Raw genomic sequence first — 104,746 nt, 5'->3', positions numbered from 1 at the left:
TCAATTCCCTCTTATTTTATATTAAAATGATCTCTTCACTTTTAACTTCAGATAACTGAAGTTAAAAAGACAGTTCTGACGTTGCTCACTACCAGCATGGGCTGTGGTCACTGTAATTTTTCATCAGAAATTTTTCATCTTTGTTGACATTCTTCAAAGTTCCCTCCAGAAGCTGACAGTCTTTTCTCAAGTCTTGGCTCTGCATTGTTATTTGGAGAGGGTTTTGGTCACAAAAATTATAGTTGTGGTCTTTGAAGTCTGCTAAAATGTATTGTGTTCAATTGTTTTGACACCTCCCACCTCTTTGCTCCTTCATGTTCCCACTCATATAGCAAGTTCAAACTCCTCTCCCCATTGCCCAGTTAACATTTATGGCAATGATAGAAAAATCCTACAGCACTGACTGTCTGGAGCAGCGTTGCTCTCTTCTGAACCCAGCTAATAATTGTGTATAGGTTCTTGCCCCTCTTTTGAGTAAGCCAACAGCAGCTTTATCTTTTCTAAACTGGATAAACTTGACAGTAATTTAGGCCTCTTCCAGCCTCCTACTAAGGAGGTAACTCCAAGGTGACTAAAGGTCTGGCATCTTATTAGAAAAACTCCATTTTTTCATGGTCTTTTGGGATTACATGTGCTTGCCAATCCCAATGATTTCAAGGACTAGGAAGAAACTTGGATGACATTCCACAGCAGTAGTTCTGATGCTGCAGATTAACCAAGAAAATATTGATATTTGGATCTGATTTAGTAACACAATCCCCTTCTTCTCTACCAGATGCAGCTCAGCATCTCCACATTTAAAGATGGATGATGCTTAGTTACTTGCCATGAAAGGACACTGCTTAGCTCATGGCTTAAATATTAAGCTGAGAAGTTTGTGTATTTTTCTTATGCAACAAAAAAGGAAGAACTTTTATATTTGATAGTACAAAATACTAATTTCCCTTGAAATCTCAATTTCCTTTGTTTTAACTGCACTCTCCATATTAACCATTCCTGACTTTTATTTTTTTAGCTAGATGTAGACTGCATTTTGAATTATTGCTTTAAAGCCTGAGACAAATGCCAGCACTCGTGTGGTCCACTTTGTCCTGTAATATCACAAAGATAAACTGACTCATTGGCTGCATTCCACAGTCTTGCATAAAACAGTTCACAATTTTAATTTAAAGCAACTGCTATTCCTACCAGCTAGACTTTAGATATAAAATGATCTCAAAATGATGTAAGATAAAACCAAATGCTTGGAAAGTAGTTGAGACCCTTTCATTTTACCTTGAAAGAAAAAGATTTATCAGGAATGCCCAATTCTTTTCTGAGACTGGAGAAAAGATGAAGCAAATAACTGTTTACATGGATATCTAATTGTGTTAGGTCAGTGAGGAAGCTGCTATGAGCTAAAGCTTCCATGAAAAAGATCATTTCATCAAGACTTCCAAGCCCTTTAACAATATCACAGGACAGAAATTTTTGAAATGCACAGTGACCACAATAACAACATATGAACAGGTCATGGTAGTAAGCAGTCCCCACTTTGATCCCTTATTTGGCACTTCAAATTGTAATGTCCACTATCATAGAATCATAGAATCATAGAATATCCTGAGTTGGAAGGGACCCTTAAGGATCATCAAGTCCAACTCTTGACACCGCACAGGTCTACCCAAAAGTTCAGACCATGTGCCTAAGTGCACAGTCCAATCTCTTCTTAAATTCAGACAGGCTCGGTGCAGTGACCACTTCCCTGGGGAGCCTGTTCCAGTGTGCAACCACCCTCTCTGTGAAGAACCCCCTCCTGACGTCCAGCCTAAATTTCCCCTGCCTCAGCTTAACCCCGTTCCCACGGGTCCTGTCACTAGTGTTAATGGAGAAAAGGTCTCCTGCCTCTCGACACCCCCTTACGAGGAAGTTGTAGACTGTGATGAGGTCTCCCCTCAGCCTCCTCTTCTCCAGGCTGAACAGGCCCAGTGACCTCAGCCGTTCCTCGTACGTCTTCCCCTCCAGGCCTTTCACCATCTTTGTAGCCCTCCTCTGGACACTTTCCAACAGTTTCATGTCCTTTTTATACTGTGGTGCCCAGAACTGCACACAGTACTCGAGGTGAGGCCGCACCAGCGCAGAGTAGAGCGGGACAATCACCTCCCTTGACCTACTAGCGATGCCGTAGTAGCACTATGGCCAAGTTCTTCTAAAATCTATGTTTAAATTGTTTCTTCTAATTCTTATTCATGACAGTTCACAAGTTACCAACATTGGAATATATGTACACAATTTCTAGTAGGAGAAAAAAAAAATGTTTACTTTATGGTGATTTATTTTTTAAGGCGTGTTTTCTACCTAACCACATCCTTCCCCACTGCTCTGATGTCTCTTACCACAGAGTTTCTATCAGTGACAGATGACTGAGAAAGCTGCATGGGCTGTGGACTCCTGACTTCTTTTTTCCCCAGAACTTCCAAATCTACTTATAAAGCATGGAGCCTATCAGACCAGGTCTGATTTTCACAATATTGGAGCACTGAAGAATCATTTATCTCAGTTACAAGTATGAAGGTTTGCTATGCAAGGCTTACATCAATTTTGTCTCCAGAAAATCACCTTTGTCTAACATTTAGCTGATTAATATAGAAAAGCACATTGGAAACTAAGCCAGCACTACTTCAGAGCTCCTAGGAAACAGAAAAGCCAGTACTTCTTCAAAGCCCCTAGGAAATAGAATGGCACAGTCAGTCCTCTTCTGTAGTAAACACACCAGTGTCAGCAAACTGGCCCCACTTCAGACTGGAATACTTGTTTTTCAAATATCTTCCCGTACTGTGAAATACAGCTACCCATGCAGTAAATGTCATAAAACTAGACAGCTTATTGTGTGATATTACAAATACTGGGAACAGTGTGGTTATCAATAGTATAAGCTTACCTCAAGTATGTCACTAGTATGCTTAATTATAGGCTAAAGAACCATTTCTTGAGGTAGGAAAGGCATTAAAATTTTTCAAACCTGTTTCTTACCTTTTTTTTTTTTTTTTTTTTTTTTTCTGTTAAAATTACTATAAAAAGAAGCCATTTTTGCTCAAAAGGTAGACATCTGGCTTTTTGGTTGTGTTGTGGGTTAACCCTGGCAGGCAGTGAAGTCCCACAGCTCCTGCTCACTCCCCCACTGTGGGATTGGGAGAAAAACAGAAGGGCAAAACTGAGAAAACTTGTGGGCTGAGATAAAGACAGTTTAATAAGTGAAGCAAAGCTGTGCACATGAGCAAAGCAAAATAAGGAATTTATTCACTACTTCCCATCAGCAGGCAGATGTTCAGCCACTTTCATGGAAAGCAGGCTTCAGCCATAACCCCAAATGTCCCCCATGCTTCCTCCTTCCCCGAAGCTTTTATTGCTGAGCATATCATATGCTATGGGATATCTCTTTTGGCAGTCTGGGTCAGCTGTCCTGGCTGTGTCCCCCCAAGCTTCTTGTGTATCCCCAGCCTGCTTGCTGGCTGGGCAGCTCAAGGACCAAGAAAGACCTTGACACTGTGCAAGCACTGCACAGCAATAGCTGAAACATCCACACCTTATCAATGCTGTTTTGGTCACAAAAACAAAACACAGCACGATACCAGCTGCTGTGAAGAAAATTAATTCCAACCCAGTCAAAACTAGTACAGGTTTTAAATCTGACTTGCAAACTCACGTGCTTTCACAGAGAGTCCCTGTCTCTGCCAGCCCAAGTGAGATCTAACACAGCAGACTTGTTACAAACAGTTCCATTGCTCAACAATGCTCAAAGCAAAACAATCTCCTGATAACCTGGGGGTTCTGTTTTCTGGTGTGTGTGCTTTTTTTTTCTTTTTTTTTTTTTTTTTTTTTTCCATCTGTTTTGTTTTTCAGTGTCACTTGATGGAGAATAGAAGAGAATGGAGTGACATGCTCAGTTGGTTTACTAAAATCAATGAATTAGAAAGTGGTTACCAGCTACAGAACTCAGGGAAAGAGGTCATTTATAGTTAGCATGATAAAACACTCCAAAGAAAGCACAATTATGCTGAAGACCATCCTGTTCCTCTCTTCAAAGGACCCATCAGAGAGGGCACAATTAAAGTAGCACTGAAAGCTGCATCAAGAGTTGTGGGGGGGGGAAGCGGGGGAAGGAGAGTTTTTTCTATTGTAAACCCAGTAGAAATTCTGTGCTGTGACAGGGCACTCACAAAAGCTGTAAATTAGTATAATGCTTTCATGTTTAAATTCAAGCTAGAAACATCATTGCTTCCAGAGCACCAACCCGTATGTTGTGTGCTCCTGGACTGTAACTTCAGAAATAAATGAAACAGTGCTCAGCTTAGTAAACCTAAAAGCTCGCTTTTGATTGATTATTATTATTATTGTGTATGTTTTGAGCAGAGGAGCTGATTTAGGGGCTACCTATATTACATGTATAGATACTTAATGAGATAAAAACATGGTTCACAAACCCATAAAATAGCTTGGTAGTTTGTCAAAGATAACTTTGATCAAAAATACAACGCATCATTAGATGCAATCAAGCTGTAAGACAGCGTTCACAGACAGATGCGCCTGATGATGTTGTGCACTGTAGTATAACCGAGGATAACTACTTATATTCAGTATAAAAACTGGATATTCTTTTCAAACTTATTGGCTGAATTCCTATCCTTCCGCACACTTCAGCTGTGTTGTACAGGTCAGAGATGGCTTTCCACAAGCTTCTAACAAGTTACTCAGGTTCCTTAATTACTGAAACCAAATTGAGTGAAAATGCCAAGTGTGATTAATCTTTCCGAATGCCTGGAGCAACACAAAATGAATAGTACATAAAGCATTGTACACATCCCCAGATATCTAACTGCCCAGTTACTGACCACAGTACTTTCAAGAGATTTAACACCTGCAATTATATTTTACTTTCCCTGTGAATTACCTTAAAGATCAAGGTCTGAATAATGTCTTGGACCTGTCTGGGATTCCCAGGTGGCATTGTAATATCCTAAAAATGTCTAAGGGTACTTAGCACTTGAACAGTGCTACAAGTGTACTCTAAATGTGTGTTACTGGCTTATGTTTATATGAGGTTAATATGATTCACCTGAGCTTCATAAACAGGGAAATAAAAAGTTGAAATGGTGCAGTCAGGACAGTATAGCCAGTCTGCTCATGTTTTGAGTGTAGCTTTTAGGCAATGACATTCCTAATGTACTCATCTCCTATAACTTTGTCTCTCTCTAATTGTACAGACAACAGGTGAAGATACTAAGTGGTAATTTTTTCACTATACTAACTATTCAGTTAATCAAAGAAATGGATAATGTGGTTCTAAAAGTAAATACATAAATGAAGTTTTGTTAAAAGAGGTTATTTTGGTCTGTCCGTCTTTATTGACAACTATCACTAACATCATGCAAATATTTGACAATGTTTAATTTTTCTTAAATTGTATTATTTCTTGATCAACAATAATGTGATCAATGTATTTCTTTTCTATTGTATCCATCACTGAATTATCTGAGCACAATTTCTGTACAAGACAAATGATAAAGTATGGAGAAATAACTGAGCAGTCGACAGGATAAGTCATACTGGCAAATCTTGGCCATGCCAAATCCTGTGTGAATGCTTTCATTTCTTTTCCTTTTAAATTTAAAATGCAACTCCTGATGACTCTGAGGAGTTTTAAACCGCTTCTCACTGCTGAAGGGAAATGTACGGTTCCTTTCAGTGACTATAAAAACAGAATTGCTTCTTTGCTTCTATGATTCATACATAGCTCCACCAGTAAGAAAAAACCCCTGGCTAAAATAAAATAAAATAAAATAAAACAATTATCTCAAAGTGAATTAACATTAGGAATGAGAGATCTTCTTTGCTTTCAAAAACCAGAGAGATAAATCTAGCATGCTATATTCTTAGAGATTCCTTTGCAAATTTCCTTGTTACATTCTATGCACAGATACAGGGAAAAAAAGTCAATAAAACCATTTTCCTATTGATAAGAGATGTTGAAGACTAACGGTTATAGCAGCAGCTGAAATAGGTATTCTGAACATGTGGTCAAAACATAATACATAAGATGCATCTTCTGTCAAGTAATATGGATGTTTTACAGCACACAAAGCTGTAGGGAGAAGATGTTGAATCAGATGGAAAAGTTATGAGAGTCGTGAGGATTTGTTTTCTATCCCTGCACTAAACAAAATTTTTTAACAGAAGATTGTAAAGAAAGCAACATTTTAGAACACAACATATTGTGTGTTTTATACTAAAACATGCCCTGTTTAAGCATTAAAACAGCCAGGAAAAAAAAGAAAAACGAAAAAAAAAAAAAAAAAAAAAAAAGCTATTTAAGCTATTTTACTATTTTTTATTTATAACTATAAGTAAATGCATCACTAGCTTAAAGTATTCTTAATCCTTAATTGTTTGAGAGAAAATGTGATTTGATTTGTGCCTTATCGAAAACTACTGAGATAAAAACTGCAATATTATGCATTCTGAGGGTTTGATATTGCCATGTATATGTTACTTCGAGCAATATGATTAACCACTATTCAGGGTCTCAAATGTTGTTTCTTCTAAGAAAACAAACCTCTTTGCTCTTCTTCCAAAAAATTTGACACAGAGTATGGAACAGGTATCAAATACAGAATGGTTCTTTTCCACAAAGGTCCAAGGGGATTTTTTTATTTTAATTTTTTGGTTTGGTTTGGTTTGGTTTTTATCTCTCCACATAGAACCAAACTTTGCAATTTAACACATCTATTTCAGCTTTTCACCGACCTTCCAAATGGTCATTGTTTCCAACAACAACTTCTATTTCTTCACTTATCTTACTCCAGAAGTATGGTAATATGCTGCAGTGAGATTTATCCCGAAGGGCTGCTCCCCTCCATGAAACTGAGGCATGAAGAAGAGTATCTGTGATGAAGACTGATGTGTCCCTGATACACATAGGTTCTTTTGCTGAATGGATGATTATGTTCTGAAAATAAAGGATCTGAGTCAATGAGAAATGGTGGCTGTAACTGCCAGCATTCATCCACAAGTATGCCATTCCATTTTCCCATGTTTTCCAGATACCATTTTAAAATATCATTATTGCAAAGAATGACAGCACCTGACCAGCAGATAAAGACAGAGATCAAAGAACTCTTAATTCCCTTTTGTTCAGCTTCTTGTAGCACGTTCATTAATATGGTCACTACTTGACTTCACCCATCAAATCAGGTCCTACATTTTCACTTTTTCAGTCTAATCCAGCAGCCACTGAAGTCAATGCAAAGCCATCATTACAATGCAGTGTGTTGTTACTGTAAGTCTTAAGTGATACAAATGGCCATTCCACAGCCTATTTCTAGAGTGGTAAAATTTATAGTCAGCTGTCAGAATAAATCCTGGCTTTACATCAGTGTATTACATTTAGTGTAAACTTCTGTACTGCATTATCCAATATTCTTAAAGAAGTATTTATGGATTAAATCAAAATAATGGAATCAGGATTATGCAAAAATATGTGGTATATGTTCCCTCAGTTGCCACAAGTGAGAAGGGCAAGTACTGGTTCCATCATAAGCAAGATGTCACGATTCTATGAAATGGCCATCCTTCAGGCATTTTGACTGACAGGATAGGGTTAAACCACTTGGGATAAATTCCTTATGGTTCAGGACCAAAGAGGAATAGAGACAGTTTTAAATCATTACTAGTCTTGATCCCAAGTCATCAACGTGAAATAGAACTGCACTAGCAGACAAACCAGTGCAAATAACTGCCACACAATGTCCAGATCCACTTCTTCTGGATGTTTCAGACCACTGGAGTGATGCAAGTGAGCAGCCCCATGGCCTCTTCATTATTCGGGATGTCATTTGGTTGACATACGCTACCTGCCTTACCTTCCTACTGCACTTTACCATTCAAGTTGGAACTGTAATAAGATGCCAGCTGAGTGAATCATCTGGAATCAAATGCATGTTATTCTTTATTCAGCTGCTGCTCGCCTGGTCATGCATTCAAATAGCCAGATCTGAAGTGACAGAACTTTGTATTCCTTTTTACAGCACTGAATTAGCCACGTGTAGCAAACAGGAAGGCGAATATTCATGGTATTAACAGGGGAGCAAGGAAAGAAAAAAAGCTTCCTGACCTTTAAAGCAGCTAGATGCCTCCACAAGCTGCTGTTTAGAATGAAGTGGATGGCATCATTCTAACATGTCACACAGAAAATTCTCGATTGTGTTAATGAGCTGGTTTTGAATCCTTCTCCAAAACATATCTTAAGGAAAATGTAAGCATCATTTAAGGCACCAGACTTCACTTTTGATAAAATCTGTTTGAACTTCTTGAGGTAATGAAGCTAGTGAAGCTCCCCTGTGGCTAGTATTCATTCTCCTTTGCTCCTAAGATGTATTTGTTTACTGCTTCATTTATAACACACTTGGATGAAAAATTCTCAGAAACAGGGTTTAAAAAAATAATATACCTGCAAACTTCCTGAAGGCCAGACAGAAAACCCAGAAATGTGATATACCAAGTAGAAAGAAATAAGAAAAATATATTTCTCTGTTTGTTAATGGGAAAGTGTTTTACCCCACTACTCATTATAGTTATAGCTAAGACATTTCCAAGGTTTTTGCTTCCTCTAAACACAATGTAAATCCATAACCTGAGATGAAATAAATGCATACTGAAATTAAGGAATATAGATGAACTCTGTTTTATAACAAATCTACAGGCTAAAGAGATAATCCCTGTCACAAGTCAGAAAGGTCCCTGAAATTTCTTAGAGAAGTGAGTTGCTGCAGGGGGGCTGGCAGAACTTTGTCCCTACCCAGATCCGTAAGAATGTTTGCTGTAGATGTGGCATGCTGCATGGCATTTTGAAACTTGATAAATACATGCATAATTTTGGGCACGTAAGCAGTGGATTTATTCAGGCTGAGGGGCCATCAACAAAATGATGCAGGCATCTAATGCAGACCTTGATAAATAAAATTTAGCTGCCTATGAACCCACGACTAGAGATCCTCCAAACGCACCTTCAGCTGTCACGTCATGCTGCGGGCACCCACCCTCATTAACACAGGACGAAGCGATTGATGGCGGAGCCTCGTTAAGGCCTGGAAACCAGGCGAGTCCCAGGAAGCTCCAGCTGCTGGAGGTGTCTTTACGGCACATCCTGTGCTCGCATTAAAGGATTAAGCTCCCCATAGAATCCAGCAACCACCTGCGGCCCAGCAGACAGCATCGATCACCACTGCAAGACCTGTTGTGTAAGGGCTTAAATATTCATCACAGCAGAATCTCAAACTTGAGTCGCTCGCTTACAGGCAATGTGTCAGTCATAAGGCAACCGTCCACTGAGCTGTTCTTTCTGGTGCTAAGCGCATCCACTCGGTTGGCCCCCAAAACTGCCGAAGGACGAGGAATTGGTAAAGAATGACTTTGCATGCCCAATTCCTCAGTGACTAGAGGGCAGCTGTGAAGGTGATGCGGTTTTCAGAATGACTTTGAGTTTGAGCATCAGGCACCTTAATTAGCGATCAGAGCGGTGCTGCCGTTGGGTGAGCAAGGGGCACAGAGGGGACCTGGGTGTCCCCGTGAGGGCATCCTGATCATATGGGGCTCTGGTCCTTGCCATGCTTGAGAACCCATGGCGGTGCTGGTGTGTGAAGTGATGAGGGGATGGCTTCGTGCTGTTTCCAGAGGAGAACAACACACGGGTGGCACGCCACCTACAAGCACCTCGGTGGGCACAACTCCCAGCCCGATTAGGCAGAGCCCCCTGCCCTGGGGCTCACACACCACACTTTCGGTGGGTCGGGGCTAGGCCCAGGCCTGATCCGAGACCACCGGGGGGGCTTTGACTCGGGGAGGGGACGACACCACCCGCGGCTCCCCTGCCGCCTCAGCGTCCCTCCTGGCGCGAGCTGAGGGGTGGCGGGCGGGCTCCCTCACGGCGCGGGCCCGGCGGGGCGGAGGCGCGGGGCGGGTGGGGGCGCCGCGGGGCCCCCCTGCCGCCTAGGCGAGGCGGCGGAGGGCGCTGCGCAGCCGGGCGGTGCATTGCGGAGGGCGGGCGGACCCGCGGCCATTCCACACGGCGGCACCGCGCCCCGCGAAGCAGCGGCAGAGGCGGCAGAGGCAGCAGCCGGCGGCGCAGCCCCGCCATGGCCAAGGAGGGAGCGCAGCGAGCGGAGGAGACGGAGCAGATGATCGAGAAGGAGGGCGGCAAGGAAGCCGCCGAGGGCAGCGCCGCCGGCAGCCTGCGGGCAGCGGACACCAAGGAGATGAGAGCCGTGGTGCTGTCCGCCTTCGGGGGGCTCAACAAGCTCCGCGTGTCCAAGAAAGCCATGCCGGAGCCGCAGGAAGGGGAGCTGAAGATCCGCGTGAAAGCCTGGTCCAGTATCATCTCCTCCGGCGTCTGTGTGTGTGTGTGTTTGGGTGGGTGGGTGGGTGGAGGGAGGACGGCGCTCAGCACCTGGTGCCCTCCCGACTGCTGCTGCCCCTTGGTTGTTTGGTGCTTTCCCTTGTCTGGTGCTGCCCCATGGCTGTTCGGTGCTGCCCCATGGTTGTTTGGTGCTGCCCCTTGGTTGATGCTGCCCCTTGTTTTCCTCCCGGGAATCCCGCCTCTGTTACCATAGTTTTAATTCGGAGCTTGTGCAACAGCGGAGCTGGTGTTGAGGACAACTTACGGGGTTTAATTCCTCACCCAGCCGATACGTGGTTAGCAGGCTGCTGGGATCCTGAGCGGAGCTTTCCTAGAAGGCTTTTTTTTTTTTTTCTTCCCCCTAACAATTGGAGCAGGCTGTTCTTCCTCGATAGCTAGTTCACAGCGCACATGTTCCTTATGAAAACAGGGTATTTTTGTTTCCAAGTGGCAGAAGATAACTTTGGGGCCTTGTTACACAACTTGACGTGTAACAGAGACCAAATTAATTTTACCTAAGACAGAGGTTTCTTGTCTGTTGTCCCCTTCTGTTGCATGAAAACATGATGCTGCCAGAGCACAAAGGCCAAGTGAAGGCTGAGTGGTTTGTTTTGAGCAGCGTGCCCTAAAAGTGATGCTGTCACAGGGCAGCGAGTTTGAGCCATGGGTTGTAACAACGATGTGCCTCAGGTCTTGGAGCCTTGGGACACAGTGGAGTGTGTCAGCCTTTTTAGACAGCCCACTACCTGTGTGAACTCCAGTTCATACCAGTACCTGTATGAACTGCATGTTCAGCAAAGTGGTACGCATGCATGTATCACGAATAGCAAGTTAGCTGTGAAAAAACACTTGGCTGTAAAATAGAAATATTCCGCTCTGTTACAGCTACAGTTGCTTCCCAGGGTAGTATCATCATTAGGGTGCTGTGCGAGTTGCATGCGTGCTGTTTATAGCATCAGTAGATCCACTCAGCTACTTCACAGTTACTGCCAGTCTGCACAGCACTGTGTACGTTTCTGAAGCTTTCATCCACACCCCAGGAGCCTGTAGGCTGCGTGGTCTGCTCGTCAGTCCTAGCTGGAAATGTCTGTAGGGCTGAAAGGTAGTCGGGTCACCAAAGTTTGCTTCCAAACAAACCAAAATCAATTTGCCGATCTTCTTGACCTAAGTCTGTAAATACAGAAGATTGATCAGGATGATGATGGACTTGTGGTCCAGTCCGGGAGACTGCGTGAGAGAAATGTCTGTCAGCAGTGCAGCACGGTATCCACCTGTTAATGCACACAGTGCGGAAGGTGTCAGAGATGAGCTCCTTTTAAGTCATTATTGATGCCAAATAATGCTCAGTTGAACAGTTCTTAGTTGAATCAGTTTTGTAGTTGACTCATACAAGTTGACTTGTAGAGAAAATTAACTTTTATTTTAAGAAGAACGTGTGTATGCATGATAAAATACATCAGTAAAGCCAGTTAAATGATATGTATACATTTTATAGTATGGTGCTGTAAATAGAGGTGATGGAGGATATGTTGCTATTAGCACTAAGCCAGTTGACTAATTCTTTTGAAGGTCTGGTATATCAATGATCCAATTGAAAATGTCTCGGTTGTGATGAGTCATGTGTTAGCCTCATTCTGTGACTAAGAAATGGAACAGCCATCGATGTCCAAGCTGAGTCACAGCTTCTGCATACTCCCTGAAATAATTTTTGATTGATAGTGACAGAGCAGTTGAAATTGCTGTATTTGTTTGTATCGTAATCTGCAGCCTACAAAATGCTAGCATACATACTGTTTAGAAGATGAGACAAATAGCTAGAACAAACCCAAACAGATATTTCAGATAGGATGTGTGAGTAGGGAGTAGTGTCCTGTAATTACCTCCCTTTATTTTTCTTTGCTCTGTTATAATTATTTCTTCCTTCTGCTGCTATACATGTGCGTCATGAGGAACAAAGCAGAAGTGACTCTTCTGACTTGGTGGTTGTGAGACAGCAGCACTTAAAAAAATTGGTAGCAAATAAAAAAAATCCTAAGTATAGCAGAATAGCAGACAGTGTATGAATTTCATTCTTAAAGGGAGCCTTGTTCATGTGGCTGTTTCTGGATGAAAAGCATGAGATTTTCAGGCAATTTACTTGCTGGGGCAAGAGGAAGGCTACTTCTGAGAATGTAGGACTCAATACTCTTCTTTTCTCTTTGTATTTCATTTACGTTGGTAATTAATTTCAGTGGAATCTTAAAATGAAATAAGAAAGACCAAAAGTGACTGCTGTCCAAATCTTGCAGACCATCCTCAACGCTCTGGTTTGGTATTTTGCAGTGGGAGGTGCTGGGCATCCAAGCTCACTATTGCTGATCTACTAATGAAAGAAGTCCAGGGTACAATATTGTACCCACAGGACTTTCCACATTTAAAAAATGCAACAAAGCTAAACCACAAGAATCAAAAAAAATCTTCAAGATCCTCAAAACTATTAAGGCCAAGCATTGCAGACTTAGCAAGTCAGATTCAAAGATAATTCAATTTTGATAAACTCTTCCTCCAGAGATGGACAGATAATTCAGTCTGTGTAGTTTATGCCAGTATCCCAGCTCTGTCACAGAAAGGCTCTTGCAGAACCCCTGTGTCAATGTGCTGACACTGGTAATTTATATCCTCCCCTATCTCAATTTACACACAGCTCTTGCTTTAGGATGTAAAACACACAACTGCAGGAAGCTGTGTGCTTTTCCTCCCTGGATCATTTTGATTTTACACTTCCCCCTCTGCATACGCACTTGCTTAAAGTTCAGGAGTCACTTTGTTGCACTGCACATCACAGCAGACTATGCTGGTTTGTACTAATACAAGGAATAAATTGTGTTGTCTAGAACCACCACTCGTCATGAGACTTTTGCTTGTGATGCTCTGTGCAGCCAAACTTCCCTTTTCCCATGTCTGCTATAGGTTGAATCTCAGTAAAGGATTTGATAAGGTCCGGTTTCTTGGAGATCATTGGTAAACTAGTCATTCATTTTTGGGCCCTCCAGGTTACTCAAAGAAAAAAGAAACAATTTGTTGGTTTTATCACACAACCCAGTTGTGCTTTCAGGTCTACTGTTGTTGATACAACTTGTTGAGATCTGGCTGGTAAAATAAAACTACCCATTTCTATTTGAAAGTGCAGAGGAACGAAACCAAAGGGATATATGTGAGCAACAGGGATGTGAAAGCACACAGACCTATAAGAGATTAAAGGTGAAGTGAAGGAAGAAGCTGGTAATTAAATTAATAAAAACATGCAACTTAAACACTATGCAAGGTACATAATACTTTTTTTCCCTCTTCACATCACAGCTGTTTTAGTACTAAATCTTGTAAATTCATTGTAGAGATTAACTTGCTTTTTTGTTGTTGTTGTTGTTTTATGTGATATTGCTGCCTTTCATTGGGGATAAAGAAATGGAACTAGAAGAGAACTGAATTGCTAGTACCACGTGGTTAAATGCAAAACTAAATATTGTCTGAAAAGTTATTTCGTAAGAATGAATGTTTTTAGGAAGAGTATAATAATTTTATAAAAATAATCAGTAATTCTGCTTTTAAAGCTAAAGATTATGCGTCCAGGTCACTTTTAAACCCTATATCACAATTGTAAATATTTGTTTGGTGACATTTCCTTTTTTTTTTTTTTTTCTTTTCCCTCCCCCGGTGACCTACATCTCATGAATGCTGTGTTGTCTACATGTTGTGCTGTGTGTCTCTTCTGTCTTTTGGTTTGTTGGCTCTGTTCAGTCTGTGTGCATCTTGATTAGTATCTGACTAAAGCTCCATCTCATAAATACTTGTGCACATCAGTAACTGTGTATCAGAGAAGTTGCTGGTATCATATACATGAGTAGGATGGGCTGAGTGCATAGCTTCATGGACTCGGGGGAGCTGGCATGCAGCAGTTCCAGCTAACAATAAATACAGGGCTGTGTTTTACAAGAATAGATTAATGCTGAAGCATATTTTGGCTAGTTAGAAATTTTAACTGTGTGTATGGTGTTTGTGCACAAAGTGCATAAACATGGTACCTTTTAGTTGTGTGTTTCCATTTTGCTTATTTGTTTTTGTTGGCTGCCTAGAAAACCACAGCATCTTACTAACTAAAAACGGATAGCATGTAAAAGACAAAGCAAAGATGCTTCAAGACTTTTCTAAAACTCACACTACAAGGGAAAACTGTAAACTTCCTGAGCAGCAACACTGAGGACTCCCAAAGACCAAATTAACCATTGTAAAACTGTAAAAGGTGATCCAGGAGGAAGAGTTATAAAACAATAGCCTACCTGAAACTTATTAAGTTCTCGTCAAGGTTGGATGCCTGCCTGAGATGAACATGAGATTCCTGGGGTCACTTCAGAGTTTAGGACAGTTTCTTCAGGTTGTTTTTAGTCCAAAGCATCTATGATGTGTGATTTTTTTTTTTTCCTTAAATAGAATTTAATGGAAATCATGATGTTTCCTTGTACTGAATTGTAAATGGCCCTTGAATTTCTACATGTGACTCCTGACCTGTCAGTAAGCTCTGGGGATATACTTATAACAAGCGTGGTTGCCTTGCATGTGTACTTCTGCCCAAGACCGGTACCACAGTGGTGTAAAGTTGGTTTGTTCCACACGGGAAGAACGTGAACATCTGCTGGGTCACTTGTATGTTGTAGAACCCAGGTTTTTAATGTTGCCCTGAGCTGTTCTGGCTTTCACACCACTTGGGTCAAGTTTTCCCCCTCTGCTTTAATCTCTGGCAGTAGCCTTGATTTTACTTTTTCCTGTGTTTTACAGTGGTTTGAATTTTATCGACTTGATGGTACGACAGGGGAATATTGACAACCCTCCTAAGACACCACTTGTTCCCGGCTTTGAGTGCTCTGGAATCGTAGAAGCTCTTGGAGATAGCGTGAAAGGATTTGAGGTAATATTTTCTCTGCTTTCAGGGAAAGACTAAATAATCATCACTCCACTGAGAATGTTGCCCCTAATTCTAAACCGCCAGCAACAGGAGCCTTCACTACCCTGTTGAGATCTGAAAGGGCAATTTTTCTTTTCTGCTTCCCAACCATGAGAATGACCGCTTTGATTAGTTCCTGAAGCCATATGACCGCCTTCAGATCCTTCCTGAAAAGTCATTTGTGCTGTGTGCATATCTGGAGGGCTGTGTAGGAACTGGAAAGCACGACTGACATGCTTTAAGAAAGTAAAAGAAATTGAGTTAACTTGTTTAGTTTCTTTTCTTTGCCACATTTGTAGTCATTGTTGCAAAGTTCCTCAAAGCCTACACACTGCTGATTCTAGTTTGAACTTCTGATCTTGAATTAACAAGACCCCATCTATGATAAGCATTCTTCCTTACAACTGTGTGCATTTATTTGGCACAGATAAGAATGGGACCCTGATTATGGGATCAGAATCTATTTAGCCCAACAAAGTAGTGATAAATGACAATAGTTCATGTATATAATAAAGCTTTCAGAAGTGGTTGGCATTATATACTCTTTGGTGTCTTGTATTAAATATAAACAGCATTCTGGTTTACTTCCTATTCCACTATTGATTTTAAACATCTCTGTTCCCTCCAATCTCGCACTTTTCCTACACTAGATACAAAAAATTCTATACTAGGAAAGAACTGAGTAAATGTGTGTCAACCCTATCTTAGCTATTTGCTGAATCAGCCATGTCATCAAGTGTAATTGCATTTTCTGAATTCTTATTGTATCTTGATCTTAAGAAGGCAATTACCTAAAATATCTGTATTTAAAGGTAACGTTTTTGCTTTTCTAGAAAAGCTTCAAAATTTCTCAGTTGAGTAAAGATAATGGCCAATTTACTTTTCAGTAGGGTGTCAGCAATGAGCTGCTCTTAGGACATTTCTCCACCTTCCCTCTCCTGCCCTGTCTCTGCCTTGCAACAAACCATAATCTTTCAATGTTTTTGTGATAAACAATAACTGAACAAAAACTTCACTATTTGAAAAACTCAACTGCTTCAGTTGTTCAGCTCTAGTATTCTGTGTTTTGTAATTACAATCCGTACAGAAGAATATTCTATGAAAGGAGCATAGGAAGTTTTCTGCTCTACATCAGCATTCTTAGTTTAAACATTCCTGCTATTTTTAAAGGGCATCATAAGGCTACAGCATATGGTGCTTGTTTTAGTAATGTTGCACCTGAATGAATATACTGTGTCTCTTTAAAAGTTACGGCTTTGTTCTGACTATAAAACATGTTTGTGCATTAGTGTACTTCCTGAAATTTAAACAAATCATGGTATTTTACTTTTTACATATAATCTGCATAGCCAAGGTAGTGTTTGAGTCATCTAGAAGATCTGATGCTCAAAATAGCAGCTCTGCACAGGTATGAGCCCATCAGCAGGGTTATGTCCCAGGAGGATGATGCAATGATGTTCTCTCTGTTTCTTTATAAATATATATATATTTTTTTACACAGAATAAGAGGATGTCAGGTGCTCGTCGTGTTGACATATGCTGTTACCCCTGTTCATAGTGATGACAGGAATGGCAAAGATTACACCCTGTATCTTCTGACCTTCTTTCCTTTTGTAGATCCCTTCCAGTTCAAATCCTGTTCAAGTTGTGGGGATTTGATAAGAACATGTCCTATTGGCCCCTAGTCTGTACTCGGGCTGTCTTACACTCGAGATATTGCCAGCCATTTCTTGTCTTCACTAGCTATAATTGCGTTATTGTAAGACATGATGAATGGCTGTCCATTTTGATGGAGATGTGTAAGAACATGTTTTATATTGAAAGAAAGCCTTTTTTTTATTTTTAAGGAAATGGAAGAGTAAAAGCCTATTCTTTCTCCCATTAAAAGCAAACACTGATTTTCGCTGAGCTCAGATGTAACGTGTCTGATCTATAGTTGTTGGGATGGTTCTCAGGATCTGAGGCCTAATCTGATGTGATGTCTAGGCTCTGTATAAAGATTGTAGTAAAATATTATTTTTATTATTATTAAGAAGTCACTTGGGAATCACCAGGAGAGACCTCTCTTCTCTGCATTCTTTTGGAAATCAGTTATGTTTGTTTGCAAGGATAGGACATACTAACATATTCACGAATTAATCTTAACAGACTTTAGATTTTATAAACTGTACTAACATCAAAAGGAGCCACAGAGTGGTTACCAGTGATGCATTGCTAATTTGAATGTTCGAAGGCGGCATTCAGTGAAATTGGAATGACAGGTCTGTTTCAGCATCTTCATTCTAAAAGAGACAAACCCTTCAGAGCTGTCAGCAGCACCTTAACATTTAGCAAACCCACAATATCCCAAAGCCAAAGTGATGACAAGTGCTTGGGAGACCAACACGTGCCTGTGCTATAAACATTTGTCTGAAGGTACTAATGTTATGCTTTACTCCATTGCTGTCAAATGTAGCTTATGTAGATCAAGAACAACCTGTAGTATCACCAAAGAATTAGTGGGTATTAGTAGAAAGTAAGATAGAAAGTATCAGGCAGATAAGCAAGCACATTTTAGAGGGAGAGCTTCTATTAGTTGCAATTAAAATACCAAGTCCTAAAGTCTGGTCCTCTTCCTGCCTTATTGCTTAAACTGTGGCTCAGGTGAAGAGCTCCTCTCATGAAAAAGGATGATATTTTTGTTTGAAAAGCAAGATAAAATACATGTAGGAGCTGCTGTGGGCAAGGCATTGTCTTAAGTTTGTAAGAGTCATGCCTGTGAAGGCTTTAACATGTATTGGCCAAATGCTGCTTGCTGGGGCTCTCCCATATTGCCCCGCTGGACCAGTTTCTACTTTCATTCAAGTGTTGCTTTCCAACTCTGATTGTACCCCTGAATGCACCTCAGTTACCTTAGTAACCAGAGCTATATTTTTGATGTTTAAGGTGGCAGGCATATTTGAAATCGCACAATCCAATTCTGCTCTGCCACATGGCTGTAGAAATGGCAGTCATTATGGACATGTAGAGGTAGAATTGGTTATTAAGATGATAAAGCTAGAGAGTAGATATCAATAGTGTTATAAGTCAGTGGTTTCTGAACCCTTTCATGTTGTGCTCTGTCTAGCAGAGTACAAGTCCTCCCCTTCTCAATTCACAGAGAAAAAAAGTGTGTATAAATCAGTGTGAAGACTGAGAAGGCAAAATGAAAATTTGTCTTGGATGTAATTGTTTATAACATGCATCTCACTGGAATGTTCTCTCTTCTCTTCTCTTCTCTTCTCTTCTCTTCTCTTCTCTTCTCTTCTCTTCTCTTCTCTTCTCTTCTCTTCTCTTCTCTTCTCTTCTCTTCTCTTCTCTTCTCTTCTCTTCTCTTCTCTTCTCTTCTCTTCTCTTCTCTTCTCTTCTCTTCTCTTCTCTTCTCTTCTCTTCTCTTCTCTTCTCTTCTCTTCTCTTCTCTTCTCTTCTTTTTTTTTTTTTTTTCCTGTAAACAGAATTTGCTGGTTATTAATGGGAATGCTGTTTTGATTGTTCACAGCTCCATTCGTTATTTAGGAACTGCTGACAAAAGATGGCTGGTATTGATTATGCTGATAGACTGCTCAATCAGAGAAGCAGCGTAGGAAAAAAGATGTGGACTTAATTTTGGTATCTTTGTTGTTAAATTCAAGTTTTTAAATACAATTAAAAAATGGTAAAAGCCCAAAGCTGAGCAGCTTAACTGCTGTGTTGCCAAAGATGTGGATCACCATTACAGTCTGTCATGGCTTGAACAGGAAAGTTGCAGATGTTACAAGTTTCTTTTTACGGTTTAAGTTGCAGACATATCCTCAACATTGTTTTTTCTCTTGATTGTAGATTGGAGACAGAGTCATGGCTTTTGTAAACTACAATGCATGGGCTGAAGTAGTATGTACCCCGGTAGAATTTGTCTACAAGATCCCAGATGACATGAGTTTTTCTGAAGCTGCTGCATTTCCCATGAACTTTGTAACTGCCTACATGATGCTCTTTGAAGTTGCTAACCTAAGAGAAGGCATGTCTGTGCTGGTTCACTCTGCAGGAGGTGGGGTGGTAAGTTGGAATTTCTCTTATTTTCCTGTCATCCCGTGACTGAAAAGAGCCAGATACTGCTTTTGGTTTGGTTTGATAACAGATATGCCTATATGAGGGGTTGTGATGAGCAGGAACTCCATCAAAACACTGATGCAAATGGTTGGCAGGAGCTTCTGGTGAAATAAAAATGCTATGGCCATTGACTCTACATAAAAATACCTCCAAAACCCTTTAGAAGTTAGTTAAAGATTGAGAAGTAAGTGTTACTTCAAACTTTGTATCCCTAACTTTATGCACCTTGTACTTGTTCTTTGTGAAAGAAGGCTATAATGAAAGGATTAAATAAATCAGCTCCCTGCATAAGGTATTTGTAGGTTACCATAATCCTCTTTGCAGTACATAGCCCTGTTGGAATACTCCTGCAGATGCTGTGTGCATGTGTGATGTTTTCCCTGTAAATGGCACTGTAGTTTTTTTCCTTTGTTGCGGAGGGATTGAAAGCAGTGAAAAATACTATCATCCCAAAGCTGAGGAAAATAGCATACAAATACAGAATTTGAGTCAGTGGTGGCTGCTGCATGCCATGGGTTGGATCATCAGTAAAGAGGCGTTGCATTGCATGGGCGAAGCAACAGCTGGATGAATTGGGTGGAATACCAGGCCACACAAGGAAACCATAAGCGAGCACTTAGTGTTACCAGTTGCTTGAACTATCTCTTTGGGAAAAAAATCTCTCTTTTGGAAAATAAGTAAGCTGGTACAAAATATTAAGATACCAACAGGGGAGTATGTTTACACTTGAAATTGCACAGTCCTCTTCCATAAGACCGATTTTATGACCGAGAACATTAGCAGATCTCAGCCTTCTAAATCGGAGCACCTCTTCTGTTTTCCTGTTATGCCTTATGTATGCTAAATTAATATTCTGTTGTCTACTGAAAGCTGGTAGGCAGCCCCAAACACCTTAGCCTAATTCTGTGCCCTTTGACCTTCTTTCAGGTTCTCATATAAATGAAAGCTGTTATCAAAGAAAAAAATTCACCAGTTCCCTACATGAAATGTTTTTAGCTAACAATAATCCTACTTGCAGTAAATGGTCCTCTTGGAATACTTCTGTAACTGAATGGAATTTATAATCTTATTATGGTTCGGCACAGTACAACCTACAGCATTATGGCTGACATTATTGTTCTGTAATATTAAATCTTTTCATGTGGAATTCAGGACTGTTAAAGCAACATGAGGCCACACATTCAGGATATTCTAAGACTTTGTGTTTACCTGAAGGGTTGTCAGCCCAGCTGACACTATATGAACCCAGGCTGAGTGTATGGAGTTAGCAAGACACCCTGTGCATATGCACGTCTTCAGAGAAAATGAACTCCTTGTCCCTGTGAGGATAAAATGTTCTTGCTACCTTCTTTCTTTCTTCCTTTTTCTTCCTTTCTCTCCCTTTTTTTAAACATTGCTCACCTTTAATTATTTCCTTCTCCTCTTATTTAAGCACTGTTAACACTATGAACTCACACAGTCTTCCTCACTAGTGTCCAAACCCTCTGCTGGGCTGTTCTGTAAGGTACTGCTGCCTCCCTCGCTGTCAGACACCCAACGGCATCTTTCCACTAGTCCTCTACTGTGGCTGCCTCCTCTCAGAGCAGCTGAAGGAGGGATAGGTTGTGTCTGGCTGCCAGCAGAACAGGGAAAAACATATCTTTTCCCTGTTAAGTAATTAAATAAAACAGTGTTTCCAGAGGAAAGTCCAGCGATCTGGGAAGAAACTGGGCAATAGCTGGTGTAGGTCTGTGTGTGACCTGGGGAGGACTGCATGTAAGATGGAGCTGGGGCTGACTAGCCTACAAGACAGGGCGCTGATCCCTGTGGCATGGGGGAAGAGTACCTTGTGCAGTCTGTTCTTTGTAAGGGTGTTCTTTGTAAGTCTGTTCTTTGTAAGGGAGCAGGTGTTACTGGAACTGGAAAGGAAATGCTTTTCCCAGTGCTTGATAGGTCTTACAGGTAAGCTCTCACTCTGGAGATTATTTTTTTCCCTCTTGTACTAACTAGACAAAGATTTCAGAGGACACGTCTGTATTCCTTCTTAAACCTCTCTAATACTCTGTCCATTAATCCCTTGAAAAATGTAACAACCTCGATCTTACAAATTATTTTCACAAAGTGTTTTGCTAATAAAACAGAAAACCTGCAATTCAGTTTTCAACACAAACTTCACTATGTGAAGAGATTTTTTTGTGCTGTTGCTTTAATAGATACAAGGCCCATTAACATTTTCAGCAAGTGGAAAACCTGTCCAGTTTGTTTCTAAATGCCATAGAAATTCCAGAATACTTTAATGAGACAATAGGCTCCCTGTGGGACTAGAAGTTTGTAATTGTTCCTTCTCGTTATACAAGATCATTATTTTAGCCATTTCATGCAGTTTACAAAAAAGAACTTGTTGCTTCAAAAATATTTGTGAGCTTCTTTGTTCTGGCTCTCCAGTCCTCTTTAGGAGAATTCTGCAGCGATTTAAAAAAAAAAAACTGAATCGGGGAAAATTCTCAACAACCTTTACTTATGTATTGCCTCAGTTTATTTATGTGCCATATTTCTGGTTGTAGATGTATTTCTGGATGTAGATGTAGTGAGGAAACTAAAGCAATTGCCTTCACATCTGTGCCTGGGGTATGTTTTGTATGGGATGGTATCATTTAATATCTGACAGGATGCTTTCAATAAGGCAGTGTACCTATTTCCAGATGTTCCAGGGGACATCAGAAGATGATGCAGAGAAAAAACAAAACACACCAAGATAACTGATACTGAAAAAAAAAAACAACTCGCACATGCCTCTTTTTTTCAGTTACAGAGACTTGAATCCTGTTCCATATACCAGATCAATACCCTCCCTGCCTCCTGCTCATCTAAAAGGTCAGGGCATCATATGATCTTCTCTGCTCATGGCAGGAAACTTGTATAGTTGCAGGGAAGCGCCTTGCCTCTGTGAACTAGGAGAAGAAATGTGGACAGTCACAAGTTCTGCCTCTGGCAATGCATGATGTAGCCATCCACTGTAACTTCTCTAAAGAGAAAGACCCCGCTGCAGTGCTTAGAAAGGGGGCTTGAAAGGAGAGATTGTGTTTGCTTTTGTTTCCTAGGGTCAGTTTGTTGACTTTGATTGTTTGCAATGGGGGCTGCTTTGGGGGGTTTGTTTGTTTTTCCTCCTTTTCCCTCTTGAGGTAGGGGAGGTTAAGAGAGGCTGACTCTCAGCTGCCAGCCAGGACAGTGAAGTAGAAATTTTAGGGGCCTTCTGGGAAAGTGTGGTATAGGCTCATGTCTGATCAGATGTAAATGAGAAATCTTGCAAATCATTCTGTTATCATTGCTCTAATGTTACAGATCAAGATCTAACAAGGACAAGGCTGGTCATATGGTGTCTTTCAGGCCTCTGCCTGGCAGGACACTTAACACTTCTGTTTAAGCAGACCATTATATTGATTAGTAGGGAAATTCGATAATTAACAAGAGATATAATTGTATTGTATGTATAGAATTTAAATGCTTAAAGCTAGTGTAAGTGCCCTTCTGAACTGATTGCTAAAATATGGAGAAGGTCAGCTAACACTGAACTTCAAAAACTTCCTGTTATACTCACATAAAAATTAATACTCAAAAATATGAGTTTTTTCTACAGTAACCTATATGTTCTTGTATACATCCAGTTGAGAAACTAGCTTATCTTAACTGTAAAACTCTGTAATTAATGTTTGAAATGGCCATCAGACTATAGTAGAATAGCTCCCTTCACAAATACACTCAATTGTCTTTTTTTAGAGTGAAGCCAAGTGGCATCTGAGGAAAATAGGCTGAGAAATAGGCTGAGAAAACTGAGCATCAGCATGCACCCCACTGGGACTGATCTGCTATATGAAGCAATTAGTTCTCTAAAATGAAAACTGTGTAAGTCAGTGCAAGCCATAGCACAGGCTTGTATGAGATTACATTAGTAATTTTAAGAACAACTACATAAACTTGTGAACTGCATCCTGGATTAATTGAATTAGTATAAATACAGGACTGATGTATTAAAAATCAAAATGAAGCAAAAAAAAAACAACACCCTTATGATCTTCTAGCTATAATAAATACAATCTATGACATCTACCTGGAAAGTGAATTCTTTCAGGGATTTAGATCTGTTAGAGACTGCCATTATGCCCATTTGCTTATTTGTTTGTTTTTTATATACTGCTTGTTCTGGCTATCTGGAACACAAAACTTTGGTCATTTATCAAAACCGTGTGAACACCTCAATCTCATCACTTAACTTCTCAGATGCAAGGCAGAATTATTAGCCAATTCTTTAGCATTTCAGTCTCACTAGAACTAAGCTGCGTTAAAGACAGAAGCATTGACTGCTGTCCTGAAGCTCTGATCTGACCTTTCCTTTCATGCTCAGCAGCAGAGGAGGTGCGAGTAAGTTACAGATAAAAGCTCTCATGTTTGAATTTGAAGAATAAATCTGACTTGGCAACAGATTTAGGTCATCCTGGCAGGATTGGTTACTGCTTGGCAGGAACCCTCATTTTTATTGCTTCTACCCTGCATAAATTGCAAATATTTGAGGATGTGTTCCAAACTGAATCACCAAAGTAGTGATATTTATCTGACAAAGAACTGGCACTCCTTAGTAAATCTAGTCACATGCTATCACAGGAACCCCTTCAAAAGAATTATTAGATTTCTTCTTTAAAAAAATAGCTCTGCATTTATCCCTTCAAATTGTTTCTCCTCTGTCTTGCTTGTGGATAAATCTTTCTCAATTTCCAGACTTGATTTGTAGCCAGCTAATGTATCTGTGTTATCTTGTGTTGTCCCCTTCTTTTTTAATTAGCTTTTCTCTCATCTTGGGACAGTTCCTTCAGATCTCTTTGGTAGTATGTATATTTGTACGAGGTTAGAAAGATGCTCAGAATTAAATATTTCCTTGGCTGATATTTTTCAGGTTGAAAGCAGCCTTGCTTGTTCATATTCCTTTTCCAAAAGCTACAATGTCTGTTTCATTGGTCATCCTACATACGCTGGTCCATGCAGACGCATACTTATTTCCTGGGCTTTGAGCTGGTTGGCTGCAAAGCAGCAGTAGGCCAGTATGAAAGCCAGTCTTGTCTTCTAAAATAGGTCTCTCAGCATCCCTGATCCTTTTAAACATTGTATGGGCTGATTGAACTTAGGTCTGTCTGCACATAGCAGGTAGGAGTACATTAAGTAGCACTCATGACTTGTATTTGAGTCAGTTCTTCTTGAATGTGCATAATTGGGATTTACTCCACTCTTCTGATGGTCCTGGCCAGCATACTGTACAATGGCATTACCACTTTCCGATCTGCTAAAACCTTTACCCAGTACTTCCCAGGACTGCACTTGCTATTTTCATATTAGCAGTTCATAGCCACTCTGCATTTGATGAATACACCCTAAGTGCTTTTCTCCTATTTCATCTCCTTCAGACAAGAAAGAGAATAAATCAGCTCACACAGAGCTGTGTGTAACCAAGGCTAGGCTGCATTCAGTATCCAAGCTATCTCGTTTAAAGCCAGACAGGGCACCTCTACATTGTGCTGCACTGTGCCATGTGAATGCCTCTAAAGCATGGATGTGCTCCCTCAGCATCCCGGGAAAGTCCCAGTGCCATGCCTGAGTCTATTTCCAGACACTGCCTCAGAGCATAATCTGTTAATCAAACACAAAAGCTTGGTGAGTCATACACAAAAAGCAATTTCCCTGACCAAAGCAGCCTGCAGTCCCTGAAGGCCTTTCTTTTTGCCTCTCACAGCCCTGCACTCCCCAGAGGACATGTCCTTTCCCTGAGTCCCCTGCTGAGTCATGTCACACACAGGCAGTGCTTAACTCTTCCTTGGCTGTTCAGCTTTTAGGATAGAGTTTATGTGCTCTGGGCAAGAATCTTGGCTGCCGTACGCTCTCGTAGCTCCCCTTAAGTGCAGTGGGTTTATACCAGATGAAGATCCAGCTGCGAGGCTTGGTTGCACCCCAACTTCACATTTTTCAAGGGAGGGAGGAAAAAACATCCCCTGGTGATAGTTGCAGAAAATAAGAGAGTCTGAGAGTAAAAAGAGGTCGTTATTTCACGGTGACTCTTTCCCATTCCCTCTCCTCCAAAACTTACTGTGGTGCACTGAGTGTAACAGATGCTGCCCTAATGCTTGTTCAGCTTGTCCACTCTGCAATGTTCACCTGAGTGTTTGGTTTCCAATTTCCTCTGCTATAACTGGAAAAATAACACCTTCAGGAAGTGCAGCTGACTTTTCCAAACACCACAGAAACATTTTCCTTGATGCCAGTAGATGTCTTCTCTTGCAGTTTTCTTACTACGCTTGTGTACTTTGTACCACCTTCAAATACGGTTATGTGGCATCAAAGCACTTTGGAAGCATGCATTCTGCTCACATTCAGTACCAGACAGGTTTCTTGTGCAAGAATAAGTATGAATTATTTTTGAAAATACTGTAGCACCTCTGGGCTGCACAAATACACCTGGAAACAATCATTTCTTAGTGATGCTATTGGTTCTCACAGATGCCGTTTTGCTGGGTGGTATCTTTTAGATGGTTTGTTCTCTTCTGCTATGAGGTTGAGCTCAGTGTTTATAACAGCAAAATATAACAAGCAGAAAGGGTGCTCTCATGAAAGAATACTGAACTGTGAGTACAGTATGCAGCTGGGCCACCAGACCTACGTCTGGGCTGTGCCTTTAGGTCAGACCCTTTCCAAAAGTCAGTAACTTACAGTTTTATTTATACTTCAACCAGTGTTAAGTTAGTATTAATAAGATGATTATATTAGTATGTTTTCTTCTGTTCATGCTTTTCATATTGACTTTTCAATGTCCATGACGGGTAGTTTTTACTTTTGAATTGTTTAAGTAAACAGAACACAATGTTTAATTTTTATTTTTTTTTTAATCTATTTTTCCCTTCTTTTATGTGATTATCTCAGTATGAGAAGTTTCCAATCCTGCAGGTTTAAAGTTGTGTTTTATAGCAAAGGAATGCAAAGAAATTTCAATCTTTCTATTGGAATTAAAACAGATAGCAGTGTATCCATTTATAATAGATTCTATAATAATTACATGTTTGGATTAGGTTAAACTTACTGGCTTTATAAAGAGACAGGATCCCTTGAAAAGGAATCAATCAAACAGACTTTGAAGCTAGAGAGATGCAAGACTCCCGTGTCAAATCCAATGTTAGGAGACATGCTTCATTTCCACAGAACGCTGCAATCCAAGTTATGCATCTCTTTGAGGACACACTGTGTGGAGTTCTGCATGATAAGCAGCATAAGTGTATGTGTGTCTGTGTGTGTACAGATAGATGTTAAAGCAGATTAATTCAATTTTAAGGAAATATTTTGTAACCATGTCTATCACTTCAGTGAAGCAATCAATCGGTTTATTCAAAGACTGTTAAATCCTATTAAAAGTAAAGTTAAGTGTTCAAGTGAGAATTTTTTTTTCCATTTATGAATTTTCCCAGGTGCAGGAAGCATCTAGGTAGTATTTATATGTGGAAATTTACATCATGTGTAAAAAATCAGATGTGTGAAAAGCTTTATTTTTTGTGTTTTAAACAATGCCTGTCTATTTAGACACCCACTCAGAAGGTTTTGGAATTCATATACTATTTCTGATAGCATGGTGCCTGCTTCTCTGTCTGGGTGAAAGCTGAAGGGTAACAGAGATGATGTGGTTTTGTTGGGGCAGGGAGGAGACAGAAAACCTTCTTTTATTTTTCTACCACAAAGCAGTTTTTAGGAATCCAAAGGAGAGGACAGTACTTGTGTGTCCCTGAGGTCAGGGTGAGAGTGTGCAGCGGGCCTGGAGTCAGCATGGAGATCTCACCTGCTCCTCCATGGCCCTGGGAAAGGACTGTTCCTCCTTCCAGCTGCAGAACTCCGTGTGCATATTTCATTTGTGAACCATGGGCACTGTGAGCACCGGGACCCTACGTACTTACAACTAATGTGTATAGCCCTTTAAACAAAAGGTACTAATCCAAAAGTAGCTAAATGACTTGAGGGATTAGAAAAGAGATTTAAGAGCGACTTGCATAGCCACAGTGCTTTTTTGGAGCTTAGTCGAATTCCACGGAAATTAGTGAAACGTTTGAGTTCATAGGTTGAGTTCAGTTCTCCTGCTTTGGGGAGGAAGGCATTCTAAGCCCAATACCAGCCTTTATTCCTAGATTTTTGAAATACAAATATTAGGACCACTTTGCACTAAAATAAGTACAAACCAGTGTCAGGTTAAGATCTTCAGAAAGCTGTAGAAGAATGTTTCATGGAATTGCCTCAAAATACTTCAGTGATCTTGTTCATCCAATTATAAAAATACTGGTCATATGAATCAGTTTTAGGCTTTAAATATCCACAGAAAGTATTCTGACCTGGGGTTTTAGATAATCTTGTCTCTGTGGGGGGTGAACTAGCCAGTTTGAGTCAAGAAGAAAATAGGTGTTGTTTTTTTTTGTGCATTTCTCCTATTTATTTGACAGTCATTTAGTTAAATGTTAATCATCTTCTGCAGGATGAAAAACAACACGTTTTCTGCTCTAATATTTGACCTTTTAAACATGAACTGTTTTTGATTGAGGATACATTCATTATCCCTTGTCTTCCTGAGTTAGATTGAAAATGCAGAAAACTAATTAGAGAATAGATCAATAATGTCAGAATTTCACTCCACTAGCATACATTATAAAATACTGATTTATCTAAATTACTGTGGGTAGTGGTTTTCTGGAAGAGACAGAAAATGAGAAGGGGATTGCTAGTGAAAATGGCTGAGAAAAGGATAGATACAAAAGTCAGATTATTTTTTCTTGCAATTTTATGTTACAATATTTTTGGAGGCTTTAGACTAAGACGATAAGTAATAGAGAAATGAAGCATGAGAAGAGTGAAACCTTTTCTGCTCCTAGAAGATATTATATCTTGCGAGATGAGGCCCCTCAGGAAGAGATTTGCCTATGATTTCTAATAGATTAAGGATTCCAATCCAAGAAAATAGTGGATGATTTTAAAAAGAAAAGGTCATTTATGTTTGGTATTGGATTATCGTGCTACAAATCAACATTCAGATCTGGGTCCTGCTGTAAGTTTCTCTGAGCTACTGGACATGTTGTTCAATTTGCTGTGCTATTTCCATTTCTCACTTGTAAAGGAAGAATTACAGCGCATCCCTTCTCTTGCTCCCTTCTCTTTGTCTCTTGGTACCTGCCCAAGATCCCAGAACTGTGCCTTGCTGTTCAGCTGTTTACTGACTAACCCAGTAGGAAAACAATTTGAAACTCCTGGATGCCACCATATAAAAATAATACTGCTGTCCTCTTGAGATGTTCAACTTAGATGACTGTCACTAGCAATTACATTCAGCATTATATGGGAAGATGCCAAGACCCCCAGGGTATGCAGGATTATCCAATTATTCTACTGTAAATGAAAGCCAAGCACTGATTACTGGTATTTACATACTAATAATCAGGGTTTCTGGTTGGAATGAACTGAAATGTGTTTATCCATGGATGATTTTACTGGTCATGCATACAGTTTACAAATGGCAATCTTTTAGCTGTAAATATAAGTAAGAATCTGCTAAATTTAGTCAGACATTATTTTCAGAATCACTGTGCCATTTCTTGCTTCTGAGCATATCCATGTAAACTGTAGCTCCAGTGGAATAATGTGGTTGCAATGAGAGGCAGAATTTGGCTACCAGAGGTCTATATTCTGTTTGTTAGTGTACTAAGAGTAAAATAATAATAATAATAAAAAAGGTGGAAGATATGACCTGTTAGGATCTTTTTTGAAATCCAGATGACTCAGTGTTTAAAGCAGCACTTCCATTCTCTCAGCCTCGTGAAGTTACAGGTTATAATTTAGAAGTTAAATTTCTGTGGGGACTGAAGCTGGAGAGGCCAACTACAGACATTTGAAGGCACAAATCCTGCAGTGCCCCAAATCCTTTTTAGACACTGACATGGCATCTGATTGACCTTGCTGGATTTTTGCCCAGACGCAGTCTTCCATCTTTTGGGAGGTTGCTGCAGAGGCCACGTGGCAATCTGTGAAGGGTCTTGAGCAGCCTGGATCCAGCAAGCTCACAGGAGCACACTGCCCTTGTTGGGTTCCATCAGATATCTGTCTGCATGCAGAGGGCTTGCAAGATTACAATTGATAATGGACTTTTGCTTTGAGGAAGAGAGAGGCATCTCAGTGTTATCTGTCTCTTGTGAAAACCACAGGCTGGAAGAGTGTGCCATGAAGACAGAATCCTTTCTCTGACTCCATGCCTAGCCCTGCAAATATGCTTTCATCAGAATTTGACCCACATCAGCTGGAATTCTAAGGGACACCTGCATGAGTTTGGGAGAACACCTGTATGAAGCAGAGCAAAAGCTAGCGTTGATACAAATACTTTGTGTGCTTCCTTTTCTAGCCTGACAAGCTTCTGCTCTTGTTCCAGTTGCTCTAATTTAGGGGTAGTTATAGCAATGTGATACCAGTGTGTGTCAATGGATGCATATATGTTTGTGTAGATGGGAGGAAGTCAGGCCTGCCTGTCATGGAGCAAGAAGACTTCTCTTTTTCAGTATTGTAATTTTCTTCTTGGCATTAGAAAGGAACAGTTCTGTTTCAAAGCCCAGAAATTAAAAACATGACATGAAATGTACATGTTACATACTGCAGGAACTTATTACAAGCTCAGGATAGAAAAGAACAGGCTCACAATGTGGACGCTGGGGAAGCTGAGAGCATATGTACTAGAACTACTTCCCTGTTCATGCTTTAGGCCATTTGCTCCCCTTCACTAATGGATTACATTTGAAGATGGGGCATTGGCCTAAATGAACCTGTTAGTGTGACTCATGGCTATTCCTGCATTCTGAATCATCAGTAGTAATTTTTGTTATTAATACGAGGTAAAACAGATTTGCTTTACTATGCAGTATTTGTCACACCAAATTGCTCTCTCCTACTGCAACCATAAAAAAATGTGATCACTGAGAAACGGTATATGGTGCACTGGGACTGACTCGACTAGACCTGCTGTATTATGACCACAAAAACTCGAACAATAAAAGCTGTATCTAAATACCAGCAGAATCAAGTACTTTTTACATTATCTGCCAGAAATTTTGTTCTGGAATAAGGTGCTGTGAGGCCTTCCTGTGAACAGAGGAGGTTAGAATTGCATGTGGAAGCAGCTGAGGTATGAGGTGCTGATGTTACTGATGAGTCCTTGGGGAAAATGCAAAGGAGAAAGCGAGAAATATTTCTGATGTGCTCTTTCAGTTATCATTTTTGGTGTTCCTTGTAAATTAATATCATTTCCCTTGAATTATGCTGCTTTTGTTAAAAGAACAAGGAGAACTCTTTTCTAATGCAATTTTGATAGATTAATTTAATTTTATCCCTGCACTTACTTTGTCTTCAGCATATCCTTTTGATTTAAGTGTATTTTTCCTATGACTGAATTGCTTTGCACTGGTAAGAAATTAGTTTGGGAAATGCTTGAACATATTTGGTGATGGATTTTGCTGTGTCACGAGTGAATTGGTAACTGCAAAGTCTGTCAACCAATTTCCATGTCAGTGAACTAACATACTGATGTGCTTGCAGGGTCAAGCTGTTGCTCAGCTCTGCTCGACTATTCCCAACGTTACTGTTTTCGGAACAGCTTCATCTTTCAAACATGAAGCAATCAAAGACTCAGTAACTCACCTGTTTGACAGAAATGCAGACTATGTGCAAGAAATAAAAAGGTAATCTCTCCCTCCCCCCGCAAGTGGTATCTGGCAAAATATATATTCCCCATAGCAACTGGCATAATACTATGAAAAACACTGGGTCAATCATATTTTTGGGAAGAGATCACATTTTTGAGTTCAGGAGCTGAAGTAAAATAAAGATACTATAAAACTGTCTAGATCTGCACTACAGGAGACAAAATAGCAAGCATCTCCGTATTTCTTTATAAGCAACATAAACTTTGTTTGTCCATGTTCATGCTTGGATGTCTGCTGTCAGCAAACTAAATACAGTAAAAAAGAATACGTATGCTAACAGAAGACTACTTCACTGCATCTAAACTGCATATGTAGTAGCTCAGATTCAGTACTCTATTCAGGATAAGAAGAGTACTCAATTCAGAGTAAGAAGTTTTCAGCAGATCTGTAAGTTATCCAGGTTTTAGGGGAATTCTCTGGTATGATTCCATCTGCTTGTGTTTTTGCCTTCTGCCAGGGACTGATATCACAGCATGTGATGTCTGCTTTGATTTCACATCCTTAGATTTTGTTTGTTTGCATTCAGATTAGAATCATCCTGTTGCCTTCTGAAGTCCTGAGTGCTTCTGTTTCCATTTACATGCTTTCAGATACTTTGTTTTCAAGTCTGTCTTTTAGATACTGATGTTGATAAAGGTACCAAACATTGGAATTAATAAGAAGATCTTAGGAAAAAAAATGTCTTTTTTGTTTTGCTTGTAAGATAGCTTAGAGAGAATGTTTTTCCCTGCATCTTGTATCTGTCAAAATACTGGGTTATCTAACTGGGCATAACAAAGAAATTTTTCAAAGGGGCACCCCAAGGTAGTAGAGTTCACAGACTTCCTGTCAAACTTCTTCATTCCTCAGAATGATGGCAATGTCTCCTATTGCAAAGTGAGATTTCTTTCTTGCTTTTTAGAATCTCAACAGAAGGAGTAGATATCGTTTTGGATTGTCTGTGTGGAGAAAATACTGGGAAAGGCCTCAGTCTTCTTAAACCACTTGGGACTTACATTTTATATGGTGAGTGGAAACAGCCAGGTACATATTTCAAAACTAAAACTTTGTTGTGCTTAAAATCTCTTAAAATCACCCCTTCCAAAACTGGATGTGTATCTGGGTGGCTACCATGTGATAATTTATCAATTCAGTCATTTCCAATAAAGGATTTTAGTGAAGATAAGCATGGACTAAATTATTGAGAAACAACAGCTAATAGAAAGTCTATAAAAATATAAATCCAACAAATGAAAATGAATGTATGTTTCATATTGTTAAATGTTAGATTATGCAAGAGAAATGTAGGAACAAACTTGGATCTCTCATTCCTCACATCATAGGAATTGCTCTGTGGCCAAAGAAACTCTTAACATTCTTCTTTGTGGGAGGAGAACTTAGTGGAAGCTTTCAGGATGAAACCTATTGTTTCTATTCAACATGACTTTGAGGAATTCAAGCCCAGGTTTCTGTTCACGAATTTCTAACCATGTACATTGAGTGCTCCACATACCCAGTAAATGTGTTGTCCCTGCAGTTCTGCCAGGTTGCCATGTTGTTTGTTGATGGAACCGCAGTCAGCCAAGCTTCTGTATGTAGGAGACAGCTGAAGGGATCACTCAGTTCTGCAAATGAAGAACACATCCGTATTGTAGTGGAAAATGCAATAGCATCACTGATAAGCATACCTGCTTCCCTGGACTTCCGTCTAGTGGCAGTAACAAAGAATATGTTGTGACTCAAATATCTGCTTGGACTGTACAAGCTGCCTGTTTATAATGAAATCCCTGCCAGTGAATTGCCATTGTATTTGTTAGCAGGTTAAAATGTACGATGTATGTATATTCACACATGGTAGTCAGGCCTTTGATAGGTAACTGTATCTGTTGATGAAAGACAGGACATCTGTATGGTGACCAGTGCTATATATTTGTCTGAGACTAATGGCATTTTACTGGAAATAAATGGATAGCTATAGAAGAGATTTGGTGTCAGAATGCCTAGTAGCACTGAAACGGTTCTTGCTTTTGAAAGATTTAATAGTTTATGTTTTTCTCATCCCACAATATCTATTAACTTGCAGGGTTCTGTCCCTTGGCCTCTTTGTTACTTATTAAAAGGACATCTACTAATCCCTTGTCAACCTGGGGAGAATTTTTTTTTTCTTGCAAATGGAAACAGTTTCTTGGAATAGAAACAATTCTACCTATAATAAATGGTCTGCTTGTCAGCATGTATTAACTTGTGTGTCTATGTACTCATCTTTTACAGGTTCATCTAACATGGTTACTGGGGAGACAAAAAGCTTCTTCAGTTTTGCAAAATCAGTAAGTGTTCTAGTGCTGTGATTCTGCTTTACTTTCCTCTGACTTCAGTCTTTTCTGAACTTCATCTCCATTAAGTTGTTACTTCTGATATTGCTAAAAAGTTTTATGACTGCAATGTGGTCTGACATGTTTTATTCTGATATGACAGCTAGACAGGAATTGGAGCTGTGTGCAGTGCACATTTAAATTGTTAGCTATCAGACGTATCTCCTATCACAGCTAAGCTTAGCTAGACTGCATTGTTTTTTCACTTACAGCAGAATATCATATCCATGGATATGGACAACTGTACCCTGCATGTTCCTCGTTTCTGAAAACACTGCAGTGAATTAAAGGAGATATATCTCTTACGACTGGGCTTGCCAGTCATTTCCAACTTTTCAAAAGTTAGTTCTATAAAGAAATGCAATTTTCAGTTCTCCTTGTTCAAGTGACATCAAAGAGATGGTGATGTTACACTTGTTTTCTAGCTGACGATGTCAACAAACACAAATTTCAAAGAATTGTTCTTCAGCTTATTGAAAAAAAATCTGCTCAGAAATTCTAGAAACTGTTAACAGTGACAAATATATCAAATAAACTGGTAGAGAGAAATAACCAGGTACGAAAGAAATTCCTTCAGGTTAGAAAATCAGAGGGAGACGTCTTTGCTGAATATCTATCATATAATCTTTCTGCCAAGAGCTCATTTACAGCTTCCAGCAACAACTCCCTCCCAGGAGAAATTAACTTCAAAAGTGTCTATGTAATTGAAAACAAGATAAATCAAAGACTCTAGAAAAAGTGTGTATATTTTTTGCTTCCTGCATTTTCTTAATAGTTACAGTGGCACAATCTTTGTTATTGTCACACCTTTGAGAATGAAATCAAGATAATCTTCACTACTCAGCCTTTTTATTATTTATATAAACATATCCAGATGTGTATAATTTGTAGGGTAGCTTGGCCCAAGGAAATAGATTTCAGCTGAAATTTTCAGGTAGTAATGGTATTTATTGAGTAAATAAATGTCAGTAAAATGAATTTCATATACATAACATTTTGTATAGAGTATAAGTAGTTTCCATATTTATATAATTAGTACGACAAAACTAACTCATCAAAATTATATTGAAACAGTAATCAAATTTGATGCATTCAAATGCACCAACTTTGCTAGAAAACAGAATACCAGGCTCTTGGGCTTAAATGAGATAAAATTATTTTCTTATCTATTATGCTTAAAAATGGCAAACGTGATAATGGATAAAAAGCAAATGGAAGCTAGCAGTGCATGGCTTACTTTTGAGAATAGTCAACAGCTGCTTGCAAAGGTTAGGGAAACTAGCTTGGCTCTCGTGAAATAACAAAGGAGGACAGGAGATCTAAGAAGGAAGTTCCAGATCCTTGATTTCCAGCACCAAGTCCTACAACCTGACAACAAAAATGTGTTTTATTTCTGCATGTCAGTCAGCAGCTGTCTGCTTTTTTGCCTGTTAAATAAATCCTCACTGCTTCTCTTGGCTGTTACTTCAGAACTGACAGATGAGTCATGTATCATATCTGCATAGACCGTTTTCTTTGTCAACTTTTTAGTACAGTTCTTGAAGAGTGTTTTTCTAAACCTGCTGCTGTTTATTCCTTTCCAGTGGTGGCAGGTTGAGAAGGTAAATCCTATCAAGCTGTACGAGGAGAACAAAGTCATTGCTGGATTTTCTCTGCTGAATCTACTTTTCAAACAGAATCGAGGTGGCCTCATCAAGGGGGTAATGGACAAACTCCTAAATCTATATAACAATAAGAAGATCAAGCCTGTGGTTGATTCGTTATGGGCTTTGGAAGAGGTAGGAGCAAAAATTTCTTTCCCCATGTTGATTTTTTTGAATATACACATTTTTAGATGTAAAATTAGTTCTAAAAAGTTATTCACACATTTCTGGAGTTTCAAGTATTCTGTGTTACATTCTTGAAAATACTAAAAAAAAAAAAAATATTATTTTTTTTTTCAATCTTAGAAAATTGTTCCTGTTTCCTAAGTACATGAAACTTGTGACTAACTAGTGGCTGCGTCTGACTGAACACATCAGCTTGTATTAGCATGCATCCATGAGGAAACAGTAATCATCAGATTTAACAAAATACAGTATTGTTAATGTATTATAGTTCTGAATGGCCTGTGGTCAGGGTTTGGAGGCCAACTTGTTGCTTATTCAAGTGGCACTAAAGAACCACCGCTGTGATGGACGCAGGTAAGATACCTGGGCTGTGTGGTGGGACTCCACAGCCTGTGACAGTTCTTGGAGCAGGATGCATTCCAGGGTTCACTGGGGCTTCTAGATGCGTGGGCCAGGTTTTACAGCAGGAAGGTACATGCTGCCTCAGGTCATGCTGGTGAAGGAACCATAAGTAACTTGATCCTATCACTACATCTGCCCCTGGTGTACTCCAGCGTGGATCTCCATGTGGTACAGGAGATGCAGGTGGTCCAGCACTATGTGGACTCTGTTCCTCTCCAGCAAAGTGGAAAGGAATGATACTTTCACCAGGAAGCCTTTTTCTGTGTCTTCCTCAAGGAATCTCTTGTTTCTCTAAAATGCCTGCTTGAGTCTGCACTGTCGCTAATGGCAAGTAAATAACACCTTGGCCTTACCAGCCCATGGCATGGGAGTGGCATTCAGCTGTTTGGTAATTATCACCAAATGCAAGTCTAACTACTTAAGAGAAATCAGATATTGTGATGAAGAGCAGCTGGCTCAGAGCTCAGCCGGACAAAGTTGCTCTGTCCCTGTCAAAGGGAAAGCACTTTGAAGAGTAGTATAAAATAGATCTGTGTTCACATGTATTTTTTTTTTATATGTGTTCTTTTATTTACATATTAGGTATCCTTACAAAGAGTTCTAAAAGTTTAACTGGCACAATACTGAAGATAGGTATTCTACTATTTTTTTGTTCAGGTACTTTCCAGGAATTAGTAAGAAAAAGATCATTAAAATAGTAATGGTGTCCTTGATCAAGATATTTTGGGCTCAAACGTGAAAAATTATATGTGGCAGGCCAATCTTAATTGTCAACACGATGGGAATTTTCTGGGAGACTTTTGTTTGATAACATTTCATCTAACATTTGGCAGTAACATGCACCATTCCTACCATTAGATTGCAAAATGTGTAAATACATCTGTTAAAGAGTGCGGTCTACAAAACTACAACTCATTTATCACGCCCGCTCATTTTTCATGAGCTGTCTGGCAATTTACAAAGGAAATTACTGGCTAGTATCTTCAGGGATGTAACAGTGCCAGAGGTGTCCTCAATTGATTGCAAAGTATTACTGAATTATTATTCATTCCGGGCATTATCATATTGGGGATATATTTTTGTGCTATGGAAGTAACTTAGGTCAAACTATCAAAATAAAGATAATATGATGCACAGACAAATGTGCTATCATAGCTGAGGACTAAATGGAACCAGACTTAGGAAAGGTTGGTATATATTTTTGTTCTGTTTTGAAAGATCTGTTTGTTTATTTATGTATTATTTAACTCCATAGCTGTATATCATCCTACCCTTCAGTTTGATATTTGGTTGTTTCTCTTTTCCTGTTGAATAAGCCTGATTTTCTTGAACTGTCCACTTTTATTTGACCGCTTTCAGGCTTGTTCATTAGACAGTAAATCAATATGACCAATTTTTACCACTGCTGTTTCCTGAGGAAATTTCCTGACCCTCACAAGCATTGAGAATAATTGTGCTTGACTAGAGAGTGGCAGAAATGTGTACTCCCTGCATGGCATTTGAAAAGGAATGATTTGAGTATTTTTCTGTGGCAGAATGTCACTATCTTCAAAGGCTCACAGGAGAGTCATTTGTCCTCTGACTAGAAACTGTCTCCCAGAGTTAAGCTTGAATCCTGTAAGTGACATAAAAAATGAAAATATTTAAAGGAAAAATCTCAGAGGAGACTTAACCATGGGACACCTTTCCAAATACTTAATATTAATTACCTATTTATGTCATCACATACTTAAAAGTTTCGATCTATATATGAAAGACATATCTCTGTCATGCCTCTTTACCTTCTTTATTCATTCTGCATCCATGTTTGTTCTCATGTATTCCTTCTTTCTGCAAATTCACAAATGAATGCAGATTCTCTAAAGCCAACATGGAAGACACCTGCTTTCTGTTCAAAACTATATTACAACACAAACATCTATCTTTTCAGTCCTGTATCAGTTGCAATGGTCATCTGTGTATGAGTGCTGAAAAGCATCTTTGCAGTCTTTAGAAGAGGATGATACATGTGGAGCGGTGTTCCTCTTTGCTGCTTAAGGCTGGTTGCCACAGGACAACTTGCTGTATGATAAGCCCAAAATTCAGAGCCTTATGTTCTAGGCCTTATGAAAACGGTCAGAGGAAGGTTTGCAACTGTTTTAATAGGTCCCCATGAATGGTGAAAAAAGATTTCACTGCTGTAAAGGCCTGGTATAATTTCTTGAACAGCATCTATTTCTACATACTTTCTGCAGGACTACACAATTTAAGTTTATAAGATTGTGCTGATTATAGAATATTGTAATTGCATTGAGATTTTGCATTTTAATGTGTTTCAAGTGGCAGTAATATATAGAGAAAGTTACTATATATAGATAAATATATAGAGAGACAAATATATAGAGAAAGTTATTAGATTCCCATTTCTCTATCAAGTTGTAGAGTACACGAAGTGATGACTAGGTGATTGCCAATTAATATTCAAGTTGGTGTTTGAGATTTAGCTTGATACTGCTGCCATTGACGAAGGCAAATTGTTGTTCAGTGGGATCATTCTAATTAGGATATGATCCCTTCCAGTGTTTCTGTTTTAGGGCCCTATCCAAAAGCTATGCAGGTCAATCAAAGGACTCCTACTTTCACTGGCCTTTTTTTTCAGGATGAGGATTACCATGCCTTTTCAGTGTAGTCTGCTTAAATAAATTTAGCAATTGACTGAAGGGAGTGTGGGACAGAACTCATTCTGGATGGAATGGGAGATGAGTTAATATTCTTCTGTGCTTCAGATTATTGCTGATGCAGGGGAGATCAGGTTCTAGAGTACTGATTACTCCTCTGGAGTAAAACTATTTGCACTATTTGTACTATCGGTGTTGGACTAGAAAGGTTAATTTTTTTTTTATCTCAAACTTACATCCAGAAACCCTATGAAGAAAAGTGTTAATTAGGCCACTAGGTCCATTTTATGATGTTAATGCAAGAAAGATCTAAGAAAATCAGTGACAAAATCCACTGATGTTTTCTAATGGAAGTCTAACAGGAATTACTCATCATGAGATGAACAGTCATACAATAAACCTGCTGCTGTGGAGAAGTCTTACTGTTTTGCAGCTATTTCTTTATAAGGTCAAGTGTTTAAAGACTTGATAATTTATAGACGGTGCATACTTAAAATACTGTCGTGTAGTAAAACGTTGATTGTCTGGTAAGATTGCATTTCATTAGAAATAGCAGAGTTTAAAACAGTTAGTATTCAGTGCATACTTGTTGAGATCTGCGGTTGTTTCTTTATCAGTAACTACATATCTAGCCTTTAATTTGCAGTTAGTCAGTCCTCTTTGTTCTGATCAAACTGTAGTGTGTATTTGTGAATTAGCGTTCTCCTGAGGGTCTGTGAGTCTTCAGCTCTATGCAGTAGATTATTCCAGATTATTAAGCAGAATGGAAACAGAAGGTTCTTATAAAAACTGTTATATTGAGTAACTATGTATGTGTTGCACTTTTCTATTAAAATTCTGTTTTCTCAGTTGTTGTTTTTTTGTTTGTTTGTTTTTTGTGGTTGTAAAAGAAAATACATACTCAAGGTAAAACAGGTTGTAAAGATAGAAGGTATAAGCACTTCATCTAGGTGACTTAGAGCATTTAAAAGTAGCACTGATAATATGTAAAACAAAACTGCCACGAATTCTTGCACATGAACCGCAAGTCATGAAATTGACAGTGCAAAATACGCACCATGTTTTCCTACTATCCTACTTCCCTACTATAGGCCCCTTTCCCTCACACTGGGCTACCTGCTTGAAAAACAACTCTTTCAGTATATCAGAAAGTCTTCAGATCTGAGCTATTTTGGTGCATATGGGTGAACAGCGAGCTTATGGAAACACATCTTTGTTACAGACTGGTTTTGTGTACCAAAGGATTCAATGCATTCTCCTGTCTGAAATGATTTAAAGGAGTGTGCTGTTTATACAGTAATAAAGCTATCAAAGACTTGCATGGCTTTAGGGTCAGTAAGAATGATGATAAGCCTGAAACCTATGGAATGGGGTGATTACTTAGTCTTTCTAAAATAAAAAAAAAAAGAATACTCTGATTATATTACTAGATCAGGCTGGTACCTGGCAGAAGGCACTGAATGTTACTCCGTGTCATTGGTTTGTAGTGGTAATGTACTAATGTCTTCAGTAACTCCTTATGTAGAAAATAGTAATGCAACAACCGTAGCTCAGGTCTAGGGGTATGCTTTGGCACTCAGCTGTGATTGAAATCATTGGAATCAAGGTACTGCATGCATTTATGGATCAGCATCCACAGACTCTAATTTCTGTACCTCATGGTCACTGCACAGAACGTTTTTGAGTGGAAGGGGGTACGTTAATTTAGTTTGCAAGGATCACTGCACCATCAGTCTCACTTTTTTTTATCCTGAATCGTTATAAGGTCTAGCTAGCTGTAAATATATGTATATTTATATATAAGTGAGGTTCCTTTGCCTTGAAGCCAGAGCTTTTCTCTGTAGTAAATTACTAAGACAAGATCAAGCTGTGTTTAAGAATCTAAACCTGAAGGGAATGCAACGCAGCTGATCACATTGTAGTATCATTACAGAATACCTGCTGATACCACATTTTCCTTTAAAAGAATAATTTTTCTCATATGTTTCTGTTTTCACATACTTTCCATTCTCACATTAGCTTTCAATGTTACTAGCATGCAAAGGAAAACAGTAGAAACCTTACATCAAATATCACAGTTTTACCAAGTTGTGAGGTGAGAAAGAGGACAAAAGAACACTTTCATGCAGAATTCATACTATGTTTGAAGGGGGGGGGGCACAGAGCTACCACAATATGTCTGTTTTTAGCACTGCCCTCTGGCTTCAAAGGATTCAGGTATTGTAAATCTCTTTTACTACGGAACACATCCTCTGGCATAAATTACAATGCATGCTTTTAGGTAGCAACATCTAGGACAAAAAAAGAAATCTGTTCATGCTAGCAGAGTGATACCCTTCACCTTCTCAAAACCAGAGTCTGTAATTTAATCAAAAGCTAGTCATGCCTTTCATGCATCAGTGTAGTAAGACAGAGAGAAAACTGACCCATTAGTTACTTTTAACATATTAAGAGGATAATCTGATAATATCAGATCAGGCTGGCACCTTGTTATAGATACTAAATGGAATCTCGTGCTTGTCTTTTTTTGTAGTGACAGTATAATAGTGGCTTGTGCAGGCTTTTTTTTTTTTTCTTCCTTTTTATATGCTAGATGAAAACAAATTCTTCACCTGAAGAAACTACACCTTCTGTTCTGCCAACAGCATTTACAAATATAGCATTTACATCCTGCATTTTTTCTTCAAGTTATGCAAAGTAATCTAGAGTAATATGATAAAAGTGAAAGTTCATTAATAACCAAAGCATTAACACACCACAAAATAAACAAAAGGATCATTCTTCCATAAGCATAAAACAACTTATTTTGCAGTATTATATCAGAGAAAGAGAAAAAATAATTCTGTGAAAACTCCTGCAAACATATCAATGTCCCCTTTTCTGTGATTGCTACTCTAACATTAGAAAGCACAAATTCTGCTTGTTCTGATACCACAGATATTTCTTTGACAGTACTTCAACTGCAGTTTTTCATGAACTGCTTTCCTGGTGTACAGGTATCAGCTGTGCATGTATAGTGTCCTGTGATACTGCCACAGATCGTTGTTCTTCCTGTGTGTGAGATTCTGTTCCCTTTGACTATATAAAGTAAACATCCATAAATCAAAGTAAAGGTAGGTGATTTATCTGTACATCACCATTGCTTCTCTGTGTACAAACAAATCCAACACAACAAGTTTAATACAGGCTTTATGCACATACCAGATCTTGCAAGCAGCTATGTTATACTGTTGCAGTAGGTTTCAAAATATAAATGAGAGAAAAGCATACTGAGAAGAAAAATGTGAATTACCAAGGGCAGCTTGCTTCTGTGTTCATAACTGAATTAATGACCAAATTTTAAAAGTTAAGGGAAAGCTATTGCATTTGAAGTTTACTTCGGTAGCATTAAGTGTAATGAGCACAAGTTCTAAATGAATGAAAAGGAAACCATGAAAAAGGTGATTTTTAATAAAGACTCTGCAAATAATTTTTTTTCCAAGATGTCTATCTAAAGTAAATATTAATTAAAACTCCAAGTAATTTCAGTGCAATATGCATAGAGGAGTAAAATATACCTTGGAGGAAAATAGACACCTTGAAAGTACTGGGGATTAATAAGGTACTGTTTTTTTTATTTTTCCTTTTCCTCTAAAACGTTGTGTATACATGATCATTCCATGATCATGGAATTCTTGCTGCTTTTATGTGAATTATTAAGTTCTTACCAAATGCCTATAACGTTTCATTTATATTTTTTCCCCACTTAGTGCTGTTTAATAGAACTTCATATCAATTCATAATTTATTCTGCCCTTCCTAGCTTTTATCACTATGTGACGACATAACTCAGTATTCTCTTTGGCTTTATATGCTGTTGATAGCAATGTAACATGACTATGATTTTATTAGAAGAGTGAGATAGGAAGAAGCAAGACAAGACTTAGATATGGGTCCATAATAATGCTTCAGATACGTGACATTAGCTGTGATTAGCACAAAATCAGGTTGGGTAAATGAGCTGTTTTAGCAAACCCATACTTCACTTGTCAAGTCAGTTAAATATGTAAGCAGAAGTCAATTATTTTCAATTGCTATATATTATTCATAAACTGCATGAAATTCAAGCTACATGAATGGAATCTAATTAAACAAGTAATTTATTTCAGTTCATTGCTTTCTTTTTTTTTTTTCTTTTCTTTACAGCTTCTGAAATTGTTTGCATTGTCTAGCCTGCTAGTTGAATACCTGTGTGTATAAACAAGCAATTTTGCCTTTTAGAGTCTTCAAAATGTTGCTTTATGCATGCAGAGAATATTCATACTAGACTATCCTTTAAATAGATAGATAACAAAAGACATATGGTGCATATCTTCATTTCTCTGATGTCATGTAGCATGGTAGTGGAAAGATCATGGATCACCTTGAATTCTTTAATTTCCAGTTCTGTCCTTTAACAACCAAGCCCCTGGGCTGTGTCCTGGCATCCCTGAGAGCCTTTGTGATTCAAAGCATTTGTTGGGACTCCAGTCTCAGAATTCTACCAAATCTCAGTCAGCTGTTTCATTGCAGGGAAACCAGATCTTAATGTTTTGGAATGAAGTAACAGACATGGAAAAGTATTTTGGTAATATTTCTGATGAACGTAGGTTCTAACCTTTGTAACAGCAATATTTGAACACCGAATGAGACTAGTGTGAGACTAAAACACATTCAATTAACATAAACACAGCCCACAGCTACAGCACTTTTCTAATCTACTTTGTAAGTGCTGTGCTAAGAATTAATTACTTATGGAGATACAGAGGCCGAAAATACTTTTCTAGAAGCCATGAGACACTGGAAATTGAAAGTACAGTGGTGAGTCATGATACGTGTTTTTGGGTCAGGACAGATTGTCATTTCTATTTGCCCTTGTGTGCCACAGAGATAATAGCTTGCTGTAACTGCAGGCCGAAGGAAAACAACATGTAGACTCAGTTCCTGATGGATAATGTGAGGGAGGGAAAAAAAAGCACTCAGAGGAAAATAACATAGGAAGCATTGATAGATTCCGCTGAAGAAAATGTGCACTATTAAAGATAAACTAGTCACATGCTTCCAGTTAATTAAATTAGTAACAGGAGGTTGTATATGGGTTAAACTAGTTTGTCACTTCTTTGAGAAAATAAGAATGAACCTGTTAAATGGAGCAAGCTGCTGATTAATTATTGTGAAGAAGCAATATTTTACAAGAGTAGTCTGCTTACTGAAATACATTAGCTGGCTTTAAAGTAATAAATTGGCACACATTCCCTGTATGTTAAACTGACATACTGTACCCTTGCAAGGAAATAATGAGTCCTAGCTGAGGAGAGCTTTACCAAAGCAGAGTGGATATATTTAGACATCAAGGACAGAACTATGAGAGATAAGAGTATTATTTCTTCTGTATTTATCTTGAGTGTTTGACTCAAACATGTTTGCTTTACAATTCACTTTTACTGTCTGTGTCATACAATTTAAGCCATTCTCAAGAGTCAAGAAAACAGGGTTTCATGGAGGCTTTTTCCTATTTGAAAACAATTTCTGGAATTTTTAATTTATGAAGTATTAGAGAACAAAAGCTGCATGTTTTATACCCTGATCTAAACATGTGCTGCAATCCATTTCCTTTTATTTCTACTGAATAATGGCAATGAAACATCTGCCTGCCTTCTCTTACAAAAAGGTTGATTAAATATATGCCAACACATTACATCCACCAGTAGAAATAATTTTAAATGGAATCTCATAGAAAGTTTCCTTTATCTTCTGCTCTGTAGAGTTGGTAACACCAACTCAGTGAGTGTTTTCTGTCACTCAGAGAACTGACTGTTGGATGCCATGGATGAAAAACTAAGTAAAAAGCAGGTACCAAAGGGAAAAATATTAGACACTTTTCAAAGGCACATTCAGATGCTATATCATTCTTGTGTTGTACACTGTTAGTGTGCTTAGTTTAAGCCGCAAAGCCTATGAATGGAATCTAGGATTTTTCTGTGTCACAAAATTCCACTCACACTTCTTTGTTAATTAGTTCAGAAAGCAAGCTCTCAGTTGTTGAAGTTGAACTGGCATGGACTGCTACTGTGAGAAATTCAGCTTTTCTCCCAGAGTATCATGAAGGAGCAATCTGATGTTTGTGTGAAGGTTTATTAGTGATTGTTTTCATTCTCTTGGAAACTTTTAGGTCTCTGTTCAAATTTTTGAAAAGTCTGTTTTCCCAGGTGATGAGGATTTTTTTAAAAACAAAGCAAAAAATGAGTTAGAAATACTGAAGTCGTCCAGTTGGTGATGTTGAGAGAGCTGAGAGATGTCGCCTTTGTTAGTGTGGCACAACGTACAGTACAAATAATTCAGTCTCTCCTTGCCTTTCAAAGCTTCCCGTTTTCAGACTAGGAAGAGAATCCCTGATGATTTCTTGTGAGGTTTGGGCCTCTGATTTGCAATAGATCTGACTAGTTTTTGTTTTTTTTTTTTTTTCCTATAATCTATGAGTCTAATGCTTCATTGATTAAAGAATGCCTAGAAAGCTATCCAAGGACAGATAAAAAAGACTCAATAGGGAGTGGGAGATGAGAATAAAAGTACCTCTTTTTATTTAAATGTACTAGTCCACTTTGTCTGAAAGATACTATGTTGCCAGCAGTGGTCCCTGTGGCCATTTTCCATGGCTGATAGTGACCAGAAAGATAAATAGAGCAGAAGAGATTGAAACGATTTGTGAGCCTGCAAAATTACTATGGTAAGAAACATCAGTAGATAATATGCTTTCTGCATTTCAGTACATTTTAGCTCACATTTTTCTGATTTTGTTCTTTTTTATTATTCTTATTATTTGGATGCTTGGCCTATGAAAAGATAAGGTAAACATAAGCTTTTAGCTGTAGTAGAGGATGTTTAGTAGACATAAAAAATGTTGGTAATAGAAATAGGCATTTTTGGTTTTAGAAATGTCTTTCTAAAGAGAACATTCTAGCTTTTCTTCTAGGATCAGTTTATTAGTTTCTCTGTGTAGTAGTAGCTAAAGAAAAATTATTTCCATCAGCAAAACAAAATTTTTAAATAACTTTGTTAGTGAACAACAATCATTAATCAAGATGAACATTCTCACCTAATGAAAATGGCTCATAAATGCTTTTCAGTCATTTTAAACAAGGACAAATTTTAAAAGCAACATTACTCTTGGGCTTAAAGACATCTCTTAGAAATATATATTCCAATGCTGATGTTATAATTGAGAGTTTTATTTGGTATTGCAGTTTCATAATGATATTCTTGCTCACGACAGATAATGAGATAAATTAACACCAAGGGAGCAAAGCACATGTATTGTTGATACTAAAAGGTTTCCATATAAATAGCTTGCTGTGAGTGATTGAACGCAAAGATATTTTGTAGGGCAAACCCATACGTTATGCTCACTGGCTTAAAGAAAATCATGCTAAAAGGAAGCAGCATAGTATAAGATCATCAACTGAGCAACTGACTTTCAGCTGTTCTGATTTTACTGAATATGCTGGATTGAAAATCAATGTTCAGTTTCTGAAAGTGGCATTAAAGTGCATGCATTTGAAAATGTAGACCATATGTGTAAGAAATTAGGCCTCAGCTCATCACAGGCAACTCCAAATCTTTGTTTATGTCCATTTGGTTTATTATAATAAAGTACAGCTTAGTATGATAAAGTTTATTCCCTACCAACACCAAAAACCCACTAAAGAATATGAATTTTACTATATGTTATGGTTATAACCTGGGTAAAATATCCTAAAGATCTTAAACTTTCCTGAGGAGAATGGGCATAACCTTTCAGTTCTTTAGTGGAAGTAAAAAATAATAATAATAATAAAAAATATTTTTTTTCAATTCGAGTAGCATCCAGGATAACTATAAGAGTTCCCACAGTTAAGGCTATACTATACTACAGCTAGCAAAATGTGTGTTATTGAAGTTCTTGCCTATTTTCCTGAACTGTAGCTAAAACACATGCCTTTTATATATATATATTTTATTTATTTATTTATTTATTTATTTTGGGGGGGGGGTGCATCTACACATGCAAGTTTAATTAAATTAGATTAGGAACTGTCTCAGCTGAACCAGTGGCATCACATGAACACTTCTGCTTTGGCTTCCTTGCTATGAATTACATAGCATTTTGATTTCAGTCAATGTAATGCTAAGCTGAATGAGCATTCACACATTGGCATTAAACTTGTAAGCTAAATCAATTTTTATATCAATCATGTACAATACTTACGCAGAGTTACCCTTAATATAGACTCCAAATGAGACATTTTTAACTGTGCCAAAAGAAATATTAACTAATAAAGCAAATAAGACTGAAAAATACATTGTAAAACTCAACTGGTAAACAAAATAAATACCTTTCATCTTACCTAGATGAATGACTTCAATCTTACTGTAAACTGATATAGCTCAAACTGAGAATAAGCATGAGTCATACTGTCTAACATTACAACTGTATTACAATTTAATGTATCTGTGGTTTTTGGTTTTACTTAAGTAGAATTTTAATGAAGATATGGAGCAGCACACAATGGTCAGATCTGGCTTAGAGAGCTCCTTGAATAATGGAAAAATATGACAATGACTTATGAGTAATTAGATTTGCAATTCTCATGGTACTACTTTCTGAAACCAAAAAAATTTAAACAAGAAAACAAAGGAGAAATATTTTCTCATTTGGATCTTCAGAGACCTTTGGTATTTACCTTGATGAGATTCAAGAACCTACATAATTGGCTTACTGACTGGGGATGGATTTTATTGGAGAGAATCCATTGTTGTGAAAGAGCAGAGTTGTTTTTTGACACAGAATTAATGTGCTCTTGTAATCTGATCCTACTTGGTGGATTTGTGTATGAAGCTTCCCAGACTTTGGAAATGATAGTGTCAAGGCATTTTGTGATTACATCTTTATTGTCTAGAAGACTGAATGTCTGCTGTATTTTATAACCAGTAAGTTTAGTTCTCAAGTGTTGGAATATTTGATACCATAGTTCTGGAATAGACCACGATTTCTTCTCTATAGCAGTAATAAACAAATAATCAAACTTTCTCTGGATAAGCAGACAGAGGTACTACAGAAATTTCAATATATTTTTTTTTAATTTTTTTTTTTTAACCATCCCATGTTGTGAAATAAGCTCAGCATTAGAAAGGAAAGGTCTGAGGATTAAGGTCTTCAGGAGTAAACATACAGAAATCCCTTGAAATATTTATAAAATACGATGAAAAGTGATGCAGGTAACTGGTTTTGCGTTTGACTCCCAGTGAGAATTGTCCGCCATTCGGGAAGAGTAGGAGAAGCAGCATATGTTTTCATGAGACAGTATCTTAGTACAAGGTTCAAGAAGTAGAAGAAAGCAATGTGTAGTCAACAGTCCTTAATTACTGCAGGACAAAAAGAGACAGTCCTAAGTGTTGCTCAGAAAGTCTCTGCAGCAAAGAACCTAGTCCTTCTCATTTCAGTTATATTTTGGTGTAACTGTACATGCACAAAAGTGATAGAATTAGCATTGTTTCTTGATCAGCACATGTTCAAGAATCACATAATATTTTGCAAGCTGATTTTTTTTTTTTTCCCAAAGTGGCAATGTTTGTGTCCATTTGTCCAGAGGCAGAGTAAGACATGCATTGACTTGGAACACCTTACAGCTAGTTCGTTGTCAGAGGCAATGCATAATATGGTGAAAAAGATTCTTTGGTCTCTGGAGAGTGTTCTGCAGATGTCTAGACAGGCTATGTGAAATGCTGTGGTTCTGGAAATATTTCAGACTTGGAGTTCTCATATGGCTATGAAACAATATCATTCCAGAAAGCCCGTCTCTGATCTTTCACTTGTGTGTGAAGAGAGATCTCTGCCAGATTCCCACAGAGAAGTAAGCAGACGGGATTGCTGCTGCAAGGCTGTGCAGAGGAAATCAACAACATTCACCTTCTGCAGTCTAGGCATTATAATTAGAAAGACGACAATACACAAAGCAGTATGCTTATAATTAAGGGTGCATTTTCTGAGAGTGGTGGAGGGAGAGAGTTTAATGACTCTCTAACTCTTAGAACATGCTTATGTGAAAGCAAAAAAATGAGGCATATTTGTGGGTTGGTGCAGTTTTCCTCCAAATATTTTTTCAGAGATCACAAGGCTACATGGTTTAGGCAAGGGTTTAAAAACTGATGTGATAGAGCTTGATAATCAATAATAACATATCTACCTTTAATTGCTTAGCAATTAATGTCATAAATTATTTCCTGTCATAAATTGTGAAAATGTTGTGATGGAATACAGGAATACACCAAACTGAACTAGATCCATGAATTCTGTTTAGGCATAGGACTGCTGTATCTTAACCAAATACAAAGGGTTTGTTTCTTTTGCCTGCAGCTGCCAAAGCTCCTTTGAAGCAAAAGGACTTTTCTAGTGTAAGAGCTGCTGCTGCTGCAAACCAAACCAGACTCTTGCTGGAGTAGAATATGAACCACTTCACTTTTGAATATCCCAGAGTTCAGGAGTGGCTTGGGCATCCCTGTATGCACAGTTGTTTGTAGCTTAGTATAAAATGTGCTCAGAATGGAGAAAGGGACCATAAAGCTGACCAGTTCTAAAATCCTATATGTGGGGCTTTGATGTGCTTAAAGCCATCTCCCTAGTAAAATTTGGGACCATCCTGCCTGAATTTCTGCCAGCAATCCTTAATATTCAGGCAGCAGCTGGGAGTCTCACATGTATATAGCAGCAACCAAAAGTTTAATGTAGTGCGTGGGTATGGGGAGCTTTAAAACTTTATCACAATAGTTCTGTGTCCCTTCCACACAACACTGTGCTCATCTTCAGAGTGGCTTGTCTCACCCTGGAGCTGATGTGACTGTATTTTGCTATCGACTAGATGGACTCTTGCAGAAGATTTGGGTTCAGGAGTTCTGGCTTTATTGCTGCTCCAAAAGAAATTCTACTGTTGGATCCCAAAAGCTTCATCTTGATTCACAAGATGTGGCTTTTCTTCTAGAGTGTGTTCTGGAGATTTTTTCACCAAATCACTACCCTTCAGAAGGCACCCTTGAATTTGAAAGTAATAAGGTAATTTTTTACTCTATTAATTGCCATTGCAAAAAGATTTCCTTCTTCAAGCAGATCTTAATAACAAGTGATAATGAAAGAAGCTGCACTGGGTTAGTTCAAACCAATGTTTGCTTGCCTTCTCATTCCGCGGGCTTTTCTATAGTCTTTTATGAAACTACTTTTTCACATAGTCTTATAGAGATGTCCTTTCTATAGTACTACGCTTTTAACCAAAAGGGTAGTGTTTAACTCTTCAAGTCCTGAATACCCCCTGAGGTGTCCTAAATAGCAGGAATTCTCTGTGTTTGGGGATCAAATTTCAAGGTCTTTACTCCTTGTTTACTGTGTAAGAAAACTCCCACCAAGCTGATAATCTAGACCCTGTTTAGTAGTTCTAAATATTTAATTTGGTGTTGGTTCTGTCTATTTTCTGCTTGATTCCTGTTGACTTCATAAGTAAAAGCTGGAAAGATTTGGCTCAGTTATTTTGTAATTACAAGACTTGAAATTTCTTTTTCTTTGAATTTCACTGAGGCAAAAACAAATACTCATTGACGTCAGCAGGAGCTTATAGGAATAAGGAAAGACTGAAAACAGTACGGTTCTGCAGCTGTAGCTCTCCATCTAAAAAATGTATAATGTTATAGAAATCCTCAGTAGCCGAGGGAGGACTTGAAGAGTCAGAATTTGCCTGTAGCGTCAGTTTTTATTCCTCTGACATTTTTCTTATCTTGGGTCTGGTTTTAGTCTTGCTGCCATGGCAACATACAGTGAGGCTAAAAGGTATTCCAGAGAAAAGGTCTCTCCATGCTGACAGGCAGCAGAAGGGAGAAGAGGCCAGAGCTGCTCTGTACAGCTGTGAATAGCAATGGAGGAATGAAAGGGATTAAAAAATGGCTTTCTATTTGCATGTATACAGGCAAAATCATTGGTGCAAAAGTTCAGTGTAACAGCAAAAATCAGGTGAGTCATGAAAATGATTTTGGTTTCAGATGGATGCTAGCAGGATGATTGTGACTTGTTAGCTTTGTTGCAAGGAAACAGCCCGGGTTATCTTCCTCCTGTGTCTATTCTCTTACCAGGTCAGCAGCATTGCTAACTATACTAACTTCTTACACGTTTGGTTATATCTCTGTTTTCCCCATGTTTTTTCAATGTGAATTGGGCCCCAAATACCTTAAGGTCAATGTGTCTTTCTGAGTGTGGTCAGTCCTCAATTTCCATGTTAAAAACTGTCTGTGTTCACTGTGTTCACTATGGGCAGGAATGGTGCCTATTCAAAATCCTGTAAATATTACTTTTTTTTTTTTTTTTTTTTTTTTTTTTTGTAACAGTCTTGCAAGATGCTGCATACCCTCAAGCACCAGGCAGAACAAAAAGGATTTGAGAGGTCTCTTTAGAATTAGTGCTAGTATTAGAATTAGTAACAGAGGAGAATCTGCCCAGGAAAGAAGACAGTCCAGGCCAATTGCAGATGTGGGTTTTCCAGCCCTCCATGTACCTAACTCCCATGCAAATGGATAATTAGGACAAAGTTTCCAAGAGGATTTTGTCACAGCAGTTAGGTTAGCTGAGCACTAGAAGCACTTTTCTCCTGGCTGTTCTGCTGCCCATCTAGATGTAGAGCTTAGCAGCATGGTGTGGTGGTGGGCTTTAGTACTAGGTTAAAGGTTGGGATAGATGATCTGAGAGGTCTTTTCAAACCTGAATGATTCTATGATTCTGTGACTTATGGTGCAAGCAGAATATTCCTATCATGAATACAGATTGTTCCTGTGAAAATGTGTTGTGGTCTGTACAGGTTATTCCACTCACCCCCAAATAAAATAATTTCTCCCTGCAAATGGATGTTTTTGTCTGAATAACTCAGAGCAATTGTCAGTAATTGCACCCAAACAGTTTTTCTTCAAAAGCTTGTAGAGAAGACTTAGCCTGAGAAAGTATTGCAAACCAATACAGAAAAAATGAAGCTTAAAAAGGTCAGCATTTTTCCCAGTGAAATACTATTTTATCATGTTGCATAAACATGAGAGAGACATTTTGAGATTAGTGAGGAGGAGGAAATACACCAGCAAAACAATAGGACTAAATTTTGACAGATGTCACTTTGAGGAGTAGGCAGACACAGTGATTACTGCAGAGGAGCCCGGTGACTGCTCACCATGTGTGCATCCCTGGGGGGCATCCAGGGAGCCTGTTCTGCCCTTGGTTTAGCCCGAGCCAGTTACCAGGGCTGTGGCAAGTGCAGCCTAAAAGGGAGGTTTACTTTTTTCCTCTGTGCACTCTGTGCCCTAACGCACTGGTAAAATCTGCATGGAGTAGTATACCAACCAGTTCACTTCCCTAAGAGCAGCTAGCAAGCTAAAAAACTATTGTCCTTAGCTGCTTAGGTTTCCTCCCTTCCACAGACTAAAGCTAAACAAACATAATCCAGAAGACACAAACTACATACAGTTTTTCTTTGGATGGACTGCTGTGTTCAGGAAAAAATGCCCTATATGCCAATGACATGAAAGCAAACTCTTCTGGTCTGAGAAGAGTTTCTGCAATTATAATGCAGCTCACAGTTCATATTAAAGAGAGCATAGCTTTATAATAGACCACAGCAGTAACTCTAATAAAAATGATCTTGCCTTATGGCTCTAATGAAAGATGTAGTATTAAAGCTTTGCTTATGGGGTAGCTCAGCTAGAACAGACTGCAGCATGCATCTTTTTCTTCATTACTGCATACAAATGATGCTTAAATATTATTGATATTGGTGTTTGTAATTCTAATGGAGATAGCTCTGGGCTCACTGAAATAGTGGCTCTTATGAACAGCAACAGAACAGAACCAGTCTTAAAACGAAAAATGGGCACATTTTTAATTCAGATTATTCTTTCATAAATCTGAACAAGATTTGGATCATTACCTGTGACACTTGGGTTGCCAAAGTAACCTTGACTAGCCAGCTGATGTTTGCACACCGCGTGACACTATCACCATGGAGATCCCGTCCATGTGATTTTGCAGACATGATGCAGTTGCAGGCTCCTCAGACACGCGACAGTGATATAGAGAGGAATTAATTAGGGGTAAGGAATGCTTTTGCAGGCAGCTCTTCTCCCTGTCAGAGAGCAAGCCTGCACAGATGTACCACAGAAGCTAAATTTCCTATTGTTTTAGCTGCATATAAGAGAGTAGGGTGAGAGCACTAAGAGGAAGCTCTCTTGGCTTTCACAAAGGGAATTCTGAATTCTCTTAACAGCAAGTTCATGCTCTGCTGAGATCAGAGGAGTGGTCACAAAGTACTGATCCATGCAAAAAACGTGTTTGAAGGATAATACTCATTTACAGAATGTGTGTTCAGGGAATTGAAGCCTGTTGAACATTGGTAATATTCTTATATCAGCTGAGACTTTCAGCCTCTCCCAATACCTGCCCTCCTTGTGCACGTGCAACCTAGAGATGTCAGGGAAAATACACCAATGGGACAAGGAATGAAATTTGTTCCCATAGACAGAATATTCCAAATTTTCCTCAAAAACTAGCTGCCATTGTGTGCTTTCCTTTCCAGCATTTACCAGACCTCACAGTAGCACTCCAAAGTATATTTTGGACCTATTCTGCAGAACATCACCAAATTAAGGACTGATGAATGTTAGAAAGTTTCCTTGAGATAATCTAATATCTGTTATCTTTTCCTGGATGTACAGCCAACTTACTTCTGAACCAAGGCTTCTCATTTTAAATTCTAGTATATGTCTGTATGTTCAGACAATTATCTAAATCTCTTCGTTATTTCCTGCATTTCTTTTATTTGGGCCCTACGTTATTGCTCTTTATTTCTGTTCTGAACTTGAAAGTTGACAATAGAGGTTGTTTGTTTTTTTAAATAGACAAACAAAACCAAAACCAGACAAACTTCAGAGAAAAGATGTGATTCTGTTTCCGATGATTAAGTAGGCAATATCTGTGATCCCTCCTTTCTTGCGATGTTCTTTGGAGACCAGAATTAAGAGAGCCCCTGAATAAGGATATTTTGCTTTTGCAAAATAGTTTGTGCCACCTCTTTTCTTTATCTGTGAAGTTGGCTGTACAATGCCAAATGGTTATACAGTGCTGTCCCTATTGCTGTGTAGTACAGCTGTGATTGGCAGGCTGGGCTATGGGCAGGTGAGGGCTCCGTGGACATGAGGTGCACACCCCTAAGAAGACACAGTCCCTCCTTCAGAAGCTGTCCAAGAGCCAGGGAGTGTGGGATCTTGCGGTAACAAATGACTGTGGCATCTGTGACCTGCTTTTCAAATCATCAGCTGGTTTCAGCCTCTTATATGCCCACCAAAAGAGACTTAGGAAGAGTTTGAGGGGTGTAGTGACACTGCCAATTTGGGGATTACTATTCAGAATTACTAAAGCAGCCGCTTTGGAGATGTCTTTTTTGGACAATCTCCTGCATTTACACAAAACACAGTACAGGAAAAAAAATATGTGGGCAGTTAAAGTAATGGATTTCAATGGATGAGGGCACTATTTCAGGGCTAGAGTGGAACAGTCATGACATGCTGGAAGGCTTGGACGTTTTCAATACATAAACGGAGGACAAAAGGTGGTTCTTTGAGGTGGTGTGTGGAAATAAATAGTGATATTGAACCTAGAGGTGTGGAACTAATGAGAAGGAAAAAATACAGTTGTAGATCATAGACTAAATTGATGCTGTGCCCATCTGGAAGTGAGGGATGTTTGTTTGGGTACCCCTTTGTTTGGGTACTGGTCACCTTGTTTACAACATATGGTGATATAGAGGGTAGAACGATTGGTGAGCAGGGTAGATTACATTGAGATGATTGAACTACTGTTGTGGCATGGATGAAATTTGTACCTTTGGCATAAGATTCTTTACCCATCCATACTATGGCCTAATCTACCAAAAGGAGGAAAGAAGGATTTATTTATTGTAAGTAGAAATCATGTCATATATTTCAGGGAAACCTACTGTCAGTAGAGAGGCCCAAGAAAATAAAGTACACAATCCTCTGCCACGATCCTTCTAACATGCTGGAGTGAAAGGTTAAGGAAGAAGCCTGCAAAGATGAAACTGTGATCCTGTAGATGGCAGTTTGAGCAATAAACTGGGCTAAACCTCAAGGAGTTAAAAGAATATCCATTCTTCTACTTCAGTGTCTTTCAATTCTCAATTTTGTTTTCCTAAAATAAATGTATAACTTCACTAAAAATGTTGATAGAATTTATACTACAGAGCTGGATAGAGCCAAATTTGCAAATGGATTGTATGTAGAACATTCTCTGAGCAGTCACATGAAGGCATTTCTGCCCTTCCTCTTCTACCAAGGTCTGTTGGCAGTAATTGTTGCTCTTCTCAGTGTGGTACACAATACAGTTGGACAGAAATGGCTCTAATCCAAGAGAAGCTCTGAGATCCCAGCCATAATATCCCCTCAGGAAAATATACATGAATTGGCTTTGTCACAGCAGGCTCTCTTTGCCAGCTTTGTCATTTTTATCCTGTGTTTGTATCAAGACTTCTCTGAAGAATTCGGTTTGGGCATTGGTAGCATAACATCTCTTTAAACGTGCAGGTATGTGTTAATAGATTAAAATTTTCTAAGAAATGGGAAAGCTGCTCAATTGCCTATAATGCTAACACAATGCAATGGTTCTCTACATTCCCAGTTAAGCTCTATATACTGTATATTCTGTATATACTGGGTCCAGCAGAATCGTATGAGTAAGGAGCAGAAGGATGGTTCATAGAACTCAGAAAGCATGCAGCACATGAGGAGTTTAATGGCAAATGGGAATTTTGAATTTTCTTACAGGGCATGGTAAGCATGTCTTGCAAAGGACCTCGAGGTACATTAGTTTAGTCTGTCTAGGCTGTTTTTTTTTTGTATTACAGATGACCTCATTATTGCATAGGTCTTAATTTCCAGATTTATCGTCATTGCTGAAAAATACCCGAATGAGGTTATATAATAACATATCCACGGCCATGCTATTTGTTTAGCTGAAAGGGATGGGAGAAACACACTTTTTCAAAATTGTTTCTTCAATTATAAAAGGATATTCCCTAAAGCAAATGCAAATTATTTCCAACTGGGTTAGAAAATTCCTATTCCTGTGTTTATTATTATTTTCCATTAGACTGAACAGATAGTGAAAGCTAATTCTGCTCTAGAGAATGTTTAAAAAAACAATATGTCAACCTAAAGTAGTATTGATGCAAAAGTGCATTTGAGGGAAAAGGCAAACTTGGGATTCCTTTTACTTCTCCTTTGCTATTAATCATTTTCCTCTACTACTGCCTAGGAGGGTTTATGTTTGATTCATGGAACAGTGTATGGCTGTGCAGCATTATGGTTTTTTTTTTGTTTTTCAGTGATAGGTTTGCCAACTTTCTTTACATACATAAATAACACAAAGTTGGAAGCATTTTCCAGTTGTCCACTAATATGTAAAAACAGTTCTGATTTCAGTGCAGAGCTCTATGATATATATTGTGTGTAGTTGGTGCCTCTCAAGTCTTAAATCTGTAGTTCAGCATTAGTTTAGACACAAACGCTATAAGGACTGAGTTACACTCATTGGACAATAGAATTTTTGTCCTTTATTCCAATGGATGCTCTTTAAATTTGTAAGCATTCCCTTGCACTATTTCCAATCTGAGTCCTCTGCTGATGATACTGCATAAGAAGAAATTGAATTAACTCATCCAGTCCCTTCAAACCTCAACCATTCTGTGATTTAGAAAAAGTCTGATTCATTTACTTTGATTTGAACTGACAAATGTAAATATCAACCAATATAGAACAATTGGTGAAAAGTAATGTAGGGACACACTGACACACTTTTTTAAGAAGAAGGAAGCCTTTTTGATCCTTGCTACTGGAAGGGATACCTTTTTTGAAGTAAACCTCAGTCACTTTAGTGAATTTCCATTAAATTTCAGGGCTACCACATGCCTCACTGTGCTACTGATTAAACCCGGAGTATTTTCCTAAGTGCAGGGGTGATCCACCTTCCTCATGGGTAACGGACAAACACTCAGACACAGACTTAGCCCAAGCTTCGTACCACACTCCAGGAAAGGCAGACTATACTGAGCTCTTAAATGTTCACATGGAAAAGCAAATGATTTTATAGTCTAAGTTGAACAACTTAAACCTTAACCATACTTGCTTAGTAAAGAAGGTTTTTTTATGTTCTCTCTTCTCTATAGTGGAAGAGGGAATGGTTTTAATATTCAGGCACATTGGGGAAACAAGTACTTAAAATCTTGGTTGAATAAGTGGACTGTTAGCAGCCATAATCTTTAAAACAGAAAAATGACTCATTTATGAAATAGCTCATGGTGTTGCACTAGTACAAAATTTGACTAACAGGGTAAGAGAGTTGCAAATGATGCTAAAGTATACAGATGTTGTATCAGCTCTTCAACCTTTTAAATATTTTAATAGTTTCATCTGGATCTTATAGTCACTATTATGGTTAAAAATCTTACTGTTCCCTTTTCCTCTGCCTGCTGTTTGCATTTGCAAGCTACTTACGAGTGTTCTGGAAACAACTGAACCTTTCTCCAGAGTCTTAACCTTGATACTGTGCATGTGAAAAATGCAGGGAAAGCACATTTTCTGAGATTTGCCTTGCTAACTGTGATATGGTAGAGATTAAAATAACGTTGCATGCTTTGCTTTCTACATGATGTCATGGTAATAAATTTCAAAGATGGGCAAATGTATTTGCCGATTTCTCCAGTTTTGTCTCATCTGTGAGGGTTATTTGTGCCATGCTGTACACTCCTAAAAGCTTGATTTGGCTAATAAGATTTATTTTATATATATATATATATATATATATATATATAGCTTCAGAGTTTCTTTTGGATATTCTTGAAAGAATATTGTCCATATTGCAGAACAATTCTTATAGGATAGTAGGATAATTAGGAATTGTTTATGTGGTAACATAACTTAATAAAAGTTATTGTTGTGGTATACATTCAGAGGTCAACCTTCTATCCAGTAGGATTCATAGGACGGGGTTCTCTCAGGTTAATTTGCAATTATTGCCTAAGTCAGAAAGTCTTTTTTTTTTTTTTAGCGCAATTTTTCTTTTGTTCTAGCAGATCTTTTTAAGTCTGGTATTTACTAATTGAGTGAACCACTTGGCAAAATTAAGGTTATAATATTGAGTTCACTGCAGCCAGCTTTTAAAATAAGGCTGACAGATGGTAAAGACATTTTGTGCCCAGCATCCATTAAATTTAATTGAAACTTGAAAGCCATATTTGCTTAGTATCTTTAAACATCTCATACCACTTTCTGTATTGGACATTTGATAATGATTTTGGGTGCCTGGACCCCAGTTCAAGCTTTTAAATATATTGTGAGACCCACATGTTCCCAAGTCAGCATGTTTTTCAAACTTTTATGCCATTATTCTTAAAATATTCAATAAAACTATGTCACAGATGGCAGATCCTATTAACATAAAACTCTTTCTTGTCTCAACATACCCTGTTATGCCAGCAAAAAATTATGTGATGAGGATATGAAACAAGCCTTTATGTGTACATTTTCAATTCCTGAGGTTTCCCACCATGATAGTGAGAAACACACACACAATTTCAGTTCATCAACACTGAGCCCCCATGAGTTCTAAAACTTCCCATGTAAAAATAGGTTCCTCTCCAGAGCATTAGTAAAAAGAAGTTTTTGTTCCTTTCTTGCATGTGCTAATTGCTGCCAGCTGTTAAATGTCTAGTGGTATTGGTAAGACACTACTTTTTAAAAAAAAAAAAAAATAGTGGGCAGAAAAAAAAGGTAAGAAATACAGACTTAATGCAATTATAACCAAAGTATTTCATTAATCACAGCCACTGCCTGGACATGCCATTCTCTCTATAGGAAGACAGAAGATACTAATTGGCCATCCCAGGTCAATTAGAAAAAACATTTTATATTTTCAGTGAAAGTAAAATTTCTTCACAAATATTATGCAAAGAAAAAACAAATGAATCTAACCAAACCCTGTAAAGATTAACTCCCTGAGCTTCTATTTCTGTGTACCTCAGCTTTTGTATTACAATACCATTGTGCTCACACTACATTATTCAGGAACTACCATTAAGACCTGCATCCCATATTGGCAAACACAATACAGAAATCAAGCTTTAAAAATTCATTAAAAACCGTATATTAATTTTGTTAAAGCAGCTGATTGAGTGGCATTGCTCATTACGTGCCTTAAACATTCTCTTTTTGGAAGAACAGAATTCAGTCTTTTCGATCAATGTGTGCCTGTAAATTATCAATAGCTTATCTTTCTTTCAGGTGAAGGAGGCTATGCAGAGAATCCATGACCGAGGTAATATAGGAAAACTAATTCTGGACGTGGAGAAAGCACCCACTCCCCTGGTGAGTGCAAAGCACTACTTACATGGCATACAGTCACACCAGGTGAAGTGTGGTAATGACCTTTGGAGAAATACCCTTCATGATTTTTTTTTGTGTAATGTTTTCTTCTAAATTCTAAATAGAACCAATAATAATAATTTATATTTTTAACTCAAGATAAAACACAGTCGTAATTCTTCCAGTCCCAGCTGTTAATTTTCTATGCAGTATGGCTGTCTGCCTCACTGAAAAAGTGTCTGCAAGTCTTAAATCAGGATAAAACTGCCACATCTATTTTTGTCCCTGTGACAGAAAACAAATACACATTTCATGAAATACAAAATTCCTGTCTTAAAAAGTGGATGGAACAGAAAAAGACACGATCAATATTACTTTGGTGTATAAACATAGAAGTGCTTTCTGATTACCATACAAAAGTCAGGCAATACCTTTGGTAGGAATTTCTTTTACTTCTCTGACAATCTATGAAGTATAATATCTAAACACTTTCTTTTGGAAGTGTTCTGAAGTGGGATAGTTGTGATGGAGCTCTGTTCCACTGCTTTTGGAGCGTTTGACATGTTAGTGAAATATTACAGAGAGCTATTGTGAAGGAAAGACATGCCCACGCCTAAGTCTTGGCTCATGATGTGGAAAAAAAACAATAAAAAAGGTAATGAAAAATTGTCTTCAAATGGACACTGAAGTATGAAGTTTGCTTTCAGACCTGAAATATCTCCTGTTTTGAAAGAACAGAAAAGAACCTGGAGTTACAGTTAAGCTCTTGCTCACTTTTACTCTGAAATTGGCCCCAAATCCCCTACAAGATCCCTGCAAGGAAAAGGGAGGCTTTGGGGACCTCACATATGGAAGTTAGGCATTATTTTGTGGCTGAGTTGCATCTTAAAACTGTAAAGATAATCCCTAACACAACATTAATACATTCATTCCATCTGTTCTCTTATTATTGTACATTCACAATAGCCATTGGCTAGAAGGTGAGAACAAATCTGTTACACTCCCATGAAAGGGTGTTAATTAAAGATATGGGTAAGTTCAGAGCATTGCTTTTTTTTTCTATTAAAATCAGGTTGTCTTTGAGATTTTTATTTTTATTTCCAGCAAAGGCTAGTAGTACTGAAACAGGGAAGGTACAATTTGACTGCATTTCTCATTAAAAAATAAATTTAATGGTTGTGAAATAGTTGTAGGGTAATACAAGAATCTTCTTGTGTCCTAAGAGATAATGTCAGTGTATAACCATCACCTCTCCAGTAAACCAGACTCTTCTTGTGCCACCAGATAAAAGTCAAACTGATGAGGTGAAGTACAAGAGAGTCTTGCACCTTTACAGCTTTTAATAGATACTCTCATATAAAAAATATGATGTTCTCCTTAAGTGCTGTCATGAACTACTAATTTCTGCAGTTGTCTACCATTTGTACAGGCATCTTCAATCAAATAAGGAAATGCAGTTTCTCCTCACTCATGTATCCAAGCTATGCGCTCTGTCAGTAGACTGGTATATTCTCCCATTTTAAGGCATATCCCTTGCCTTAAAGTTTGTCATTATTTTTTGTATTAAGCAGTCGCTCTCTTAGTTTTCATGACACCATGCCTCATGTGGGACTGGATCCTATCCATGAGCTTCATTAAAGAACCATATTACCTATTTCTGGAAGAGCAAATGCAGAAGAATTTGCAAAACAGGGGTTCCATGCATTTTGTGGACTTCCTACACAGTAGAATATTCTTTCTGAAAGCCTTAATACTATTTTGCTACAAGTATGCAGACCAAAGTTCACTTCTGCAATTGTCCTAAAAACCAGCTTTGGTTACATAATATAGCTGTAATCCATGAGGTAACAGTTTAACATTTTAGCTGAAAGCAATATAGTGCAAAAAAAAGTTTTCCCAGACAGAAAGTTTGTTTTATTGTTGCATCCCTGTCTGCTTTCATTTTTAAAGTCACCTTTTCAGGTGAATCAAACTGAAATAAGACTAGATAAAGCAATGTGATAGATGCTCTGATTTTCTTCATCTTTCATCCTTCAGATGGCCAATGACAGCACAGAGACGAGTGAGGCTGGAGAAGAGGAAGAAGACCATGAAGGGGACAATGAGAATAAAGAGCGCATGCCATTCATCCAGTAGCAGCCAGAGGTGATGGAAGCAGAAAGATTGTTTAAGTGGAAGGGAACAAGACTGGGAAATCTATTCTGTGCATCAGTGAACAAATGCTGTAGTACAGTGTGTGTTGTATTTGTCTGCAGTCAGCTGAGCTATGAGCTGTTGATCATTGTTGTTTTGAACTCAAGTGCCATTCTCATCCAGTGCAGTATTATAACATTCCTGTGTAATACCCACTTTCCCTGTAGGAGTCCCATGAAATTTTGTTTCAGTTTAAAAGCCTCATTAATTTACTGTGTAATTTTAGATGGGCATCTTTCTCATGCAGATTCCAACACTTTGCATAAAGTTATTTGAAGGGGGCGGGTGTTTTTTTTTTTTGCCAGTTAACAACCACAGTAACAACAGAAATCCCCCACTTGCTGTCTGGAAAATTCTTCTAAATGGAGAGAGGATTTTAAGTTTGTGGATTTTCAGTGTTAAAATAGTTTTCCTTTTATGAACCACAGATAAAAGTTGCAAAAAAAAAAAAAAAAAGATGAGGTTATTTTCCTTTGTCATGCTTCCTCATCTTATAAGCAATCTGATCTTCATTTTCAAAAATACCTCATTTAGAATTGTGGAATCTGAAATCATGCAAGAAATCATTAATTGAGAGACTTTAATTAGTATTGTATAATCATGCTAATCGTCAGCAGCAGTAAACACTTCATTCAAAGTGCCAGCTACCTTGCTTTTCTGTTGATCTCCTGAGTTATCGCCCCATATGTTCTAGGCAAAGAAAGGTCAGGGAACCGCTCTTTTTAGACCCTGAACAATTAGCATTGTTACTGACAGTTCAACAACATCTTCTGCTTAGGACACATTGACTCATCTGTGTTTAAAATCCAGAATATTTTTAAATTATATTTCTAAATCCTATCAGTAAGGATCACTCTTCAGTATGTGGGAAGAAATTTATTGGCAGAGTTTATTACTCTGAAATCAGTATGTATTGATCAACTGTCGAGCTAGAGCTGAACTCTTACAGCAATTAACCCTTTAAAAAATTACTTGTACACCTTAATTCCATCAGAAATTACACACAGGGTAACTTTATCTAGGTGAATAATTCCATTAAAAGCTCTGCTCCATATGTACAGTTATGTTTGTGATTATTTGAAGGATCAAGTGTTCAAAGACCAGCTAGTCTATCTACCTCCCACTAGTGGAAACTATGTCTATACATGACAAAAGTAAGTATTTTTCTTTGTCTTTCACCTATCTAAGCAGCAGCTACTCAGGTCCTCAATGGTCTTGTTAAAATAATTATTTTAAAATGACTGCAACCACCTTTAGTAGAAATGCTAAAAGAATACCAGAGACCTTGTATAATTCCATGTATCTTTGAATTAATGTATTTTTAGAAAACTAAGTATTTCTCCAGGCATGGCTAGTTGTTCACCTAAATCTACAAGTATCTAATAGCGATAGAAGTTTAAAAATAATATAGAAAAGAGAATTTGGAGAGCTTCTCAGACGTTTCTCAATGTGACAGGAATTGTGAGTCTGGATGACTTTTATATGTGGTTTTAGGGGACTCTCTCTGGTTCTGTTTTGTTTTTTGTTTGTTTAATATTTGCTGCCTGAGTATTAATGTCCATCTCCTTACACTGTGCTCATGAAGTTGCTGTTCTAATACTAGATAATTGTGCAGAACGGTCATTCTGAATAAGTTTCCCTTGAGTTAAACAAATTCAAAAATAACAAGAAGAAATAACTGTGGAGAAAAATGTCAAAAAAGCTTTTGTTGAGATATTAGTTAAAAACAACAACAAAGGGATTTCTATAGATGTTGATGCAAAACTTCATTATAGTTGATTTTCTTTTCATGTTAGACTTATCTACACTTCCAGTGCCATATCAGACCCAAACAGGAACTCTACACACAGAAAATATATATATTCAGTGAGAGTTTTCCATGTTTTGGGATTGCCAATTGAGCTTTTAAGAAAGGCCATTAAGTTTTCACAATTCATAAGCTGACAACAGTAGGAAACATGCCCAATTTTGTTTTGTAGTTAGTGTAATGATGTTGTCCTGCAACAAACCTTAACATAACTAGGAGCTTTGATTTGACGCCAAAGTGAGCAATATTGCTGGTGACCTTTGAGCTGGCAGTAAAGTGGCATTCTCAAGGCCTTAAATTAGTAGGGCAAGCAGAATAGCAAATCCATTCTTCTGTTATAAACCACAGTATGGTTGGCTCTACAGTTAAATTTCCCTTCAAGATATATAGAGATGGGTGGTCATGGCCACAGACATCATAGGGACAACAATCAAATGGAATCATTTTGGCTATTTCTTTCTGGTTTTGTTAGCAAGGCAAAAATACTCTTCATGCTAATTCATACCAATTTTAGGGCCATTTTCTGATCAGCAGAATGTCAGGTAATTGCAGTGAGTACAAAGGAGTACTTTGAGATCTACCTAAGCACTACACAGATTAGTATTGCAATCACTAAGCTAAACTCTACTCTGTGTTTTCCTGGTGTTAATAGGGTGTATATGAATGTTACTACTGAAATGAATGGAAAGTTTTCAGGTACTTGTTCTGGAAGCTAGCAGAATTTGGCCCATGAGCCCTAAATACTAGAATACCACAAACAGGTTTGAAGTGGTAGAGGGCATGCTATACAAAATGATGGTGAGACTGTTGTTACTGAACGAGTCTTATTGCAAGAGAAATGAAGGTTCGTGTTTACTACTAACACTTAAAAAATTCTAAGACAATTGGATAGTTTCTTCAAGTGAAACAAAGTATTTCTCAATTTGCCTTAAAGGAACTGTGAAAGCTTCTCTTTAACTTAAGCCTGATTGAAGTGAACTGAAACACTGTTTAACTGTATTTGTTGCTTTAGAGCTTTTGTTATATTGTGCCTACAAAGCAAATTATGTTTACATAAAAATATAAATAAAATATTGAGCATAGCATTATCCATGGCTTACATGTTTTATTATAATACAGTGTTCACATTAGGGAACTGACTTGGAATTGGTTAAGAGGAAAATCTGAGGTCTCATTTTCTGTTTTGGTCACTGAGGGATAAGCAGAGATTTATTTTTCTTTATTACAGAGTACATCAAGGTTATTAAAATGGCTGAGTGTGCTACTTTACAGAACATTAACAATTTAGTACAAAATGTTAAATGTTACAATCTAAAAACTTCAAAACATTATATAGGCACCATTCATGAAGTGTTCAGTGAAGAGTATTATTTTGATAAGGGTAAAAACTAATATCCAGAATTTTTACACTCAGATTGCACTGGGATAAGGCTGGAATACACAAGTTATTCTCAGAGTGAAAGTTCCTTGTAGAAGTCAAGGTTCCCTAAGGAAATAATCTTAAACACCAGATCCAGACAGCCTCCACCAAATGAGCTGATAGAAAGCACAAGGACATGAATCAAAAATCCTGCTATCCCTGGGTATTGAACTTACTTAACTCAGGGCTGCAAGGAGGTGGTTCAATTCACATGGGATCTAATATTACCTCTCCTGAAGACAGTTCTTACACTGTTTCTTTCAGAGAACTGGTTATGGTTACCATACCTTACAGGTAATCTCAAGCTTATACTTGAGTACGTCTTTAGAGATCTCCCTGCATGAAAGGAAGAAATGGTTCAATGAACTTCAGTTTAATATCTGAACAAAGAGAAAATGTTAGCTTTGGCTAATTCCTGTCATGCCAGACTTGTTCTAAAGCCTATATCCCTGGAAAATCTCACTTCAGTTGTTACTGGATCTGCCCTATAAAAAAGGCATTTCTAAATCTAAAAGCACGCATGAAAAGATGCTGATTGAGAAGAGGAGCAGAATAAATTTCTGCCCTCTGTTTTCCAGCCTTAATAAGCAAATAATGATCAGTGCATCCCTAATCATAGCATCAGAATAAAGCTGAAAGCAAACAGCCTTTTGCAAACTCTCTGTGATTACTAACAAAGCTCTGCCTTTTACCAGCTTTTCCTCTGGGCTGTCTATACAAGATTGTCATACACACAGAGGCTGCTACCAGGCCAGCAGGGATGCAGACTTTGCATGGCATCTGGCCAGAGAAAATACAAAAAATCATCTTAGTATGCTGAGTATCCCAGGTCCTCACCTCATTCCCTCTTTTCGTGCTTCGCTCATTTTCTGTGAGCTTAGTCATTAATCCTGGTGGGTTTTGCCAAAACATATTCCCCTAGTATGGATGTGACTTCCAGCACACACAGCACAACAGCTTGGGCTCCTACAGAACCATGTGGGAGTGTCCCTCTGCCACCCCTGAGTCCCTTGGTGTGAGCAAGTGTTTTGTTTCACTACAAGAAGAGCTGAAACAATCAACACCCTGTAACTGATACCTGCATCAAGGCATCTCTTTTCCAAGCAATTTTTAACACCTAGGCAGACATCTTAATGTTTTCCTTTGAGAGAACAGGTTAGAAAATAAATGCAAATGTAGCTTTATCTCCTCAGACGGAGCTGTCGCGCTGATTGATTGCCTTCAGCTGATCCTAACTAAACCATTCCTTTTGTGTCTACCTGGGCTCTCTCTGTCAAACACTTATGCAGCAAATGGCACGGTTTTCTGAACTCTGGCTCAGTCACTGCCATTTCTAACAATGCTGTGATTGGTCACCTCACCACCAGGATACTGTTCAGTAACTGGAAGGTGTCAACACAGTGCAGGTAATACACAGTTAGAGGATAAATGTAGGAAGAGAATTAATCATGTACAGCTCTGCTCAGGAGTAACAAATGAGTAGAATTTGCAGAATACTATCTGTTGATTTATTTGTATGTTTTACATCTATTAACCATATGCCTGATGTGATTAATATATATTTGTGGTGATTATATTTCTCTTCTAAGGATGCTTAAACTCCTTCAGCAGTGTTTAAAGACCACATCCATATTATCTAAGGATGATGAAGAAGAAGCTGTTTGTCAAACATTCAGCACTTTCTCCACTAGTTCCCAGGGTTATAAAAATGAACACTTTCTTCATCCAGTCTGATTCCTGCCCTCTTTCATTCATCAAAAGCATTTTTCAGGAAACCTAACAGCCTGCTAAGCAGTTCAGACTTCCCTCTGGTAAGAGTAACTTTATATTCCGGTAGCTACTTTGCATCCCTGGTTAAGGAGAGAGGGCTGAGAAAGAATTGGTACCACCTTAAAGTGGTCAGAGCTCAGTTTAGCTCCTGCCATTGTATAAAGACACACAGGTTTGCCATCAGCACAGGCAAGGGAAGGGAGGTAAGCTGGGCTGTTGCACTACCGCCTGCACAAAGCTGAAAAGGGGAAGGCACAAAAGCTGCTGGTTTTTACCATGTAAAGAGCTGCCTGCCAACAATGCTGCTATTACTTAAGTCCCTGTCCTCCTTGAAGCTGCTCTAACAGCCCCTGCCTTGTACCTGTGTTTTCATGGGAGGTCCCAGCCTTCTCTGTGAAGCTTCTGGAGGCCCTGCACCACTCGACAGTTGTTCTTGAGGTAGTGCCTCAGGAAAAGTAATTTTTTACTTCCTGAAGAACACTGTGTCACCCCCACGGAGTGACAGACAAAATCCTAGTGGACTTAACAGGGGTAATTAACCCTTTACCTACAGGAACCTTTCTTCTCTTCCCCCAGGCACTCTGGGCAAGATGAGGAAAGAAGGCCAGAAACAAGCCTCCCCAGCTTTCATAGTGATCGGCATTTCTCTTAAAAACTCAAACACCTGCCAACATGGGAAATCAGCTTTCATGTAGAAAGGTACAGTCTTCACAGTTGTTGGTAAAATCCTGAAAACTGATTGAAAGAAAACAGAACGTGAAAAGGCAAAGGAAGAGTCTTTAATCCTGCAGTTTGTGAGCACCCGTGATGTTTTAACACCAAGTGCAGACATCACTCATCTCCCTGCAGCCCCACAAAATTGCTGCCTGAGCACCCTGGGATTAAACGTGTAGGCTAAGAGATGCCACCGGCACTTGTTAGTTTAGGAAGCTGTAAGAAGGGGGAGAGTGTTGTGGTGTGGCTGAGTGGGAGCCTGCAGGGGTGGGGGCCTGCTTGCCTTCCTTCAGAGATTAGGAGGGCTTTAACCTGTCTGGAGGAGCTTTTTCTTCTTGCTTAGTGTCCACGCTGAGATGCTACAATTAGCCTGAAAGAATAACAGAGCTAGGAGAGAGAGCAGAGGAAAAACTGTTCTCCTGTGAAGGCCGAGGGGTTGGGAAACAGGAGGTGATGGTGGGGAGTGTGTGCGGATTTGCTTTTAGAGCTGCACCTGTGAAGCACACCCCCCCATGCCCTCATCTCCCCTACGCTCCCATGCCTATCGGTCCAGGGCTCTGTGCTGCTCCTGGGCCCAAGGACGGCTGCAATCAAGCAGCTCCCACTCCTACGGCCCTGCTGGAGGCAGCTCTGCCTCTGTAGGGGCCAGAACTGGAGATGGGCTATGTTCTGCCAGACACTAGCTGAGTCCCTGCCAAACATCATTTTCATGATAAGCTGCAGGTTCCAGTACAAATCATTTTGTGCTCTTCTGCTGGGTAATCTTTGTAAATACATCTCCCACATGGCGAGATGTGTTTCGCTGTATCGTGTGGCAGTAAATGGTGCAGCATCTTAGCTGCCCGGGAAGAACAGAGTGAGACTGCAGATAATGCCAGGTGCATTATTTATAGTAAGGCTTTTTGTACTTTCCCTGAACTGGCTGACCTTTAGGCTGTCCAGGTGATGATCTAATAACCAAAAAATATTTATAAAGGCTGGTGGCTGAAGCTAGCTGAATGGTGACTGGGGTGTCTACTGATGATACAGGCAGTGTGTGGCCTGAAGGACGTATCGGATCTGTGTTGTTTTCCAGAGGCCACTAGGAGAAAACATTCCTTTTGTTGCTAGCACAGAACAGAGATAAGTGAAGTGTTTTTCCTTTCTATGTCAGTTTGCTTTGGCAAATTATTTCTGTGTTTCTCTGCTGCTGTTTTTTCTTTCTATTGGCTGCATTTTATATTAGGACGTTTTTTTTCTTCTGTAAAAAAAAAAAAAAAAAAGGAGAAAAAAACAGAGAAATCAAACCAAGTGTCTGGTGACTCATCAAGTACCTCACTGGTCTTATAAAAGCATCCTGTCAGCAGTACATTTGAGTTCCTGGGCCATTTCTATTGTAGACAGGAAAAATGAAATTAAATGACTTGTCCAATGCTATATTACTGCTATTTGGTTTAAAGACTTATCATTCTCCAGGATTTATTTCTCCATTTACTGAAGGAATCTTGGTTAAACGTAGCAGCTGAGATGGAAGTTTTGCCTCCATGGTTAAAAGCTCTGTCTCAAATCATACCAAGGCAAAGGAGATGCACAGAATTACACTGCATACCCTCAGCTGAGACCCTGCCAGCAAAGCCCCATAGAAATATAAGCAGTTGAGAGACAATAATCTAAATTTTCCTTGCTCTTTCTCAACAAATAGGATAGTTCAGAACATGAATCAGCTATAAACATTGACCATTATAAACATTTTCTACTGTTTTCCTGATTATTCTCTCTACATATATCCGAATAACCACCTCTGGTAGGACATTACAGGGAAAAGGAGCAACCCGAATCCCTGAACCCAGGTTTTTCTGACAAGCAGTGCCTTGTTTCATACAAGACTGCAGATCCAGCCCTTCTGTCTCATCCTTACCTCCTGGATGAAACTGCTATTGCTCCATCTGAGGATCAGATGGGAAATGATGTTGCATATGGGGCTGTAAAAGTTAATGCCATAATAAAGTCTGACTGCCAAGTGATGTTGGACCCTTACATCAACGGTGTGTTTATGTGGTGCGTCACTAGAGAGAAGCTGTACTCTGAGACTGTCAGATTGGTCTGTCCCACAGGCATGCAACAGAAGTACAGAAGGAACCATCTTTAAGGTCTCGCCTGGATGATTAATCTGCAACTGCTCACCTACACATACTAGATGCTGCTGGCTGTGCTGAATGATACTGCTCTAAACAATTCTTACAGTTCACATATTAAATGTTAGCTTCATTTCAATATTGTCTCGCTTGCAGCACATTCCCTGGCATTGTAGGTTAATTTAATAAAGCACACATAATACAATTCATATGAGATTTTTGATCTGCATTTTGTTCAGCATGACAGCAATGTATAAAGTTATTACACAGTGTTCTGTTTGCTAATCATCAAGCAAAACAGGGTAATAAAAGGATAATTATTGCAAGCTTCCTTCCTTATTCCCATTAAGATGGTAAATTCAGCTCAAACTGGAATCTCATAGGAGTTTTACAACTGGCTTTGATAGGGACATCATCAAGCTGATTGGTCCTCTAAATGAACCTAGTTGTAGCTGCAGTATTAAAAATTCAGGGAGTAATATTTATTTCCATGTAGTAACTTATTTGGTGTGGGGGGAAAAAATCTTTGTTTCATCCTTACTCGATTCTCCATATTAAAATACACTATATGCATTGCCAACCCAATGATCTTGAGGACACAGTACTGGTTCATACTGGTTTTATGGAACTTCTGGAACAAGCATGAAGTACAAAATGAAAAATCCCTGCCCAGAGAATACAGCCACTCCTCTGCACTTACAGCTGTGGTCAGACTAGCTCAGATCTAGAGCTTCACAAATATTGCTGCCTTTTTTTCTGTTCCCAGACTCACTTACACATTTCCAGGTTTGGTGACCTGGCATCACTTTGCCACTGTGTGGAGAGATGATCCCTGACTATTTTGCCATTAATTATCAGAGAAAGAACAAGGGCTGTTGGCCTTAATCCAGCAAAACTGTTGCCTTAAGTGTGGATTTAGCTCATTAGAACTTCCCTGTTACCAGAAAGGGGTCACCCCACAGGAACATGCAAGTCTGTTGAGCAAGGGAGAGCATGGGCTTTGGTAAAGCCATAAAACAGCAGCTCTCACCGCTTCTTGATTTCCCCACATGTGTGACAGGGAAGAAACGATGGCACACAGCTGCAACCTCACAAGTCTGAGTCTGAGCCTCTGCTGGGTGACACTGGTGTAAAGCCTTGCAACACAATGGATTTACCCTGAGTATTTAGCAGAGAGAGGAAAACCTGATCTTTTCCCTTTTGCTGTGATGGATAAGCAACACAAAATCGGACCTATCCTAATCATTCCTAGGGCGCTTAAGACATCTGCTGGAAATAGGAATAAACTGCAGGGAGGAGGCACATGACAATGAATAACGTAACAATGAAAAACCCTGTGCTGTTCACATTTACATAACATCTAAATTACTCAGCAAATGCCAGAACCATTTCAATTTGAAACTGTTATGTGAAAATATTTTAATAAATAGCCTGTTTATTCCTGCTATTCTAGTTGCCACTGAGGAAGCAATTTTCAGCGTTGAAAATCTTCAAGTCTGAACGCAGTTTTGAACTTGCACTTCCCTGATGTGTAAGGCTGTGCAGCAGGCTCACATGCACAAGATGTAGCACCATGGGCTAGGAAGACACTATAACACTAAAGCACAATTAGAAAGAGGCCAGGTTTCAGGCTCTGGATGGATGTAAGCATCAGCTGCCTTTGCAGTTGGATACAAGGGATAATACAAATCTCCCTTCTCCCCCTCACTGTCTTGCTTACAAATCACGGTGCGATAGCAAGTCCTTTTTAAAGAGTTTCCCAGAATATTGTATACTTTGTCTGGGTATATGACCTTACCCTTGCATACCTCTAGCTGCTTGATCTGACACTGGAACCCCACAGCTCAGGTTTCCTGGTGGTACCTGGCTCATGGGGTCTTAGGGCATCCCCACCTCTGCAGAGCAGTTTCATATTTTCCAGCATTCCCCAAAATTGAAGTTATTTCTCAATAGACATACTGGGTTGTTAGGAAAAAAAAAAAAAAAAAAAAGCACAGATACAGGTTATTTCTCTTTTCCACCCTCACTCAGCCTCCCTGTGTGATCATCTCCCAGCAAGTGATGTGTGATTTGCATTTTTGTCCCATGATGGGAGCACGGAGATGTGAGTGTGGTGCATGGTGCTGGGGCCTGCTTTACTATTTGTCACTGCCCCTTTCCCAGCCTCCAGCAAGGAGGCTGAGTTGTCTGTAGACAAGCAGACATCACCCCAACATTTATATTTAGGCGCTATTTTTCTTTCCTAACCAGGCAGCTAAAAAACTCCTTTATATTTTAAAATAAAAGTCTTTTACTTGGACCACATCACATGTTTTCCAGCCCCAGGGACTGGTGCGTGAGCTGATTATGCTTGTGCATGGGAGCAGTGCTGCTTCTAAGGCACAGTAAAGCAGGGTCAGCTGTTTGCACATCGTGTGACAGCCCTGCGGCTTGGCTCCTTGCTGCGGCCGGGCTGGCAGCCCCCAGTCAGTGTCCTGTCAGCAGGCAGCCACACCAGGCTGTGCAGCAGCAGCACTGCGGGAGCTCTAGTGCCAGAGACAGGGGCCTCAGCGGCCATATGGACATACATGAGGTGGGAACTCAAGTTTGTGGGTGGCCAAAGCCCCCTCCTCAGCCCTCAAGCAGAGAATCTGAGTCCTCTGTGAAGTGCAGCCACTGAAGGGAGATGTGATCACACTCCTGAGAATGTCTGGTTTTCCATCTGGTATAGGAAAATCCTACAAATGTCTACACAAGCCAAAATGTAATCCTTACTCTGGCGAGTCCTACTGGCTTCAAGCAAAGCTGCACTGTTAGTAACCTGCTATGAACCTGTGAGTGTGCAATTCAGAGTGTCTTGTGAGCGCCACAGTGGCTAAATCCAAGCTTTGTCCAAATTGCTTTGTCTGGCACATGTATGGATGAGCAGAACCTGTTAAGACCATGTTAACGTAAAGCTGGAAAACCTCAGGTTAGAGAGACATGGTGATCAAAAATAAAATATTTAAGGGGAGAAATTAAATGCTCAGGATGTTTTTAGATCATTTCCTGGAAGGAAAAAAGGCAGCACACATTGCAGGAGAAAAATAAGCACAACACGTATTTTATGTTTACAAAAGAGAAAGAGACACGTTCTCACACGCACCTGGAGGGCTAAACAAGCTGAGCTGCCGCCAGTAATTCCCAACATGGAAACCTTGCCAAGTCCGCAGGAATAGCATTTCAAAAGACCCCATTCAACTCTTTTATTTGCACCTGGATTGCAAAGAAACCAAAGCTTTAGATTTTCCCCTGAATTCCCTTATCTTCAGAGATGACACGGAGTCACCTGATCTGTAAAAACAGTCTCTGGTTTGGGGGTGATTTCGTTTTGCTCTCTTTGCACATTACACATAACCTCAAAGCATTTAACTCCAGACAAGGAACCATTTCCTTGGGGTCCTTCCTGCCCAAAGAAATAGGCAATGGCAGTGAACAAAATGCTCAGCACCACTTCTTTTTGCTGCTAAAGCCCTGAAGTAAAAGAAAATATTTGGCAATTGTGCTACTTCTTTCAGATGTCTGAACCCTGTAAGAAGGCAACCTTATCAGTGCACAGTGGCATTGGATGGGTAACCAAAGAGAGCAGATCTGGTGAATCCCTTCTGAATTCTGAATCTTTTCTGAATTTATCAGCATTACTTTTACAGCTTTACAACCCTTAACCTCTATTCACTGCCTTTGCAAGAGAATGAAAAGAGCACAGACAAGACAGTTTGGTCACAGAGCCCAGAAAAAGAAATTTGCCCTAAATACATGTGTGATAGACATAAGTCCTTGTGTGGCTTCTTGCATATTCTTTACCATCCTCTTTGCTTGCTCAGGCCCAGCTGTGAGATGCTGTTGTGGCAAAGACACCAAACAGAAGACACAAAAAACACTCACTCAGGAAGCTCAAAATGCTGTCCTGAAACTAGAAATAAAACTAGAGAAGCCTATTTATTGATTGACCCTATTATCAGTTACACGGTGCCTGATGAGGATGCATTTGGAACAGAAACTTTACACACCTATGTATCCTGAATGCCCTCATTTCAACACTCAGTGACCTTCTGCATAAGTCACTGGTGGGCAGCCTGGGCTCGCAATAAATCTGGAATCTCCTTTTATTCTAAGAGACACAGCAGAACCCTCAAAGCTTGAAAATTGCCTTTCAAAAGAGCAAATTAGTATGACAGGAAAAAACCTGAACTGATTGCACAACCCCAAAATATAATCTAGAATTTTCACAGAACCTCACATACCATAAGGTTTGCCCTTTCTTCTTCCAAACACACAGCTTGTTTGTACAAATTTCCCCAAAATAACTTTGGTGTTGGGATGTCAGCCATAATCCTGCTTCATACCTGGTTGGACTGGGATCAAATCCTTAAGAAAGACTTTGTAAGTCTTTTTAAGGCCAAAGAAACCAAGCACACAGTAATTTTCCAAGCATGACATACTCCATGATTGGCAGAATCTGCAACATTGGTTACATTTAAATGAAACAAACGAAAAATCAGCCAGTGGATCCCATCTACCACCCAAGTCAGTTGTAAAAACTAATGCTGGGGGGTGCTAAACCCTTTACTAACCTTTGTGTTACCTAATTCAGTTGGCTATGTTGGCCCTTGGGTTTGCCCCACTTGAAATTCCTTAGCCTGGTAACAGCTCTGATCAGTTTTTGTTTCTTCTTTACACTCTGAGTAAACAGGCAAATAATTACACACATACAAGCTCTTTCCCCCAAATCCTATGATGATCTGTGTTTTCTGTAACTGAAAAGCTGCTGAAAAACTTGCTCTGATTCCAGCAGCAGATAGAAATCCCCAGTTTCTCCTTTGGTTAGACATGTCACAACGCAATTAGCTCTGAAACCTGGAGGGGACTGCAGACCTCAGGAAAACACATACATCCTAATAGCAATATGGGAGTAGTTTGCTTTTCTGAGACTGAAGCAGTAACTTTCTTTAAAATATTTTACAAGTAGTGTTTTATTCGTAGCTCTACTACCTCAGGGGATAACAAAGGATGTGATCCCCCTACATAGATCTTATTCCACATAACAGGAAATGACTTCTGCAGCCAGACCTGTTTCAGGATCTCAGTCCAGCATCCAGTCCTCATCTTACACTGACTTCTCATTCTCTTTGCCCAATTGCATGTTCTTTCCACAAACCCAGAGATGGCTGAGAATGGAGAGGAAAAAACAGCTGCATAAAGAGTTTTTCTGAGCCAGTCGACAGAAGCACATAAAGGTGGAACTGTCTCTGAGGGGAATAGACTTTTTACCTTGAAGAGCTTCAGTGAAGAAACTGAAATGAACTTTTCACCAAAGGATGCTTATGCTCTGAATGGCTCAGTTGTTTGAAAGCAAATGGAATGAGGTGGGGAGGCGTGAGCCATAAAACCACCCAGGTGCCTGCGCCATACAGCAGCCATGGCTTCTGCAAGATGTTTATTTTCCAGCTGAGCACTTCAAGAGAAAATACAGTTTTGTCTATATGAAGAAGCTCTATTATACTGGTGTGAATAAAAAAGTATAATCCCATCCTAGTCTGGATGCAGCTCTAAAGGTATGAAGCTGTTATATTTATATAGCACATTCTGATAGGGAAAGTGGAATAATTTGTCCCAAGAAAAATTACTTCTATATATGCATAACTTTGTTTGCTCTCTGGGCTATGTTGTATCACTATAACTGCTTGTAAAAGAAAAATTACAACTCTAAATGACATTGTAATGCTGGTTTCTAGACCATACACAGGCTGGTATTTACTTTGGCAAGGCTCTAGGCCTCCTATGTGGAGGCATTTTCTGCTTCCTCACAGTAGCACTGGGAGTTTACATGTTCTCAGCAACATATTTTGACTTTTCTCTGACTCTCCTACCCACACACTGTATACAAGAAGTTAAACTCACTTTCTCTGTTGCTATAGATTAGTCACAAGTGTGAAACCTATTTTTCAGATGCTCTAGACAGATTCTAGACCAACAATCCCCTATAACCCTGTGGCTTCTCACAGCAGCTTCAAAGACAGCATTACAATTCGGGTTTTAGGAGTAAAACCCAACTAAGCTTGTAAAATGCTCAAAGAGACTACTGAAACAAGGTGGATAAAGCTTTCAAAACAGAGTTTCAGTCTGTTCTTAAAAGGACATAACATGGCATACTCCAAAAAGCACAGGCTTTCACTTGGGCTCTTTGCCAAGGACTCTCAGAATACCAAATCTGGGTTTTCTTTATTCCTTCATTTCTAGTGAGTTCTGAGCTTACCTCACTAGAGTACAACTCTTTCTTTCAGACTCATTTCACAGACGAAAATTGTGTTAGCAAAGTCAAGGAGAAGAAACAAGTTCATTATAGTGCTATGTCTTTAAAGACACACTAAAGTGCCTGCTGACCCCAGGTGCTGCTCCTGCGTCTCTCTGGACCTGCTGGCCCTGCAGCTGGGACAGCTGAGCTCCACCTGAAACACCTCCTGGGATTCCAGCTCCCTCACTGAGGTAACACAAAATCAGCACGAGTTCAGTGTGTCAGGCAACAAGCTGCAGAGGTTCAGGATCCATGTCATGTGCGATTCCACAGCCTCTGAGAAGGGACCAAGTGAAAATCTAACTGGAGGTTATTGATTCGGCTGTTTGCCTTTAATTAACTTCCATTGATGCCCTAATATCTCCGGATAAAATATGGATCAACCCTGAACTTAGGGTTAGTTCTAAATGACAGGCTAAATCTTGAACTAGACCCTTGCAAAGATTTCTGTTTTTCTCTCTGACAGCTCACGTTTTGGTTTCTGGTGTGCTAGCAGGAATGACAGCCTTTTCCACTTTTACCTGTGCACTGAAATGGGCAGCTTGCATTCAGTGAGCGGTTTGTTAGACAGTCCTGGGTGGATAGGACCCTGTCATAACTATGTTCATTTAATAAAGACTAGACAGCTAGAGTCTAGACAGCCACTGTCCTGCTTCCAGTATTTTGTGTTTTACTGAGAGCCATATCTCTTCCTCCAGCCATGTAGCTGGGACTTGGGAACCTTTGGAAGAGTGTCACAATATTTTGCTCTCTGAGCTATACTCTGCTGGTAGCAAATCCTGTTCATTATCAGAAATGCAGCAATATCTAGTAGGTGCTTATGAGCTCTTCATTAAATAAGGACTGCACTCCTAACAATGTGATCATAGTGTATATATATTATATATGTATATATGTCTGTGTTTTTGTGTATATCTGCAATACGCACTCATGGGTGACTTTTTGTTGTTGTTTGAATGTAAATAAGATCATGGTTTTTGTCTAAACTTAACCAGCTTGGGTCAGAGCCACCTTGGGTGAGCCTGTTAGGTTTGTAGAAACCTTTTGGCTACCCCCTCCTTCCTGAGGCTGACATTGCACTAGGCGTTTTTGAGCATCCATCTGCTTATACATACCTTTAGCTTCAAAAATAAAAGTTAATCTCTGAAGAAATGGCATTCATTTGTGGCAATCCATGCACTGTTCAGTGCCCTTAAAAGCAACCTGTCCCAGCTGAACCCAAAAAGGAAACAGGAATTTCAGATGAGATGTGAGAACAAGGGGGTACCTTATGCTACAGCCAGCTTAAGTATTAAACACATTTCGTAAGCAAGGAGTGCAGCCAACCCTATCACTACGCTTTTATAAAACTGACCTCAGTCAGTCCCTGGTGAGATGTGTCTATGTGACTTGCTCTTGCAGCCGCTGAAGAGAATTTCTTGAAGCTTCTTTTTAAGTTCTTAAGAAAAGAGATGGCACAAACCGGGCTTAGGATTTTTCTACTCATAAGTATTTTACTGCTGGATCAGACCATCAGCCAGGCTTCCAAATTCAAAGCCAGGAAGCACAACAAACGTAGAGTGAAAGGTACTGGGTTTTAACTGGGAGGAGGGATAGAGGCTTATAGACTATCCAAGTTTACTTTGTACTTAACATTGCATGAATCAGAAAGTAGCATTATGCAAATGTTTATTAACAAATGATAGTTGATCGTATCTTATGTTTGCCTTTAAAATACTTTTGTGTCAGTAAAGCCAAGAATAATGTGCGGGAATGATTTATAGAAATAGAGCTGTATAGCAGGTATAAATACCTTGCTCGGTTATGCCTGTTCATCTCTGTTGACATTATTTAGGGCTCACAGGTACAGCTGAGGGAGGACTCTGGCCAATCATTCCTAGTTACACAGTTATATTGGCTAAGATCAGAAATTCGTGTACACATGATGGAAAAGAACAGAATAAAATATTAAAGCTTCAAGGGTATTGTTCAAATTTTTGTCCATTTCCTAATTTTAACAGAACGCCTGTGTAATATTTGTGGGATATTACTTTACTTGTGTGAGAAGTATGACGAAATGGCAAGTCAAACTAATAAAAAGGAATTAGCAGAAAAAGAATAAATTCCCAGAGCAAAGCTTACAAAGCAAATACAAAACCATTGACCAGTGTTTGGAAAAGTCTGTGTATTTAATTTAAAGGCTTATTTCTAATAAAAGTGTATGATGGAGGTTACACTAATGGCAAATATTTAAACTCCTAGTCAGTGGGAAAAAAATACAGCTTTGACAAAGTCATTTTACAACATGATTATGCTGCTTTGGAGCTATAAAGTCATATATATTTATTTCTCCCTTTGAATCTCTTTAGTTTTTTGCTTGATGTCCTAAGGAAATGCTGCTTATAGATTAGTGCTGCCAGCACATTTGTCTGTCAGCTTTCTCCTAATAACTTTTGCATTTGAACTAATTTGGCAGAATAATGGAGGTACTAAAGATAAGTTGCCTGATATTGTGAAATTCAGAATGTGGGTGCAAAAAAAATCTGCATTGTGTGCCACTATGAAAAGGTTGTACCAGGAACTCAGCTGTTCTGCTTTTTGCCTCTTTCAAAGCAGACAGGGAGCATGGAGATGTCGCTATGAACTGGAAATGGGAATTGTAGGGAGGAGCAAGCATGGACTGGGAGTTCTGCCCTGGGGAGCCAGGGAGTCACGAAGGACAGCCAAGGTCTCTCCCTCTGACTGGAGGGAATGTGCAGAAGGGACAAGCTTTCTGGGGTGCAGCTGGAGGATTAGGTGATGTAACATGAATCTGTAGGAACTGTGGGTTTGTTAGTTCTGCTGCTTGTGAAAGAGCTTATTTATTCCTCACGCTCTTTACTGTGGCTTCTGGAAGGTCTGGTTACTGCTGCAATCAAATTGTAATCTTGTGCAATGGAAACGTGTCTGCTAGTTGTTTGATTGTGGTGGGCTAGTGTAACGATTAAGGGGAAAAACGGAAAAGACATGGAAATGGAGTTATTGTGTGCAAATTCATGTCTTTTTTTTTTTGTCTCACCATCTTGTTGGTACTTTTCTAAGTGTCACAAAATGGTGATTTAGGCTGAATGTGAGTGACTGAAGTTACCAGGCCTTCTCTGTACTGATGGAAGGCTCCTCCTTCCATGAGGGTACGTGAGACTGCAGCTCAGCAAGCCTGTCTGCATGCATTCAGGCAATGAGCTTAGATTATGTCAACATCCTTTACTGTATTAAAACAAGATTTGTGTATAAATTTTATGCTCACAGAAATAACATTTCTTTGAATAATCACAACTTCTGTTCTGCTGTTATTTTTATAGCAGATACATATATGTATATATCTATGTATACATACATGTATATCCACACACCACACTGTACAGGTGCAAAAGTAAATAGGCAAATTTTGCTATAAATTAGATACCAGCAAACTAAATAGTGATTAGCAGCAACAGTTGATGGTTTTGAACTAGTTACCAGGATATGGTCCAACTGAAAACAAGATTAAAAGTATGATGGTACTTTTTTTTTTTTTTTTTTAATATATACATATATATACTAACCCTACAGAAAACCTTTCATTAAGGAAAACTCTTAAAAAAAGACAAAATATACCTTAGCAATGCAGAAGCCCAACAGCTGTTCATTTAAAAAATAATGTGATTTTTTTTTCTTTTCCTTGTATATCTGCTTATTTCTCTATATTTTTTTTATTTAAGAAAAAGATGACCTAAAGACTCAGATTGACAAATTGTGGCGAGAAGTAAATGCTCTCAAAGAAATGCAGGCACTTCAAACAGGTAAAGCAGCTTACACTGGTCAGTGGTTTCCAGAAGTTATCATTGCCTTCATTCTCTCACACTCTTTACTCTCATCTGTCTCTTTAAGGGGATTTGTGACTGAGAAATACATCTCCTTAGAGCCATAGCATGACACTGCTATAATGGTGAAACAAGTGTTGAAGGAAGTATTTGGGGAAAATCAAGTATGAATTAATGGTATACAAGTGGTGGCTCTTCACTAAGAGCAATAATCATTCTGGAGCAAGGACTGGCTTTGCCCTAGCTGTGATTCTTGGGCACTTTAGACATAACCAGAAAAGGGCATGAGGGTTGCTGGGTTTGAAAGCTTAGATGGTCAACGAGTTGGGTCCCCAGCTCAGAAATAAACATGGGCTAATGACCAAGACAAAAATGGCCATGGAAAAGGATGAGAATCTCAAAAAAAAAAAAAAAAGAAAAAAGGACTGAGTCTTCTTAAGGTGTGTAGATTGCGACATTCAAATGTGAATGTTGCCTTACAATTTCTAAGTAGCGTTCACTGTGAGTTCAGAAGTATCCTGTATCAATGTGCAGAGTCCTTTAAATATTTCATAGTCAGATGGAAATTTCCAAACAAAATAAGAAGGGTAAATACTTGCACACCTACTAGACAGTTCTGCTTTTTCACAGCTGTTGACACAAAACTTGGCATTTAAACACGTTCAGGAGGACACTACAGAGGAAATGACATCATTCACATGAAATAGAACATATTTTGCTTAGGGATGGTAATATCTGGGATGTCCTGTTTTGCATTTTGGGTTACACAGAGTTTTTTGAGCTTTATTAAATATTTTTCTTTTAAATTTCTTATAAGAGGACTTTAGAAATTTCTTCAAAGAGGAAACCCATGCTAGACAAGTAGTTCTTGTTTAAAAGTAGTTCTTGTATTGCTTCCAGAAGGAGCTTGAGAGTAAGCATGCAGTGGCTTAGAAACGAAACCAGAGCCAGGAGATTTGCTATCCTCAAAACTTATTTTGAGCTGTATTCTAAATTCAGAACCCACACTGTTCAACTGGATTCCAAATTTGGCAAAAAGAGACCTATGACCCCTGTAACTCTGACTGCATTCATTAATGCCTTTAAGATATTTCAGAAAGTAGATTTTTTAGTTTGCAAGCACTTTGAAGGAATAATACAATCTGATTCCTTCTTTTGCTTGAATTTCCTAGTTCTCCTTTCTGCATATGGTGAAATGTTGCCACTTGCCATTTAGCAGCACATACTTCCTCCCTAAAGAGGGCTGGTCTCCATCCTTGTTGAAGTAGATAAGGTCTCTCTGATCTTTCCTATGAATATAAATTTGTTAAAGAATTAAAAATTTAGCAAATATCTTCATTACTTTTCTTTGCTCATTGTCTAGCTTAGCACTTGGAAAGGACAAAGTCTGAAGGGTAAGCACTAATATAAAGAGGTTATCTAGAAAATGCAGCCAAGGAATGCAATGACAACTGCAACTAAAATTACTAAAAAAAAATGAGATATAGGATATGGTCCAAAGTGGATTTCAATATTCCATTGATCAGATACATAATTACCTTTTAATTTATTTTATTATTATTATGTTTTAACTAGAACAGATGACAGGAATTAGAAACAGACTATAGAAAACATCAGGGCAGAAGATGTTCATCTTGTTTCATGACATTTCTAACATAAGTACAAGATGAGTTTAAGCAATAAATGAAATGGGATGGAAGTAGTCAGATGCAGATTCTAAAAATAACTACTGCACTATTTTATTCAAGCCCTTTGCTACTTTCCTCAACTCAGAAGCAACACTCCTCTGAGGACAGTTCTCTTGTAATTTTTCTTGTGAGAGTGATATTTGTCACATACCTGCATTAGGAGAGCTGGAGAGTGAAGCTTAAGGATTGACTCCTGCAAGCCTGCCCAGACACATCTCAGGCTGGAAGAACTCTGACAATGGTTCTGCAAGGCAATTTCAGTCACAGAGCAGATGCCAAAGTCATGTTCTAGTATACTTGTAGTTTACAGCAAGACTTCCCTTGTATGTTCCAGTAGAACTAAAGCCAAACAGATTTATAAATGCAAATGTTTATATTACTTTGTTCAGATTGTCACGCAAGCTCAGTGGTGAGGGTGCTCTAGCTTTTCAAAAAGGTTTTATAGATTTAAGCCACTTTACCTCATTTCAATTTAGATTTTGAAGGGATAGATCTTTAGAAAATGATCATTTTAGAAAACATCATTCAAAGCTTTTACTTTTTACTGAAGTTGCAAACCAATATCTGTTCACAGTCTGTCTTCGTGGGACAAAGGCCCATAAGAAGTGCTACCTCATATCAGAAGGCACCAAGCATTTTCATGAAGCCAATGAAGACTGCATAGCCAAGGGAGGGACTCTGGCTATCCCAAGGAATAGTGATGAAACAAATACTCTTCAAGACTACGGCAAGAAAAGCATGCCTAGAGTGTCTGAGTTTTGGCTGGGTGTCAATGACATGGTAAATGAAGGGAAGTTTGTTGATGTCAATGGCATGGCTCTACAGTACTTCAACTGGGATCGTGCCCAACCAAATGGGGGGAAGCGTGAAAATTGTGTCTTTTTTTCATCACAAGGCAAGTGGGTGGATGAAGTCTGCCGTACTGCCAAAAGATATATCTGTGAGTTTTTGATCCCATAATTCCATACACAAATGACCATGACCATGTTTTGGGTTATTAACAAGCAGTTTTGCTTGTTAGTAGCCCCTCCCACTTAGACAGTGGTGAATTAAAAGTATCTGTCTCCTGCCTTGTAGTCACTCTTTCCTGAAACAGAGTCTTCCTTTATTAATTTATTTTCTATTCAGATGCTTAAAATGTTATATTTAGTGAGTGCTCTCATCATGTACAGGAATATATAGTATGTTTTGATCTATACTGCATCATCTTTTGCCATATTATTTCAGCCTGATGTTCGGGTTGCTGGAACTCAGCTGTTTCTGAACTCTGTATCTCCATGTAGGAAGGTATTTGCTTTGTCTCAGATCTCTAATGAATTTATTGGAAATTTACAGAAGCTTGCCTCATGGGGCCATGTGCTAATAGAAGATGTAGGGGTCATCTTAGCCCAAGAGTGTAAGGAAGACTCTGGTGTAATGTAAGCTCCTGTGAAAAATGGCCATCATCCTTATGGAGTTTAACAGGAAAGATCTGTGACCAAGTTTTACCTTGGGCTAAGAAAGCTAAACGTAATGAAAACCTGATGTTAGTTTTTAAACTACATGGAGTAAAAAGTGATACACTGCTATTAAATGGGGAAATAGCTGTTCTAAACATCAGTTACTCTAAATATGTTTGCTTTTAAATGTCTCAATTATGGCTAAATATTAGATGTTATTTAGAAGATTCCCGTAGAAGAAAGCAATCTGGGACTAGATCATACCTCTAGGATGGTTAGATGTGCAAAATGTTAGATGTTAGATGTCCTTAGTTAGATGTGCAAAAGCCTCTCCTGCAGGATCAGAAGGAGGCTTTATAATTCAGACAGTAACACTGTGTGAATGCATGAACAGAGGGGAGAGTCCCCCTCTCTCCACATTGCAGGTAGCATGCCTGACTGGCACAAAGGAATGGGGCCAAACCATCACTCATTTGGCCACACGTAAATTCTTCAGTTTAACACCCAACATTTGAAAATGAAGTAAAATGTGCTGGTTGTTCTTTTGCTGTTCTTAACATCACAATATAGATTTGCCTTCATGTTACAAACTGCAGTTTCTCTGTTGTGTAAGGGAATTTCAGTTAATGATTTAAATATATTGTTGCTTGAAGGCTATTTTCTACTTTTTCTCTTTTAATTGTGCAGATTTTCTTAATTTGTGCAATAAATGTGCAATTACTGGTATTTAAATGTAGTAGTATTTTTGAAAGCTTAAGCATCCACTCAAAGGCCATTCTTCCTAGTACTTTCTTGAGGATTCAAAAGATCTTTTGGCAAATTATACTGCAGCTTTTCTTTACTCATGTACCAACAAAATTTAGGTCCCTATATGCATAAGTGCTGTATGAGATGCAAACACTCTATGCACCCCTGTAATATGTGTTGTAATTAATTCACTTTTCCAGCACTTTATTAATTTGTAAAATAGGTCTAATTCTGACTTCTTTTACTTGGCTTCTGAGTTAAAGGAGCAAGAAGTCCCCGGATATTCCAATTTTTCTCTCAAAATCTACCAATCTTTACTGAGTTTGGGAAGCAATACCCTCTTTACCTACATTTTAACACAATTAAGAGTTTGGGTTGTCTGAAATAGGTCAGTATCTGAGCATATCCCTACAGCTACAGTCAAATTAACAATTCACTGCAAATTCAAGAACCGATTTACAATAAACCACTATCAAACTGCAATGAGTCTATAAAATTTATGTCCTATTTTCTTCAATCTAATTCAAAGTAGAGCCAAGTTTCTAAAATTGCAGGCAGGAGATGAAAACAGTTATAGATGTTATTGGTGAACATTTATCAATTATTTTCCTCTCTCGTGATAATGTAGGGCATTGCCTGCCTTTTCCATTCCAAGCAGATCATTAAATTATTAGATTATCTACCTGGTCTCCTGCAATTAGTTTCTGAAATCCTCTCAGGTCTCTTGGTGATGTTTTCACTGCAAATTCCAGCCCTGGGTTCCTCACCCCTGCAAAGGCTGCACCCTGGTCCCCATTACAGGCATGCACAGAGCCACAAGTCCTGCTCCCGATTCCTGACAGCCTTCATTAGCTGACGGTCTTTACTTCGTGCAGTATTGTTACTCTGCCCTGCGGATGGGGACAGCATGAGGGCGGGGGCGGTCACGTAGTGATTCCCCATTTCCGTACTGGGCTGTCATCACCATTCAGTTGGGGATTACTTGGGTGGCCGGGAATTCAGCAGGACACGACAGCAACTTTTTAGGCAAACCAACCACGGAAAAAACTCCAACACTCCCACCTAGTGGTACAAGAGCAGAATGAAGACCCTACAAAGTTTGAAGTGTTATTTAAGTGCTATTACCGTAGAAAATGTTGCTTCTAGTTCCTACTATTTCCTAAAGGTAAAGTGCAGTGTAACTTGTACAAGCACATACTAGTATGTTAGCAAGAAAACTATACATTTTTGAAAGCCTTCATGCTAATTTTCTGAAGTGCTTAATATTCAGCAGCAAAACATAACATTATTTCTGTGTTTGATGACAAGTATTAGCAAACATTCATTTTAGGCAGAAAAAAAAAAAAATATATATATATATATATATATTTAACTCAAAGTATTTCATGGATTCTCTCTTCAAGCAGTCATTGTGATACAAAAACACACAAACAAACAAAAAACCCTCAGGAATTGGGCCCTGACTATACAAAAATTAAAAAAAATAAAATCCTAAAACCATCCCTAGAACTGCATCATCATGACAAGTTAAATATTATGTGATTTTTCTCCCCACTTATTTTGCGCATACATTTGCCCTCATAGACTTCACCTTATCTGCCTGTGGATTTCCCTGCTCCTCTATCTCACCCCAAGGGAAGTTTCACTCCAACCTTCCTGCCCCAAATGCAGCCAAAGCTGGGACACTGCTCTAAGCCCCCCCGCCCGGGCCCTCCCGGCCGCTGTCCGCCCGCAGCCGGTGCTGAAGCAGTAGCGGGGCCGGGCAGAGGGCACTGGGCAGCGCCTCTCGCCGCTGGCTGTCCCAGGGCGCTCCCTAAAGAGGGATTCTCAAGACAGAGGATCCGCGGAGATCTGTCCCGAGCTCCTCTGGGAGCAGGGAAGCTGGACTCCCTCTGGAGTCTCTGCTCTCCAGCCCCTCAGGGAGGATTGCGAGTCCTGTGCAGTGCTGGTTTCTCATGTTTGAAATACAGTGGATTTGGGGTTACCACCTAGATTTACAGTCTAGATAGTCAGAAGGAAGATTATAATCCCCATTTTTCATAGGGAAAGATGAAGCATTAAAAAGTAAAGGATTGAAATAAAGCATTGCTGAGCAAGGAACAGAAAATGAAACCTTCTGCAGCCAGTATCTTGGTCATTAGGCTATCTTCCTTCCCCAAGAACCAGATCCAGTGGAGGAAAAGAATTATGACACATGTGTACCCCTGTCCTGAGTGCAGCGGTTGAGTGTGCATGTGTGGGAGTGGTGGAGGGGGCTGGGCTGAAGGATCCAGGTGCCAGACTACAAAGACAGCAGCTGAGAGTGAGGAGGGCAAAGACGGCTCCTTCCAGAGCTCCCCTGTCTTCTGACAGAGACCCTGAATTTCCCTCCTATGAAAAAGCCCACATCAAGTCAACTTCATTTGGGACTCTTGGGTCAGAGAATGCTATACCCAGCATCCAACTGACAAGCGCTATATTGCATATTTATTCCAGTACATCTAGAGTAATTATATGAGCGTGAGCTATGAGATTAGTGCAGTGAATGGGTTCCTGTTGAACTGCTATATGAATCTAACACACTGTTAAACAAATTATCATCTTCCATACTTAGCTGAGCACTCAGTCTGAGCTAGCTAAAGCAATGTAAAATATACCAAGATTAAAAGCACAAAACAAACTGTGGCTAGTATCTAATTAAGCAAGGAATAATATAATGAAGTAGTGGAGTAATATAATGAAGTAGAAGCATGGATAGTGCATGTGAGTTTATTCTAGAAAAGCCATCCAAATTTGACAAGGCACTATTTCAGTTAGTTTCCTTGTAGTCTGTTGAAGACTGAGATATTTGTCTTAGTTCAAATGCATTGTACAGTGTATATTTATGTTATAATTTTAATTGATTAGAAAAATGGAAAGAAAACAACTTCTGTTCCTACTGCAAATATATATTTCATACATGCTACACAAAGTTAAACTATTTCATATAAGAACATAGCTACTGCAAAGTTTTCAGACTGATAGGCATAATTATGTGGATAGAGTAGATGAGAAACAGCTCCCTCTGTTCTGAGCACCAAGGTCAGAGGTTCAAATATTATCTTCAGAGATGTTTACTCTTACCTAAATTTATCTTGGCTTTGGAGTTATTGACATTATCAGCCCACTTTTGTTATTATAGTTAAAAATGCAAATAGATCAGTTTTGAGCTTTAGCAGTGGCAGGTATCATTAATTTTCAGTTAGTAAATGACAGGAGTTAAGTAAATAGATTTCTCTGCTACTTTTATCCCACCTGATTAGAAGTTAGAACCAAGTTAAAGTCACATCAGACCTAGCTGATTAAATATATGCCAGAGCAATAGAGTAAACCATTGAAGACAAACTGGTATTGTCAGTAATTTTTTTGAGCCTTCATATCTTTCTTTTTCAAACAAACAAACAAACAAACAAAAACAACTGTAAAATGTTTTGGTGGTGCTGGTATTACCTGTTTGGAAAAATATCAGAGAGTTTTTCCGTTTTTTTCCTAGAAGTCTCTGAGCAGATAAACCTTTTTGAAGGGCATGAGCACAAGTTGCCCCACTGGCCTCAAGAGCAATACATAGACCACTTGCTGGTAAGTAATCCAAGAACAGAGGAAAGGCCGTCAAACCCATCATTTACCCTCTATGAGTTAAGAGTGCTGCTGTAGGATGTTTATGATACAGATGAGATGTTTCTAGGAAAGTTTCAGCCCGTTCATCCTGCTAACCCCCTAGTCTGTTGCTGCAATTAAGTCTGGGAATTCTTGGAAGCAACCTGTCCTTGGTATATTCCATACCAATCATGTAACATTGCAAATTGCAAATTTGTAAAATCTGGTCGTCTCTATAAGGCTGTTCTGCACTAAAAGAAGTAAGAATTATGAAAGGAATTAGCAGGTTCCAGTGAAAAAAAAGATGTGGTGCAAAAGTATATCTATGAAATTACAATTGATTGAAAACAGAAATAAGAAGAAAGGAATTGAATATACCCTCTGAATATATCTGTCAGTATATCTTTTCCTGCTGTAGTGTGAGAGATTCTCAATATATACTAAGGACAGACCTTGACACATTATCTTCTTAATTTCATTTTTATATGTTGAATCTGTAAAGCTGTCTGAAGTTTGTGCTTTATAAGGTTATGATCTGACTGACCCCACTGGAACTGTACTGATTTATACCAGCTAAGGAGTGAGCCTGAAGACTGGGGGAAATTACCATGTTTTCACTGCCATTTCTTTCACACTAGTGTGTACATACGGCTTTCAAAATTGCGTAACTATTATTTTATTTCATAACATTGTAAAATGCTGAACTGTTAAGATTATTTTGAATCCTTTCAGTTTTACATAAAAAAAAAACACTGCTTACCAGCATAGACATTTCTAGTATTTTATCAGAAGTCTCCACATCTGCTTTCTTATATAACTCTTCTATTAAAGCTGTTTTTAATAGTCCAACAACATACGTGTATCGATTTCAGGTGCACTAGAACAATAAACACTGAAAACTAATACACGTGGTATCATCATACATATTATCTGCAACCATCTGATATGCTCTTTTGCTGATTAAAACACAGCATTTGCTGAGAATATTACTTACTAAAAATCACTGCTGCAACACTTCAAGATCTTTCTAAAGAATTGGCTTGAGTGTTTAGTCTGGACATGGAATCTTTTAAACAAAGTGTAACATTTTGCTCATGTTTTCTTGTAACTTATTCCTAATGACTTTTACAGAGATAGGACTACATTTTCACAGGTTGTTTTGCTGGTATATACATTATAAAAAATTTGAATTATTTTATGCATTTTCCCTAGCACATGTAAAAAAGACCATATGAATATCCTTTTAAAATTAGGTTTTAGATGATTTTGTAAGGAAGCACTTATCTTGTGGCCGGAAAAAACAGCAAAAACAACAAAAACAAAACAAAACACCCATGTGGCAGTATATAGATCTTGTGGAGAATCCAGTTCAGTTCTTGGATTCATCCCAGATTACATTGTGAAATCCTGTAATGTACAAGGAGCAAAGGCAGCTTTTGAGATCAGAGATAATAAAGAAAACAGCTTTGGCTTTCTCTTATATACTATCCTCTGCCCTAGAGACACCATGATAAATGGAAGTGGATGGGATTTTATGGATTTTATAAGCATTTGAATCTTTCTAAACTTTGGTTTGCACATCATTGTATTGTTTCCTACAATATTTTTGCCAATATGTGGCAATTAAGTAACATCCACTGTATCTTGCTGGCATAGCAGAGACACTAGGAGACTTAATGAAGTCCTTACCCACCAGAAGGAAAGCCTTTCTGCCTTTTTTCAGATTTTTTAAATACATTTTTTTTCAATCTTCATTAGATGCCCTACTGAAACTCTATATTCTACTAGTATTAAGTTAAAACCAGATAATTTCTTAGGGAATATAAACTGTATCTGCATGTGTGTGTGTACAGAAATGTTCATTGCTGTCAAAGACTGGAATCTAAGTCCAAAAGCATGCTTCTAGCAAGTGTTATTAAAGAAACCGTTAATAGCACCTTACATGAGCAGTACAATATATCACAGTGTCTCCACCTGGAGCACTGATGCCTTGCCAGACATCACAAGGTAACTTGCAAAACATTCTCTCTGCCTTCCAAAAAACAATCTCATAAGCAATCCTATGCACATGACCAAACCATTAAAAAAAGAAAATGGAATATGTTAACGTGAATATGTGAATCATAAAATATATTACATTAATATGAAACATTTTGGCAGTGATACACAAAATAATCCATTTCTAAAGGGCTAGGCAGTCAAACCCTTATACATTTATTTATTTATTTATTTTTATTTTATTTTATTTTTTTTTTTCCAGGATAGTAGGTGGCCCTTTGTTTTTAGAAAGGTTAGAAGTACTCTATGCACATCAAAAGAGCTTTTGTAGTCATAAGCAATTTATTGGTTGGCTGGTCCATGTAATAGCCGTTTATTAAGTCATACATTAATCACTCTGTAACCTTTAACAAATTATTTATAAGTGTTAATTAATGAAAAACATCTTTTTGTTAGCATGCTGTAAGCATTATTAATCATGAAATATCATGAAAGACAGATACCCCCAATAGTCTCATTCAGCTTTCTTGGCAAGTAGGAATAAGTAGGAGTAAATAAGCTAGGTTACATATGAAACGTTGATTAGAAGGAAATGATTACCATATGAATTTGGTAATTCTACTGAAATATTAAGGGAAGGTGATAAGAATAGAATGTTCTGGAGACTCTGCCAGTTTCCTTTCCCATGCATTGCATTAGTAGTATTGCAGTGTTAATCCATTCAGTCATTGAAAGAAAAGAGAAAAAGGCTATTGGTGAATAGGCAGGGAAATGTCAAGCTTTATGCAAGATGCAGATGTTCTTCATTATGCAGTGTACAAAGACTCTGAGAAAGGAGCTCATTAGTAGAGCTGGGTGAATAATGGGTTGCCTGGTTTTGTGGTCAAACTAAAAAAGCAGGAGGGGAAAAATGATCAAACTAAGCAGAAAACTTTTTTTTTTTTTTCCTTTTTTTTTTTTTTTTTTCCTCCTTGGAGAAAAGAAGAAAGAGAGATTGGGTGCAAGGAAGAGAGGGAGAAAAGAGCCAAAAAATTTCTGCCTGGTAGGCACTGTACAAGCTGTCCTTACCATAACAGCTGATGAGAACAGATATTCATCAGGCCAAAATGAATATAACATGTCTGTGGTATCAAATGTTCTATGTTGCATGCCCTGAGACAGATAGACCTGATTTTGCTTTTTGGAATCTATGTAGTCACTCAGCGTGGCGCTACGCCTGAGCTAACAAACTGCTGAGGACAACTTCCTGCCTCATGCTAAAGATGCACCTTTTGTCTTTGGACTTAATCCTGAGAAAGTGAGAGCACACCAACTGCCATGATCTGTGACTCATTCACATATCTTCCTTAGATGCCATGTCAGTATTAACAGGTGATTTTATGCTATCTTTCTTTCATAATATAGCTTTCCGCAGGGACAGTAAGCTTTTTCTTGAAACATCTTGGTAAGGTATGAACCTCTGATTCTCTTATCTTTGCTTTTACATACCTTCTTGTTCAGCAATGGTATACTCCATGGGCATCTCTGTTCTTTTGTCAGGAGCTGGGAATGTTCCTCACATTCTTCTGAAACAACAAAAATTGACTTTTATTGAGGAGAAAGAAAAATAATATACTATCAAGTTCTGCTCCCAAAGAAATCACACTTGTTATTAGAAGCTAATGAATAATGTGAAAAACATGCAGGAACATAATCTTTAGCCCAGAGATCTGCCTTTTAACACTGTCATGTGTTACGTTTGACTATTCAGAACATTTGCTGTTTGTTGCAGAAAATCCCCCATTAGAGTCTTGTGTCTGGCTTAGGGATACAAAAGAGTGTGTTTGAAGATTTTTATTAACACATTTTGAGGGTTTCATTTTACCACCAATGATAGGGTAAATGTGAAGAGTTTTGTGAGTTTGATCAGAGATTTAAAATGCTGGATTCTCTCCAACTATGGAATAGAGGTTCCAGCATAGAAATGTTTTGTGCCAAGAAAAGCAATTTAAACATGAGTAATGAGGGCACATTGTTAACCATTACTCTTTAAAGATCTATTTTTCATTTTTAAAGGCTGCACAAGCACAGACTATTTTTGGAAGTAACTTTCCCCTTGGTCCCTCTTCAAAACCACAGAACATATATTCTCATTCAGTAAGGAAAGGTGAATACCTTAATTCAAACATCTTGTACAATAAAAGCTAGAATTTCAAGGGAACTCATGACCAGGTTTTTAAGAGTACATTCAGACTCAAGACTCAAAGTTCAACAGCATTCAGCACTCAATAGCTTAAGCCCTTTTGAAAATCCAGCTACTTGGTGCCAACATGAGAATTTAGCCATTTGAAATTTTTCGACCGATACAGACATGCCATTCAGTGAAATGCACTGCGTTTTCCAGGTCATTATGCAACATTTGAAATTAAATTCAATGTATCTGTTAATTTGCACTTCCACAAATGCTTTTGTTCTCATTAGATCATCTTAACAGTAAGTTAGTAGATTAAGTAACTGTGACTACTTTTTTTGTTACTGAATTACAGAATCAGTAGATGTCAGGAATGCAAATGAATGTACTGCTAGCATTCTTCTGAATTCAAATTGATTTTCAGGCAGAATGAAAATTGGCTGAAGGACCATAAACAGAAGATAATAGTCCACTGAGGAGAAGTACCCAGTGAAATGCCTCAGGGATGTGAATTAAGTCTCAAACTAATTTATTTTATTTAGATGACAAGGCTGACTCTATAGGACACATTTTCAGCTGTGCAAGACTGTAGAGCATTTAACTTCAAACAAAGAAACATAACTAATGACTGACCAGATGTTTTACAAAAAAAAAAAAAAAAGAAAGAAAAGGAAAGGAGAAAAGGTGTTTGTCATTAGTCTGTGCTGTCATGTTTCTCTCAATCCCTCTCAGCTTCAGTAAGCCTTCTATGGGAGCTCTTTTTTATTGTGTTTAAGCCTACTGGCTAGTCCATCATAATCCACATGTTTCCTAAGAACTGTTTTGCCATGATTTTGTTGCTACAGGTGGCCTTCCATCAGGATGTGCATGATATTTTTTTTTCCAGAAGGTTATGTGTAATACAAATAAGAGCCAGCTGAATTTAGATAGTTGGTCCCTTTCTTCTGCATTTGTGGATGTTTTTCTAAGAGGCGTGTATCCATAGGCTTGGCGTGTATCAGTCATGCCAAGCATATGGATATCCTGTAATATGTGATGAAATGTTTGTAGAAAAAGGTTCTGTTGGCTTGAAGTGCTCTTACACAGTTGTATGTAATATGCATTGAGGAAGAATTCCCACAGTCTTGTTATGGAAATGACATTACTACTGCAAACCAAATGTGACATGCTTTCACTGGGATGACCACTAAGATATTCAGAGAAAGAAGGAAACAAAAGCAAGTCTTTTAAACAAATAAACAGCATACAGTTAGCTGAGGGTAACTGAGAGGGAGGTGGTACTTCTTTGTTCATATGCATTGTACCCTGAAGTTCTTTTAAAATAAAAGCTGGACACAAATGTCTCACAGGTAACATGTTATGATGTCTGTTATCAACAGTTCAAGCAAAATTAGAATCAGCTCAAGATTTTTCTGAGTATTTCCAAAATAAGTTGCCTGTAGTCCATACTGCATTGACATCTCTGACATCCTGATTTTCAATCCTGTTTTTTTCCTTGACATAATCTAACAGTCAGCCTATGAAAAAAAAAAAAAAACAACAACCACATTCACTAAAATATTTTTGTAATATTTATCAGAAATGGTTTTCTTTGAAACAGTTTTATTTTCTCCTAGCAGTGTGACATGGAATAGAATGTTTTGTTTAGCAGAGAAAAAAACTTTTCCATTTGATCATCTTGATCCTGTGTCTAAATAATATCCTTTGTGGTGCTGTAAACTGATTGCATATCATCAGTGCTCAGTACTCAATCTAATGTGTTGCTTTTATAAATAAGCTAATCCTAGTTGTTAACCTGCTAGAACAAGGCAATAAGCATGCAGTTATTTAGTTATAATGAGCTGTTTTGTTGAAGGAGTCTTAGAAGAGAACAGTTTTCAGGAGAGAAGAGTTTTTCAAACTAAAATGTAAAATGCTAGAGTTTAATCTAAACAACTGTTTGAAATGCATTCATTGTCCATAGACTGCATCCATTGTTAAAAGTGTGAGGAAGTTCATTAAAGATGAAATTAATCAGGATTAATTGATTCAGAAAGGGTACTGGTGATTAATATTTATAAACAGTTACAGTTATCATTCTATTTTATTTTAGTAAAGCTTCTGCTCCATCTCTTTGATTTCTTCTGAGTAGTTGCACACAAAACATTTGAATACTTTTAAATCTCTCACAATGAACACTCAATCTCTTAATGTCTGTGGTCAAATATCAATGTTCATCTTCCATTTGAAATAAACCAGCAATTCCCCTTGTTCTCCAATTTACAGGAATGTTTCGCTTGCATATTCTTGCTTTGTCACTGTTGCTTCAGGTGGGAGCTGGACCAATAATGAAAACGAACCAGATGTTCTCCTATACTCTCCAGGTTTGATGCAGCAAAAATTTCCAAGGTTGACTTTAGATGTGTGACTAGTACTCCTGAACTCAGGGAGAGAGATTGCAAAACCAAGAGAGAATAACAGGGTGGCACTGGGGTATAAGAACTTTATGGACACAGAAGGTTGTATGACTGGGATTCCAACTCCGCAGTTTCCGCATGCGTGTCATAGAGAGACTCCATAAGTAAAATGCCCTTTAAGTTGTTTTCAGAGGAAATTAGAAGACTGTCAAGAAGAAAGTTTATGTGAACCCTACAAACTTTGAAATTATATTGAAAATGATGTTATGATTTGTAACTAAGAAGGATAACATTCTTCAAATTTCTAAAAATTATCTTGAATAAAAACTTAGCTATTTCAAAAGTTTAAACAGTTTTCATAATTTGGACAGTAAAGTGATCTTTTAAACATTATTTATTTACTTATTTATTCAATGGAGAGCTGAGTTTACCTTCACCAAGAAGATAAATATTAATTTGTTCACTTGAAGGATATGGCACATGCACACTAGGCAGCAATGCAAAAATTCATTTATCGTGTCCCAGTGGATTAAATCCATGGCCTTATGCAGACCATACTGCTTTAACCTAATGCTGAGGTAAGAAAGACTTGAGTCATGGAGGCTGAATTTTCATCTGAAAAGAAACAGCTTCAGCCCATGCAAACATGTTTTAGCAGCTGCTGAAAAAACATGGTCTGAAAGCTGTTCAGAATTGTCATATTCCTAAACTATGATTTCTAACAAATAGACACATCAGCTATTAAAGATGCTGTGTCACCTGGATGCTTTTGCAATGTCATTATTATTGTTCTCATCTCCGGATGACTCTCAGTGCTTAAATCCTTGTCAGATTGATCAGTACTCCGACCTCTGACAGACAACGGTCAGGATTCCACAAAGCATATAAGCCTGTGATTAACATTAAAGAAATGTTAATTTTTTGCTGCCAGTGTGACCAAATTTATGTCCATGTTTCTCATGGAGAAACAAGACAAACACATTTGATTTTGATGGTTTAAAGTACAGCTAACAGAAAATGAGATTAAGATTCTAATTGACGGTTATGTTATTGTGAAATCAACAACCATTTCTAAATGTCTTCTTGTTTTAATTTATCCACTTTCTGGCAGGCTGTGGAATTAATTTTGGTCTGTGAGGCTTAGAATCATCAGAAGAATTAATTTACAGGATTGCTGCAGCAATGGATCTGAATGGCATCTTTGAAGTACTGTTTGCTAAAATATGACTCTTAAAGCATATGACAGAAGATTTTAAGCAAAATGGATTACTTACTACTCTGCCTGAATGAACATGATGACTGAGATCACTGTAATAATATGCAGATCCATTCTTTTTCTGCAGTGCAAAAAATGGATAGTAACTTCATAGAACTGCTATTACAAGAAACAAAAACCATAACAACGCACACACAGTATAACTCAAAGGAAAGATTGCCCACTTGCCCAATTTATATGCAATTTCATGCTTTCCTACAGAGCTGATGGGAAGTGACAAGAAAGAAGGCTGTGTTACCTCTATAATTTAAGATCAGAAGAAGAACCTTCACTTGTAGTAAAAATGTTACAGGCCTCAATCTGTATCCTAAAGGGAAGTGTGTAGTAGTTTCTCAAATGTTTTCATAGAAAGCGAAATTGCACTGAGAACAATACAAACCCATAGGATTATGTGGTATGATATTACTCATGTAGTAGGGACTTCAAGACATTTTGTTAATATCCATGTTGCTCTGTCAAACAAAGCCTTTGCTTTTTCATTCGCAGCATAAATATTTTTACATGAAAGGCAGTGGCTTAATTTAATGCATATATACACATATACAAATACACGCCTACTTTTAAGATTCCATTTTTCTTTCTAATCTAGAGTACATTATACACTCTTAGAACTGAAGTACTGCAGTGCTGTTGTTTATCTTTAGGACATAATGCATACTTTATGCAATACAGATGGTTAGGATAGGATGACTGTCTGACAAATGATTTCCACATTCCCACTGAGCACGATTCATGGAATGCTTACACTAAATACTAAGAGACTGCCACAGCAAGAAAACCAACAACTAGCTTTTCCTACCATACTGCCTCTAGATGAATACTATTTTTGTATTTCAAATATTTACTATTTTCTTGAGCATGGCAGATCCCTCCCATCGGTCACCTATGGAGTACTTCAGCAGCTTCCTGGACCAGAAGTGATCACGTCACTGAAGCTTCCCTCCAAATATATTTACCTATGATAATATATTTGCCTAAGAGAATTTTAATACTCCCAGTAATACCTGCATGAAAATTGGCTCTTGATGATGCATGACATTTTATCCCTAGCAAGAGATGATTTAGAAGGCGTAATTTCTCAGAGGAACAGGCAGAGTGATGGGAGCAGCAGGACAGAAGAATGTTCAAGCTGCTTTTTCTAGCTGGACATGCAGGCTGTTAGTGGGGAGGGAGTGAGCCACACAGGTCAGTATCTGAAGGAGTGCATCAGAATATTACCCAAAGGCGTCCAAGCGCTGCAGTGCGTTGGTGTGGTTGCACTGCCACCTGCTGCAGCCTCATGTGATTACAGTCTCTGTCCAATACCAGATATACATGTATATATTTTCTTAGAACACCTGCCAAAGGACTACACTGGGAAGATGCCGTTACAAATGCTCACAGCTGGGTTTGGTTTTACAAATCTATGCAAACCTGTCAGCATATGAGTGCGGGATCTAAAGCACGGAGGTAGGTCAGTGGGCGCACTCCACCTCAGCTGGTAATGGCAGTGGATGAGGTACTGCCTCACCTGTCACAGCCACACAGGGGGCCTGTCTTTGACTGCCAGAAGATCCCATAAGTGTCTGCCAACACACTAACCTGCGGTGCTGCAGCCTTTGCAGCTTGCCACATCGGTGCCCCCAAATGACTCTGGTTCGATGGAGGGGCCTGCACAGCAAGGCGGATGAGCTAGCCTGGCTGTTAATCAAGGTGAGGTAGTTCTTCAGAAGCATGGACAAGCCGGGCCTTCCTTGCCAAGTGGGGCAGCATGGAGGTGCCCTGATTATCACAGTGAGGACTGAGGACGTTGACCCCAAAAGCAGGGGTGACAAGGCTCTGTGGTACCCCACAGCCATGGCAGCCAGCCCGGGTGTGGGGCAAGCGCTAAGGAGCAGCAGGTGCCAGGCAGCAGCTTGCCCCGTGGCTTACAACTTCACCTAAGCACCACTAAAAGCAAAAAGTTTCAGGAATGGTTCACTTTTCATTGCTTTCTGAGGCTTCGTTGTGGCACAGTTCTGTGCCCTCTCTGAACAGATGGCTAGAAATGCTTCACAGCCCCAACACCTCAGCTTCGTGTGGAGATTTCAACTCAGACCCGGGTCCCCGAGGGCACGGACGCGCCGTGACCCACAAAACACCCTCAGGACCGAGGGTGAAGCCGCTGCTCAGCCGCGGTCCCCTCCGCAGTCGCGACATGGAGATGGCGGCGCGGGGCTGAGGGGGGCTCCCGCCACCCCAGTCACAGCCCGGCGCCCCCGGACTACATCTCCCATGGTACTCGCGGGCCGCTGCGCCGCGCCATTGGCGGGGCCGGCCGGAATGGGGCGTTCGCCGGGCGCCCGCTGCCAGGAGGGAGGGCGGGCAGAGCCGTGCGGGGCTGCGGGGCTGCCCCCTGCCCAATGGCGGCACTGAAGTACGCGGGGCTGGAGGACACGGACAGCGAGGAGGAGCTGCCGCCGGGCTGGGAGGAGCGCACCACCAGGGACGGCTGGGTTTACTACGCCAAGTAAGGGCCGGGGCGGAGGCCGAGCACGCCTGGAGCCCTGTGCCCGGGGGCAGGCTCCGTGAGGAGGGGAGCGGAGCAACATCACGCCTCCCCCCGCTCCCCGCATCCCCTCAGCTCGGGGCCGGGGGTGGGGCCGCCGTTTGGTGGCCGCCGCCCGCCTCAGGAGAGCCCCGGCCTGGGCAAAGGCACGGAGTGCCGTGAGGCAGTCGTGGCTGCTGCAGCGCACTTCTGGCATCAGTACTTATCCACACGGGCAGCGGGGCCTTAGAAAGAATTGTTTTCTTAGTTAGTCTCTACTCTTGCAGGAGTACAGAAGGAAGGCGCGCAATGGAAGCGAAACGTGACAAGTGCTCTCCCTTGGTTCTTCAATGGGCTGCAGCTTTGACAGGAGATCAAAATGTGCGTTTGCCACTGTCAGCAATGCCACTGGAACTTATTGCATCCTCACCAGTTACAGAAGGGGATGTGTTGCAGGGTTAGCTAGCGTAGTGGGTAATATATAAAAGTATTTTCTCTCTTGTGGTTTCTATATCCATGCTGATCTTGCAGTCTGTTTAAAGCTGTAAGGTTTACTCCTGTACAAAGATGGAGAAGTACATTGCCGTCTCACCCGTGGCGGGTTCACGTCTTCCTTCCATGTTCTGATTCACAGTGGGCAACGCACTTTTCAGTTTCTGGTGTTTAAACACTGCAAATTGCATCTAGATGTTTGTTTGTCTGAGGTCAAGTTCCTGTAAGTTTCTTTTGACTGCAAAAGCTCTTTCATAAACAAGTCACCGTGAAAGTGACAAACCTACAAAGTAATAAGACACTGCTTCTTGTGATGTGTAGTTTTTACACGGTTAATTCTGTAGGTCCAGTTGTCATCTATTGTGAAGATGAACTAACTCTATTCAGCTTAATGGCACTGGGTCTTTCGTAGCTGAGAACCTTTCCCAGTGTGTCTAAAATAGGTGAAATGAAAAAGTGTTGTACTGCTGTTGCCTTCCGTATAAGCTTTGTGTTAACTCAGCATAGTACGGAAATGTGTTTTTAAGCCTCATCGACAATATGAACTTTAAACCTAGCTAGGATTACTTTGATTTAAGACCTTTAAAGCTCTTTGTGATGAGTCAGCTGTGTGCATGGCCAGTTAACAAAGCTCAGTGGGCATACATTTGTTTGATAAGCTGTGATAATTTGGTTATATATTGCACATCGGACAGGAGGAACTTGGGATCGTATCTGTAGTATACAAGTGTCCTGAAGTTCAGGTGCTGCTGCAGGTCACAGAGATACGCTTAGGGAATCTCAGACCCCCACCAGTGCTTCCCATAGTAGAATATGCTGTACACAGCTTACTGTGGGGGTGAACAGCATGATTGTTATCTGAAGGAAAAGTTTCATATGTTGTGTATAAACTGCTGTTTGTACTTGATCTGTAGTCTATTGCTTATTCATATAACACTTATATTGCCTACTCATTGCTTATATTGCCTATTATTGCTTATTCATCAATAACACTGTTAGTTTGCATTTCAGATGTGGGCAGCTGTCAGTTTTGGGACACTCTTACAAATAGTCCCTGATACTCAATGTAAAAAAAAAAAAAAAAAAATTAAAAGAGGATTTTAATAGGCAGGATGACTTCAGCACTGTGGGTCATGTTCCAGTGCACATTACTTTGCTTGTTAGTGTATGGTGCAGAAAGTCTTACGGCATAGTTACTTTATATTGATTCTTGCAGTTATTTAATTGAACAAAAGATCTCTGAATTATGACATGATGGCATTATTGTCTTTTTTAAGTAAATAGTCTGTTACTCAGAGCATATGAATAAACTTTCTTGTCTGAAGCTATGATTGCTTGTGTAGAAATCAAGGCTTACTTGCATTACAACTTGCAAATGCTTATTATTAGACAAACATTTGAGAAAGGTGCTTTTGTTATTTAAAAAATTCCTAGTACTTCCACTAGTTTCTGATAAATTCTTTTAGAAAAAAAAATGGGTATTAAAAAAGCTCTGCTTATTAAAAATTGGATTTTACCAGAAAAAGCATTATTAGGCAATTTTTTAATCTTAAACTTTTTTTTTTTCTCCTACAGTCACCTGGAAGAAAAAACACAGTGGGAACATCCTAAGTCTGGGAAGAGGAAACGTGTTGCAGGAGGTTTGTGTTAAGCTTTTGTAATGAAGTGAATTACATCACAAACATTAGTTGGAGTTTATGCAGGAACTAGGTTTCATATTGATCTTCTAGTTGATACTAATCACCTAGGCAAGCTGAGCTTGAAAAATACATCTGATTTCAATGGAGTTTAACTTCTGTGATTGTGTCTGTGTAGACTGATTGCTTTGCAGATATATGGCTTTCTTGTATTGCTCAATAAAGCCCAAGTACTAATTCCAGGATAAAGAGATTCTTTTACTGTGATGCATTACAGGCTGGGATATTGAGGTTGGATTCTGATGGCCCAGTGTCTATTAGATATCGTTTATGGTTAGATTATATTTGTAACTGCCCATCAAAGAATATCTCTGACACAGAGGGAAGTCCCATTAGTTTCCACTTTTACTCATTTTCCGTGACCCTGTTGAACTTTTGTGTCAGAAAAAAAGTTAGCCTCTCTTGCAGGACTCCTCCAAAAGCATATGACTTCTTAAGGACATTGGATCAGTGCCTTAAATCAGATCTTCCCAGAAGTTTCTGTATTGTGTACTTAGGGATGCTTCTGAAAGGTTGGAAATTAAAGCCTGAAAAACTTAGGCTGCCCTACCTAATTTGAGTTGGAGTGTGGTTTTGGAGAAAATAAGGCTTTGTCTTCGTTGATATGATTTTTAGATAGGTTGAATGACTGGATATTTGTGGAAAAGCTTAACTAAATGTTAAAAAATACTGATGCAGACAAAGCTTTTCCATTTAAAGTGTTTTGTGTAGATGGATAAATGGTGCAGGGCTGCAACACTTTGAGTATGGTGATACTATGCGGCGATACTATGTAGTTAACAATATAAATGTCCCTGTTATGCTTAGTTTGGGTAATGAAAAGGGAAAGTGGCCATTGTAAAAGGATATGCCAGGTGATACTCTATTATTACTCAGTTGAGGTTTTTTGATTTATGCTTTGTTTACTTTATTCTGGAGAAGAATTAAAGTCCTTGAGGAAAGACTATTCTGTTGACAAGCCATATTTCTCTTGGTAATGTGACTATAACTCAAATGTTCTCAACAGATTTTAGGCTTATTGAATTATAATTGAATACTTTCAGCCAGGATTAGAAATCCTGCGGATACTGTCCATTCAGTACTTCTGTACAGTATTTTTCAGAAGGACTTACTTTCTAAAGATCTATCAGTTTTGTTCTTTTATCTGTCCTTCCAAATTTGATTTAATATATCCTATACCCATTTCAGGATTCTTACCCTCCAATTTTTGGTATGTGCTATATACAATTTTCCTACATTAGTTGAGTATTTTGGTGATTTACTTAATCAGGGATGGATAATAAAAAATGTGTGCATTTGTATATGTACACACTAGGAAGCATGGTAACATTTTGCAGGTTTGTGCTATAACATGAAGTAATCTGTATACTGAATTTCCAGATTATACTTAAAGTGCTGGCCATGAGAGTTGTACCAGATCTCCCGTAGGCTGTACTTGTGTTAGAGAGCATCATATGTGTGTGGTTAATGAAGCAGTCCTTGTTTCAAGTTCCAATATTCAAGTGCGGCAGGTGGCTGCATTACGTACAGAATTAATGCAAACTTTACCAGCATCTGTTTGAGAAATCATATAAACTTCAAATCTCATTGTACTCTAATGCCTATAAAAATGTAATGTCCTATGTTTTTCCTAGGTCTGCCATATGGATGGGAGCAAGAGACTGATGAAAGTGGACAGGTTTATTTTGTAGAGTAAGTATGTAAGAGTAAGACATTTGTAAATAAAACTTCAGAATCAGTATGTAAATATTACAGATTTAGCTATGCCTAAACACCCATATGTGGTTTGCTGAATTCTTTCATGTACATAGAAATACTAGCTTGGGTTGCAGATTGAAGTGACTTGCAACTCAAATTGTCAGTTGATCTTCAGGCAATGTTTATGTAGTTCGTTTTGTTTACATAACTTTATGAATAAATTCTACATAACTTAAAAAACATAACCAGAACTTCATGGCTGATAACATTGCAATATTGCTTTAAAGATAAAAGATGAAAACAAAATTGCTCTGCCTCTGACTCACTTGTAATGTAAAGCATGGGAAAAAAAGAGGAAGAGAATCGAGCTAGTTGAGAATTTTATAAGACTGAGAGAAGTTCATGGAAGCAGAAGGAGATTTCTTGGAACGTCTTCTTTCTGGAATATTTATCTTAAACTGTCTTTTGACAGAATGAAGAATATTCACAGGCCTCTTATAGTGTATATCCTTACTATATATATATATATATAGTATATATAATTACTATAATATATATAGCATATATATTACTATATATATATATATAGTAAGGATATACACACTCTCTCTCTCTCTCTCTCTATATATATATATATATATATATATATAGTGTAGCCTCTTTGTTTGATGAAAACTAAAACTTTGTAATAGAGAGGTGAACCTGACCAGATCATGCAATTTACATAGCTGATTTGAACTTTTCAGTTATTTGAGGGAAGAAAAAAAAATAGTACTTAGCTACATTTCTTGTTGGTATATTACTTGGTGGTACAGGCCCCTTTCTTAAAGCTCTTTAGAGAAGATATCTTCCCTAATATAATGTATTTTTCCCCATAACAAAATGTTCCTTTATATACTAGTGGTTCGCATCAAGTCCAGAATGGGATTGCAATGTATCTGTATACCGTTCTTAACAGACACTGTCACGATCAGGAAAATGGTTGATTAAATTTATCCTAATTATTTTTTTTAACAAAACTGGGAAAAACTATTTTGGGCCATTAAATAATAAGTTGAAATTGTTGAAATACATTTAAAATCCAAATCCATAGTACAGAAGGGTCAAAGCAGTTTATTTTGTGTGTTCTTTTACAGCCACATAAACAAAAGAACTACCTATCTTGACCCAAGATTGGCCTTTACCGTTGAAGATAATCCGGTAAAGCCACCTACTAGACAAAAGTATGACGGAAACAGTACTGCAATGGAAATACTTCAGGGACGTGATTTGAGTGAAAAAGTGGTTATAATCACAGGAGCAAACTCAGGAATAGGTAGGTTGACGTTATACATACAGTAAAATATAAGAAGCTTTATCTTACGGGCTACTTTGAAGTAATCAGTTGTATCCTTGTATCTATACACTATATATACAAGGACATAGTGCATATACTATGTATACTATGATATACATAGTATACTATGTGGTATTTGAACTTACTTTGCATTATATTCATATAAACTCTCTAACACAGCAAATTTTGTCCAGGTTTGTATACTGTTTTTTTTTTTTAAAAAGTGTAGGGAGTCTAAAGCTTAGAGAAGAGCCACAGGAATGACAACTGATTCTGGTCTAGAAAGTACTGATGGAAGCATTTCACATCTTATTAGTAAGGGTGGCTGTTAAGGGGAATTAAATAGTTTCTGTAGTCTCAGTGGCGAGAACAAGGAGTATAAAGTTTGCATTGCTGCAAGGGAGTTAAGATAAAATATTCAGAAAAACTTTGTAATGGCAACAAGTAAGCTCAGGTAAAGATTTTTCTAAGGAGGCTGCTTACATCTGAAGGTATTTTCAATTCAATGATGAACTTGTATTGGAATGCCATAGTGGGTGCTCTGTTGGGGTAAAAAATGATGTTTGTCCTTCCAAAATCCCTCTTAGTTCCATTTTCTAGCTTGTTCGAGCTGGTTTATAAATACTATTAGAGGTTCATTTAGCCTAGGTATTGGTTATATAATATTATTTCTATAGCTGGTGAGTATTTGAGAGATTTTTATTAGCTGCTTTTGTTTAATATTTAAAATAAAGTTGTGGTGCTTGGGGCCTTTCTCTTTCTTCTGAGAAGACAAGATTTCTTCTCCAACTTAATTTGCTAGGCTGTTTGAAGTTTTACTCAGCTACCTGCACAGGATATGTTATGTTCATGGCTTAAATTTGTGGAGGAGCCACAAATCTTAAAATGCTATTGTGGGTTAGTGTCACATCCTGCATCTCAGTGGTAAATGATGGGATCCACCTAAATCCTAGATAACTGGTCATCTTTTTGTTCCTCTCTTGTGGTTTGCATTTTTCTTCGTGGTGGTACTACATGAATATTGAAAACTCTTATGCAAACATTTGATATCTTTTTAGAGCGTGATCTTGACTCAGTGCATTTGGGAGGACACTGGAATAGCAGAGTGTTATCCCACAAGAACCAGATGAAGAACGTAAAGCTTTACTGTAGCTTACAATTTATGCATTACCAACCAGCATACATCCTGCAGTCATTGTAAGATATGATACTATACCTTGGCACTGCAGTTAGTGCAGCAAGTGCTGTGCTTAGTGAGAAATTTGTGTTTTTCAGTAAGTTTTACATTCCACATTTTTAGTACAGCATGTCTTTAGATTGTGTCCAGCAGCAGAATTTGCTTTGTATGCAACTGTGCAGTCTCAGAACACTTAAGAATTACCTGGGCTTCAGCACGAGAAGCGCTACTGCTCAGACTTGCTGAGTGAGCTGGAAGTGTTTCATATATGTCAAAAGATTAATCCAAGGTGTATCATGCTTTTGTCAAGATCTTTTTTCCACTCTTTCTCCCTTAGTTCATAACCTGGAGTGATCACAAGTAAACAAGTATATTCTTGCATCTTTTTTGCCTGTGGCTATTGACTATAAGAACAAGTAGTAACATGTGAAGAGCATCTGAAATAATAAAGAATTGCTGTTTATTGGTACCTTTTGAGTAAACTCATTAGCTGCCTGGGTAGTATGCATGCTATGGTTTTGTCCTGTTCTTTTTTCTAATTAATGTTAATGTGTGTAAGCACATTTACACAGAAATATGTTTACTATGGTTCAGCTCTGTTGGTGTATTTACACGCACATGCAGTTGACCTGTATTACACATACTTACTATAAACTATACACATTTCTTTGTTTTATTGTTTTGTATCCCTTGACAGTGACGTACCAAGGACAGCCGAAGCATTAGTGAAATAAGCCTTGAGCATGTACTTCTGTATGAGGCTAGGACATAAGGAATCCAAAACTATGAAGCTGACATAGGGAATGCAAGTGATTAAGATGATATTATGGCCTATATAACTTGCATATCATGATACATTTAATATTGCTGTAGTTTTGGGCTTTCTGTTAGACATTATTTACCATTTGCTATGGGGCAAGGATTAAGAAGAAAGCAGTTCTGGGGTTTAAGTTTCTTATGTAACTATGGGACTCTCAGCAAACCACTTTTGAACATGTCTGTATTGTGTAATGGATTCTGATGCAGCAGTTCCTGCGAGCTTTAGTGTGTCTGCACTGTTTTTTAAGGAAATACTAATTGCTAGCTTGAACAGAGCCTTAACTGATTTTAGAGCTTACTCCCAGTTAGCTGAGGATTTCAGTTCTGTGCTCCCTTTTGTGTTGTAGATATTCTGTTTAAACTCTTTGTTTATTTTGGACTTATTATTTCCCCCAGTATTTGAAGGAACAGGCAATTACTGTGTTTTTACAACACTAGCATGCTTTTCTTTTTTTTTTTTTTTTTTTTAAGAGGGAAGGAGGGAAGCATGAATATTT

The 104,746-nt window shown here is 38.7% G+C and overlaps 3 protein-coding genes across 4 annotated transcripts in view; all 3 read left to right on the top strand.

The window, feature by feature from the left end:
- Positions 1 to 10,169: 10,169 nt before the first annotated feature.
- On the top strand, positions 10,170 to 61,179 carry VAT1L (vesicle amine transport 1 like; the record flags this gene model as incomplete). The annotated part of the gene is made up of 9 exons (XM_084294875.1): positions 10,170 to 10,399; positions 15,242 to 15,371; positions 19,245 to 19,460; positions 31,137 to 31,279; positions 32,205 to 32,308; positions 33,554 to 33,609; positions 35,238 to 35,432; positions 58,963 to 59,046; positions 61,081 to 61,179. The coding sequence occupies 9 exons, from the start codon at positions 10,170 to 10,172 to the stop codon at positions 61,177 to 61,179; spliced, it is 1,257 nt and encodes a 418-aa protein (XP_084151001.1).
- Positions 61,180 to 76,825: 15,646 nt separating this feature from the next.
- CLEC3A (C-type lectin domain family 3 member A) lies at positions 76,826 to 81,843 on the top strand (the record flags this gene model as incomplete). The annotated part of the gene is made up of 3 exons (XM_084294616.1): positions 76,826 to 76,940; positions 79,094 to 79,174; positions 81,458 to 81,843. The coding sequence occupies 3 exons, from the start codon at positions 76,826 to 76,828 to the stop codon at positions 81,841 to 81,843; spliced, it is 582 nt and encodes a 193-aa protein (XP_084150742.1).
- A 15,062-nt stretch (positions 81,844 to 96,905) lies between these two features.
- WWOX (WW domain containing oxidoreductase) overlaps positions 96,906 to 104,746 on the top strand; it is a gene marked incomplete at its 5' end in the record, with an annotated part of 506,937 nt that continues 499,096 nt past the window's right edge. For both annotated transcript variants that reach the window (XM_084294419.1, XM_084294420.1), the window contains 4 exons: positions 96,906 to 97,012; positions 99,098 to 99,162; positions 100,854 to 100,911; positions 102,054 to 102,232. In XM_084294419.1, the coding sequence (XP_084150545.1) occupies positions 96,906 to 97,012; positions 99,098 to 99,162; positions 100,854 to 100,911; positions 102,054 to 102,232 (409 nt within the window). The remainder of the gene's footprint in view (positions 97,013 to 99,097; positions 99,163 to 100,853; positions 100,912 to 102,053; positions 102,233 to 104,746) is intronic.

The sequence above is a fragment of the Netta rufina genome (genome assembly GCF_964035555.1).
Source record: "Netta rufina genome assembly, chromosome: 13".
Taxonomy (NCBI): Eukaryota; Metazoa; Chordata; class Aves; order Anseriformes; family Anatidae; genus Netta; species Netta rufina.
This window is presented reverse-complemented; position numbering and strand designations above follow the sequence as displayed.